Genomic DNA, 115,235 nt, shown 5'->3' on the forward strand with positions numbered 1-115,235 from the left:
CAAATAGTGAATTGGAAATGCTTATGTCCCCATGCAGTCAAATGGTCCTTGCATGTTATTTGAATATCAGTGGCTTTGCTATTGAAAAGGTTCAAGGATGCTCTCTGACTTCTTTGTGATTACTCAGTGCAGCGTCTTATTCTGAAGAAAAAAAACTCAGGAATAATTAAAGGCTGGGCTAAGGCCTGGGAACACATTTGGGACAGGAATCTCATTTAGACAGGCTCTTTCAAAATAAGGCACAGTTAAATTGACCAGAAGGCAATTATTGAAATGAAAATTATTTTCACTCCCTTTGTCTCCTGACCACCAACCTAACAGCCACAGTATTTTTTTAAAGGCAAATTGTTAAATGAGATAATTGTGTTATTAAAAAAAAAAAAAAGAAAGAAAAAGAAGAGGGTGAGGGGAAAAAAAAGTTAATTTACTCTGGCCGGTACAGATTGGATGAATACAAATATTTTAATCCTCCATAAAACAGGGAATGCAAATAGCATCGAGAAACGGATTCTGCTGTCGGCCACCAACTGGAATAAAGACGTTGCGTTAAAGAAAATACATCTGCCGTGAATACTAATAACCGCGTCCCACCTCCTCCGCGCCACTGTCGCACAAAAGCGGTCGGGCAGCGCCGGCACCGCCGGTGCCCCTTCCGCGGGCCGGGGGAACGGAGCCTCCCGGGAGAGGCGCCTCGCCTCCCGGCTGCCCACAGCACCTTCCCCGAGAGCCGCTCCGGAATTTTCCTGGCCAAAAGCAGCCCGGCTAGGTGTCTTTGCCCGGCGGCGGCGGGTTCCCCGGCGGGCAGGGCAGGGCAGGGCAGCGGGGACGCGCTCGGGCGGCGGGAGCACGGAGCGGGCCGGGCGGCGGGAGCCGGCTCTCCTCCCCGCCGGGCGGCCCGGGGGCTGCGCAGGAATGCACCCGCGCGGGGCGCTGGGCAGGAGTCAGCTTTGTTTTCGATTTATAATAAAACACATCAAAGGACACCATGCAGGTCCAGTTTCTGCCAGGCCGGGGTTACAATTCTCAGCTCAGTGATCAAGGACCTTTTTGCATTGCCTTTGCCCCTTCGGGTCAGAAAACGTCCATCACTTACAGACTCCCCAGAAACGAGGAAGGGAGCAGCTCTGGGCCGCAGAGCCGGTTCGTTTAACCAAGAAAATAGAAAGCGTGTCACCTTTTTAAAAAATAAATGACACCATTCATTCGTAAATGTTGGCGATAATTATATGGTCTGGGGAACATCTACACAAAAAAATACCCAAAAAACAAAACATAAAGAACAAACGGTGTGAGAACCCGAAAAATAATTCTGATTTCAGTCTTTGAATTCGTAGTTCGCCTCTTTAGTGAGAGGACGTCAACCCGAGAGCGGGAGAGCACCGGGAACAAGACGGGCGCCCTGTCGGGCCCCGGCGGGAAGGGTGGCACGGGGGAAGCCGGGCTCCCCGCCGCCTTGGCCCCGCTCGCCCCGGGCTTGCCCGTCAGCTGAGCCTAGCTCCCATTGACAATCCTGGTCCAGCTATTGTTGCCCATTTCCACACCTCGCGGACAGCAACTTCAACCCTGCTCCGAGAGCCCGTTAAAACACGACAAACAACCAGCCAGCGACGGCAACCACCACAGACGGGAGACGGTAAAACGTCAGGAAAAATTATCTACTAAATGACATTCGATCGCTAGGTCCCCCGTTCGCAGGAAGCGTGTCCCTTGCCCCCCGCGGCGAGTTACAGACCCAACGGTTCGTTTTACACTTAAAAGGTAACATTAATGTTTTTGTTCTAATGAGATAATATATAAACACCCGATCTCGTGCCTGGACAGCCTCTTAATTGCGTCTTTTAATTCAAATGGAAACTTTATCTGCGGGAGCTGTAATTTATTTGCAGCCATTATCTGTTCGCCAGGATCCTCTCCCACCCTTCCAAAACGCAGATGAAGGGAAGCTAACAGACAGCCCGCCCCTTTGAGTAATTGCTGTGCTAAGTGTTTATTTTAAGTGAGAATAATTTAGCTACAAATTTCCTCAAGGAATAACATCCTTCACGCGCACACTACAAAAAGGAGAGCAGAACAGGACCGAGCGCGCACACCGGGACGCTCGCGGCGCTGCCCCGCGCGGGCCGCACGGCGGCTGCCGGGCGCCACCTAGAGGCGGCCCGGGGGCCGGGGGCGCGGCCGGGGCGCCGCGGGGGCGGCGGCGCTGCGCGGGCCGGGCAGCGGCGAGGAGCCGGCGGCAGGAGCGCGGGGGCAGCGGCGGCTGGGGAGGGCCCCGGGGAGCGGGCGGGCTAGCGTGAACTTCTATGGGAGACGGCGGGGCGGCCCGCAGCGACCGAGCGCACACCCAGCCCGGGGCAGCCGGCCCGGCCTCGCCGCTCCCCGGGCCGCCAACCGGAGGGACGGCCGGGCCCTCGACGGTCACCGCTCCGCGACCTCCGCGCGGCCCCGCACCTGTGGCCGGGCGCGGCTCCCGGCGAGCACCCGCCGGCGGGCCCCGGGCGCGGCTGTGCCGCTGCCGCCGCCTCGGCGCCGCTGTTGTTCCACAAACGAGCGGCAGCGCTGCTCCCGAGATGGGCTAATTGGTACCTGGCTGGCAGGGCGCGGGGTCCCTGTCCGCTCCCCGGCACAAAGTAGGCTGCTAGAAAATTTGAAATTGCCTTTCAGCCTAAAGCTGCCTCACCTGAATGTCATAATTACAGTAATTATGTACATCCAAATTACATGCTAATTAAATTAGAATCAAATCGTTCTAAATCGAAATCAAATGAGGTAGCGAGAATTAATCAATGACAACATAAATAGAGAGCTTCCTTCAGGGATATTTATTGTACCGATCCGAGCAGGAGCCCCATCTGGGAGTAACCCGTCTATTTACTTTCGGAGTAGCAATAATTTATTGCACGGCGTTAATTCTAAGCCATGGGTCCGGCGGGGCGGTGCACCCGAAAAGCGGCCCGGGACCCCCCGCCCGAAGCTCCCCGCCGCCAGGCCCGCGCTGAGAGCCGCCCGACGGCCCCGGCGGGACCGGGACCCCAACCCGATGCAACCCCAAGCTCTCGGGACAAGCCGCAGAACAGAGCCCGGCAGAGCCGCTCGCCCGCTCCAGCAGAGCCGCCGGGCCCCGCTCCGACGCCGGCGAGTCCCTGCCACGGGCCCTGCCCTCCCCGCCAGGCTGAGGGAACCACCTCACGGCCCCCGCCGCCCAGCCCCGCAGAAGGTTAACGCTACTCCATGGCTCTTACAAAAATAAATAAATAAATAAATAAGGGAATAGCGACATCGCTGGAGCTGCTCTTACCTCCATCCGCAGAACGACAGCACCTCCTGCCGGGCCCCACCGGCTCTGCCGAGAACCGCGCTCGGCCCCGGGCGGTGGCGCCCCATGGCCCCGCGGGCCGGGGCGGGGCCGGGCGCGCGCAGCCGCCCCGCGCCGCGGGCGGTGCCCGTGAGGGCAGCGGGCAAACAGCGCCCCGCGCCTGCCCCGGCCCACGCCCGCTGCCCCGGTCCGGCCCGGCCCCGCTGCCCCGGCCGGGCCCCCCGTGGCGAGGGCGGCCCCACCCTCCCGCAGCCGGCCTCTGGGCCCCCAGGGTCGCTTCCTTACAAACTGGCCTAGGGAAGGTACCGGGAGTGAGACACTGCCTGCACAGCCAACACCAACCTTCCCCTGGTAGTCTAAGACAGATACATCCAAAATATCATGACTTTTCTGCCAGTTTCTTCCTATGCGAAAAGGCAGGATACACTGTTTAACTACATGGAAAGGAGTAAAGTGTAGAGCCCACAAAACAGCAAACAGCTGTGGCTATCGAGCTGTCCACTCTTCTTCAGGTGAGAGTCAATTGCATTGTAGCTGGCAGGATTCCTGAGCCAAACACAAAACAACTGGAGAGACCCTTCTTTGAAACGGAGGCACCTTCCAGTTATTCCTCTTTCCTGCTGCACTTAACACAAAAATGTTCATACCAGAATATGCCTTTTCCCCTATCACATTACTCTGTCCTCTCTTACACAGAGCTTTTGTTTAGATTGCTAAAACAGGCATTTTTGCAGTCTCCTCCTGTTCTTTCTAAATCAGAGCTTCCACACATCAATATAGGGGGGCTGACTCTACTGCAGGGGCTCTTTAACTCCCAGCTACTTCAGCAAGAATGCCCAGAGCAACCTAATGCAGACACATTGAAAAGGTGACATCTTTTAATGGTTCACCCTTTCAAACTCTTCACATGCACTTAAACGATAAGCCAGGTCACTTTCACCATGTATTATTATACTTTGTGCAGTGCTGAAAATCTTCTGAGTGAAGTGGAAGTGGACTGGTAATAAAAGATAGTCCCATTTGTCCTGTGAGTGAGGAGGGTAAGAAAGTTGCTGGAATACTGAGCACAGTGACTGTTTCACATGTCCACTAATGAATGCGCTTCCATCTGCCATCCTGAAAGAGCAGAGAAGCCTTTCCTTTGCAATAAAAACCTTGTGAAGTGTTGCCTTGTGCATTTGTATTGACTCTGAAGAAGATGGCAATTATTACTGGTTTTAAAGAATAAGCTATTTTATTATGGAAGTTCATCTTCATAACAACGTATGCAGAAAACGACTGACAGTCACTAAAAACACAAAAAGGTTCATGAAAACAAAAGGATGACTATTTACACTAACTTACTGCCACAAACAATGAAATACCTGAAGCAGTTGAGGCAGTAAATATTCCTTTCATGTCTTGAGAGATTATTGAACAATAACTTGACATTGTACTGACACATACCAACAGGGGTTCAAGATGTTTAGATAGCCCTGACCAAGCTGTACACTGCAGGAGGCCAGAAAATGTTGGCTATACACTTATGTGAACTATGTCTCTCTGTTGTTTTAACTCATAAAATTGATCTCTTACAGGGAACTTTAGGAAAAATGTTTCAGTATGAAAAAACCAAAACTCTCTACAAGACAATGCTTTGATATCTAAAGCAGTGATCTTATCCAGAACTATCTCAATTGCTTTCTCTGCTCCCCTCACAGTTGTATCTAAACAGAAATCATAGATGAAACCAAGAGTATCACCTACTGCTTTTAAATATTTTAAAATCCTAAAATCAAGTTTGTGAATTACTGCATGTATACAAGAGGTATTTGCCAATAAGCATATTTAGACAGTAAAAAAATACCTTAACGTTTATACCTAATTTACAAATATTCCAACACAATAGAATTGAGCCATACATAAAGCTGTTGGCTCTATATAGGAAATGCTAGTTCCAGAGGTTGGAAAATGAACAGCAGTATGCAACTGAGCCCTTGTTGAAAGCTATTCATCAAAACCCAGAGAAGTTCTTGTTTGCACCTGTCCCCTATACTATCTATTTTTTTTTCCTCTCTCTGCTTCTGCTTCTACTGCGTCTGCTCCTTTCTCTGTGTTCCACTTTACTGCACCTGTCCCCATGGCCTTCTCTACATTTTCCCCTCTCTCTGTGTACATCTGTGCTGGGGCTTCTGGTGTCCTTTTTCCTGTGCCGCTCTTCACCAGGGCTTTGACTTGGACTTCTTCTTATGTGCCTTTGCCTGGAACTGCTGTGATTTGAGCACGGGCTTCTCCTGCTCCCCTCATTCATGTTTTGGCTTCTACTATCCTTCTCCTTTCTTTCAGTGTCTCTCGTGTTCGTGCTATGGTGTCTGCTTGTGGACTTTCTTTCCCCCTCACAGGAGTTCCATTTGTTGTTCTCTGCAGAACTATCTCGCTTTAAAAGCTTGTACTTCTCCCTGTCTTTGTCCTTGTTACCGTGACTACTGGAGAGATCTTCATAAAGTTTTTCCTTCCTCGTTTTTGCCTTTCCTTCTGAATCGCTGCTGCTGCTAGCCTCTGAAAACTTGTCTTTTTTTCTTTTCTTAGAATCCATCTTCTTTTGTGCTGCTTTATCTCTGCTGTCAGTCTCGCTGTCACTGCTGCTTACTGAAGTTTCACTGGAGGATGAGGAAGAGGATCTCATCTTATGTTTCTTGTGTTTACTTTTGCTTTTTTTCTTTTGCTGCTTTTTCTTCTTTCTATCTTTCTTTTTCTTTTTCTTCTCTAGACGGTCCAACTTCCTTTTGTTTTCAAAATAAAAGAGTGGCACAATCAGACATGTTAAGATATACTAGATTACAAAGTCATTGTCTTTCAAAGTTCACTACTTCTGATGACCTATACAGTAAATAAATTCATTTTTATAAAAACACATTAAATTCTTTTCCTTTTTCAGCAAGGTTTCATTTTAAAACTTCTAACCTGCATTACCCATAGTATGTAATCCACAGCTGCTCCCTCAAAACAGGAATAATATGATCTTTTAATTCTTTATTTTTCAAGAAGATAAGTAAGAGATGTCAATTTGGGCCTTGTAAATAGGAATAAAAACATTCAGTAGTGCTTTCTTCCTCCTTGTCAGGCTGCTCTGGAGACCTCAGAAAATCATTGCTGCTTTTGTTTGTGCATTTTAAAAAGGTATTTTGAACATTTAAAAAATGCCATTAGTATTCACTTTCTATTAAGGATGAAAACTGAGACTAAAACATGCGTCTTTGAGTTCTTTAGGCAAATAATAGATATTTCCAGTAACCTCTTTTTTCACAACTAGAAACTTACATTTTCTGTCTGTGAATATACAATATTCCATCATCCTTATGCATACTATTTGACTACTTTAATGTAGTTTTTACTTTGTTTTCTGTATTTATGCTCAGAAAATCAGTGAGTGAATAGTGAAACTGCTTCCAGTGTATTAAAAATCCCTTCAGACTAATAAAGCCAAAAGGACCCAAATATTTACTAAACTTCAACTTCTAAAATATAAAGGATTATAAAAATTTCAATGTGTTGGGCCAGCAGAAGTTCAAACAAAAATAACATTTTAAATTACTCTACATACACATTCCTTACTTAAAAGGAACATAAAACACATTGACTGTTTTCAGAGAATTATTACATATGTGAATACCACATGTACCTACCTACTACCTGCTTAGCCATTCACCTTTTCCCCATCCCCTTCCACTCCCCACATATGTGACATCTTTTATCCTAAAAGCTTGTTTCATCTGCATGCCTCTATGGGATCTACCTGCCAGCAGTTAGTATTTTTGATTTTAAAAATTTTGAGATTATTTCAGGATAATGTTGCAAATGAAGACAGAAAAAATCCATTAGTCACCTGGCACACAGCATCACTTGGATAAAAGCAAAGCACAGGAACCTCATTAACTCAGACCCACAAGGAGCAGTAAGCTGCAAGCCCTGACACAAGCACAGGGTGCAGCTGGGCCAACCTTGGCATTGGGGTACAGAGTCAGGTTCAGTTCAGCCACAGGGAGAAGATAAACTTTGTCAAGTTGTAAACCAGTGAACAAAAGCACAGAATTTTTTATCACAAGAGAAGATACTGTAAACAACAGAGTGCAGAATAGTATTTTAAAACAGCTGCACAGTATCCTTAGTGAGCCAATTAGTATTTCAGTATCCCACTTAAACTGGAAATGAGCCCCAACCAAAGGCATCAAAATTAGATTAAAATAAAACAAGTAGGTTAAAAATCATGCTACATAATGCCATTTGTGGTCAAGTGTATGTTAAACTAAACTGATTTTCTTCTGCACTGATGGTGCTAAATGGCACCAAAAAGTTAGAGTGGCAATCATGGATGTAGTCAGAACTACTGGTGATACATATCCCCTCCACTAAGTACCAGACCTACCTTAGAAGTTTCTGTTTTTGTTTGGTTGATAGTGATTTTAAAAATTCAACTTCTGGATCATCATCCCCTTCACTTGTAACAAACTCCTAGAAAAATGTAGTAAGACCTTAGCTTCTTATAGATAAAAATAATATATTCATTCAGATTTCTGTTTTAAAAGTGGTGCCCCTATGTACCTTATTTTTCCACAGATACAAATATATTTGTATTACTAAATCAGCCTCAGACACTGGTTAGAACAGAATACCCACTACCAAGTGAAAAACCCTGACATTCTCTCTCAGAGCTGAGTAGGTGTTATAATGTGGGGGTTATACAACAGCAGTTATTATGAACACATGAAAAAATCACTGCCAGGGAAAGAAACATCTCTCAAATAGTTAATAAAAAGGAGCTGATTTTGAAGCCCACGATTCCCCAGGATAAGTCACTCCATTGTTATCATGCTTGGATGAATAGGTAAGACACTAGTCCTGCTCAAACTCAGAGTAATTTAAGCAAATTACTTTTCTGTCTCGGTTTAGTCATTAGGAAAATGGGTAACACATCTACTTCACTGTTGTGTTATTAGTCTTCAAATGTGCACAAAGTCTTCTAGCAATGCAAAATACTGTAATCATATAATCTACATACAGTAACACAATCAGCAAAGCAAAACTGCTTTGAAGACCCTGAATTCCTCAAATTATGTGCATCTGGTACACCACAGTTCTCCACAGTGATGTTTTTCATTTTAGCCATACTCAGAAGACGAAAGAAGAAATAAAGATTAAAAAGCTCTTACAAAGAAACCCCCAGCAAGCCTAACATAAAGCAAACATACTGATACCAATATTATTCATTTAACAGTGTCCATTGGCTCCATTTTGGGGGGTACATAGCTTTTTTAAAGGCACAGGTACATCTGTCTGTGGAGACACAATGGACTGCTGATTTACTGAAGATTTCAAGACCAACTTGTGGTCATCCCCTCTTTACTAGTGGTTTGACTATCCTGCCATATGAACAAAGGTTACTTCAAGGAGTGTATATTAATCTTTCATTTTACACTTTTATTCAAGCACCTCAATTAGTAATATACTTTGAGCAGTCTAAGTAAAGGCAATTGAACCATTTTCACTCCAAGAAAAATAACTGGAACAACAGTGAATCAAGTAAAAAAAAAAACCCTTCAGATATAGCATTCCTGTAATTATTTGTGAATACTACCTCAAAGTTCATCCAAAGGGTAGCACTGTATTACAAGCACGCAGCAAAAGCCCTAACCACCCCATTATGAAAAATTCAATTTCTAGTCACCCAGAAGAGGGATTTAATTTATTATATGTGGTTTAAAAAGAAGTAATTTATGATTCACCATTCTGTACGAAACAAAGCTGGAAAACTAAGTTTTCTGACATTTTTCTACTGGTATAGCTCTTCAGCTTTCCTATGGATATGCATATTTGAAAACATTAAGTAACAATTCACAAGCAATCACATTTAGATTTACAGACATTTTCAGCTTACTGGTAAAAAGATATTACCTGTGATGGATCATTTGCGGTCAAGTTTCTCCCCAGTACATTTTGTTTCAGTGCAAACCCACTGTTTCTCATCTCCGCTATTAGCTCCGAGGGGTGCATTGATGGCCCTGTTCACAAAAATCACAGTTTGAATGTATCATTTATATCTCTCTACCTTTTTTGGACTCCACAGTAGGAATTCAGTTGAAGCTTTGTTAAGTAAAATCACAGTTAAATCAACTCAATAATCTTCTGCTGAGCAAATAATCAGATATGATTTTCTAAAACAGCAGTCTGAAGATTCAGAATGGAAAATAATTGCATTTTTCTTTAAGTACAAGGGGATTCTCTTATGTAACTTTGTCATGTTGAAAACAATATATTAGAAAAGTCTAGTAATATATTTTTATTATAGTAAAAAAGCAGAGGACATCTAAATAAAGCATATTAAATAAGTCTCAAGTACCTCCTCTCCTTTAAAACAATGAGATAATGCTCCTCTATTATGTCACTACTAACTCATTTTCCACAACGACACAAATCTTTTGAACTTCAATGTAAAAAGTAACATTAGAAGAATACATAAGGAATATAAAAACACATTAAAAGTATCAGTGTTCTTACTTATTCTAGGGATTGACAAATATATGTAGCTCTAGACTATTATCTCCTCAGAGATTTCTGGTTTTATTAGCTTAAAAACATGCTATATTTTTCATTACAGTAGGTGTTGGCATTAGGCACATGATTTTTTCTTTGCAAGAATCTAACAAGGAGAAAAATATGTATTATGGATGTATTATGGATCATTCAGACTTGACTGCATAATTTACAAACCTTGTAACTCACTCTTATGCTTTAATTGAATCCCTGTGATCATCATAATGTTGTGTACTTGTCTGACTAGGTACTTTTCTTCACCCTAAATATTCATTCTCTTGTGAGGTCACTTTCAGTAAATTTCCTTCCCAGTTCCTTCACTAACCTTACTGTCAATGAACTGTGCAAGGTAAATCTAAATTAAAAGGAATGTAAAACAGGGCATGGAGCACACATTCAGTATTACTTCAGTAAACTACTGTACATGATAAGATTAATTAGCCTTATGAAATGCACTGATTCTGTTCTGTGGTTAAAGACTTTCTTAGTTGTAAGACTGATAAAACTCAGATTTTTAACACAGACAAGTAAGGAAAAATAAAGTGAGATTTTTGCTATAGAAAATATATGGAAATTAATATAGCACTTTCTCAAAAGAAGTAACCTTTTTCTTAGTTTTCCTGTACAATATATTACATTACAGAAACAAACAGGTCTACATGTAAAGCAGGAAGAAATAAAACAAAACTCTGGAAATGGTTTAAGGAGCCCCTGCATTAGTGACATTCTTTTCACAGGTTCCTTATTTTTCCAGGCATAAGCATTTTCAAATGAGATACCTTTTGGTCTTCCCTGGAGTTTACATTTTTCTTAAGTAGGGGTTTATTTCCCATCCCCTCTGTACTCTAAACAAAGTGCTTTTTATTTTTATGTGTTATAGTGTAATTGTAAGCTCACAGCTAATGAAGGTGTATAGGCCCCAGTGTCTACATTTTGGCACATTTCAATTTTCACACCTTGGTGTGCTTGTCGAAATCTACTCTGGATGGAACAGAAACTAATATTAGACAGACAGAATTTGACACCAGAAGAGGCCTTGATTTGAAAAGTCCATAGAAAACAGCCATACAATTCAGTCAAAAACCCTGTATGAGGAAGCCAAGTGGAGACAAAGCATAGAGTCATGAAAGATTTCTCCACACCAAAGAAACCAAAACACTTGACAATTCAAACCTAGAATACCTCCATTATTCAAAGGCAGTTCCTCCCTATTACTCAAAGAGTAAGTACAGAAGTAACTTAACTAACTTCTTAGGTATTCCTCTTCAGTGTTTCAGCATTGTACACATTTTGGTGTGTATCCAGTACCTAATTGTTGTCATTAGTGTGATTAGATCAATAGAGAAATGCAACTTGTCCAAATCTACACAGCAGACTTGTCAAAGAACCAAGACATAAGCCCTAACTTTGTGGGTCCCTATGAGGACTATGGTCAAAATTGAGATCAGAGAGACATGAGGGCACATTGGCCTTCAAAACAACAATTCAAAATTATTTTCCAGAAACAAACCTTTTTGGCATTCTTTGTGCATAGCACTGGCAAGAGGCAAGCAAAATAATTTCTTATTTTTTAAGAAAAAGCATCTAATGAATGCCCAACACTACTGATTTTTGTGCATCTGTTTCCTTGTATGTTAATGACATCAATGAGATATTCATAGCTCCACCTACAGTATTTTAACTGCAATCCAATATTACCATGATAAGGACAATAAGGACAGTTACCAAACTACTGTTATTCCTGTTTTGTGGATGTATACAAGCTGCATCAAATGCACCCACAGAAACTTGAGCCTAAAGTTTTTTATGAAATAAATTATTCCTGTTTTGGTCCCCCTACAATTGTGAGGGAAACAGTCATTTAGGTTCAGCCAAGCTTGTGAGGAGAGGCAAGAATCTCCAAGAAGCTTTATTAAGTATGCTATTTTTACTATAACTAAAGGTTTTAGAAAACACTAGGAAATGAGATTCAGAAAATAAACCAACCCATAAATGTAAGTAGAGTCAAAACACAATCCTATTTCACAACTCTTGTGTGTGGAGACCCCAGCCAGGCATGCCATGGGCAGCTGGCCAGAGTGGTTGACTATGGAAGACACTTCCTTGCAGTATGGCATCTTTGCAGTTTAAAAAACATTAACATTTCTGAGAGGATGAAACAGATTAAGCTGCTTCCATTTTTTTTTTAAACAATGATGCCACTGAGCTTCTCAGAAGTTCTGCTGCCCAATGACAGCAAGACATCTGTAGAGACACAGTAGGGGGAAAACAATCTCTGATCTGGGAAGTGCAAAGAGACTGATTTCTACCTGGTTACAAGTCCAGGCTGATAAGTTCCATTAAGACATATTTGACAATGACTGCACAGCTTAACTGCAAACCTCTATTACTGCCTACTTTCTGCAACAGAACAAGAATCAAGAAAATGTTAATTCTCATATAAACTCCTTTGCTTGGAATCAAAGGAATTACATGCTTGGCGACTTTGTTTTCCCATCCATACCTCAACAGACTGCTTTTCATTTATATTTTAATGATGTTGATAAGCAGATCTGATTTTCTTTGAAATATCAGCGACAGGTTGAGGTCTCTCAGGACTCCTGAGCACAGCTATTTTATGTGACAGCACTGAGGTATGTAACATGCTTCCTTTTGAGATGCTTTTTCACAGAGTTCTAAAAGATGCCTAAATCTGTGAGTAAACAATCACATTCTCATTTCCACATTATAAAATGTAATAGGGGATTTCTCCTGGCTAATGTAAATGGGAGAGACAAAGCCTGTAAAAGAAACCCTAAAAACTGAACCTCACTTAACAGAGATTTGAAAAAAGCAACTTCTCCGAAGTGTCCTTGGCTTCCCTATTAAGCAGTTAAAGCTTAAACCTTGATGCCAGCAGGTTGCCTGGTAACCCAAAGTGGTAAATCTTTTCAGCCTGCCTTTGGCTTATGACCACAGTTGTGTCTTCACCCTCCATGACTGTCAGAGAAAGCAGTACTGGGTATACCTGGCAGCCCTATGCTCCTGCTGAGTCATTAACAGTAAAACAGATGGTAGGACTGAGCTGAGAGGCTCTCAGTTGGCTAAAATCTTTGGCTATGATGATAGCTTATTATTCTTCAACAGCACCCATCACTTGCAAAGACTCACTCCTACATCAGGCACAAAAATCCATTATGTGTTATGAAAATCAAACTCCTCATATAGGCAGTCCTTACAGACTTGTGAAGAAGCCACTTCTGTGACCTCATGCAGGTGAAAACATCCTGAGATATACCATGAGCTGGCAGAACTTTAGATACAGGCATCCTATAAAAATAGCTGATTGCTACAACTTCTGACAACTAGTCCCTCAGCATTCTTTCATCAGCAAACTAAAAATAAGTTCAAAGTTACAATGTTTCATCATCTGTTTCTTATTCTTCCTGAAACAAGTCAAATACAGTACCTTGCTATTTTTGAATATGACTGTTAAGGTTATTTTCTGAAATTTGCATTTTGATAGGAAAAAGAAAGAAAAGGAAAAAAAAATCTTTAAAACTTTCCCAGATGCTACTCACCTAAAACTAAACCATTTACCTGCTTTAGAACTAATTCATAGTCTTGGAAAAACTTGTCATATAGCATGATTAACTGCTTGTGAATGTGACATTTATTTTTATGCATTAAGACAACTGACAACTTCTTATATTTTCTGTAGTTACAAGTACTTAACATTATACAAGGGCTTGCACAAAGAAGTCTCCATCCTTAAATAGTCATAGATTTTTAAAGGGTTTTGTTGGCTACTGCAATTCTCAAGAAATAGTGTTGTCACACAAAGAGGTTACAGTTTCTTCCTGCTTCTTACTTTCCACAGAAATTCTTGCTGTACTAATTCTAATTCTGTCTGTTATCTTCTGTTCAAGATACTATTTAAGGATACAATTTAGATAGCTCAGCTGACTCAAAGAGTTGGGGCACAAAATCTAGAAACTCAAAACATGCAATGAAGTGTGAAGATCTGAGTCTTCACAAAGCACCACCCGAGTACAACTTAAGCTTGACAGCTTTTGGTGCATCTTTATAATACCTGTAAAATTACATAAACAAAAGAGATGTAACTAGTTTTTTTTTCCTTAGGCATATATGAGCATCAATTACACTGGATTGCAGAAGAATATCATATTAGGATTTCCATAACATATTGTAAATTTGCTTTTTTAGAACAAGGAGCACTGCAATTTCTCATCACACAACTGACATGAATTAACAGAATCAGTTCTGCTTCTATTAAGCCATCAGGAAGGGAATACAGTTCTGGATTTCAATTACTTAAGTGCCTGCCTTACAGCAAGCTCTTCCTGCCCCACACCTGTCCCAGAAACCAGAGAAACCTATAGCTGCAATAAATGTTCTGTTCTGTCTGTACTTCTCTTGATGCTACAGATGCAGAGGGCATGTAAGACTCTTGTTTCCAGAATGTTTTCTCTAGGAAGCACAGGCACCCTTAGGAGAGCAATGCCAGCTGTAACACACCATCTAGCAGGCCTCCATTACAACCCACAAAGCACATTTATTTCTAATTATTCAATATGAGGGAGCAGTATGCTAAAACACTTTGTCATGACCACTGTGATTAAATACCCCTTCTTTTGCAATAGCTTCAGTGGCAGTGAGGACAGACCATCAAGTTATGTTTGCCAGCATCACAAAAAATAGCAGTTTTACTTCCACCTACCCATGATGCAGAGTCTTGACAGTATTTGCCCAATTTACTGATAAAAGCTTTCACTACTGTCACCAGTGCAGATAAGCAAACTGAATTATTCTTTACAATCAATCAAGTTTTATATGGATTTTTATAGTGGAATATAAATGGAAAGCAAAGACACAAGAAACAATAAGACTGTAATCTTTGGCAGGGGAGATGACAGTAAGCAGTTGTACTTACATTGTGGCTGCAGTTACAGAACTATATGATATTTGAGGTTGTATGTATGTTTTGTTTTGTATCCTATGTATTGTTACAAAATTAAATAGAGTACACTATTAAACAGAGTACACTATATAAAAGTTATTGGAAAAAGTAGGTTCTTCATGGTGTCATTTTAATTGCAACTATTTACCTTTATTTTAACTATTGCTCATTTTGCATATCATCAAAACAGTATTTAGAATACGGCTTTTAGAACAAGCTTTTCTCCCTTTCTGAAAATGTGTTCTGGCATGGGATATATTTTAGGTTACAAATGTGATCATTTTAATCTAAAAACATCAGCATCATCACACCACCATCACACTTCTGACTTGTAAGAGAGGTAATTGACACGAAAATGTAAACATGGCACACTTGTGTATCTGCTGTCAATTTGCCAGTATATGTCGCGGTCAGTAAACTCCATGCTACCATGCTTAAAACTTAATTTATAAATCAAGGACAAGATACTCTCAAAGCTTCTCTTTTATTGCTACACATTTTTTGTTAGCAAAGTAGGCCTAAAGCATGTTGTCATCATCCTTTCTCCTAGGCAGCCTGGACCGTGTGAGGCCACAACTCCTGCAAACTGAAATTTATTTACGGTTTTCTACACATCAGTGGTACTAAAGCCATGTTTTGCTGTGGAAAAGTAGATAAATAAATACCTGCAGAGCACAAAACCACCTCTTTTGAATTAACTAGGTTTTGGAAAATATTTTGATGGTGGGTTTCAGTCTAGCACACAACCACATAAAGGATAAATATACTCTGAATGCAGAATGCTACCTTTTTTGGGTAGTAGCAAAGACATAACATGATGCAATGGTTTTTAGGTTTTGCTTTAAAAGAGAAATTAACTTTAAAATTAGAATAGACAGTTGTGTCAATACATCCATATACTTTCTTGTGCTGTCCACCAAGTTTTCTATGGCTTCTGTTAATATGGAAATTGAGCAAAAATGGAAAAAAATTACAGACTGAGCTTAATCACACTCCATAGTCTGTGAACTTTTACTGAGGTTGTGATAGAGATGAGAGTAGGCACTTATTTTATCTACAGGACAAAGAACTATAATCAAAATTATGTGATCATGACACACAGTAAGTTCATGCTGCCTTCACTAATTCAGAATCAATCATCTTTTACTGATAATTTTTTCATCTATTTCAGAGATGAGTGCATTCAGACCATATTTACACTTCAAAGCAACTGCTGCAGTTGGCATTGAGAGAAATCAATGACTAAAACCCCTGGCTTTTAATTAGCTCTTCTTCAGAGGGCCTGCAGTTTAACTGTATTTAACACTTTAGCACAGAATGTCGGTGTAATTTGCCATGCTTTTGTGATATGGTATCTCAGAGAAACCTGAGTTTCCTTTTTACTTTTTTGGAGTAGTAAAAGCCATTTAACATTATCAAACTGCTACTGGAATCTATATTTATCGCTTAAATGCTAAGCACAAGATTTCTAATAGAATCTGTATTTTATGCATTCACAACAAATACCAAGGCTTTTGAAACATAAATGGAGGATTATTCTAAAATGTGACAGTTCTTAAACTATGTGAAGATTTAGTTAAGGTTCCTACTGTTCACAATCAAAGGTCTCAGCTGCAGAGCATAAAGGAAGGTTTCACACACTGTACACATTTCTACAGATGACCATTTATACAAATATTCACAGTTAATATATTCAAATACCTTTTCTTGGTTTATGACAAATTCAAAAAGACATTTAAAAAATTCCTGCATTCCCAATACAATGCAGACTTTTCTCTGTTGGGAAAAAAGGAACTGTATTTGTCACTAGGAAACTGCAGTGAGATGCAGACATAATGCAACATAAACACAGATTTCATTTTTTGCTGTCTCCACCTGACTGGTAATTTCAATGATTACTCTGGAAAGGTATTTCACCTAAAGGCTTAAGATCAGTGGAGCACACTAAGTCACAGACAGATGGGAACAATGCCCACAGTCAGTTTAGGGGCACTCAGGAGATGAAAAGAGAGGGTGCAAACCCCAGAGCTGGGTAAGAGCCTTTAGAAGGCTGCACCTGCACAGCTATACCTACAGTGGCTTTCTCCTGTTAGACCATAAGACACTAGATACACATACACATTGCTCCATTAGAATTTTACCTGAATTTGCCTGAATTTTCCAGAAGGCAAGCACTTTACAGTAATTTTTCCTTAGTAATTCCACAGCATGGCTTACATATGGAGCCAGTCAGCTGTAAAAAATGCAAAGTAGTCCACAGCAGAGGAGGATGCCCAGCACTCTCCAGGCTTAGCTTTCATAGGCCAAGAGTGCAAGAACATCTTTTAACCTTACCATCCCACTTCTATGATGTTCATAAAACGGGAGACACTAGCCTCACTTCCTAAGATAGTATACCCTTCTTCATAAAAAAGGAACAGATACTGGGTTCTTTGTTCTAAAAACCATATAATAGAAGTTGTAAGCATTCAAGCTTTCACAGCTTTTCAGTAATCCCTCCCCCATCTGCCCAAACCATCATTGAACAGGATAGATTGTTTGCAGGAAAGAAGGGAAAGGGAAAAAAAATGTTTGTCTTAACTTCACCTGATCAAGAAAGTCACAGGCAATTTTGAAGTGAAATAACAGTATTATTTCAAAACACTTTGCACAGGACGCCTAATGATCTCTGTTCCAATCAAGTTAATGGCTTTTCAGGATTCACAAAAAAACCTCACAAGCCCCAACAGATGCTCCTAGTTAATGAGAAAAAAGGACTGTAAAAACAGGCAAACTTTTAGATGCTAGTGAGCTGGGTTTTTTGCTGGTATGCATTCTGTATTTTCTACATGCATATATACACAGTGGCACGTAAAGTCAGAAGCACAACTGGTATTTTCATCTGGAATGAACTCTGAAAGTTAGGATTTTATCAGTAAAACACTCTGTAAATCAGTTTAGCCCAAAGAAGCATTTTGATTGCCTAATTTACCTTTGTAAAGGAGAAGCAAATCTTCTAAGTTGGTCTCTGCAAGCCTCACAGCTGGAACATTGGAACACTACTTTGCAGTTTTCAGTGATCAAAGTTACTTTATATCTAAAACTAAGAATTTCATAATAGAAATAATGCAACACCAGGGGGTGCAGTTATCATGCAATAATTACACTCCTGGGAGATTACAGACAAGGCTGTACCCCAGGGGTGTGATTATCCCATGATAACCACATCCACTGAAATTGCCTTATTGAAAAAATAATCTCCAGTCACTGGTGAGATATTATTCAATAGGTGCTTTTTAATGGTAAGATTATTATTTTTTGTATGAATTACCAGCTAGATTAGTAAAATGGTCCCAGAAGCAAAAAAAAACAAGCCACCATGCCCAAGTTAAGGTATTGATTGTACCTATTTTTGTTTGCTGAAGCACTGCAATGTATGTCAGACCTTGAAAGACAGCAGAAGAGAGTTCTGTGGCACAGATACCCTCTGCCCTGCAGCGCTTTCACTGGAGGAAAATGAAGGCTGTGACTGGTCTTTGCACACAAAATATTCAACACCAAATCCTACACAGCAATTGCCAACCAGTTTTGTGTCAAGAGGAACATTACAATGTAGTCTTCACATCACATTAAAAGACAGCTATTCTTCTGCTGAAACTACAGAATCACAGCTTACAGGATTCATGGGAAAGAAAAAGCCTATATTGGACATGATGTGGAGGGGAAAAAAACCTCAGTTAATAATTCTTCTTTTTCCCTATGGAGGAACAGAGCAGGAACTTTAGCTAAGTCATCTAAATCAGACATGAGTTTCACTTTCATTTATTTGCAGTCAAATGTTTCCTCTGATGCTGAATAGAATACTGAGTCCAAACAAGACATTTTGTTTAACTCTTTCTGAAGCAGGAATAAATTAGGACAAAACAAAAACTGAACTTGTATCAAGGCCTGCTACAAATCTTTGACAGGGAAGCCAGACCATTTGTTAAAACCTACTTCTGCAGAAATCAGTGACGCCAGTGTCCTTAGCACACCAGATTCAGAACCACGAAGCCCAATGCTCCCACAGCCTGACTGGGCAGAGATTCACCACCAGCCAGGAAGCTCAGCAGCACATGGACCAGAGCCTTCCAGCACTGTGCTGATGCATGGTGTGCTCCAGCAAGGCAGAGTATTTGCAAAGTTGGAAGAATTCTAACCTAAATTTAGCTAGGGTAACTACCACGCACTGCCAAAAAAAAAATTATTCCACTCAATTTGCATGAAAAGGATGTAAGACTGACTTCTATTAGGATGAAATGATTATAAATCAGAAGAAATAAAGCACTACCAAGTAAGTTAACTTCAAAGCAATAGAGCTCTTTCCAAAGAGTATTAAAAAAATCCAAAGCTTTGCTCTTAAAAAAAATGTTTAGTTATTTAGAACTTAAATTTGGTCCTTCTAATACAATTAATTTAATAAACTAATTGGAATTCTTGTACATTGACTACTGTACTAAAATTTTCCTCGTTATATCTGTATTTCTTAGCTGTGCCCTTTCATTTATGAGGCGATATTTATATTTCAATTTCCTGAAACACCAGCTAGAAAGAAGTTTACCACTGCTTTCTAAATGTGGCAATACGTCCTAACCTTTGAAAGTACTATATGCTCTAATAATTTAGCCAAATGTTTTTCAACTTTTTGAGACTTTATTGCAAATGTATTCTCACATACCGAATTATTAAAAAGTCCAGTCAAATAAATTTAGCACACATCCCACACCTGCTGTATACTACCAGTAATCCCTGCCTATCCTTGAAATCCCTATTCACTGCTCTGTTCAGAGACGTGTTTTAACCTCTACATTTTAGAAATGAACAAACAGCTTCACAAAAATTGAACAAACTCTACCTTACCTTAGAAGCCAAGTAGTTTTGCACTTTTTTTTTCCTGTTGCTGACAACCACAAAAAATGAAAACTGTGGACTATTTCCATGGTTTTTACCAGCATTCTAAGCATGAGGAGACACTTGTGACATGTGGAGGAGTGGATGCTTGGGAAGCAATTAATGTGCAAGTCGACTTGTTTCAAGCGCAAAGGACTTTTTAAAATCATCAGTTCATAAAACACAGAACAGTGTCATAAAAGGATGATCTCATTAAAAGTCTCTGTCCCTTCCAAAGTAGTTTTTTCTGGAGTTCTAACCAGTCTAAAGAACAGTATGGCAATGGACACTTTTGCAGTACTACAAAGCAATAAAAATTAATCAGGAATTTAGTCTAGAAAGCAGCTTAGGAGTGCATGCAATTACTGATAAAGAGAAGCAGGAAGAAAGAGAGCTTGAGGAGGTGTATTGCACAGAGCAACAGAAGAAGGTTCTTGGAGGTGGAAAGAGAGGCAGCAGAGCCAACTGTGGATCTGCAGCACTGTAACAACTGGGCTGAACTTTCAGCTGCAAAGAAATTGCTCCCATCCCAGCCAACACAGCACTACTGTCAGGGTTTCAACAACAACAAAAAACCTCATACTTTTTAAAAAAATACATGGCATACACTTTAGCATACCATATGGATGAATTATGAGTCTTAAGAGAAGCAGTGAATTCAAGAATTTGTGTTGTCATTTAACTGCAGTGCTTCATTTACACATATTTCCAGAAGTCATCTAAGGAGTGTAACTTAACTTGTTATTAAATCAGATGAAGTTTTAGAAAAGTTGATGAAAGGTTTGTATTCCGGAGGCTAGAAAAAGCAGACAACCTTTTATTTGATATTGTAATTAATATTACCACTTTCTCTATGCCTTGTATTTGCTATTAAATCAAGAACTTTAAGCTTTACCTACAGTGTTCTTACATAGTTTCCCTGAAAGAAAGAGAAAGTAGCAGTATCATTACAGCTGACTATTCAAATTCAAGAACAGCTTCTTACAAATTATATATACAAATCCTGATCTGTCGCCCACCCCTACTCCCTAAAAATCCTTTCTCAGCCTACAAGAGTCTAAGCTCAGCATAGCACACTGTCTTTCCAAGTTCCAGAGTTGAAAATGAGAGGGCACTGGCACAGTCTGAGAACATCTAAGTACTTTTACACCATTTTCCTTCATGCAAAATTCATTATACCTGCTAAATGCTCTCTTTAGGCTCAGAAAGATGGTTTGAAAAACCATCTGGGGGACATCTCTTCAAGTGGGATACACCCACAGCAGTCAAACGTTGCCTACACCTATATAGATAGTTCAGCAAGGTTTGAAACAAGCAGTTATTCTTCTACTGACACTGCAGTGTGTCTGTATTACACTGGAACAAATAATAAGGAATGCATATTCAGGTTTGTGCAAGCACGAACAAATAATTTCTGCTTTTTCAACCAAACACCCCTAAAATTGACCAACATCATTTGAACTGAGGTGTGGATAGTCAGTTCTGTAGTACAAAAGCATCTCTGACATGCAAGAGCTGAACAATATAATTCTACCACCAACAAATGCTCTAAGCACAGTTTTTTTCTAAGATAAGAATCATGCAAGAAAGTGATTTAACTTTATAACCAACTGAACAGAAAGGCTGAGCAAGTCAACTACAGGCTGAGTAATACAATGGTATAATCATCAGACAATGCCTAAAAAGACAGGAGAGTAAGGGGCACCATTTCCTTTAACTCAACTCTTCCAGGCCTCATCCCAAAGAGACTATGTATCTGTGTGACTCAAATCTGAAAAACAAGCTTGTTGGTAGCCTAAACATGTAACAAAACTAAGAGCTGCTACACAAAATGGATAATCTGAATGAAGACAGAAGAAAAGCAGAAACCATGGAGTGTGTGCAAATCAATGTAATGGTGTCCCTAGAAAACCCAAGACACAACAGGTGACTTTAGAGCACAGCACAGCAAGGATGAAAAGTCACCCATGCTACCTGATGTTTCCTTAAAATGCCCCAATTTTAAGAAACTTAAAAGCATTACAAATTGGGTTAACTCACAGAAAAAAATGTACTGTAGGTAAAAAAAAATAATATTCAATTTGAATGCTAATACCCACTTCTTCAAACATAATCTAGCACTAACTGCTGTGTGACTTCAAGTAACAGGAGAGATAATAGAGGAAAGAAAATTGTAGGTCGAGAAGCAAAAAAGTCAGATGAAGGGAAACCAGACATTTGGAAATCTAGGTTTCAATTGCTTATCCACTTCTACAATTGCATATTAAAAAAAAGCCCACAAATGTCTCTTTTACCAAGAGATTAACAAAGATATAATGATATATTCCATCTTATCTAAGCAGTTTGCTTAAATCTGAACTGGGACAGACTGTGACAATCCATTCATTTTTTTGGTGACACAAATTTTGTCATTCTGATCTAAAGTCTCATGGCAGCTTCTCAGTTTTAGGCATGGACAGGATCAAAGCAATACAGAATCTTTTTTAAATGAGTTACTAATTAGAAGATTAGGTCCCTGCAATATGAAATAACTAACTCAAACTTGTGGAGCCTACATTCGGAAATCACTGTTTTCCAGATTTCATCAACTCTCTGAAATATGATAAACTTAAACCTTCTAAAATTAAACATGATAAGCTCCCCCCATATCTGTCCAACCAGAACTTTAAAAGCCATTCACTGCCTACCTGAACCATCACTGGAGACTGAACTTGCATTGATTCCAGAGAGGCCAAACAAGGGACACTCTCGATCAGTGTTTATGTGGCCCCACTTGTGGCATTTAATGCATCTCACATTCCGCACCTAAGGGCAACAAAGCCAATGGGCACCATTTAGTCACCAACAGCTGAACCTTCACAGAAATCTCTGTGTCATTAGGCATAAGAGAAGCCTTCAAACCCACTCAAAAAGAGGTGATAAATTTAAGAGAGCCCATGTGAAAGTTCTGTATAACAACATTTGAAATACACCCCAGACACCCACAGAACAAATGTGTGTAACTTGCCTGGATGCCAAAGGGCTGATCTCTGATATTCATATCATCCTTAGCATATCTGTAAACAAACACAAGAGAAAACAAATACTCCATTCACCACTATTTTTGAAAAGACATCATATATACAAAGTCACCTTTTGTTGATAAGTGTGCACCCATTTCAGAGATATAATTCCTGTAAATGTTGTTTTTAATGTGTTTTCAAATATGGATGTAAAAATCAAATGAAAATAAAGCTAAGCAAGGAAATAGTTCCAGGTTGACAGATTTTCCTAATTAAGTGTCAGGACATGAAAAGATCACACAAGTGACCTGCTCAAAAATGAAACAGGGAGGAAAAGGGACAAAATAAAAGTATATGAAAAAATCCAGATATCTTACTTTTCTCGAGGAGCAACTTTTTGCCATTCAAATTTGTATTCAGTCTCTCCTTCTTGCTATAAAACAGAGAACATGGTAAGTTTGAAGTTTTTCAGAATACATTTTAAGCAAGCAAGAAGAAAACATAAAGAAATAATGTAATTAAATACCTCTTTTGTTTCCTCTTTGAATTTTCAGGAAGCATGCAAAGAAAATAAATGATGCATTAATTATATATGTAAAATCCACATGGTGTTCCCCCCGCTAAGCTAAAAAACCCCCATTTTATGGTTTATACTAATCAATAGTGCAATAACTCAGGAAGTAGCTTTATATAAATACAGTGCACTTACAAATAACCAGCCTCTAGTATATAGCTTTAAATCCTGTAAATCCAGAATCACCTTCTAAAACTATGCTGATTTGTTACACAAATAAAAACTTCACTTTTTGCAAGAGTAGCAACAATATTTACTTTTAAGATATAAAAAAAAAAGTGTTTTTTTTTATAGTAGCAATAATTGCTACTTTGAAATTGCATTTCCTCTAAGCTTAAGGGATTACTATTAGAGCTTCTAAAGTTAAATAATTGCAAAACTCAGTCTACAAAGAATGAGTCCATCCAAGCATTTCCAAGTGATTTCATGCAAATGGGAAAGATGCATTTTAAAGGGAACATGTTTTCTCTTAGAGGAAATGCATTTTCTTAGTTCTTCACTTACATTCAGATCTTGCTAAAATTGATTGATATGAGTGTCCACCAGGTATTCAGAAACTTCCATTTATGACACTACTGAAGAATCATAGACTCACCAAACACAGGTCAGGTAGCACTTTTGACTACTGAATTTCAGCATTTATTATTTTTGTAACTTCTGATAATTAATTCCTTGCTCTGGTATTTCCTATGTTTGACAAGCATCAAGCTGATTTGTGGGCATTACTTTTAAACAAAAGCAACCTGCTATTTCTGTAAAGGAGAGCAGGCCAAAATACAGGTTTGTGTTGTCTGAGTCATTGCCCTCGTAAGGTCCAGTCCTCCTCATCTGATGGCTTTATAATTGGCTAAAGAAGAATCCTTGGTTGAGGACATAATTTATGCTGTTTCCTGGAAAGAGATTTATCTGGTCTTCCCTTCACATTGAACTGTTGCTTAAAAAAACCCCAACCCCAACCATTCCTTTTGAAGAAATTAAAGTTTGTGAGATCAAAAGTATTACATACTGTATATATATATATATATACATATTTATATATCTATATATATATATCTATGCACATTCTCACAGAAATAATTAAAAATTCACACCTCCTATCATTATCTCACCATGAACATGTTATTTTAAAATTGAATACATCACATCTGTTTCTCCAGAAGGTTTTTAGCTTTGCAGTACTATCTGCCCACAATCAGGAAACTGCAATACCTTTCTTTGCTCCAGGTGGGGCCTCATACATGAAATTAAGACCATTCTTCACACGCTCATCACCCATAAGCAACCTAAATAAAAAGGGCAGTTTGGGGTGTTACACACAAAACAGTCACATTGGTAACACTCATAATATCAAAAAAAAACCAAAAAAACCCACCAAACAAAAAAAAACCACAACCAGTATGAAATTGTTGTGATAACTAGCATTTTTTCACTTGTTAATGTGTGTTACAAAATGTGAGCATGAAAAAACCTGAGAAATGAGTCAATGACTTTGCATGATCCACTGTGTACAAAAATCACACATTTCAATCTCAACTGAAGAGTAGTATGTCCAGATTTCTGTGTGATACAAATGTATTATTATACAAGATTATTGACTGTTCTGTGAAATGTAGCATATTTTGAAATTAATCAGAAGGCAGGCACAAACCACTAAAGAAGTTCCTGTGACTTCTGCTAATCAAACATCACTTAATGAATCACTGCCCTCTCCTATTACTACAGTCAATGGAGACTACTTCAAACTGCTCACAGCAGTATCACCTTCACTACTGTGAAAACAAGACAGGAGGAAGAAGGGAGTAATCTTAAACCAATTCTCACCTATTATCGTAGGATTCCTGTTCTTTCAAATATTGTTGCATTAATTCTTCTTGTTTCTTCTTATCATATGAGATTTTCTGTTCTGCCATCCATACCTAGTTAAAATAATTAAGCTTCCACTTAAATACAAAAACTATTACAAAATATATTAGTGTATAAATAACTAGTTTACCCAATTGAAAATGTTTAACAGGGGATGATCACCACCTAATTGCATAAAATACATAATTTTCATCCAGTATTTTAACAAATTAACTTCCCACAGCACTAATTTTGAGAAACTTCAAGTTCCAACGACACTGACACACCGAAAAGACAGGAGAAAATGTGGTAGCTCAAAGGGAAAAGCAGGCTCAGAAGACACCGTGTGGGTGCCACTGTTTTCCCTGCATCGACCCTTGCTCGGCGAAGTCTCTGCAGACCGCAAGCCCCAGGGCCCCTCGGGGGCTCCTGCCCTGGGCCACGGTTCGGAGAGGGCGCCTGCACCCAGCTCAGGCAGGCCTGGAATACTGGGAAAGCACGGGCACATCGGGACAGGTAGGGTTTTCCTGGACGGGCTACAGCGCCTATTTGCTCTGAGAATCAGGCGCTGAATAGCCCGAGCCAGGAAAATGCGAAGTCCTACACACTTGGGAACAAGAAAACCTGAAGCTTCAAATATTTCTTAACTATTTCGCTGTCTCCTCCATCCTCTTTGCCCCAGCGCCGGTGCCACCCCAGGAAGGTGAGGAGCCCCGCTCGGTGCCACCCCAGGAAGGTGAGGAGCCCCGCTCGGTGCCACCCCAGGAAGGTGAGGAGCCCTGCTCGGTGCCACCCGAGGGAGGTGAGGAGCCCCGCTCGGTGCCACCCCAGGAAGGTGAGGAGCCCCGCTCGGTGCCACCCGAGGGAGGTGAGGAGCCCCGCTCGGTGCCACCCGAGGGAGGTGAGGAGCACTGCTCGGTGCCACCCCAGGAAGGTGAGGAGCCCCGCTCGGTGCCACCCGAGGGAGGTGAGGAGCCCCGCTCGGTGCCACCCGAGGGAGGTGAGGAGCACTGCTCGGTGCCACCCGAGGGAGGTGAGGAGCCCCGCTCGGTGCCACCCCAGGAAGGTGAGGAGCACTGCTCGGTGCCACCCCAGCAAAGTGAGGAGCCCCGCTCAGTGCCACCCCAGGGAGGTGAGGAGCACTGCTCGGTGCCACCCCAGGAAGGTGAAGAGCACTGCTCGGGCCGCTGCGGTACCGGCAACCCGTCCCCGCCGGGGCACCCCCGGCCCCCCTCACCTTCTTGATGTTGGATTTGGAGGCGGGGTGAAAATCCTTCTTGCACATGAAGTTGGCGAACGACTTCCCCATGGCGGCGGCGGGGGAACGGGAGCCGCCGGCCCCCGCACGGACAGGGACAGGGACAGAGACAGGTACAGCGGCGCTCCGGGGCGGCCTCGGCCGGGCCTTCCGGGTCGGCGGGCGGGCCTTCCGCGGGCACCGCCCCGCGCCCGAGCCGCCGCCGTCCGCCACGGGCCCGCGCCGCGCAGGGCCCCTCCGCCCTCAGCATGGTCCCCCGGCCGCCGCCCCTCTCGTGCGACACCTTCGTGGCGCTGCCGCCCGCCGCGCCCGGGGGCCGCGTGGTGTTCGGGAAGAACTCGGACCGGCCGGCAGATGAGGTGCAGGAGGTCGTGCACTTCCCGGCCGCCGCGCACCCGCCCGGCGCCGCGCTGGAGGTGAGAGCGGGGGGCGGCGAGAACGCCTCTGCCAGCCCTTGTGTGCGTGCTCAGCCCGCGGTTCGGCCGGCGGAGCGGGGACGGTGACTCCAGTGTGCTCTGCCCTCTTGCAGTGCACCTACATCAGCATCGAGCAGGTGGAGAGGACCCACGCCGTGGTCCTGAGCCGCCCCTCCTGGCTCTGGGGGGCCGAGATGGGCGCCAACGAGCACGGCGTGTGCATCGGCAACGAGGCCGTGTGGGGCAGGGAGGAGGTCTGCGGTGGGGAAGCTCTCCTCGGCATGGACCTCGTAAGGTGTGCACAAGCTGGTTTGGTTTGTTTTGGTTTTTTCTCCTTTTTGGTACATGGTACCGGATTCGGAATTTACATGGAAACATGTTAGACTTCTAAGGGGAACTAGTACTTTCACTTTCAGAAGGCACTCCTTCCACTGTTCTAGCCACGGTTAAAAGTAAGTATTTCTTGGCACAAGCACTAGATTATTGCTAGGAGCCCATAAGAAGTATCAGACACTAGACCAGAATTCGTCAAAAAATTAGCAAACGTTTTTCTTTCTATAAAATTTATACTAAATGGAAACAAGACTTTTGCAAGAACACAGGTGGATGGACTTCAGGCACTACTGTTTGGACCTTTTCATAGGGTCCAAACAGTACTTTTCATAGGGTCCAAACTCCTTTCCCTATTCCCCCATCTTTCACACACATTATTTTTAAGTTTTGGTCTCAGCTGCCTATTTCCATGTAAATAACAAGTTCATGTTCCTACACTACAGGTGCCAGCGTAAATTCCATTGATCTACAGCAGTCAGTCAATTCTTCTGGTAGTTTCCCCCCAGTCCAATAGTTGCACAGGACTTGTAAGCATTTTGTAGGACCCCTCTCCCTGCCTTTCTGTATTTCCATTTGGTGTTTTTCCCCATGTCAAGTTCATAGAGGACCCACATCAAAGAAGCCCTTTACCTGACTTGTGTTTTTTCCTTACCAGATCATACAACTGCCAGCTGCATATAGAAATATCATTCCAGGTCAATTGGAATATTCAGGCTGAATAGTCCTATACAGAGTTCATTGTTCCAAAAATAACATTTTCCTTTTCTTTTAGGCTTGGACTTGAGAGAGCAGACACAGCTGAAAAGGCTCTTAATGTCATAGTTGATTTGCTGGAAAAATATGGCCAGGGAGGAAACTGTATGGAGAGCAACATGGCATTTACATACCACAACAGTTTTCTGATAGCTGACAGAAAGGAAGCATGGGTGCTGGAGACATCAGGAAAATACTGGGCAGCAGAAAAAGTAGAAGGTATGGATGATGCTCTTTGTTCTAAACATTTCAAGTGCTATGACGCCTTGGAGTTGTTCAATTTTGATTTACCATTTCATTAAGGCATCAAACTAACGTTGAAGTGCATACATGTGCCTGTAAAGAACAGGCATTGCTTCCTGGGGCATGAGTGTGGAGTAGCTGGCAGTTTGTCAGAGGAGCTGGGTGACAGGGGCCTTTTCAGAGCCAGAGGTAACTCCTGCACTTGGAAAACAGAGGACAGCAAGAAAGTCAGCAGTATGCATGGTCATAATGATGGTAGCAATCCATGACAATTTCATTTGGGAACAGGATTGGTGTACTGGGCCATGAAGTGGCTGATTCTTCCAGTGAACTTAGGAGGACAAACTTGATCTTTGAATGTCTCAGAAGCAGAATGTAAATGTGGGAATAATCAGGACAGAACCTGAAATACAATGCTGGCAATAGAAGCAAATGAGTCAGAAATGAGTGGCATGAAAACTCAATCAGAAAAATACATCTGGCTGAGGAGAGAGGGCCAGAAATAAACCACCAGACTCACTGATCTTGTAGGAAACTCTTCAGGGCTAATTTGCTTTACTAAGCTAATTGTGAACAAAATACCAAGAAAAATCATTCAATGTACTAAAACAATTCTTTCTGCAACTTACAAACAGGAGGCATACGGAATATTTCCAACCAGCTCTCTATCACAACCAAGATTGACAGAGAACACCCAGAACTGAAGGAATATGCCAAAAGCAATGGCTGGTGGGATGGGGAAAAGGAATTTGATTTTGCTGCCACATATTCTTTTGTCAATACTGCCAGAATGACCACATCTGGAGGCCGATATTGTGAAGGCTATAAACTTCTGAACAAACACAAAGGTAACCTTTTGAATTTTTTTTTCAAGATATGCAAAATATTTAGTAAGCTATATTAATTCAAATAATAAATTATTATATGTCTGATGCAGCCAGTCATTCACATGACTTGGTAAACCACAACTTACTAGAATAACTTTTTGCCTAAGAGAAGCACTGAACTTGGAAGTTTCTATACATTTTTTTTCCTAATTTATTGAGGAGGAAAAATTAAAACAAGGGTCAAATATCAAACATACAGAGCTACAGTAACAACCCTGAGAGGTCACATTATGACCATACCACTAAATGCCCTGTAAGACCTGTTCTGAAACATTTTGATAGGCTACATAATATTACCGTACTGCTAAGGAAAAAAACTAGAGGCCGAAACAGATTCCCAGCAGTTTGCAGCCACAAAGAATGAAGAGCTTATGAACAGCTTCAGTCAGGTACCATTTGTGTAAGGCAACAGCACAGCATTCAGTTACATACCTTGCATTCATTTTTGACATTAATTTTTAATTCTTTGTTGTTTCACTGCAATGGCCACTCTAAACTTGTGTAGTCTACTAAAACACACCAAGAGCAGAACAAAGTAATTTTCTGTACTCTAAGCAGTCACTAATTCAAGCACTTGCTTTTCAGACTCCTAAAGAATGAACCTATTACTTCACTTTTGACTGCATTCATCTAGCAGGTCTTTGCTGTAGATGTATTCACACATGCTCATGTGAAGTATTTAATCTGAATCAGGATTACATTGCACCCCTTTGTTTCTTTTATTTATTTGGCTGAACTCTGCCAGACCAGGTTTAGCATTTAGTTAATGCATCAAAGTGAATTACTTTTGCTGTCTTGCTATAGTGATCATGTAAATCCTGCATTCATTTTGGGAATTGCAGGTTCTGAATACTGAAAGCATTTTCATAATACCTGTATTTACTTGTATTACAACAATGCTGAGATTGTATCTATGTTTTCATTCTAAATCCCCATTTTCAGGCATTTACCTGAGCCATTTTAAAAATCCCACGAGGTTTTCAGGTTATCAGTCTCATATGGTTCACTTTGTTCAGATTTATTTTAAATAGGTGCCTTAACTAAAAGCTATTTGGTTTACAGCATCAGTAAAATCACTGGTTTCTTCATCTACCCATCCCTGCTTTTTCAGTCAGTTGCATTACAGTTCTGGGGGTTTTCCAGGCTGCCTACTATGTGAGGGCCATTTTAGAGAAATATTATTCATATTTCAAAAAAATAGGGAATGTTATTTCAAGCATACAAAATAATAGAGTTTAGTGTAAAACATGCAGTACCTTCTTCCCTGCTGGACAGGTTGCCAAGTTGTAGCTGACAAAATGGCCATTGCTTCTTTTAATTCCTTTGATTCATCTAGCTTGCTGATTTCTTTAATTCTCTGACCTTCTCAAGCAACTATAGGAATACTTAAGTGTGTCTTCTTGCTGAAATGTAGTGCTGCATGTCTGTCTACATGCAACCTGGGTGATGTATGAAAAAATAATATTGGAGACACAAAACTTAGCAGAGTAACTATTTTAAGAGGAAAGGGCAAAGTAGTTAAAAAAAATTCTGCAGTTACAACTCAGTAAGGGAAACACTAAAATAGTAAAGTGGTAGACTATACATATTTCCAATAAAAATAAAGAGTGAGTGAACTAATGTATTTCTGCCATAAGCATACCCTCTACTGGTACACCAAATGTGCAAAGAAAAGCATCCTGCAAGAGCTGCCTGTTAGAAGATTGGATGGTTGGGTGATACCACGTCAGTGACTGAGCTTCAGCATACACTATACAGCAACAGTGATATCACTGAACAGGTTGATGTGGAAAGGGTTTTGTTCCTCCTGAGCAGGAATTATTTTCACAGATACTTGGCAATAAACCTCACACAGCTTGCTGACAAAGACTTTTCGACAAATAGATGTACTATTGTGGCTTCTGAGCATAGAATGTAATGCCACTCCAGTGCCTCCTTGAAAAGGATGAAAATTTAAAAAACCCACTCACCAAAAAGCCCCTCCAAAACAAGTGACAATTTTGGTGTTTCATTTTCAAAGTTTCACACAAAATCCACGCATGGTTGTTATTTTTTTTATAACTTCAAAGCATCATAGTGGTATTAACTCTGTTCAAATATCAACCCGTATTATAAAGATCTATCTTACTTCCATAGCTCAAAGTTCAGCATTTAATCCAAGCTACTACTTTTCAGCATTTAATCCAAGCTACTACTTTTCATCTGAAAAGTTACTTTGTGAATGACCATTTGCTAGCCCTATGAAATTTACCTTTCAGGCAAATACCATTGGTCTTTCTACTCCCCATTTTTTAAGGCATGTTTTATCACCTCTCTTTGAAATAAATACTTTGGGGAAAGCAATACAAGTGTATTCCATATTAAGGTTTCCATTAGGATGATTTTTTCCCCCTGCCAACACAGACAAACTAAAACTGGCATTGCCAAAAGGAGTCAGTTGTAGGGAACATGTCATTCACTTGGTATATTAGCTCTGTGGCTAAATAATTGTATTGTATCTTGAACAGGATCTATCACTTCTGAAATAATGATGGAAATTCTTCGTGACAAAGAGAGTGGCATTAACATGGAAGGTGGATTTATGACAACTGGCAGCATGGTGTCTGTACTGCCTCAGCAGCCTAATCTGCCCTGTATTCACTTCTTTACTGGAACTCCAGATCCTGCCAGGTGATGTAGCAGCAAGTAAATTGGACAAAAAATTGTAAATATCTAAATGAAAAAGTGTTGCAACTTTGGGTTGGTTTTCTTTTACCCCTGAAAAAGCACACTCAAAATGTAGGAGGAACATAAATGCACATTATGTATATTAATGGTATCTACCAACCTACTTAATGGAACACTGCTGTGACAATGACTTTAACACCATTAGATGGTTTTTTAATACTTTTTTCTCAAAAGAAGCAAGTAGAAGAATGGGAAAAAATACAGCAATTTACTGACTCAAAAATGTTAACGAAACAGTGTCAGTAAAGGATCTCTGTTCTATTTTTTCCTTCTAGATCTGTATTCAAGCCTTTCATTTTTGTGCCCGGTATTACTCCGTTATTAAAAACTACGTCCCCTACATTTGGTCCTGATGATCCAGTTAAGAAGCAACCACGTTTTCAGAGTAAGCCAGATCGAAGACATGAGCTCTATAAAAAACATGAAAGCGCTGCTGTAGTTATGGAAACTACCAAGGTACGTTGATTCAATTAGATTTCAATGCAAGCAGGTGGTTTCTATAAGGTCCTTGCTCCCATTTTGTTAATGTGATGGCAGTGAATGCCCTTTGATGGATTGCACAGAACAGTGCAGTGCCCCAGGAGCCCAGAGTGCTGGCATCTGGCAGGCACATGTTCCTGACACTGGAAACTGCAACCAGCACTGTGCTGTGCTGGCAGGCTGAGCCCCCGGAGAGGAGCAGCCCCCACAGACTCCCTCACCAGCCACACAATGGGGAAATGCCCCAGCAGCACAGGCAAATACACAACTCTGCCAAGAGTTCTTACAGCTGTTCAGGTCTCTGGTGTCAGGTGGACAGGAGAGCTTGCCTTTGATCATTGCTTGGTATGGACAGGAAAGGAAACAAGATGACAAAGGTAGCTGAACACAGAACGTCACTGAACTTTAGTGAAGCAGGAAGGTAGCCACTTACTTTTAGCAGTAAAATCTCTCCTATTTACAGATACATCTTCTTAAAAGTAAGATGGCCGCTTAAGTTTTGATAGCTAATAGCTAAAGGAGCTTTAATATTCCTTCAGTCTATCAGACAAGGAAGAAGTGAGTGCTAGATATTAGGGAAGATTTCTAAGAACACCTGTCATGATACTGATTTCTACCAACAAAAATGCCGACCCTAGAAACTCTTAAAAGATTAAAATAAGGACAGTAGAACAGAATTTTGTTAGGGTGATTACAACATGCTCTGGATAGTTTTTAGTGAAATAAATGTTTCTTTTTGCAGGACAAAGGTAAAGAAATGCTCAAAAAGATACAGGAGTTGGAGAAACAGAAGATAAGTCAAATGGAATCAATCCTGCAAAATGGATGCCTTGATACTAAACAAGCGGTTAATCTTTTTTCACAATGTGTAGAAGAAGAACTCAAAATATATGGCTAAGAATATTATTTGAATGTGGTAAAATTAGAATTATAATTGGGTTTTCTAATGAAGAGGCTAAATAGATTAACATCCTGTTTTCAGTATATCACATAGCATGGACAGTTTTAAATATGCAGATTCATATTTAGGACAAATGGCTTTCAATTATAAGAAGAATGCTGGAAAGGCTCCTAAGAGCTGGGCAGTGGCATTGTACATGGCACAAAGCTGTCAGCAGAGAATGATTTTGCCAACAAACAGATGCAATTAGAATGCAATAGCTTGACTAAATTAGTCAACAGCCTCATCTCTGAATGAAGAACACTAACTCAGCTCTGGAGAATGCAGTTTTAGCTTTTATAGTCAGGAGAATTGTGGCAGAATTTCAGACTACCTGAATTAAAATGGCCATGCTGAAGACTCTCTAAAATGTAGAAGCTATGATGAACCCTGAAGAAAAAAGTAAGTGACACACAAACCAAGTAAGATTGATACTCAGTTGTTTGGTAAAACCATTCTAAGATATATTTCATATACAGACCTTCTACTCCTTCAATGTAAAATTAGACTAAGAGTTCAAGGTATATTAAAAACAAATCACACTTACAATAATAATATTTTGCTGTGAGTAATTGTGAAATCTTATTACATGGAATTCAGCAGTGCAAACATCATGTAAGTTCCCCACAGATTTCACTTTCCTGTCTATTTTTCCCACCCTGATAGTGAAAAATAAACTTATTTCTATACAAGATTATTATTGTCAAATTAATTTTACAGTGCACTTTATAACATCATGGAGGAGTTCTAAAATGTTTCTTGAATTGTTACTTTTTAAAATTGGGCAACTATAAAGGAAGATGTTGGGCTACACAAGTATATACATGTACTCAGCAGAACACTTAAAATACTTTAAATTTTTTTCATTTTATATAAAGCCTTTTAAACCATGACCTTTTTTTTGCCAAAGTTAATAGAATGTGGACTTGATTTAATCAAACTTTTTGCCTTACCAAAAACTCTTCCTTCCTGATCCTGTTTAAAAGTAATGATCAATACATGACACCACTTTTATTATCTGTGGCAGGGGGCAAACTAAACAACAAGGAAGACTGATTTTACCTCATGATCAATAAGTCAGGATAACAAGCAGGACTGTAAGAAAAAGCAACCATAAAAAAGCACTCAAAATGCAGCACTTTTGCAAACCTTCAGAGGAAAATATGAAATGGTGCATTAGAGCTGCAGCAACAATGTGGGACATGACACTGCATCCCCAGAGACACAGCAAACCACAGAAAGATCATTCTTTGACAATTTTTCACATGCGGTTTTCTCATTCTGTAAATTGTTAACTACACCACTGGTAAAAAACGTTAAATATAAAGAATAGATAGACAATGAAGTTTGCAGAATTAATATGAAAATTAAGAGCCTGGTAAAATTTATTCTTTCTGATCCTACAATAAGAGTAGAAATTAATTTAGGATTCTGTGTTCAGATTCACAGCAAGAAACCACTGAGTTAGGAAAGGCTTATGAACTTTCTATTTCTAGTGACCTAATGTGTAGCACGTGGCAGTAATTTCTTAGTAGCACAGTGGTTCAATGCAGAAGTTCAATACTCCACTTTGATAACTGGAAGGTAGATTTAATAAAAAATTATTTATCTGTATTTATCTGTTTTCCTTACGGGATGTCCACATCTTACAATTACGTATCTTTTCCTGGTTTTGATCATGAGCTGTTCTACACTGATAGCTTCAAAGCATCAGTAAATTCCAGGTGAAACTGATGTTTCAGGCAGCAAACCAAGTGAAATAGTTTTATGGTACAGTGCAAAGACTGAAGTTATCCAGGAAGAACAGCAGTGAAGCTGGAGCAGCCCTTTAAGCAAACTTCTTGACCACTTAATCATGGGGTGGCAATGAACGAGGTTAAGCACACTGGTCCAGTCCTAACACAGGCAGATACAGTCCAACTGTGCCTCTTATTTATGTGTTGCTTTTTCCTTACTGGTCTACAGGATACAAAGTAAAAACAATGTAATGTGTGGAGACTGTCAAAGTGATGGTCAGCAGAGTATGGGATATTTCAGTACCTTTTTCCTTGGGATTTCATTCTCCTAGAAGACACGCAGTGTAAAAACAGAAAGTAAAGATGGGATCAGGAGAAACAAATAATCCTCCCTCCCACAACCTTATATTAAAAAAAAAAAAAAACAATTAAGAATCAGAATGTCCCCTAGAGGGCAACATCTCATAGGTTTTCACCTACGAATGTATCTTTAAAAGGTCTAGAGCTTTATGAAGGATCATTATTGAAATAAAAATGTACTCAAATTTCCTACTAGAAAACTAAGTGCTACATCCATCCCTGTTCATTTTGACAATTATTTTGAGATTAGTCCTAGAAAAAAGATCCAATTTTTCACTGGCATTCCTCTAGACTTGTTCAATAGATGTCTTCATGAACTTAGCCTTCAAGAGATTCATCCCAAACTAACCCACCTTCAAAATAAAGGAAGTCATTGTATCAGTGACCACTTCTTTAAAACAAAGCTGTTTCTAATTACCAGAAATCCACATAACTGTATATCAACTATTGACAGATCATCAGCTTGTCAACCATTCAAAACTTGCCAGTGCTCCTTGATGGAAGCAAATATTTACCAGATAAAAGGGTTACTTAACTTTCTAAAACAATTCGAAGTCTATTATTGGCTTCCAGAAGTACCCAGTGATTTAGAAATAAAATATTTGTATTTCATTCCTAGCTTCTTTATTTATTAACCATCACAGACTCATCAGACCAATGGGTATGGTATCAGCAGTCACAATATTGTAGCAGTAAATCTAAGAGAATGTGGGGTTGGTTGGTAATCAAAGGTGTCCTCTGTATCAGATTTGTAACAGAGAGTCTTTTCTATGCAGAAATTTTGAGCAATTTCTTATTTAAAACAGATTTGTTGTGTTCAAATCTAGGGGAAAGCATAACCATTATAAAAAAAAAGGGAAGCAGGACTTTATGATGCAAATGAGAAAGAGTGCAAGAACAATGACTATAAACAGAACTGTAGAACTGCACTAAGATCAAATTCTCGAATGTTTGAAGAATTAATTTTAAAAAGTGTGGTTGGTAAGTAGATGAGAATGTGACACACTTCTACTATGGAAACCCATTAAGAAGTGCTCTGCCTTCTTGTAAAGGATCAAGGATGGATTTAAGGAATACCAGGACTGAAACCCAAGAGCCACATTAACAAATCTCTCAGAAAAACACCTTTGCCGTAAACCTTGACACGCACACGTAACCCACACACACCACATCACAGCTCAGAACTCTGAAATCAAATAGATTTATTGACAAGTTGCAGTATTTAGAAGCCAGACATACTTGCAGTTTCTGCTCTTAAGTCACATATATCTAATTATTCCAAAATATTTGATGCAGCTGTCTTCAACATTCATAATGGAAATACACAAACATTTTCCTTTGTGTCCACAGCCTGATACAAACATCAATTATCTTGTGGTGGAAAACATTAAAATATACCAGGTTGTACAGCATACATAAGCAGCAGGATGTTATGTTTTTGTGCACACTGCAACCAGACTGACAGTCAAAGGAATTCTTTTTTCAATTTATGTCTTGCAGGAAATTATAGCAACTATAAATCAACTGCTTGTTGAATAGTAGCTTATGCTACTAAAATGACTTTTAATTCTTAATACAAAATAGATGCAAAAGTAGCTGTAATTAAAATCCATGTACTTTAAAAACTGGGAAAAAAGAAGGGAAAGACTTTTTTTTAAAAAGGGTGAGAAGATTTATTAATATGCTTGAGCAAATAATTTTTAATACCTGGATTTCTTTCCCTCACTACATAAAATTTTTATGTGGACATATAAATGCTATTCTTGCAGTTTTAAAAGGGCAGCATAATGGCTATCAGATACAACACCCTTGTCTTTACCCTTTTCAAAATATTGCAGAAGACACACAGGTCCTCAGATTCTGCCCTTAGTGCACAGGAATCTGAGTGACACTAAATTAACTTGTAGGAGGATACCTGAGGTTTAATAGAAACCTGTGTTAGGCAATCAGCAAAAATCTAGGAAGTTTAGCTACTCTAAACCCTAATCCAGATGTTCACTTAGGACTCTTTATATATTAGATTTAAAAGTCATTAATTTAATGTTAGAAGTTTGAAGATTTGAAAAATAATTTTGTCTTGACTTGCACATGTAACCAAGGCTTCCATGAAATCTTTATTTGAGGGTGGCACTTCTGATTTAAACTGTAAAGGCTAATTTCAGAATGTAAAAATCTTCTCTTGATAAAGCTGTCTCTACCACCATAAGGCAAAATTTCAGAATAAATTGTTTAATCCATTATATAATTTCCTATTTTGGGAGAGCACTGAATATTTCCACGGTTTTAAGATTTGGTAGATTTGTACAAAACCATGACTTATTACTTATTCCACTTGGTATTTGCCCAGCTTTAATCCCCTGATATTGGAAACATTGTCATAGTAATTCTGTCTTTTTAATTGGAGTATTTTAGCTTTAAGGGAGGAAAAAACCCAACCGATCTCAGGTGTAAGCAGCTCGAAAATGTTCCTGGTGTTAGACAAGAGCAGAGTAGTAAAAACTGAGGTATGACAGAAGAAATCCTACTTCTGTGAAGTCAAGGGGAAGCCTGACTATAAACAGGCATCAATACTTCATCACACTAAAACATCCAGCAACATGAAAAATACCTTTCATGGGGTTTTTTTTCCTTGCTGTGGCCTCAGTATTAAAGCTGCAGTAATAATGCTTCTAAAATACAACAGTGACACATACCATTTAGTAAAATTTGTTTTGCTCAAAATGGAAAAAACATTCTAAATCCAGAGCATCTGGTTTTGTTTAGTAGCATTCTGGTTGGAACGTTGACTAAATATAACTTTCTACCATTTTCTTCAGAATAGACACGAGTAGAACCACATCTCTTAATGTTACAAGGGAGAATAACACAGTTCTCCGAGAAATATTTCCAATTTCAGTAGTGAAGGCAGAAGAGGTGGTGACACTCACCCCAGCTAGCAGTGCCTTGCCTGCCCAGCTCAGTGGCTGTCAGGTGGGGGTGATTTCCTGGGGACGAAGCGGTAGTAGAGGTACTCATCGCGGAACTCCAGCTCGTTGGTGATGTGCTGCAGCACGCCGCCCCTCAGCAGCCTGTCCCCGTACACCACGGCCTCCCCGCGGTCAGAGGCAAGGCCGACCTGCAGCAGCCAGCTCACCAGGTCACAGCCAAAGAAGATGCCAGTGGAGATCTTGGCACCACACCTGTATGTCAAAGGAATGATTCACCCACATGTTCTGTAAATCTGGTATCACCACTGCACGATGGGGAAAGGCAAGGAAAAACAGCAGGAAACAAGGAGAGACATCATGATAGTTAAGAGCATGTTAGAAAAGAATTTGCAAGTTTTGTATATTTGGGACATGCCAGTATTCACTACCTTTTCCTACAGACATTTCAATGAGAAGTAATATGGACATTGTTTTAGGCTTCTAAATGAAATCTAAATTGCAAATAAAATTCAGTGGACATCAGTAGCATTCTCTCTGAAAACTAACACAATGTAATTCTATTTCTTGGATACTTACTTCCCATGTACTTCTTACCATAACCCTTTCTGCAACAAAATATCTGACCTGAAAGCAACCTAACCCCAGCAACAGAGATTCTGTTTGAATTTTAATTCTTTTCATAATTTCTGAACACTTTTAAACAGACACTAACTGATTATACATATTGTAAACAAAGCCCATTTATAACTTGCATATCCTGTTAAATATTGACCACACATGCAGTACTAAGAATAAACAAAACCTTTACAACAAGACTATTTTTAAAACTAATTTATGAGGCAATGATGCTATTATCTGCCTAGTTGCAGCAGACATACCATGCAAAAATTAACCTGCAGCAATGAATGTTTCTGGTTATCTAAGATCTATTATGTGGTACCCAAGGACAGGGTTTCTAGAACTGATTAAGAGCTAAAAGACAGCATTTTTTCCCTAATTTTTTTTAAAGTTAAAAGCAGCAGTAACACAGAGCAAGTGTTAACATCTATTAACAGATGCAAAAATGAAAATAAATTAAAATCCATGGTTACAACATGTCAGTCACAGCACATTTAAATCAAAATGGATAGGATCAAGTTAGATGAATATTTAAAATTACAAGACAAATGCATTGTTTTAATTCATAAGGGGAAATAAGACATGAACCAAGTTCTGCACAAACACAGTATTACAACAATAAGGCAACAAATGTCATAATTTCATGTATTCTCATGTGGGTATAAATAATAAAAACCACAAAGTACAACTAAATGAACAGCCCTAAGCCTAGGAAACCACAATAGCAGCAGAGGCATAGGAAAAACAGCTGTAAAACCTGTTCTATTTCACAAGGCATTTTCTGATACATCTTTCTTATGGGACATTACTGACTTCTGAAGAGACTGAACAAAATCACATGATGCTGTCTAGAACAGTTCTGCAATATGGCTTTGGACTACCTCACCATTAAAAGACCACCCTATCCTGCCTAGGTAGTCTTACTTATAAGCTTATATTACAAGAACACTCAAAGTGTCCTTTTAGAACAATTCATGTCTCCATTTCATATATTTAAATAAAGGCAGAATCTTTTCCTTGTTCCTGCTGCTTCTGTCTGCTTTTTTCTTCTCATCTACCTACACATATTTGAAGGCATAATCCTTGATTTAGGTAACATAATTTGCCTCTGAAATCTTCACTGGTTTCATAAATTGAAGTTTAGGCTTCGTTAGAGGTATGAGTAAAAGAAATGATATAAACTCAGAAGCCATCAAAGTCCTAAAGCCACTATAATCTCACATGTTAAGTGGCCTCTCAGTACACACTAAAATCAGTTGCAACAGTTTTGCCTCCTATAAAAGCTACATATTAGTAAACATTTAGTTACAACTATGGACAGTGTCTTACTCTACAAAACAAAACAAACAAAACCAAAACAAACAAAACCAAACCAAACCAAACAAACAAAGGGTCTTAATGCATTTCTACAGCTGTTGTGGTATACATTTTTTAGAAAGATTTTATCCCCTGAACTCTAGTTAAATGCAAAATCTGGAGAAATCCCTTAGTGATATAAAACTTTTAATAATTTATTTAAAACCTAGGTGGGATAATATCATAAGTTGTTCCCCAATGTTTCAGCGTGAGGCTAGAAACATTTCTGTTACAGTTAAATTTCTAATCCTTATCTTGAGGTTTGAATAAATACAACAGAATCACCCACAAAATTATCTGTATTTCATTGTTTTCAGCAGATGAGCTATGTGCTCTGTAACAGGTTATATGTGCAGGGAAGGACCTTACCTTCTGCCTTTGACAATACTTTTGACACAGTGATCTCTATGATAACGAACAAACTGTTGACAGGTCATCCTGATCTCCTCAGGCACTGAGGCATCTGTGTGCCCTGCTGCTTCTCTTCCACCCCAGAAAAACTCAAGCCTACAAAACACATACACAAAAAAAAGAAAAATTCAAGACAGCAAATCAAGCAGAGGCATTTTTTTGGGAAACTGCAAATAACACAATGGACCTCCCAGGAAGCCTATCACCACCCCTTTTTGTGCCCAATACTTTACATATAATCTTCCTAATATATTTGTATGGCTTTTGAACACAGAGGTGTTATTCCAGGCTTGGGCAGAAGGAAAGTCAGAGAGTAGCTGGGAGCCAGCTCCAGCTGCTGGATTCACAGGGCAGCCAGTCAGCTCTAAAGTAAAGGCAGCTTTTACAACTCACTCCTGCACTGTGGAAGGGCCTGGCAACACAAACTACTGGCATGGGGTTATGAACACAGCGCTTTAAAGCAGTGAAGACACATTCTGATTCAGCATCCAGATCTAAGTTTTAGTTTATCAGCTGAAATTATTTCTGAAGAGCCTTCATTTGGCAAAAATTTCACCTCTAGGGAGCCTGCAGGACTTAGGTTTCTGAAAGTGTCATTAGGATGGCAGAACAATCTCTCGACAAGTGGGAGAGAAAAGAAATTTGGAAGATTAATGAAATAAGAAACCAAATACTGCAGCACTGAAAACTCAACTCCCTTCAAAAACGATTATTAGTAATAATCAGGTTTATAGGTGTAAGTGCAAAGAATCTATTTACCTTCGCTTGAATGGCAGAATGATTAAATGCTTATCTAAGCCAAAAATACCAAAGCAAATGAAGCCCTGCAGAAAAAAAAAATAAGAAAAAGTAACATGAAGCAAAAGCTTTGGTTTCTATAGGACAGAAATTATAAACTCAGTACCAAATACATTTCATGTATACGTGCAAAGTATCCCTCTTTTCTAAGTATCATTCAAAACGCATTTTGTTTCTGCTTTGATTTTTCATTTGGACCTTAGAAAGACATATCAATACCATCATATAAAACCTTCAAGAAATAGTTGAGTAAAACTAATGCTGTGACATGCCACTTGACACTTTGGGATAACTGGTAACCTTACACAGCCAGGTATTGAATCTGTCTTTGTTAATGCAAAGGAAAGAACAGACTTACTGTAAGTGCTAGAATGCTCTCTAATTAATTCATTTTTCTGTGCAGCTTTTATATACAACTATCATTACTGCAGTGCATCCTGTAGGCACACGTGCCATGGCTGTGTAAAATGTTCCTCTGTTGTGTGTATTGACACTGCCTGGCTTTCACCTTCACAGGTGCCAAAGCTGCCTGGTGTCAGGAGCACTGAACCAGGCCAGGTGCAGTCAGAACCAACATCCATCTTCAGATCTTTGCTATGGAGCAGTCACTGAAACCAGAGATATCATTTAAACCTTACAGAGACAGCACCCATGGAGCTGCCTTGCAAAACTCCACAGAAGAGACACCAGGGAAGCTTTGGTACAAATAAGGCTAAATTCCTCATCAGTTTCCATGAGCATTTGGCATTCAATTGTCACTTGCACTTTTGAAAGTGTCCATGGTCATAAAAGATGTGTGTTATCTGCAGCAACACCCACCAACATGGCCATTTTCAGAACAAACATTGGTAAGTACCTGACCAAAATTAAACACAGCACAGAAGAATTGCAGTTCCACATACAGCCTTCCAGGCTCTTGGTTGAACAGCCACCACAAGCAACTGGAGAGATTCTGTAAAGAAAATAGAAAAACAACAAACACACAAATGTAACCTAACTGTTAAAAATCAAAAGCTTTCTTCTCCTCACATGCTAATAATTCTTGCACAGTGTTCATGGTCTCCTTATTCAGATAGAGAGAAGTAAGAGGGAATAAACACCTTAAAACATCATCTCGGTTAGGTTTAATAGCTTGGCAGGAGGGGGAACCTTGGCTGTTTTAAACATAACAACACAAAACACGGCAAGGTAAGAGTTCTTTACATGTTTATGTAAGGAACTTGCCTCAAGCATACTTAGGTTTTCAACATAACACAGCCAATATGAGCCCAGACAGATTTGCAGTGTTTGTCTTAAGGCTGCTTAGCTGAGGCCAGTGCTTTCTACATATTTCTTGCAGAGTTAGGATTATGTTAAGGTGAAGCACATACCACTTCAGCTACTTGAGATGCCTGAGAGAAGGAGTAAACCTCCAAAGTTAACCCATTTGAGTGCAAAGGCTAATTCTTTAAAGTAACTCATCTTATTTCATAGTATCTACATAATCATTCAGATACAGCTAAAATATAGGTTGACAGTTGGGGTATCCTTTAAAAGATGCCAAAAAATACTAGCATGAAATACTTGATATAGGAAATTTGAGAGGGAAACATTTCATTTTGTAATTTAACAGAACTTGAAAAGCAAAAGCAGTAGCTACTAACCCACACTGTTGTGCTGCACTGTCCTGCTTTGTAGTATTATATATTTGTGCCACAGTATTTTCCATTTCAAATAAAAATGCTTCTCCCAACTGACATCCACAAGAAACTCAACTGAGCATTACATTCAGAGAAAAGTTTCTTGCCTTTGTCACAGTTAAAAATTAAAAATATATCCCCAACACATTACATTCTGGTATTTCACACTTGTACATAGGAGCAAACACCAACACATCTTGGAGTCAGTAATGATGAGTGGCAACACTAACTTAGCAATGCTGCTCCAAACACCACTAAAACCAACAAAATTGCATTTTCCCATTTAAAATAATCTTAAGATTATTTTTTAACACCTCAGAGAAATTCAGGTCCCAGTATAAGCCTGATCAGATAGAACAATTTTTGTAGTCTCTTCCAGAAGAAGAATTCAGTTTATATTTTTAATTGGTAATTGTCTAGGGAAGAAGACCAATTCTTGAGAATACTGGGAAGAAGGGCAGTAGTGATGAATGATATAATGATATAACTTCACTTTTTTTTCCCCTTTTGGGTTCTCCAGTATCTTGCTCAACATCATCAATCTTAACTTGCATTTAATTTATGATATGGCACAGAAAAATTAACTGTATGGCATCCCTCTTCCAATAAGGAAGCAAAATATAGCCTCTGTTTTATTTAATGAATTGTTACTTAAGCAACTGGAAGATTTTTACTGGATTGTCTACACAGCTTTCCTAAAAATCATTCTACCTCAAATAGTTAACATGGGGAGAAAGAATATTTACAGCAAATAGGCCAACAATAAGAAGTAAGCACAGCAGCCCATGTCTGGCCAGCTGCTTGTCTCCAGTCTGTAGAAGCTGTTCTTCCTGAGCCAACACACACGTCTGAGCACTGCAGTGAGTCACACACTGATCCACTGGAAAACAAACCAGAAATTCTTCATTAGCCTTCTATCTTCAGAACTCCATGAACAAACTTGTTCATGTAACTTGCTGAGTCAAATTACCTTGTTAAGTAACCCTACTGAAGTGACACACACAAAATTTAATATTGGCTTTGACAATAACCTGTTCAGACATCTACTCTCAAATGAAACAGCTGAAGTTGACGTGTGCTCCTAAATTGATAAAAGCTTTTCCAACAGAATTTTTCTCTCAAAGATTTAATTCAAACCGAATGTGTGGTTAACATTGAGAAAACACTATTAGAAGTAATGAAAATAATGAAAAAATATTTCCTTGAACAGTTTTTAAATTTTAAATTTATTTCTGAAAAAAATCAAATATACTGTCAGCTCTAATGTTTTTACTCTGCATCTCAGTGTTGTTTACCTCTACATCAGACAGAAAATCATATTTATTTCAGGTCTGTGACTGTATTTTTAACACAGTATATCAGAACATGATCATAATTCTACCAATGAAAGGAGTCAAACGCAATGAGAATGGATGCTTGTCTTCCAGCTACAGAGTTCTAAGAAATTCTGAGTATCTTCCTCTAGATGGCAGTGAAAAACTTCCTGGCAAGGCCATACACAGGAATTGGTACCAGGTGACTCGAAGCAGTTCAGTGAGATAATAGAAGAATTAGTAATTATTGCAGCCAAGGTTACACAAGTGTATGCATTACAATTTGCTTTTACTGATTTATAGTTTTGAAGTGTTCACTCAGGAGGTTGAAATAATTTCCACTCAACCAAAAGGTATTTTCTACCTTATCTTTTAGGATAAGAAAATTAAATTGGCCTTCCTCTATTCTTGAAGACATTCTTATGGTGCTTGTCTGAATTACTTAATAAATAAAATAGTTGGCAATAGGCAGAAAGGGAGCATTTTGTGAGATGAGACATAACTGAAGTATGCTTCAGTGTGAAATATTTAGATTTAGTGAAATTTATGCTGCATGCAAACAAAGCATAAGGATATGATCTCCTTGTTAAGAATGCATGAAAACAAGAAAAGAAATAGGAAAAAGAGCCAAGTTGTACTGGCAGCCAGCTTTGATTACTGGCACAGATGTGCAGTGAGAATGCACTGGGCATGCAGTTTCCAGACAGGTGTTCAACAGTCAGTTCAATCCTTTTTTTTCTATTTTAGTGACTCCTAAGGCCCTCTTAGTCCATTTTCTCCATCTCTCTTCTCTAGACATGAATAGTACACAGCAGCATGGACATTTAATCTAATTTGCAGTAAGCACTTGCTCCTCTAGATCTTATTTAGTGTTCAAAACCTGTGCCAGATTACAACAAAGGCTTTTTAAAAGATGCAATATGTGAATATGAGGATGTAAAAAAGTAGTTTATGTTAAAAGCTTGATGCAAAGTAGGGTTATGCATTCAACTTGCCAGCATCCAAACAAGACAACAATGGAGAGGTAAAGTCTGAATGCTCAGAATACACCAAAATATCTTTGTGGTAAAAAAGTGACATCCAAAAACAACTGTCCATCTTGAGCACTGAAAGACTACAAACAACTATGAGCAGAAGAGAACAAACAGCTATAACACTACCTAATAATTCAATTTAATACAAAATATCAGCTATCCAGGTGAAGTCAAGGGAACAATAGCTCCAACAGTTTCTTTGTGAGAATAACACATAGATGTTGAGGAAGTGCCTGTAGTATTAAAACAAGGAGATACTACTGCTTTACCTGTCTCAATTGGAGGAATCTTGCTTTCAACAGCATCTGACACTGCTTTGCTGTCTTTAGCACATGATAATTCACCATTAGTTGTTTGACAAGAACAGCAACCTATTAAATATATACAGTAATAGGATAGTTAGCTTCCTTCACTACCATAATTCATTTTCCAAGTGTAACAATATATTCTATGCAGCTTTAACTACTATGCTGAAAAATAACCCAAAAGGAGAAGAAAGACTTAATTTTTCCAGTTTGTTGAGAGGGTAAATGGGTCACTAATACTAATAGTTTAACATAACACTACCACCATTGAAACAACAGAAGCACTTTTAGTAACACGCAAAAAACTAGGAGGTGATCAAAAAGGCTACATACATAAAAGGATTAGAAACACACTGAGTGTTTCTGTTGGCATTTAATCTCTGTGAGACAATTTAGTAGGTAAACAATCTAAGATGCCTAGTGGGCTGCATTTATCACATCCTTATCAAGGTATTACTACTTACACAAAAATCATCCACAGGCTTTTCTTCTTGTTCACTTACCCAACTCTTACAATGGTAACAATCAAACTTTAGGAACACAAACCTAAATACTCGGGCAGTTATATCTAGATTTTCTTCTGTCCTAATCTAACACTTGAAACTGTAAACTGTCCTTCCCAGGTCAGAATTACATTTGAAATATTAGTTTATAGCACCCTAAGCCGGTTATTCTTTATACAAATATATTGTGTCTACCTTTTTCTTCAGATGTCTGTGCAGAAGATCTTGGAGAAGACTGTGCAGAAGATTCTGGAGAAGATTGTGCAGAAGATTCTGGAGAAGACTGAGTCATAGTGGCTGAAGTATGATTCTGCCCACTCCCTTCCACTTCAACCTCCTCCATTGAGCTACGTGGTGAGTATGGGTTCAACACCCCATAGCTGGACCCTCGCCTACTTCTGTTCATGCACATCAGTGAGACACCTGACATCAATATACTGATGAACAGAACCACTGCCGTGGTAATTATCTGTTAAGAAAGCAAAGAAAGTGCACTTAAATATAGGAAAATAGTTGCATATGTCTTTCTAACTTCTGTACTTTTCTAAATACACTTACAAATGAATCTGAACAAGAGTATATTTCCTATATTTACTGCTCTTGCATCTCATAGCACTGAAAGAGACTAATTTTCCTTGCCTGAGTAATTGAGCTTTTTTGTTTGTTTTTTAAAGTGTGGACCCCTGTGTGGACCTCTGTTTCCCAATCCAAAAACATCCCCTCATTGTCTTCCCCCTTCCTCTCAGGATCACCAGTGTTCTGGGTTAAGTTCTGCTCAGGTACCTTTTCACTCCAAAGAGGAATGTGCTCTAATTTACATTCTTTAGCCAATGGGGAGCACCCTATTAATTAGCCTTTCCTTCTAATCACCTGCACTGATACCCAGAATCCACTCGGAGGCTATTTAGTACTTGTGAAAGTGTCACATGAACAATCCTGGACTCATGGACTCTCTGTCCACAAGACAGAGAGGGAGAAAAGATGACAAATGCTAATACACTCTATATCCGCTGATAAGAGGAACTATTTGCTGGTAAAAATGGTAGTTCAGGGTATTTCAACCTATGATTGTGCTGAGAAGCCTACCATAGTGCAAGCAGTTACTGCTACACAGGTGATGCATATCCTATCTATTACAGACCAAAAGCCATTAATTAGATACTGGATAACAACAATTTTAGATAACTATCAGGCTAGAATACAAATTAGTCATCAGGAAAAGGGCTCTGTAATTTATTACCACTCCTAAGTTTTTTCTTTAAGAAGCCTACTCCCTTTTTTCCTTAGTCATAGCAGCCTAAACATGAAGGTCCTTCTCCAAGCAAATGTTCCTGGTGGCTCATGACAGAAATACATTTTGTATCAATCTATAAGCATTCTACAAGGATACTTTCATTACAGTAGTCTGCACTTTGGCTGAAAGCTACTTGCACAGGTAGCATGGCAGAAGTGTGAAGTGCTGAGGACAGAACACGTTCCTACCTGATGCTTTCCATAGAAAAAGGCCGAGTCAATACTGGTGTTGTTACGTTCACCAACAATTAGTAAGATTCCTACCAGAACTGTTGGGACTCTGAAAGAACAAAATAGGAAGTACATTACATATTTATCATGCTCTACTAATTCAGCAGGGAAGCATTTGAATTCACTTACCCCCATCCAGCTACGATGATAAACCCAATGGGAATCTTCACTGTTTCTCTCTTCTTCAACAGAAATAAAGAAAAAGATAGAAAACCTAAAAAAAGCAAACCCAAAAGAAAACCAAAATAAATGCCTTGTTTATTATTGAAAAGGGAATTGGTAAGTACAGAGCCTAGAAACTCTATGATGTGACCAGCTCAACAGCTTAAGATATTCTTCTTTGACCTTTAAGCATTACAAAATAATTTGTCTGATCGTACTCTGAGAAAGTCAATTAGAAATACCCATTGCTTAAAAAATCATGTTAATAGTGAAACATTGAAAAAATTCCAGGACATTTTATATTAAATATTCACTTCTAAATGATAAGAAAGGTTCACTAGAGTAAAAAAGATGTCATAAGAACATTTAAGATACAAGTAACTAATTTCTTTAGGTATTAACAGCAGTTTTCTATCCCAACACTCTTTAGCAACCAACAAATAGTGTTGTATTCAGTTATAACATTTCTGCAAAAACTGACTAGTCCTTTGTAAAGTCAATGATAAATTTAACTAGAAAGTTTTGCATGTTTTTACCTAACTCTTTCAGGAGTATCTTCTGGAACTGCCTAGCCTACTCACACCTCAGCACAGCCCAGCAACATTCTCATGTGGAAGCAAAGCTGGTATTTATATTAGACCCCACCAATCATGAGCTATGTACTCCAGCTAAACAAATACAACTCACTCCAGAAAAACACCACAGGAATTAAATCCATAGATTCTGGACAAAAATATCTTGAATACTCAAAGTCTCTTTTCTTTTAATCACATATGTAAGGTTCCCCAAGCTTATTGAAGCATCTTTCAATTCTTTCTGTTTCAATTCCTGCATTAATCTTATGCACACATATTTTTTTTACAAACAATTTCCAGGGGAAAGAGATGTTAAAGCTACTTGGGTTTTTTCCTTCATTCTGTATTTTCTATTTTTTTTTTGTTGCACCAGTTTTTAAATGTACTTAATGCTGAATAATTAAACCTTAAACGCTGCATTAAAAAGCATCATTAACACTTTGACTAGCTGAAGGGCAACCCCCCAAATTCACTCTAATTGTAGTTGAGAGTAGGCTCTATTTCTGCCTTGAGTGTAGGTTCTTGTCTCTTGTCACACACCAGCCAGACTCAGCAGAAGCTTCCAGCAGCAGCAGCAGTGCCTAACACTAAACCTCAGCACAACTTCCAGGTATGCCCATTTGTAGAAATACAAACTAGTGAAAAGGAACAAGTACTCTGTAGAATATAATTAACATTATTTCAGGACATTAATCTTTCATTTCACTACCTTGGCCCTGCCTAGGAAAATCATACCTGTCCATAGGTAGGTGCTGTAAAGTGAGCTGTAGAGGAATATAAATACAAGGATCTGGATGGTGATGTCCTTCTCTTTAACAGTGAAATTCCATGCCACCATTCCAATGCAAGCAATAAACTGGAAAGAAAAGTAAGATACCATCATTCAAACTGGGAAAGCAGAATGACAAAAAAACCCCCCAAACTAAACAGAGAGCTATATAACTGCAGTAAGCTTTAAACTCCACCCCCAGATGCACTGGAGAGTGATTTTATGAACTGGATACTTCATTTAGTAGTAAAGTACTGCCACAATAAATTCAGTATTACAGCTGTGTCACTTAACTATGCTACCTTATTTTCAGGAGGGGTGTTTGACAGCATGTATACAGCTCATATAAACTACGAGTAAGGCAAATCAGGTAAAACCCCAACTTTATATCCCTTATAGTAAGTAAATGGTGATGGTTTTGGCAAGTACAAACCATTTACCTAAAATTATTTGCACATGAAACTGAGATTAATTGGTATTGGTTCAGCCAAGAATTACACCAGTTGTCACACAGTGATATTGCATATATGATAATTTTAACACTGAAGGAATCTGAAAAGATAGGGTGAAGTATTGTGGAAACTGTAACAAAATAGTTCTATTTTTTTAAGTTCATCTTAGCTAGCTTTGTTGGTACAGAACAGAAGCACCTGCAGTTATCACACATGACATTTTTAGATGTGACTCCGTGATCAGATTAAAAAAAACCAAACAACTACAGAACACTTCAGAAAGCACTACCACACAGATGTTATAGAAGCACAGGCTGTTCCAGTTGTGCAGCTGACTTCAAGAGAATAAGGAGCATGTACTCTTTAGTGCTCTCTCAGATTAAATAACAATTAAAATTAATCCAGAGCCACTTGGCTTTAGCCTTCCCTAGCCAGCAGCCATACATTCCCACACATCCTTGCACAGCACTTTCACCTGCTGATCTCTCTGCAAGAGCTTCAGGGACATAAACCAGCACAGGGATTATTTTTCTATTTAGCTCCTTGAATAGGGTTACTATAGAGTCAAACACAGGCTGCTGCTCCTGGTATTGCTTCAGATGGGCATCATTGAAACACAAGTGCTCTCAACAGTACTGAGCAATAACTAAGAAAACATCTCAGAAGCCACGCTCTGTTCTGATTGTTTATAGTTCTGTTCAGGAATCACAGTGCCCACATTAACTATCATTTTCTTCAAGGGTGTATTTCACAGCACTGAAATTATTTAGACAAGTCACACATTAAATTCACCTGCCGTCCACAGTTTGCTATAAAAATCTCACTGTAAAAATCAAACTTCCAAAATTGTTAAAAACTTAAACCCTAACCTCACACAACAGCATTCTCCTTACTACTGACCTGAGCAACAAGTAGATTTGTTGTAATCATATGAGGAATCTGTTTGTATTTCTTACTCAGAACAACAACAGTAAGAGACCAGGTCTGTAACATACAAGAAGAAAAATTAATTTAAAAATAAAACAAAACCCAAAAGAAGAAGATGAGTATTCTGGCAGATGATGGTGAAATTAAATATACAACAGATCTTAGCAACATGACTGCTACAATATGCTGCCAGCCCCTTTGCCTCAGCAGCTGTGGTCAGAAAAAGCATCTTGGTGCTCTCATGTTGGTGAAGTATTTCCAGTAAAGACCAAGCACTTGCCTGGAGCATGCAGAAACCTGTTAGTTCCTCAGGACACAAATGACCACAGTGTAGCCTGGCAATTTAGAATTTAAAATCCCCACCCACATCTCCTGAATCTCCCAAAATTATCTGACCAGCAAGAGGTAGCATTCACTTCTGGCTTCCCTTTAGGCAGTTTCAAGATAAGAGGACTTCAGTGAGACAACAACTTCAGAAAATTCCAACTCCTTCCAATCTGCATGTTTTTATTTTTAAAAAGCAAATAAAGTAATCATACCATCTGTACTTTCTATAAAACAAAACCAAAATGCACATTGGACTTCTGGATTATCAATTCAGTTTTAAGAAAATAATTTCTAGTAAAGGAATTTGATAAACATAAATTTTTCAGGTTAAACTATTTCATTAATGCTCATTAAGACTTCATTAAACAAATATGCACTGACATTTCTGGAGCTGAAGTTTGTACACAGCCTTCATTACTGTGATATCCAAGCACCCCACTTGGCTTGATGTAACTACTCTCTGTGGTGTAAGCTAGAACTTGAATTCCCCCACACCCTGTTATTAAAACAAACCTAACAAAAACCCTCTCAAGCTCTGCACTAAACGCTCTAATTCAGTCACTCATCTTTCTGTACAGTGCAGCTTTGCAGCAGCCCCACTGCCTACTCAGGTTGTTGAACTCCTTCCTGCCCTGTGCTGAGGATGCCGAGGGTGAGATGAGGAAGCACAGCTCCTGCAGTGACACAGCCGGGCTGCCCTGAGCCGGAGCGCAGCGCGTACCAGGGAGATGAGGCTGATGATGCTGATGTCAAAGCTGACGTTCTGCAGGGCAGCTGCCAGGGGGTTGGGGTCCATGGAAGGGATGGTCAGCAGCCAGGCAGAAACATACATGATGGGGGCAGACACAAACGTGCTGATCACCATGCCTGAGGTAATCTGCCAAGAGTCAAACAGAAACAACAACCAAGTCAATTGCATCTCAAGGTAAATAATCTGCTTTCAGGAATACAACAACTGGCAAAATTGGATCTTTGAAATAAACATATCTAGAACTTTCAAAAATAATGAGTTGTTTCAATAACAAATTATTTAGAATTTGAGCCAGAAAGTATCTGGTTTATACACAGAGCTAAACTGAAAATTTTAACAAGCTTCTGAAATAGCAGGAGTTGAGTCTCCTACTGCAGATGTCTAGCTTTTTCATGGGCATCAAATAAACTAATAACTGCTGTCCAGGGGTAAATTTACACTGCCACAATTTGCTTGTGGATGTAAAAATTCACACAATAAGTAACTAAAAAAAAAAACATGTAGCTATGCAAATATTAATATGCACTAATTCATGAGAAGAAACCATATATATTTACAAGTGATTTCTAGTTTGGCTTCTCATTGTCTTTCTACTTTCTACAATTTGCACAGTGATGGAAATTTGAGTTGTTACTCATACTAGAGACTCTGCTTTAAAGAAATTTCCAGAGTTTAAAATTCTATCTTGCAAGATTTACTTTTATTATACTTTTTTCTTAAAAAAAAATACATCTAAACAACTCCAAAATAGAAACCATTAAAAACAATGAAAATCAACAAAAGTGTGTTAATGTCACTTCAAGTGGAAGAAACAATTCTAAAATTTTTTTTAAGTCAAAAAGGTATCCTCTACTACGTACATATAAAGTAAAATGCTTTCTATCACAAGATTTAACTGAAGGGCAGCACAATGAATCAGTTAAAGCTTAAGATCTTTCATAAATTTTCAGCTGTGACACTATTCTTACTGAAGTCAGTAACATAATTTATTTTTTCCCCTACAAAAACATCTCAAAGATAAAATCGTTGGAAAAAACCAGACTAAAACACAACCCCAAAAAACAAGAGAGATACAAATTCCTTATATCTGAAGTTATCCTATCTCTTTCTACTAGAGTCACAAATGAAAAAAAAAAAGGATGAGGACTATCAAGACACTTAAGACATCAGGAAAGATCCTGGGAGTACAAGTAATTCTAAGGTATCTATAGTTCAGAAAAGCAAATTCTTCAAGCCTACTTATTTTTTTATTTAATCAAAGAAGTTAGGCTCAAAGTTAGGACATATTTGGAAAAGTTTAACTACATACAATTCCTACTTCCATGTTAAATTGACTTGCAAATATTGCGACACCAGGTGCTGCTGGAAAAACTCCATAAAGAAATGCATAGTTTGATAAACTGGTGTGATTGACCACGTTGTCAGTCTTGTCCAAGAGCTCCACCATCTCTCTGCAGAGAAATGGCAACATGAGCCTGAAAGAAAAGGGGAAAAAGCAATTGAAAAAATATTACTCAACCTACAATAGACTTTTCTTTACCCAGAAAATGAATAAAAAGGAAATTTAAGGCTTTGAATACTACTTATGAAAAGCAAAATACTGACATCACTTTGAATGATTGCTTCTATTGTTATCAAAATATTTCCCAGCTGCTTAAAAATCTTCCATCACAAATTACATTAAAATAAGAAGGACAAACATATCAACAAACTCGGGCGTAGAAGCAGCTTCCCTGACTGTGTAGACACATTCTTTGTACAAACTTCAAATTTAGAATGCCAAACATTAAAAACTCTCTCAATTTACAGCTGTTACAGTAATAGTAGCTATAAGCAGTCAGCAGCTCCGAAATTCAGTCCACCTTTGTGCAAGCTGTCTGAAATATAATAAGGACTCAAGCTTAAGTATCCCATGCCAAAAGTTCTGGCCAGCAAACCAGTGACATCAAGGCTATTTCAGCAATAGCCCAGATCTCACATAGACTCAGTGTAAATCTTACATAGCCCTACAGTAAACAAAGTGGTAACATTAAAACCCAGTGTTTTTCACACTTTTTTTCATTACAAAATTTGTCATTAAGCTGGTTTACAGACTAGGTCTTTAGCTTTGAGGGTTAGTTGTACTTGATACTGAAATGCACCTTCAAATTTTACAATAGAAACTTAAAACCCAAACATTCTATTAAGTTAATTGTAGTTCTGTAGGAAATAAAATATTTTATATCAAATAAATAAATATTCCCTGAAATATATTCAAGGGAAGATTATGATAGTACAAGTTCTAAACAGAACTTGGCATTTATTCATGCTTAAAAGTCAAGCAGTTTTAGAGCATAAAGTGACCATTTTTATGCTCTTCCAGTATAGTTTCAAAGACTTATAGATAAAGTAAGGAGAAACAACTAATTTGGAGATGCATTGTTTAAGCCAAATAAAATAAAAATACTAATCTAATATATTTAAACTCACTACTATCTATTTATTCAGTAAATTTTGATTTAAGCTACTAATTCCCCAAATACCCAATTCACGACAGATGGCCTGTAGGCAGTCCATGAAGGCACAGCAACTCTGAATTTCTTTCTCTGCAGAGCTTGACAACAGGTTTCTATTAAATTTCCTTTAAAAATTAACAGCTGTATTTTATCAAAGAGTTTGGGAAGGACTCACTCAAATTCTGGGAGTGAAATGTACTATTAACATAATGTTTTTGAGAGAAAAGCCATCTGACCAGGGTATTCAGAGCTTAAAACATCTAGAGAACAGAAGTATAAAAATACATAAACTGAACTTACAGTTTGGCTGTGATGAGAAGGATCAGTGCAACAAACATACCCTTTGTCAGTTTCTTCGTTTGTCCCACCATGGTCAGTCCAAGGTAAAAAAGTGCAGAGCCAGAAAATGAACTGCCCAGTCCATCAAGGAAGTTTTCAAGGTATTCAGGAATTTTCTGGCCAAGAATAAAATTTGAGGCAATTCCTATGAAGACCATGAATACAATTGGGTTCTGCAAAACTCGGAGGAGTGCTAGGCCCACTATTTTGATTTTGCTCTGTGACACAGTGCGATTATTCCTCCACTTCTGGATTTCACAGAAGATAAACCCCAGGGGGTTTAGCATCATAAGAGATATTGGCGCCACTAGGTAAATGTACTGGAGATACTCTGGGTAAGTGTTTTGATATAAAGCTTCAACTAGAAGACAGAAAATGAAGAGTTATGAGTGATAACACTTCAGCAGAAAAATACATTGAAATACTGAAATTAAATTTTGCTCTCTGAAAACTAAAGAAAATTATTTAAGTTTCCTCCGGAAGGAACTGAAGTAATCAATAACAATCAATATAAGATAATGCAGGAGGAGAAGTATGTCCTATCATATTAGGCAACAGTTATACAGTTATCTAAAGAACACATTAAAGACCAAAGATTGATTATCCAATGCTATTAATCCTCCTACAATTAGCCACCATAAACAGAAAAAAAGAAAGAAAACAAAGTAACAATTCTATGTTTCCTTTGAGTCATCCCAAATGCTGGAAAAATTTTGGCTTTATTTCTGACTCGCTTTTCCTCCCCAGAAACATGACAGTTGGGGAGAATTAAAGGCACCTTTGCAGGATACAAGTTGCTTCCCATCTTAAGGGAGTCTCAGTTCTTTGGAGTTTAATCAGTTCTCAATGGGTAAGCCAGGTGTGATCTTTCTACATTGATTCATTACAACACAACAAAGCAACAACTGGGAAAAAATTTTCTGACATAATTATTGGTTCATTCTCTGGGACTACTTAGGACAAGAGTTACTTGCTGTAGTTATGGTCCCTCAAGGAACTCCAAATCATAAGCTTTTGCCTTCATTACTACTACATATTTCTGAGTCAAAGAAGAATTGCTTGTTTCAAGTTTGTACTAAAGGCACTTCAAAAATAATGAAAATGTTTTGGAAACATATAAAAGATTCAATTCTAATGTGAATTAAAAAACCCCCCAATGCTTTAAAAGTAGAATGTTCTCTTTTACCTGACTTATAATTGTTATATTTAATAACTTTTTGTTATTAGTAATTATCAATAATATGCTATAGTTCTTAATAGTATGTCAATTATAGTACATATATATAGTTAATTTTATAATAATTCTTACAAATAATATGTATTAGATCTATACTATGCAATTCATAATTATTAATAACAACATTATTAACCTTTTCTGAAAAAGTTTTTCCTCGTGACTACATTTCTCAAAATCCACAGAGTTTTACCTTTGTATTATTAAAGCCTCTGGAATGACAGGAACTTCCAAATGCTAAATCAGCACTCACTTTTGAACAGTCTCCTCTTTACAGCAAATAAGCTGACATTCTCAACTAGCTGATTTCTTATATATATAAAAAAGGCACCAAAGGCATTTTTACTTTTACAGGCCATTATTAAAGTACATGTAGAAGAACTACCTGTATAAAATCCTAAATAGACTGCTGAACAGAAGTACCAAGTTTGGGGTTAGTTACTGCATTGAACAAGTCAGTTTTAAGCACTAAACACAACCTGCTAATCAAAACCACTTTAAACATGCTGGACACTTTTTATGCAAACAGTTTTTTTCCTGAAACCTCAAACGTGAGACTGATATTTTATATTGCTTTATACAGAATGCCCATGTCACTCAAACACAACTCCACCCAAGTCACGTGTAATTAATGTCTGAGTGAAAGATTTTAAAAACCTTTACATTCTGGTAAAGTGAATCTGCATACTTAAGACAATAACTTAAGGTCTATATGTACTTTAATTCATGTATGAGGCTAGAATGCATTTTACTGGGTACAAAAAATTGAGTTAGATTACTGAGTCAATGGGTGGAAAAAAAATAAGACATCAGTCTTAAAGAATCCTTAGCACAGTAAAAATAATCCACAACTTCTATACTGATTAAAAGTTTTCCTTTTATTTAAATCACGGTGCCTGCTTGCTGATTGTAACAAAAAACTGTAATCAAATATACTTTGGTTTTTAAAAAAAATAAATTCTTCCATGTCCCAACTGCTCAGAAGTACATCTAAATCATACACTAGTTGTCCATGCCTAATACAATGAGTATGATTAAAGTCACAGTGACTGCCACCCACACAGCACCTCTGTACACCTGTGCTTTAACACACAGCTCTAGAGAACACCTGAATCTGTTTGTCAGACTTGTATCATATTACCCTGCAATTAAAAACCCAAAGCTTTTTATCATAGTAATTCTGACTACATCAGGGGTGTGCTAACAAACCTCTCTGCCAGCTGGTTCTTTTTCACCCCAACATCACTTTTTAATCTAGAACTATCAAAACCATGATAACAGAAAAACAGTAATAAGCTTCAAAAATTTGACCCACATTTTGATTTTGCTATGTGCAAATCTTTTCAAACAGGAAAAAAGAGCATAATAAAGAAATAATACATAATAATAGTAATGTATTAAAGAAATTACATGGGATGAAGACTCAGGAATGATTAAGAGAGTTCAAAATGCCTTTTTAAATAGTGTTGGTTTAGTGTGTAATTTGCCAATATTGATTTTTTTCCTTTACAAATTTCCACTGCTACAGCATTTAAAAATATTTTTTCATTAAAAGATCAGGCTTTGTTCAAAACACTACCTCTACCACATAAAAACAGCAAGGCATTCTTTGTTGTCCATTTCTGCAAACACTTCAGAGAAGCTTGGGTAATATTTTACTAATAGCAAAAAGTTTGCACAGGTGACAGCATGAACCCAAAGCCAGTGAAAATTTGGGGATGGGAGAAGGGAAAGGACAAGAGGAAATAAACCTCAAGAGCCTACAATGTTTCTGTTGCAGTAACTATTACAGTAAAGCTCTAAATGGCGTAGATTTTGTCAATATCATACATAAAAAATATAAATCATATCTTATAAATCATGGAGTACCTGAAGAAATATGCAGTCTTACAAGAAAGTAAAAGCTGAAAGAATGTTTTAACCAGGATACAATGGCAATACATTCAGAGACCCACCAAAACACATAAATTTAAAAAAAGAGAAACTCTAATTGGCATCTAAAATGCATACCAACAAACAAAGATATAATTCTCACAGCCCCATTTGTGGCATACTTCTGATTTCATTCAAGAGGAATAAATCTCAGGAAATACAACCGAGGGAAACACAGTATTTTCATTTTAAGAAAGTATGCAATTGCATTTGTCTAAATTTTATACACATCAAGCAAATTTGAAGAGAATAAGAAATATTGTGAATTCTCCTAAACATGCTGCCTTGGAATAATGAGAAAGATACTGTTAACTCCTAAAGTAATCTAAAATATGGATCTACTTGTTACATATAATCTGGAATTGCATGCTTGACATTGCCTTTGTAATTGTATTTTCAATTCTGTAATCAAACATCTTGTTTTTTGTTTTGCTAGAACCAACTTGCTCTCTTTTTTTGGTTTAATCTTTCCTAGATGATGAGCAGTCTCAAAGAGAATTTGAGAGGCACTTCAGAAATTATTTCAATTGCGTGGAACTTCAATTCAGAAGTCAATTTCAAATTATGGAAACATAAAAGCAAACATGCCTAGAACAGTGACAATAATTTTAAAGAAGAAAACACACTCACCTATTGGATATCCCAGTGCAAAGTCATTGCTTTGTGTAGCAAAAATAGGGAACAAACCTGCTTTGCTAAATCGGTTCTCAGGACTGGCTACTAACAACGTTAAAACACAGACTAAAAAAAACACAGCAGCTTTGGCAATTAAAACACTGTACAGGAAGGACCAATTCACATTTGAAAAATTAAGTACCACCATGTTTTTGAACAGTAAAGCCGGGAGTGCAAAACGGGACACAAAATTTCCCAGTCCTTTGGCCTGAGTTGATGTGATAATGTTGGCTCTTCCAGCTATGTAGCCACAAAGAATGATTCCAAAGCATTCCAACAGGGCTGGGAAAAGCCTGCTTATTGACATAGAAGGGGGATCGCCGGTGGTATTGAGTCCAGCTTGTCCAGGCAAAGAAAGAGACATGTTAGCTGAAGGTGAGAGGTTCTTTGCAGTGAAGTCTGAATAGCTATCCATTTCCTCTGATCACCTCTTCCAAAAGAAGAGTGTGAAATGATCTCATCTGTAAAAGGAACAAAAGTACACTTATTAACTTTATTCCTTTAAGTACAAGCTTATGCCCTCTTAAATTATTACAGAATGGACAACAGGAATAGCCCCTACAAGAACTGATCATCATGAAAGAAAGATAAATGTGATGAAGAATCAAAGCTTCTCCACTCTGGTACAAAAACATTTGGCAAGGTCCTCTTTACCTTCCAGAAAAATTTAGAGTTTAAATTATCATATCACCCTTGAAGTTTGTACCTTGCTTCGTGCAACTTGGACCTCTCCCAACATTTCAATATTGTGTGCTAATGACAGACTTTTCAGTTAGCAAAGAATCCACAGATGACACAGCAGCCAGTGATTTAATTCATTGCACTATACCTGACCCATATTTCTACATACAATTCTTTAGGTCTGGACCAGGGAAATTTAAGCATGCATGAAGCATTTATGTACAACAGAAATATCTGCTGACCCCTTTCCTCACTTGGTAGCAGCAATTGCCTTTGGAAGGGCTGATTACAACACCACAGGTTCTATATGCAAGCAGACACGTAAAGTCTGCAAATCAGATGAGGAGAGTGGATATCAAACACAAATATTCATTGGTCAATAGCAAGGTCCTGCCAGAAACAGATATGGCTTTGGCAATATAGCTCTGAAACCTGTGCAGTCCATCAGGTAACTGATGCACATAAAGTTCTGACATGACTAAATCCTGAAGTACTTTATTTAGGAAGTCAAGATGACTTACCTCACTTGTAGGGATAGAAACTAAGGCAAAGGTGAGCAGATTCCCCCTAAGCTATTTAAGGTATCCCCTAAGGTATTTAAAGTAAAGTCAAAATTGCCAAGTCCCAAGCAATGCTTTGTATGGCACAATCTGTGCAAATTAGCAACTGGTTTAAGAGTCTTCCCAGCCTCTTTCTATCCTATCCACAAGGAACACAAAACACAGCAGCCACGTAAATAAGCAAGTAAATCAAGTCAGTGCAAAGGTGAGGTCTTGTAAGGTCTGTTTCACACCCTGGCATCCAGCATATAAATATTCACAAGCTTCAACTCTTTGACTCATGACTTATTTATGCCTGAGGCTTTTGGTAAGCACTTCTATGATGCTCTGGTAATTCATCTGGACTGAGCTGCTGCATCATCCAGATCTGTCTAGTAGCCTTGGCTATCCCTTCTCCCAAGGAAAATGAGTCTCACTCCAAGTAGGGCTTATTTTAAAGGCTTTACTTTCTTATATAATAGATGATGAATTAGCTTAGATTTATTTGGACCAGGAACTCAATGTATTATTTGCTACAGAACAATGGGAAGACTTGCAAGAAATGAAGCAAACAACAAACCATTTCTTCTACTAAAAAACTTAAGGATGTTGTTGGAATTTGTAAAATGTTCAAAAGAGGACCAGAGACAGATTTCCAACACTGAATTCTTGAAAGAAATCAGCAACATTCTACACTAGCTGTAAGGTAAAAAGCAGGTTTTCAGCACAGCCCCATGTCAAATTCTCCAAGCTTACAGCACTGCACAGAGGTAAGGCTCCCAGCAGCACAATGTGTTCAACCTACTCACTGCTCTCTCAAGGTATTTTTCTTCAGCAATAAGATACAGCTGAAACTTTTTTAACCAAATGCAACATTTGATCTGTAGTGGGAGTGTACTCCAACTGCATCTATCCCTAAATTCTAGCATTCCTTCTCCTGTGCTTTCCTATTCAAGGCTAATGACAAGCCTCTCTTCTTTCTATATAAAAATCATTATTTCTCTTCACAAAATTGGTACAAAATGTAAATCCCTTATCTTCCTCACTTGATCAAAACTGACATGGATACACACCCACACAACTCTAACCATCATCTGTAAGCGAGATAGATAGAGAGATAGATAGATAGACAGACAGACAGACAGACATAGATTCCTGCAGCCTTCCTTCAGCCTACCTTCAACTTCATTACAAGGGAGCCTGTCAAGTCATATAGGACAAATTTTTGGTAAACCACAAGAGTTTCAAAGAGAAGAACTCTATTACAGTAAAAGCTGCTCCTGGCACTCCCCAGAGGGCTTTGAGAGTGAATCATCTCTTCAGCTCAAGAGCCATGCACATCCCAAACCCTTCATATTTAACACAGAGCATCTATGGCCAAGCAGTGTTTTCCAGAAATGCAAGCTTTTGCATTCTGCTTAACACAGTGAGTGCATCTCAGCCCTCTTTGCTCTATAGGATACAGACATTTATATAACTGTTGTGAGATTATGTAATGACTAATCACAGATTTAATATACAGCCTTGTTACACCTCAGGCTTATCCCAAACTAGCATCTCAAAAGAGTGAAATTATTTTCAATTCACAGTTCTTACTGAAATCAGAGGTAATGACATCATGCAAACCCAAAACCTGATATATTCGACACAGAAATTAGTTTGTTCTCATAGTATATGTAGCAAACTAACCAGACAAATGACACTAAAATAAGGAAATATAATACAGTTGCGAGGGAAAGCACTTCGCTTTGACTCCATAGAACATATGATTTGCAGTTATCCCTTCAGGGATTGAGGATTGAGATTTGAATCCTTGAGAACTCAGCCACAGCTGCATTTTTGGGAGCTGGAGGCCAATACAGACACAGCTTTTAGCAATAATGCTGCCCTATCTGCTGTCAACTGTGCCAGGCAAGCATAGCTGCTTGCAGCCAGACTGTCAGCTTGCACGAGAGGAAGCCTTGTATGAAGACCAACAATAGACACAGAGCAAATAACAAGTGCAGTTTAAACTTCCCACAAAATATTTCGCTTGTAGGTTGTCAATATTTGTAAATTCTTAAAATTCACCAGACCAGAAACTCAATTCTCCAGCAGCTGTGAGTTAAGCAACATCAGGTTCCTCTCCGAGTACAGAAATAGAGAAACTGTCTCCTTCACCAAAGGAGGGGAAAACCCCTTTCATCTTCTTTTTCTAATGAAAGTCAAAGACAGCATGAGTCAATAAAAGAGATAACTTCAATGTGTATCTCCCCTCTGGTCTCTCACTTTTAAGCTTCCAACTGATAAGCACTCTCAGGATAATATGGTGACACTGGCAAGACCGTGCACATTGCTCATAAATTATATCCCACAACATGACCTAGTTAAATGCAATGCAGAAACTCTCCTACTTGAACAAAAGGATGACACATTATTTTACTCAGGAAAATTATAATGGAATCAGGGTAGGAAGAGTTACCACTCGTAGCAGCTCTACGACCCCATTCTCAGCTAAGATAAGTGTGTACTACATGCACTTTCATGCAAAAATTTGTTAAGTCAAAGAGGAAGCAACTTCAGGGAGATAAAATGATAAAAGTTAAGTGGGAAGAAGTGATTACTGCAGTTCCTAATTTTTGCAAGTTAACCACAATTTTTACTTTTCTCTTTATTGGGCTAAGAAAACAGAGAGAGAGAACAATACAGCAACAGCAATTAGCACAAGAATTGTGCCACCTATATCTGGAAACCCGGACAATGCCAGTTGTTTTTCACTATCACATTTCCTTTGCCATCCTTCTCCCAGGATGCCATTGCGGAAAGCCCCTGGCTGTGCAGCAGCCGCACGCCCTGGGCACCTGGGGATGCTGAGGCCTGTCCGGAGCACACGGCTGGCACAGCTCACAGCAGCGCTTCAAGCTCCGCAAAACTTTGGCAGTGCAGCTCAGACAAGACCAAATGAAGCAAGAGCTGCCAGCGGCACCGAATGTCAACTCAGAAAATGAATGAAAAATATACCTCCACGTAATTTTCGCTTAAGCTGACATTGGGGCTTGTCAACAAATAGATATATACTTCTGAAGTACATAGCAAAACATTTTTCAAAAGGTAGATAACATTTTCTTGCCAGCACCCTTTAAAAGCACCTCACTTGCACCACTTGCCAAAGTGGGATGTAAAATCCATTGACTTGCAGCCAGAGAGCTAACACAAAACCAACGCCTCTCACCTGCCCCTTCCCGGCCCATCACTGCTCTCTTCCCATGGTCACCCCAGCTAGGAGCACACGGCATTTCAGTCAAAGATAAAAAACCGGCAGCACTGCCCTGCGTGACAGCTGCCTCAGCAGAAAACAGCGCCAGAAGCCGGGGAAAGGAGCGGGCAGCTTACCTACTCAGCTTTCGGTAGGCGCCTCCGCACCGGGGTGCGTGGGGAGGGTTTGTGCTCTGCCAAACTCAGAACCCTCTAAGGCCGAGGCCGCCGGTACCGAGGCCAGGGAGAGGAGGTCTGGCCCGCCCCGGCCCGCCCCGCCAGCGACAGCCCCGCAGCCGGCGGAGCGCCGCGGGCGGGCGGGCTCCGGGCGGACCCCGGGCAGGCCGGGGCTGCGCGGCGGCGCGGCCGGGGGAGGGAGGGAGCGGCCGCAAGATGGCGGCTCGGCGGCCGCCGCGCGGGGGGCGCCCGGGTCTCCGCCGCCGCCTCGGCCCGGGGGCTTTCCCCGCGCTCGGGAGCCGCCTCCCCGGGAGTACGAGAGCGGAACGAGCCCCGGCCGCTGCCGGGGCGGCCTTCGTGGCTGCCGCCAGCTGTCCGCAGCCCCGCGGGCGGGAGGCCGGGCAGGGTCACCCCCCGTTATCGGCCCGAGGCAGCGTCACCTGCAGCTCGGCGGGCCCGATAGCGGCGCCGGCTCCCCTGGCCCTCAGCCTCCTACTCCCGTTCCAACTTTCCCCGGCAGTCAGAGCGCTTAGAAACACAACCCCGTGTTTTCCACGTGCCGTCGGTTCCACAGATCTGACCAGTCACTCGTTTCCCCAGTAAAAACTAAAGACTGGTAATGACAGAAGATTCTCTTGCAAAAAACGAGGACGCAGCTTTCTCAAGGCTTTCCCTTTGCACTGCAATTGAGGGCACAGCAGTTCCGGCTGCCCTTTTCCTGAGAGCTAAGCCAGATTCTGCTGCTGCAGAGACAGGAGGAGTGAATTCAGTGTACCTCATTCTCCCCTCCTGATCAGACTAACCAGCTTGCCTTACTCGTTAAGTGGCGGCAGTAGGTGACCCTCTGGGAGCAAGGCAGTATTCCCGACTAGTGGAATGTCAACCAGTCTGTGTGCTCAGTAGCTTCCCATTCCAAACTTCCAGCAAAAAAAAACTCAAAAAAACCCTCAAAAAACTTGCAAGGAACTTCCAGGAAAAAAAACCAACCAAACAAATCCCCAAACCTCTTTCCATTTCAGGTAACACCCAAAAAAGACCAAAACAGAATGGAGAATTATCTCAACCAAAAAAGATGTGATTGACAATTTATGAAGCATTGTGTCAGATACAAATTCTTTCCATAGTCAGTTGTGTTCACAAGGTCTACTGTTGAAATGCTTACCAGAAATTTATATTATATAGCAAGAGCAACAATATAACAGAAATAACAGTTAAGGGGATTAATTGGAAATAGAGTTAAGAAAATCCTGTTAAAAATGCAGACAGGGACAGAAACTTATGGGGATAAACATGGCAGCTAGAAACTCTTAGAAGATAGTACATTGTCTGCTTTAAATTTAATACTATCATATATCTGCTTTAAATTCAATTTAAAGATACTGGTGCTTAAATTTTATCTTTCTGTACTAGTAGTGTCTACACTTACTAGAACCTCAGCTGACATGAAGCAGCCATGTCAGTGCTTGACTCCTCACTGCCTCTCATTCCTGTCTACATCCTGTCCCAAATCTGGGCCCACACAGCCCAAGCAAAAGATCAGCAAGGGATTATTCCAAAGCTGTGCCAAGGTTTATGATGTATGTTTACAGCTGGAAGGTGGTGCAGCTTGTTGGGTAACACTCACCCACTGGTAACGTTAGGGTGAGACTTTGTTTTGATGCAAACACTAATAAAGAAGATTCTTTTGTTAATTTTTCCACTGTTGAAGTTTCTCTGCTTGGCACCTGACAAAGAGCACTTTCAGACTGATTGGGATTTGGTTTTGGAAGTACAGTATAATAAGGCCTTTCTGATTTTTTGGCTGTCATTCATTCTTTCCTATAGACATGACACCTTAGAGGGATGTGCTTTGGGGAGTACCAAGGGAGGAATACCAGACCATGATAAGAACTCTTGGTAAAAATGCATGCCTTCCCTTCTCTTGAATGCATTTTTTCCCCTTTGAAAAGATCATTAGTGCTTTAGCATTTAATAAATTATTTAAAATACAAGAATCTTTCAGCTGTTTGAAAAGAGCATACATTTGGCTGGACAGGCTGCTCATTGACTGCTATTGATATCCACCAACCACCAGCCTGATTTCCCAAGGGATCAGCAGTAACAGGACAGAGCTCTGTTTCCACCTCAGCTCTGGCATACACAGCGTGCTAAATCAGGTAAGCACACTTGACCCGAGTCTTGTGTCATCTTTGGGGGAACACAAACAAATTAAAAGTGTAATAGTTAAAAAAAGTAAATAGTAAACAACCTCAAAACCCAGAAAAAGTAAAATACTTGAAAGTATGAAAATGTAGTATCAAAGGCATGTGAAAAAATACAATAAAATTATTATATCTGCTGTCTAAATACATGAAGCAAAAGTATATAAATAGGGCTTAATATGGCATATTTCCTCTTGCAGATTTTAATCTTTTAAACCATACTATAAGCAGCCTAGCAACTATCTCTCATTGACATGCAGCATCTTCTGAGATGAACAAAGAAGAACATTAGGGTCTTACCCCTTGCCCTGTTAAGAAACATGAAATTATTATTAACCAGACTGTACCATCAGAACAGCACTGTGAATAACTCAAGCACCAGATTACAGGACCAGTTCTCCACTTGTCTGGGAAATGTTAGGAGCATGGTTTTCTGGCTTTTTTCAGTCTGGATAATTAGCAACGATAACTTAATGTTGAAGTCAAGATATCTTTCTAATGCAGTATTCAATATACAGGATACTCCTGACCATATGCCAAGACCAAAGGGCAGTATTTTCTTACTGCTTGACACCTCCTCTCTGCTCCCTCAACACTTAACCAAACCTCCATAAGTGCTTTCTTTGAGCCACATTTTCTCTGGCCTTGAACATCCCCTTGTGTTCCATTGAGCATCTTTCTGTTCCAACATCCTGCCTTTATAGTAGAGTTTAGTTTCTTTTTCCTTGGAAGATCTCTGTAAACTAAGGGTAACAGCCATGGACATCAATTCTCATGGAGTTTCACCCAACCCACAGAAGTATCAAAAAGCCCCCATGTATTAATTTAACACCCAAACATAACTACACCCACAGCTATAACAGTGCAAATAATGCATGGGAAAGGCAAGTTTTTTGTGTACAACCTCCTGGGAGGACAGGTTTATGGAGGTCATTAGCTCTTTATCACAGCTACCCTCTACCACTGGCAACTCAGCTCTGGCTGTTGAACTGTGGATCACAGAAAACACAGTTACTGCCATTGCAAAGCCAAGCCTTCCAAAAGCCACTAAACAAACACAAAACTGCAAGCTGTCCCCAGAATTTTAATTCAAACCTCTTGAGCATTCCCTTAACATGACATAACATTGTATAATCATTAACTACTCTCCCCCTTGATTTTTGTTGTTTTTCATTCAAATTGGATGTTTCCATCCACTTTTGTGCCACCACTTATGTTTCCATCCACTTATGTGCCACCAAAGTTGTCAATAGATGATATGGGAGACAATTTCTGCTTTTTGATCTGGGCAGCAGTTTAACCATTGAAAAGCAGATGGAGCAAGCACTACATGAGTCATCCTGTGGCTTTCATCACACTCATTTCCCTGCAACAATTACACACACACAGGTGGGCCCACACAGGAACTGCGAGAGGTTCACTCTCAGTGACAGCAGGTTTCAGACAATGTCCCTTTCAAGGACTGGCAGCGACCACATAAAAACATTTTACAAAGGCCTACAACTGAGCCACCTTGGAAAGGTTTCCTGGGAAGCCACAAATGCATCTTTGTACTCGGTGTGAAGGCTACTTCACTGGTAAACGTAGCAAGGTGTGAAGTCTACTTCACCAGTAAACTCAAGCACTTGTTGCAAAACCCGAAATTATGGGGTATCACAAAGAAAAGCACTCAAGAATTTACTGTAAGCAAGTACATTTCTCCAGTTTGTTTCAGAAAACACTAAAATTGGATTTTTAATTTTTTTCTTCTAGAGAACTAGCATGGAAGTTGTAGTCAAATTGTTAGGGTGTGGTGATAACTGAGACAACCTTGCCTTACAGTAGCAAGTGTCAGGTGAGCTTCAAAACAGCACTATTGATTAAAAATGTGGAAAATTCTCTAAATTACCTCTCAGTGGGGTATTAGAAAAATATACCTTTTCCAAGAATAGAAAAAAAGAAAGAATACAGAATACGAGAAGACAAGAAGAATGTCAGCAAATGCATCAGGATGAAATCTGTCTGGAAATTTACAGACAGCTGTGCACCTTGTTTTCAACAGCATGGAAAAATCCAGGTACCAACACAGTAATTGCAGCAATGGATAGAGACATTAGCCCTTCTTAGGTAATCTCCTTATCAATCACAGGAAAAATACTTCCTCAATGCTCCTTGGCTATTGACAGTGAGCCACGCATTATATGAATATTGGATTTACACCTACAGACAATGTGGCTTTGTAACTCCAGTACTGGAAAAAACACCCTTCTCTTACAGCTCATTGCTTAACAAGTAAATGGATTATATAATGCACAAGGCAGGACCCGTGCTCAACCTCTGTTTTCTTAGCTGACCCCATCCAAAAATGCATGTCTAACTTTGGTTATCTAAAACTGTAGTCCAGGGTTCAGAAAGTTGGTTGGTTTGTGATGTCTGCTGTCCTACAGTTGTGCATAGGACGTGCAGGAAGGACATGAAATGCTTATCAATACCTAGATGTGTCTGGTCACTTACACTGACTCACACGGTTACTGGCAAATAAACTATAGTGCACAATACACATATGGTTGATTAAGCAACAAGGGAAACCTGAGGAAAATTAATCTGTGAACAGGAAATAGGCCCCTGGATTGTGTCTCTGGAGGGTGGTGTCACACAAAAAGCATTTGTCCCATGAAAGAATTTCTAAAACTTCTGAGGCTTATATAGAAAAACCCAACACCTGAGAGAAATTCTGAGTGTCCTTAAAGCAATATAACACAGAGATCAGGAGAATGCCATATGTTACTCATAAGCTTAAGCTTGTTAATACAGAAATTATGAGGGATGCATTGGGTGTTTACATTCACCTCAGTTACCTTGGAATACTTTTGTAAAAGATCTTCCTTCTTAAGAAAGCAATTTATCAGCTCATCTATAATTTCACAGTTGTCCACCTCATTATCTGCGTTGGTTACGGGAACTTAATTGGTATTTTTCACATAGCATCTTTTGTAAGACAGTGGTATGCCCAAGCTGGTTTTGAAACAGTGTTTACTGTACTCCACTCATTCACTTCCACTTTGTTCTCTGGCTGAGACAATTCCACAGAACTGAAGGTGCAATTATAGCCTTCAAAATACTGTATCTGCCAAAAGAAAATACATGAAGCTAGTACAGACAAATTGCAGAAAGTCAAACTAAGACTTCAGCAATAATTATGTATGTTCAGGTGTGTTGAAATAGACTGCTCTAGAAATTAAGCCCAGTAAATATTGTGCATGGTGAAATTCACCTCTCTAAAGCAAAAAATAAAGAAAAGTTCAAGTTAAATTATATGGAATTAAATAAAGTTCAGAACAACCCCATGTGATTTTAACACTACAAGTTTTTTTTTTCTGAAACTGCTTTCAGGGAAGACAAAACAAAGTAGAAGAGACCTCCCAAACATACAAATTCCATCCTTAATGCTAGGGCATCAACATTTTACTTGGCTCAGCAAGAAGGTAAGTTGCTAAACTCAAATGCAAGTACTCAAAAATTAGTTATGTAGTTAACCATACTAACTGGGGAAAAATATGCAAAAGTCAAAGAAAAAAATCATTATTTCAACTTAGAGATTACAAATGCTTTAGCTGAAAAATCATTATCAAGTTTTTTCCATTTGCCTCATATTATGGTTAGAGTTGTACCTAATGTATATAGACACTTAAACTATTAAGTACTTTTATAATATTTATATTATAGTATTTTCAAATACTAACAGAAAAACAGTATGGGGTGAAATTATTAAGAACAGAGCATAAGAGTCACAGCTCTTCCTCAACCTAAGAAAACCTTTTCACTCATTTTGGCATAGGCAGCTTATTACTTACATGTTCTCGGTACTCTGAGTGCTCAGTCCCTGGAAGACCACTCAAATTTGGCCTGAATCCTCAAAACCACCACCAAAAAACCAAACAAAATCAGGAGAGCTATTAGTGCTACACACAAGTTTCCTTAGCAGATGCTGCTAAGGAAAACCATTAAACCATTTTGCTTAGGAAAACCATTTAAAAGCAAGCTGCAGTGCATAAATAAGCTGCTTCTGGTGTGTGACCCGCTGCAGCTGTTGCTTATTCAGCAAGAAACTGATTAGTAAAGAAATCCCACCAAATATCCCACTCCCCTAAAAGACCCCAGCAAACCAACCCAAACAACCCACAAAACCTATTTTGGTATCACAAATTAAAAGCTTTGGAAATATTTTCAGAATATGACCCACATCTCCATAAAGTCTCTCCATATACTAAGTTTGCATTTGTGGTCACATCACTATTTTGCAAGCCCCTATTTATTACTTACACAAATACAGCTTAAATGTTGTCCATCAAATGTATAGATTGAAGTGCATTGCCTCTTGTGATAGAAATCCAATAGTTTTTTTGTTTATTTATTTCATATTCATTTCATCGCTACTAAATCTTTCCTGCTACTTGTTTCACAGAACTGTATTAACAAGCCCTCTTCTTCCTGAATTGTCCAGTAGAAAGCTAGTATACCTTCTCCTCATTATATTCAGCAGTTTGTCACTACATTTAAATTAATGGCCAGCAACAATACAAAGAACTTCCTTTCTTAACTCTTTGAGTAAGAACTGATTTTAAGACTGCAATATTGACAGAGTAGCTTCCTTAGAGCTCTCTGTTACTTCCACTCAGCAGTTCAATTTAAAAAGATATTTTGTTTTAATTCTTAGCTCCTTCTCCAGCTGCAGTTAAATAAACAAACAAACAAAAGAAGTTTAAAAATATTTTTTAAAAAAGCTAAAGACTTGGATTTTTTTAGGTCTAATAGCATGCTGCTTTCTGTTGAAGTGCAGTGGAGTAGTGAGGTGTATTACTCTGTTGCATCATTTTAATGCCAGTACAGGAATGTGACTTGCCTAAGAACTGTGTGACTGCGTGAAGAGTCAGCCGGATGCACCTGCAGTGAAACCGCGGTGGTGAAAGAGCGCGTAGCGTTCCCGAAGCGCTGCAGTGCGCGCCGGGCCGGAGGGACCCGAGGAACGGCGCAGTTCCAGCTCCCGCCACGGGCAGCAGGGGCAGCGCCGGGTGCCCGCGCTCGGGCAGCAGCGCAGGGCAGGCGAGTGGCGGCTGTCGCACGCCGTGGAGCGGCGCTGAACGCTCAGCTGGCCGGGCCCGGGCACGGCGACACCGCGCGGCCACCGCGGCACAGAGAGAACGGCCGGGCTGCGGCTGCGTCCCCCTGTGCCCGCCTGCCTGGCTGAACACACACACACACACACACACACACACACACACACACACACACACACGCACACAAGGCGTCTCATTTTCTGATGCACGCTTGGATGTGGACTAGACACGCTTCCAGTTAAAAAAATACATTTTCAATTCCTGCCCTTGCTCACAAGTGGCCATATGTAAGAAAGAGGGAGGAATGAAGGTTCTGGCACATACGGTGATTCTCTTAAAGCACACAGCAGGGTATTGTTTCTAAATAAGCAATAAACTGGAGCAAACACACCAGCCCCGCAGTTGACTGGCACTTGGATGAAAGCACAGCAGCAGTCCTGCAGGCACAGCTCAGGAGATGAAAGTATCTATTTAGAGGAAAGGATCATGTATCTGTCTGATTTCAAACAAAGGCTCTCAGGTTTCATAAGGCACCCAAGCTCCTGGCAAAATAGCAGAAGTGAAAGTTTCTGTTTTCAGTAAGGAGGGGAAAAAACTTCAACAGAAGGATTTCAGCAGTTTGCAGTGAGGGCTGGTTTTGAGACAGCACAGAAAGTACTGATGGGCTCTGCAGTCCCTGACAACAGCACAATGATGTTATCTACAGGTACACTAGTTCCAGTATCAAAATACCAACGACAGACTGGGGTTTCAGCCTGGACTTTCACCCACAGCCTTTACCTTGCTCTCTTCAAATTGCTCTGATTGCTTCAGCTGCCTTTGGCTCTCATGGCTTGGTAGTGCTCAGCCTTCAGATGCAGGGGCTCTGCTGCTCCACAGGGCACACGAGGGCTCACCAGTAACTCTGAATTTACTAAAATTTCTGCTAGAAAGGAGAAGGACAGGAATGACTCATTTTCACATCCCTGTATACACGAATGCTTCCTTCAAGTTGGGTTACACCCAACACCCACTGCTTAAACAGCCATCTTTGCATCAATACAAAAACATTTTCAGAGGGGAACTGGTTACCGGCCTTATTGTGTACAGTGTTCACACCAGGTTGGAGCCAAAATTTTTTTGCATATAAAGCACATGCAAAAGGTAGCCAAAGCGGTCCCCTTTGAGAAGGGCATAGCACAGTAACAGAGCCCTGCCCCAACTACAGGGAGAGATCACCTGTTCCTGTTTTGCAGAGAGAAAGGATGGACAGCAACCAACAGCCCTCTCTGTCCACCTTTAATTTAGAGGTGTTTAGGCAGAGGCATCTCCTGTATTCCAGCAAAAAAAAAAGAAAAAGAAAATAAATAATAAGAAGAATCCCATTTTGAAAATGAGAAATTATCTATGTAGCCTAAATCTCAGCATTCTTTAAAAAAAAAGCTTTTTTATCTGCAGGAAAAAGAAGAGTGGTAATAACAAAGAAGAAACATGATGGGAATGATACGAGCCTTATTGCAGCATCATATAGACAGCTTTCATGATAGATTGCTATTTTACATTTTGAATGTACCTTTTGCTGAAGTCATACATCATAAGCCACAAATATGTTTTAGGATTAAAGAAGAGATTATCTGATGTTGTTCTTCAGTAGACAGATAGATATTGGACACAGGTAATGTTAGCAGCAACCACCCTATTTATTCTCTATGTTTAATCAAAATATTTTTGTGCAAGTCATCCTTTCCTCAGGATTGTTTCTGTACCTGGACTGCTGTTGAAATCTTGAGATAAGGTTAAGAGCTCAATTGCCAATCGATCTATTTCATTAGTTAACCTAAATACTATATTAAGTGTTTTACAGAGATGTTTGGGCCAATATTTAGTTCTGACATCAGTAATTTGCTGGGACTAAGTTACTATGTTCAGTGTGAAATGGAGTCAGACTGGGTGAGAGGGCAGAGTGGAGCAGCCTGTGCACAGGAGGCAGGAAGGTCACTGGAAACTGCTGAACCACGATCAAAGGAGTTGCATATTTATGTATGTGCTGTGTGCAACACAGGAGCCTTCCTGCAGCTGCAGGGAGCAGTCAGAACTGTTTTACAGGGTAGCCCATGGGTTTCTTTTAAATCAACAGCATTTTTTGAGTTAAATGAAGGAAGGACTATGTTGTGGTTATGACAAGGTCACAGAGTGCTCAGCTCAGTTCCCTCTTTCTGAAGCCAAGCAAGTGGTTTGATTTCTTGAAAACTAGAAAAAAAACCACGATTTCTTTGGTAAAACGTGCCACAGACAGTCCTACTAGCTGATGGCCAGATTCATACCTCTGTGTTCTCAATCAAGGCTACTGCCACTGACATCTGCAAAGGTCTCACAGCCTGCTGAGCCAGCTCCTTTACAGCTCACCAGCTTCCCCCACTCTCCACCATGGTTTCTCTGTTTCTATGGGCCAGGCATCAGGATTGCTGGGTCTGCAGGCTACACAAGGGTTGGTGGTCTAAGAAAGTGCTCTTTGTCTCAGTCAGTCTGTAAAATGAAGGTATCAACAAGCAGTCCCCAGAGACGTCAAAGGATCCGCAACTTGCATGAGAGTAAACCTGACGTTTAACTCTTTGCAAGACAGATGAATTATAGCACACAGCTTTTTAGCTTTCTAAATGACCTTTCTAGCTTCTGAGAAGAAGCTGGAAGTGCAGCTTGAATTTGAACCTCCTTTGGACTTTGATAAAAGGGTCTTTCTTTGATGAACCTAGTCCAAATTATCTGAATAGCTTAATGTATATGATAAAGAACAGGGCTCCAAAGTCAAAAGGAGGGTTTGTTTCCTATTCTCTGGCAGCTTTCTGCCTTGTGAGTGGAGACACAATAAATAAAAATCTACACTTACCTACAGTGATTTTCCATGTCATCTTCCCCTGCCAAGTGCCTAGCTTGCCCTGCCAAGAGCCAATGGCCACAGCTCACCCAACAGCCACGTACAAGTACAGCATCACAAACCACTGGTTTTCAATCATTCTTTATCCTAAAGTAAACTCATTATTTCTCCTTATCTGCAATTGTCCTTCACTGTATGTAGGACCAAAGTCCTCTGAGAGTTACGCTGTGCTGCTGTCCCATGGCAGACAGGAGGAGGGGAACAGCTCACCCCAGCTCCTGCCAGGCTCACTGCTATGCTCCTGCTAAAGCCAGCAAGTGCTTTTGTCAAAGAAGTAACTGTGTTTGTCCTCAATGTAACAGTCTGCACCAACAATTAAATAAAAGTAAAATTTATTTGGTATAGGACAGAAAAATAACAAAATCACTTACAAAATAAAGGTTAAGCAAAAAAATTCACAGAACCAGATTAATATTTTATAAAAAGCTCAAACTTTAAGCATCTGATAGAAATGTTACTTTTTGCTCAGCCTGTTTTATGTTTTATATTGCCCTCTTGTGTGGCTTTGGAAGTCCAAATTTAGATGTCTTCCTCTGCATGCATTAGTTTACACTAAGGAATATTTACCACAGACAAACTGTATTTCAAAATGGCAACATACATAAAAGGTTACTCCCTTAAGACATGCTGTTTCCATTTTTGCTTTTTACATCTGCATACCTACCTGCTGCATACTCACTGAGACCATACACACATGCCCTGCTTCTGCCTGAGTTATTCCAATACTCCCCTCATTGCCAATGCTCCAGTTTAGATTTTAACTGAATGGTCCAAACACATCCATCTTACAGGCTACAAGATCCCTGTTTTCTTCCAGTGTACATGAAGAACCATTCCATGAATTTGCCCTTAAAGTGCTCCTGGATATCTCAGGTGAGAGATTCTCCTTATTTTCTGCTGAATACCGCTTGAAAGATGAAGGCTCACACAATCTGTGTCCCGTGGAGTCGATGTACCGCTGTGTCAGGTCCTTGCACCCAGCAGTGAGACAAAGGTGTTCACACCACTGCCACGTGGAACTCCCAAGTGCACATCTGATACCCTATTTTTTACTCTAGTACTGGTAACAACATTCAGTTGGCTTTTATTTCCTTGGGCAATCTTCTCTTTTCCAGTGTCCTGTGGCCAAAGGACCCTCTCTAGGTCTCTCAACATTTGACATTCTGCTTAAAATAATCTGTTTGATCACTCAGCTCCATTCTTTATCTCCAAGGCAAAAGAGCACCGTTCCTATTCCCATACTTCTGTACAGAAGATTGCTGTGTTACAAGACATGTGATGCATGATAGCAGTTTAGCTCCTTTATCCCCTGCTCCAAGACAGATCTGCAAGTGTCATGCAAACAGTTGATGCTGCAAGGAGAAACTACTGCCCAGTTTTTCAACTGACAATATAAGGAACTTCTTTCACAGTGCTGTCTTGCAGAAAAGAAAAAACAAACCTTATGATTCTTTTAGTGTTGGGAAATGCTGGATTTTAAACAAGAACTTTGCCATGTTATTTATTTCATTTTTAGAAATAGACACTTCCTGAATCACAAGCTGAGTTTCCTTTAACAACTCTGAACATTCATCACTGTGACCTCTTCTCCCAGTGGCTGGTGCAGAAAGTCATAACAAACATAACACATGCTTTTCTTCCAAAAATATAGAGCAGAAATTATTTTTACATGGTACAAAAGTTATTCTAATTTTATTTATGGAGTTGAATGAAACAAAAACAAACATCCATGGCTGTTGTCACACAGTGCAAGCCTCAGTGGTAACGTAAGACAGGTTGAGGTGTGAGGGTTTATAATACAATGCCATTGAAACAAACCCAGCAAATCTTAGATGCAAGCAGTGAATCCAATTTACTTCTGTAACCTCTGCAACCACACTGACTGAAGTCAGCTGGGCTGCATGGACAGCAGCATCAGACACTGGTTTTGGGACAGGTCTGAATTTTGAGAGCAATACCAACAACTGATTGTGAAGCCACCCAGTGCCCACATACACCTCACCTGCACACTGATCCAGTGGCCTCTCCACGCACTGAGCTCCACCTGGAGTTGGCAGATTGAGCACACAACCACAGCAGGGCTTGGCTCAAACACTGTAAAATGCTACTGTCGGCACTGTGTACTTAGGACCTGGAAGAGCAATGTCTATTAATTCTTCTACTGAGACACAGAAAAATTGACTAAAAAATTCATAAGGCACCATTGATTCAACCTGTTTTGTATTATTCTTTTTTAACACTTCATAGTGAAATAAATACTTTAATACTGATCATATTGTAAATAGCTACTGCTACATGAAGCAATATATTGAATGATAAAATGCTGCATTGTTCTGGAATATATCTAGGGACTTTTACAGCAAAACATATAAGTGGAAATGCTGTTGTTATGTGAAAAAAAATGCTCTTTTCTGCAGTATTAAGCTATTTTACATGTACGCCAAACATCTATTCTGAAGAGTTTTCTAGAGTAAAAAATAATTTCTAAAACCTAAGCAGCTCAGGATTCTTGGCTTGTTAACCTGGGGCCTTTTACATAGCACATTTTAAAGTGAAACTGAAGCTGGTTTTCCAAGTCTTTGGTAGTGGTTCAGATTTCTGGTCAAAAAACCTTGCTGAAACGATCAAATACAGGATATTTTGAATTATAGAGAGTATTGGAAGAACATTGGGCAGCATTTTCATTGACTTACCAAAGTAAAACAGTTATGTTAGAAGCAGGTAAGTTATAAAAAAATATAATTTCTGGAGGGCTGGGGTTTTTTTTTGGCTACATAGCTATTTGGATATTAACAAAGATTTGGCAAGTCAAGGTACTGAAAATATTGTATTCTTAAATTCAAACTGTTGTTCCTTATAAAAGTATTAAGTGCTTCTGTTTTAAAATATGAATACAATAATTTATCCTTTAAGTTATTAGCCTAAAAATCTTATTTGGACTTCTATTCACAAAATAGTATCCCAAAGAGACAGGCATTTGAAGTGACATCCATAAAATACATACACAAATTCAGCATTGTGCCAGGTTTGATCCCAAGGTGCACCTGTCACACGGAGGTCCCACCAGTATCTGTTTAAGGAACTCTTACAGCCACGATCCTGCAATTGGATGCAGCTACATCCCTGCGCCTGCGCATTTCATTGCAGGTTCACGACCACAAACAGTAACTACAAATAGGTCACTAGATACAAAAATGTAAAAAACATGCCGTAAAAATGCTGTCACAGCTAACAAGATTCTGTAAACAAACACTGAAAAGACCAAATTAAATTTGATCTGGCCAAATCCCACTCTAGTCTCATCTCCTTCAATGTGATTGCCAGGCAGAAAGCGGATCTGCCCCTCCCTGCTCACAGACAGAGCAAAAAGCCCTATTCACAGACCTTTCAGCAGGGTCCAGACTCTCTTTGGCTACATTCCCCAGATTTTCAAGGACTGACCTCATTCTAACCACAGAGTGTACTTAGGATATCTCCCATGCTAGAGAAACATTTTCTTAACCTACATGACTAGTTTCTATGTTTTATTTTGGGTTTTTTTGAGCAACACCCTGTGAAGCACAGCTGCTGACACAGGCTTGGTAGGGATCCCAAGGAAAACACTGAAGAAACATACTGCTGATGAGACTGAGAGGATATTTTTCAGAGGTCCAATTAATAAAGAGCTATCATTGACCACCAATATGTCAAACCCAGAATTATAATCTTCCTCTAATTTCCAAAGGCATTTTATACACACTTAGACCCACTTGTAAAATTCACTCATACAATGAGCTCTTTTCTCATACACAAAATTCAAAAGCCATTAAACATATTAACCACTTGCCACAATGTTAGAATACTTTACTCTTTCTTCTATCATAAGCCTTGCAGCTCTCTGTAGAGATTCCTTTCAGCAAAGTTTGAAAGGACAAGCTTCATAGCCAAATCTTTCCATTTCTCTTGAACCAATGCAGACAGCAAATTTTGGATGCTCCCACTTGAATGTACAACCCCCAAACTCCTCTCACAACATCAAAGGGCTTTCACCGAGGAACATTTTTGACCTTGGCCGCTCTACCATAATGGAAATCAAACACAAACTCTCTGAGACTCGTCACCTAAGTGCCAAGAAGCTTTTTAAGTCAAACCCCATCATTTAGTTGTACCAAAGAAACAACTGGGAAGCAGTCTGTGGAGCACTGGCACTAGTGATGCTTTACAGGAGGCGCCTGTAGCTACAATAATTGCTGTGTTTGCACTCAGACTGCCTTCTGAGGACTCCTCGCATGCGCTATCAGGCAGAGGGCGTTACAGCAATCCAAGGCACAGATGACAGGATGTGGGTTGGTCCACATAAGAGTAGGACAGAATTAGGTCACAGAACACGTAACAATATTAAAAAATAGGAAAGAGGGTTAAAAAAATATATTTTTATGCTGATGAATTCTTCACTTGTGCTTTTCTTTGGAAGATTCTCTGAAGATAAAAACAAGGCCAGGGACACTCCATCCTTGAGGCAGGATGTGTTGTGCATTGTTTAAGATTTGCTTGACTAAGCTGAAGTAAAAAAGTTAAAGACGAACTCTTTGTCACCATGTAGTAGGTCTAAGGCTTGCAGAAGCAGATAGGCTGAGTTAGGCATGCAAAGAAGGATCCAGGGGACTCTTGGCTACACTTTTTACCCAGCAACTGTTTTTTTAAGCATCAAATACTTTATCATTAAAATAATACAACTACTGTACCCAAAGTGAATGAAACAGCTTTGTTCAAGCTCTATCAAATTCAAAGCCAGACTTCCCACGGAGCTCTCCAGGGGGCAGGGTTGGACATGGTAAGCATGATGCACCTACATTCTGTAGGGTCCACAAAATGCCTGCAGTTTAAGCAAATAAAAGTCAGAGCTTTGAGCAACTATAGTCCATAAGCCACATCTATTACTTCTGTAATAGACTGAAGTTTGTTCCAGCTGACAAGCCAAAAGTGGAAATCAATCAGGACAGACAACTTTCCAGTCATGTGGACAGGAGAGCTGACTTGAAGGAAACTTGAGAGCAGATGTCACCCAAAGATGGGCCAGAACCCATTTCACCTTGGGATAGGCGGGAGCGGGGGGGCACCTCTTTCTTTTCGGACAGAACCACCTGAAAGAGAAAGAAGGGTTTTTGGTGTTACTCCTCCTGGAATACTCCTTCTTTTGAAGGGGGAGTTTACATCCAAGCAAATAATTCAGTAACTGTTGAAGATCTACTAATTTTCATGCCTGGCCATTAAAAAAAAAAAACAAAACCAGCAAATCTTTGTAGAGTTCCTGGTTTGTTTATTAAACAACATCAGAACTTCGAACACTGTAAAATAACGTTTTTAACTAACGCTATCCCAAATGCCTGGAAAGTGTATGTATTTTGATCTGTTTTCCCCTTCCTAAAACAGACTGCTGGTTCCTGTTAGCCTTACTAATTTATGTGAACACACAACTTCTCAGTGCTACTTGCCATACGTGCAAATCTCAACAAACTGGCAAGCTCTAAACACAATAAAATTTCAAAGCTCTTAATGTTTTTCCCTGTATGAAAATCTTCACATCAAACTCACAAATGAAAACACAAAAAAATGGACATGTTACTTTGCCTTCCTTTGTGGACTAATACAAATGGGATGAAAGCTAACAGGGCAAAATGAACAGTCAGAGACTAACAGGAATCTCTGCCTCAAACTAAAACTTCATCATCTGGAAACAGGAGAGAAGCATCTGCATATACAGATGATTACATGATAACTGTGAGCCACCAATGTCACTGGTTGTAAAAGAAGCAATTGATCCTTGGGTGTATCAGGCAAAATACCACAAAAAAAAGATAGGAAACGTTCATGCTGCTGTAGAAGGAATGTTTGAAACCTGAGCTGGAACAGCATGTAACACATTGGAAAAGACAAAAACAAACATAAGTGTATACCTAAGCAGCTCTGCTAATCAGAGAACATGGCTTGGAAGCAGAGTGTAGTACATCCAGATTTATTCAGTCCAGCAAAACAAAAACTGAGAGGAGGATGTGACTGTTGTCTTAAAAAACATGAAGAGTTTAACACACAAGAAGAGAGGAACACTAAACTCAAGGATGATGCTGGCACAAAAATAAATGGCACAAAAATGCATTAATTTAGATGAGAAATGAAAAGAAAGTTCTGAGATATTTTGTGGTTCTGGCTGCCTAGAGCAGAAGGGCTGACTATAATGGTAGAGTTGGCCACTTACAGTACATGTTTCAACTTAAAAAAACAAAATTCCCCACTCAAAAAGTTTTAGAGGGCTTGTACCTATGAACTTGCATTTAGCTTTTCCAGTGTGGTGAGGAAGGATGACCAGACTGGTAGCCTGAGAACTCTGGAAACCTCATCATCCAGATTCTTCCCCATGCCCTTGATTTTAGGACAACACACTGAAATTCCAACTTACCTCTACTGTCATTTCTTGCCAGTTTACTGGGATAACTTCTGTTCATGGGTACATATGGCTCTGGAGGTGGCAAATCGGATATCGGATGAAAAGAAAATCTGCTTTCCCATTCATCTGAAAAAAATCCCATGCAATTTACTCATTAGTTTTCTGATATAGCTTAGGAAAGTCAATTGACACTGACATCATGTTTAATGCATGTTTTAAATTGCAAAATGCTTACACAGCTGCATACTGAACCAGCATTCTCTTAGGAAGTCAGGGAAGATGATGCTTTAGGTTAATTTGGGAATGAAAATTTCTATCAAACCGATATTTGCCAGTTTAATGCAAAATTACAGATCAGGAAAACAGCCACAATTCCACTAAAATAAGTCTTACTCTCCCTTCCATGTATAACAGATCTGCTTTTTTAACACACACACCTATGTGCTATCAGAACTGCCTTGTTTCACCTACTTCAAGACAGTATTTTGCTCCTGGTATGGAATTTACCAATATTCAAGTGTCATTGATATACCAAGCTCAAAAGCATACTCCCATAAGCACTGTTTCTTCTCTCTTAGTATTTATACTGGAAGAAGAAAAATACCCATTATGCTAAAATTTATGACAGAGAATCCTGCATATAACTAGTGTCAAAAATTGAAAAATGTATAAATGTATCACTTGAAGCTATATCTCTTTAGACTACAGGGGCCCTTTTGCTGTACTTACTGAGTCTATAGAAGTCTAAATAAAGCAAGCACACCAGTTTCTTCATTGAAATAATAGGAAATGTCCCAAGAGCCCTGTTCTGCACCAGATTTTGAAAGCCTAAAGAAGAAAGTGCAGGCTAACTTAAACTTTGTTATTTCTTCACTTGCTTCCTTCAGGACTTTGCAACCATAACTTTATTCAGATATTGCTGTATTTTACTGCATAATGTAATGAACAGCTCAGTTAGTTCTACCTGGCATTTGTACATGTGGTTATTGGCTGGATCCAGTTTCTCTATGTTTACTTCCAATGGCTGCGATCAGAAACCAGTGTGTAAAGCAGCTGCATGTTCTGAACCCTGCAAATGGCTTGTGTAGGAAGAAATGTGCCTGTGATCCTTCTGCCTTACCTGATGTGTGAAGATGTTTTAAAAGCCTGAGTTATAGTTTCATTTTCTGTTTGCTTTTTTCTAACCTTATAAATGTCAGGAATACTAATTTTGGCCTTACATAATTAACTGAAGGATTTATCTGCTCTACGCAAGTAGAAAACAATTAAAAAGAAAAGCATGATGAATCTTTAAAACAGCAATCTTGGACCTCATCTTTTTAATAAACACTAGCAGAAATAGATACTTGACATTTTCAGCAATGTTCTGACAATCTCTTCCCTCATCTGTTTTTCAGCCTTTGAGTCATCGAACTTGTTCCGACTTCCGAAGTGTCAGTGTAGCTGTGGTTTGAATGCATATTAGAGCTGAAACAATTCCCTTGCTTTTTTCAGGGAAAAGGGTTTGAAAAAACTTTTCAAAGGGTTATTTTGGAGACTGTATTGATGACTTTGCAATTCTGCTCTATGTACAGCATATTTATTCTGTTCTTACTTGCCAGGGTTAACTGAGACCCAAGTGACACCTCTGTTGGTCAGAAATCAAAGGCTGCCATTAGAAACAAAGTCTCTATCCCAAACCTCCTTTGAGGTATTAGGGCCAAAAGCCCCTACACCTTCTCTGCGGAGGGCAAGGAGCAGGGAGGTGGCTCACCATCACTGGGATCCTGGAAGCCGTTTCTGACAGCTGCCGAGGGCGGCGGTGGCGGCGGCGGCGCTGCGGAGCCGGGCCGGTCGGGGGGCAGCGGAGGCCGCGGCCCGGCCCTCGGGCTGTCCAGGCCTGCCCGGGACGGCAGCTGCGGGGCGCTGGGCAGAGCCCGCGAGGTGCTTCCGTTCCTGCTGATGGGGGGAGGCGGTGGGAGCGGGCCTGGAGCAAGGCAAGCAGCAAACACACAGATGCTGTTAACACCAGGGGTTACTCTGCCAGTGGAAAGCCCCTGCTGGCATCCCAAGGCCTCCTGCTAATAAAAAGGGTTGCTTCAGGACCCAAGGGGTAATGGCCCTCAGCACCCACTTCCCTGCTCTCCAGGGATTTAGTGCTGATTTGCAGAGTACAGCTCAGAGAGCAGGTATATCTAAACATAAACACACTGCAGTGTCCACACTCGTATTCCCCTCAGTTACAAAAGCCTCCGTAAAGGTCCTGGCTACTTTTAAACCACTCTAAATTAACAGTGGCCACACCAAGCAGAAGTCACAGCTGGAATTCAGGGTGCTGTGGAGATCCAAACCATAACACATTTCCTTTTTATGGACCACTGCAAGGCAAGAGGACATGCAGCAGAAGGCACCTGCTACCTTCAGAGGCTCTCTGTCCATAGGGGTGGTTCCCTCTGGGTGCGTGGTGCCCACAGGGGAGCTCTGCCCGGGAGTGGCCGCGTGAAGCAGCAGCTCATCAGCTCACTCATTTACAAACAAATGAGCTGTATGACAGGTTTTTCAGTAGCTGGAGCATATCCATCTCCCTGAAAGCTGGAAACAGACCTCACACATAGACTGACATTTCCAGTGTTTGTGTATCTGTAACTGACACGGACGTGACAGGTCAAATATGAAGGCACAGCCTACGTAACACAGACCCAGGGCTGCCCTGAGGGCAGGGGAAGGGCGCTTCTACAAGACAAGTAAATAAAGACAGCAAAGCTGCTTCTGCCAGGGAGAGAAGTGCCCATGGTTAGGACACAAGAAGGTGAAGCAGAGGGTGTGGAGAGTTATGCGTGTTCAAAAGTCTCACTACCTCTGTTTGGGGCAGTTGAGCAATTGACAATTATGTTAATTTTCAATAAATGCTTCCCTGTCTCGATGAAATCTATCTACAGACATGCACTTTGAAAAAGAGAGCAGTAGATACTGTGTCTCCAGCAAAAAGCATTGAAACATTTCAAGAAACAAGCTGTACTTTGTGCATTTTTGCTCCCCTTCTTATTTTACAAATTACTGAAGTTTGCCTTCAGGAAATGGTTTCAAAAAATGAGAAGCATTCAGCAACTTTCAGAATAGTTTTGCTTGCTCTCTCTAAACCTAGCTAAACTCCACTGTCTATACTGAAATACTGCAGAATAGGTGCATTCATGTTTAGAATGTACTGCTACAACTTCCTTCTACTTACTGAGCTGGAATTGAGCCAAAAGAAAGTGCAGGTTTGCTAAAACCATCTGCCAAAGAAAAGGGTCAAGTAGGAAAGCAATGGTGGCAGCCAAGGCCACCACAGAACAAACTCTTAGAGTGACTGAATAATTGCAGACACTCTCTGCAACTTTGACCCATCAATTTGGTCAATTGTAATGGGATTTCTTTGATTTATCTACTGCAGGCTGCACTAGCATTGTACTGTCCTCTAGGCTGGCAACCAGCTCCACAAAGCACAGTTACAGAGCCACTGTTTTCTGTACAGCTGGTGTTGGAGCTCCAGACTGGTTCAAGGATCTGGAAAGCAACACAGCTGTCTGTGGGAGCTCCCATCACATTAATTTCTCTTGTCTAGGAGTAGGCAGGCTAGAGATGATTTCTGAGTTTATTCCAAAGGATGAAATGAAAAGGCAACTCTATGGAGTTTCCCAGCAGTATCTTCTGTGCGATGCTTTTCTCCACCTGTTACAGGGTTTGATTGTGCCTAAATTCTCTCATCTCAAGGGACACCTATCAGGTATCAGAGAGCTGAGTTATGAGGTGGAATTCTTAAAAGTTATGAACAACAGTTGTCACAGAGGACAATGTACATTATGAAATTGATCAAAGGAGATGATTCTACTCTTAGTCTAATTTGATATGTACATACGGTAAGTAATAAGTGCTATTACATTTAACAACTGTTGGCCAGGTCCTTGATTAAAGCTGTTGTATTTGACTGTGCTCGTGTCTCTGAACACGTAGAAGGTCAGGTTCCACAAACCTGCGCTCGTAAGAATGCAACCATTAACTCACACTGGTTGACTCAGGAAGTCAGATGCTGTCACTTTACCAGAAGCTGCTTTGCATCAAAGAAGGTAATGGGGAAATCCCTTTGCAACCCTCTCAATTACAGTGACTATAATGAAAGTCACCAAAATCTATAAAAGCACACGTGAGCACACTGGTGATGCACTTTGACTTTCCTTAAGCCACCCTGACACCCACACACCCTCACTTCCAACTGCAGAATTCCTAGTGCCTAACAGGGATGTCATCCTGGGAGGTGTTTTTTCTGCACGTGAAACTGGCACGGGCATGGCCAAAGCACCCTCTCCCCGGGCCACCTATCCCGTTCAAGCCCCCTCTCCCCTGTCCCCGTCCCCTACCTGAGCGGCCGGGCGGGTCTCTGACGGGCGGCGGCGGTCTCTCTCCGGGCGGCGGAGGCAGCGGTCCGGAGCGGCCCCCGCCGGGCGCCGGGCACGACCCCAGCGAGAGGTTCCTCTGCGGCAGCCGCGGCATCTCGTCGCCGCCGGCGGGGGCGGGCGGCACCGGGGGCGGCCCCGGCCTGCTGGGGGGCAGCGGGGGCGCCGGGGCGCCGAGGGCGGGCCGGGGGGCGGCGGGCACGGGCGGCTTGCTGTTCTGCGGCGGCGGCGGGGGCAGAGACGCCTCCCGGGCGGCGGGCGGCCGGTGCCCGGCGGGGGGCGGCGGCGGGGGCGGCGGTTTGTCCTCGGCCGGCCGGCCCGGGGTGGGCGGCAGCGGCGGCCGGCCCGAGAAGGGGGACGGCGCACCGGGGCCCGGCTGCCGGAGGGGCGCGGCCGACCCCGCGGCCCGGCTGCCCGGGAAGGGCGGGGGCGAGGGCCCCAGGCTGGGCTGCCGGCTCAGCCCGGGCACCGGCGGCGAGCCCCGGTTGTGCAGGCTGGAGGCGATGGGCCGGGGCGTGCTGGGCACCGGCGGCGGCGCCGCCTCGGGCTTCGAGCCGGCGTCGGGCCTCGGCGGCGGCACGCGGCTCCTCTGCGGGTCCGGGGCGGCGGTGCGCGGCCCCGAGGGCGGCCCCGGGAAGCGCGGCGGGCCGCTCGGCGGGGAGAAGGGCTTGGCGGCGGCGGAGCGGCCTCCGGGCGGCAGGACGGGCGGCCGGCCTCCCCCGGCGTCTGCGGACACACGACAGGGAGTATCAGCGCCGTGGCACCGGGGCCGCGGCTCCCCAGGGTCTGCGAGCGGCCAGGGCGCAGCCGGGCACAGGACACCCCTGCATTGAGGCTCAGCCCCAACGCCGGTACCATTGGGAAACCGCTCCAGGGTACCGGGTGACATCCTGATATTGCTGAGGAGTCACGAGTTAAGTGGCCACAAAGTAATACAAGTGATGCAGCCATCATACACCAACCAGTAAAACGGGAAGGGAAGAAATTGTGAGGAACAATACCGAACAGCATCAACCTGAGAGCAAAGAAATCTCAGCCTTTAAATTACATTTAACAACAAAAGGTCATCAAAAAGCTCTTTTCAGCCCTTTCTAGTAGCTGTGATCTAAGGATGTAGTTGTGCACATCAGGAAGAAGGCAGCTGGCCTTGCAGTTCACAAGTACTGCTCTGCGATGCCAGGAACTTTTGTATTAATACAAGTTCCCAAAAATAAACTGTGATACAATCGAAAATATCAGCTCTGAGAGACTGTTTTGTACACATGTGCTGGAAAATTATGTTAGGCTATAAAATATGTAATATTTGTAACACTCTACAATCTCCATAGCATAGTCCTTCTTCAACAAGTATCAAATCCTATGTCCTTGAACTTAAACTCAGTGACCCCAGATGTCCTCGTTTAAAGGGGCATGAGGCTTGGGGCAGCTGTTTTGTCAGCCAGAAGCACACTCCAGACAAGCCTCCATCTGCAGTATGTCTACCAGCCAGCTGCGATGCCTCATGCACTCCCTAAGCAGCAAATCATGCTGTTGTGGAGCTGACACAAGTACTTTCCATTTGGAAAGTAGATTTTTTTCCTGGTGCACAAGAAAGAATTAGCCTGGATCCTTCTCTGTTCCCCTCTTGTCCTGCACAGCCAATAGCTAAGGCAGGATGTAATTTGCCTGACTGTACTTTGCAGGTAGCCATTCAACACTACCAAGATCTTTAGCTTTCATCAATACAAGAGGATGGGTGGAAAGGGAGTCTAGCTTCTCCCTCATAAAACCTAATAGTAAGAATAAAACAAGATTCAAGCTGAAAATTACATTTCCTAAGAGCCTAGGATATTTGATGGCTTCCTCAATCCCAGCATGTAATTTCTTGCAGTGCTATGAAGGCTTTAAGCAATGCAATTTTTTCACACTGGAAATTCAAGGTCTTTCTTACCGGCATCTCGATTTGCAGATCTGAGCTTTGGCATTCCTGCTTGAAAAAGGCCTCCAAGGCCAGGTGGTCCACCGCCACCAAAGCCACCACCACCAAAACCCCCGCTGCTGCCGCCTCCTCCAAAGCCACCGCCGCCACCTCCACCAGATCCTTTGGGTTCTGTTGGGAAAAGAGATCCCCCATATTAGTGAAGCAAGACTGATCCTGCCAAGTCACCTCTTTCATTAGAGTAATGCTTGTAGCTGGGGGAAAAATGGATCAAAACACACAAGGTTTGGTTCATCACAGCTGCCATCATCACCACCACCACTGCACCGTGGAGGAGCTGGTGCAATAACCATAATAACCATAGCCTCTGTGTTATATCATGCCATCACTACTTTAGTCTGCTCTAGACTAGAGAGCACAGGAAATTGCTGCAGAGAACTTGGAGCTGAGCATGGATGGGACCTCTGAGAACATATATAGTCTTTGTTAGCACCTTAGTTGCTTCTTCCTGTTTCTTTGTACTTTTGCTCTCTTATCCTTCCCCTCCACTTCTCCATAAGCAGAGACAGAGCAATCTCATGGGAAAAAGGGAAGGAAGGAAGAAGGCAGAAGGTCCCTCCTCCTGAAGGTGTCTCTGGGAATCACTGCTGGGAATGCACAGAATTCTCTCATTATTCATGATATTGCAACACATCTACTTATTTAAACAAAGCCTAGTAGCAAAGGTGATGCCATTTCTGTAGGTTCAGAAGTGCAGTGACAGAATCATTAGCTGTTAATGTTTCCAACAGGCAGGAATTATTTTATCAGCCCTCTCCCTTTCTCTCCCATTGCTCTCTAATGTCCTTATTTCTGCTGTGACAACTGAGTTGCCGAAAGTAAAATGAAGTGTTTCCACAACCACAATACATGGAACAACCTTATTCAGAGCACCACTGCAAAATCAGCAGGTGCACAGGTTGGAATATCTGTGGAAATCAGCTCTCAGATGCTGGGCCACAAAGGCACAAAAATCACTTGCTTAATTTCTTTGAGTCCTGATTTCCACAAGTTGGCATGGGTAAAATTTTCACTGACTTTGAAGTAATTAAAACCTATGGATGAAAAGCACTTCTAAAAATTTCCCCAATAAAAAAAGGAAGAGTGTATCCACAGGGGAATGTTTCACATTATCCTTCTCTTTCTTAAGCATGTCAGTTCAGTTCGGCTCTGACTCAGATAGGGTGTGAACCTCTGGAGAAATGCTGCTACCATGGTTTAGTCTTTCATCATGATTTGTTAATTCATGTAAATAAGATAATAGGCTGCATCATTTTTCTCTGTTTACCCCCTCCTTTAATCCCCTCCAGCTCATAATAGCTAGAACATGTAACTTCACATTCAGAGATAATTTTTAAAAACTGTAGCTAGCTGATTGCAGAACTGTATCTAATTTTTTAAAAATTATTTTTATTTGGTCACACTCCTCTGGGCATTTCCTTCTTTTGCCATCATGTTCCTATCACAGTCCAGCCTTTAATTGCAAGGCCAAACCTAGACTGAGGTGTATCACATCTGCTAATCAGTCTGTAGAAGTGTCTTTTCTCCTTTGGAAATTAACGCTGTTCCTCTCTCAGCACAGGCCTGTGTTCCTCACTCTTCTCTTGTTTCTGTTCTGCCTTCCCAATACTTTTGCTATACAGGCTTCTCTAGCCTCCTCTTGGCAGCTGCCAAGATGTGCTGTGACACACAGCAGCAGCACAGCTGGATAGAGACCTTATTTCCATTCAGGTAAGCACTGCCTTGTGCAGTACTGCTGGGCTATCTAAAAAGATAACAGCCCTGAGTCACTCCAGGAGGGGCAAAACTGCGTGCAGCAGTGACACACAGGTAGAGCTGTGGCTTCTGGCTTGGGTTTTGCTCTAAGTGGTACTGGAGCCAATGGTGTCATGCCAGGCATGCATTTATTCTTATATTGTTTATGCAAAAGTAGAGTCTGAAATTCCACTTCATTCCTGTCCTCTCCTCAGTCCTTACAGGGTTTTGTTTGCCTGATCTGCTGCATGTCCTCAGCAGAACTCCTAGTAGGACTTGCATATTTTTCTGATATAAGCAAACAGGAAAATAAATCACTTTTTGAGAACTAGCAAACAAATTAGCATTCACATTTCATAAGCAGTACTTGATTTCTCAGCTGACTGTTCATTCATGATGAATAGAATTTATTTTTATGCATGCCAATTTCTGGCACTTTCTTTTATCTACTCTCATGGCAATTCATCTGATGATATATGAAATAATTTTCTGCTTTCAGATCTGTAGAACCATTCATGCCCACAGAAATTCCAACACGTAGAGTCATACTTACTGTCTAGGATTGGAGCACTTCTGTCATTAGTAACAGTCTTCTTGAGCTTTTTTCCTTTGGTAATATCAGATAATAGAGCATTTCGCCCTGCCTGTTCTGACTTGCTTAGGGATGGCTTTTCAGTATTTGCCTGCAAAATAAAAATTAAAAATGAGGAGGCAAAATAAACCACAACTTCTAGATACAAATTTCTGTTTAAATATGGTAGTTACTTGAGACTTCAGTGGCTGTCTTAACAGCATTGGAGTGGGATGCCACATCTACTTTTGTGAATGATATCAAAGGTAGCTGGCCTTGTTACTGACTTGAAGTCTCCAACACTACTGCTATTCTAATGCACATTATTCATTAGAAACAGAACACTTCAATGTGAATTCACCTTTTTTGAACTCATGATTTAGAATCTCTCATTTTTACAAGCCAAGGCTTATCTGTGCCATTTTGGAGATGGAACAAGAGTAGACTACACACAACTTGATTGTGTGGACAATCAAGTTGTGGACATTCTTGAAAGTTGTGGTGAAATACAATTGCTAGATAAATCAGAGCAAAGATGGACCTTCATCTATATTTTAGCTGAGATAGAAATACTTAAAAATTAAAATTATCACTTCAATAATATTGCCCTCTTCAAATGGACCAAATAAAACCTTGGGACATATGAGATTTGTCTCAACGGTCCTCTCTTTTCACTTTGTGTTCTGGTAACACAGTTTTTCAAGAAAGAACAAAAAAATTTCAAACAATACACTTATAGGCACATATATATGGCTCTTTCTTCTAGGAAATGGTTCCTGAAACATTTTCTAATTTATCAGATCAGTGTTATGGAGATTTCCTGAAAGGTGGGGAGAGTTGTCATGGAAGGACCAAGTAGAGTCTGTATCTTGCTTGAGGTGGCAAATGAAGGAAAGACTCTTGACTGACAGCCCATTCCGTGTAATCAGCTAGGTTTTGCTCTGAAAATATCTAGGTACTTGAGAATGACATCTCAAGAAGCCTTCCTTCTTGTCAGTGAGGTGACTGACTGTTGGGAGGGCAAGCACAGCACAAGCTCTATCCCACTTTAAGCCAGGCCCGATGTAGCTTCACTCACCACATTGTGCCAGATCCTGTGCTCTGATAGCACAGGCTGGCTGAGGGAGCTGTGCTAGCTAAGAGCTATCCTTACCAAATTTAAACAATAGGATTTATTTTTTTTGGGCTCAAGTCACAGAAGTACTGGAGTAGAACAAGGGAGAAGCTGGGAGTACAGGTTTGGAGAAAGGCAAGACTTCAAGTCCCATTAGACAAGCTGTTGTCTCTCCACCAGATCAGGCACTAGTGTGGGAAGAACAAAAGGATGGAGAGTTGGAGTGGATTGTGACATCCACATGAGAACTGGAAGGCAGCAGAAGTGATGGTTGTTCTTGCAGGACCAATGATCAACCATAAACAATATGTTGGACAGCTTTCCCCAAATATCATGGATACCCTCATCCACATCCCAGTATCTCTGGACATCCTATTCCAAGTGACAAGCAGCAGCAGAGAACAGTGCATAGGTTTACCTCCTGTAAAACTTACCAAGGCCAGTGTTGGGGGTGGAGGGGGAGCTGGAGGGGGAGGCACAGGCATGGTGGAAGGATGAGCTCTGTCTGCTCTTGCTAAGAAACCTGCACAGCAAAACACAAACACACAAAGTCCAGAGATTAATACATCTTAATAAATGAATTTCTACTCAGCTAGAAAACATCCTTGCAGCTAACAGGTTTATATTCTACATTTTTGAAATCTAAATAATCAGCAAAAAGTATTTTATATGTAATTGTATGGAAACCAGCCACATCTTTTAACAGGGGCTCCCTACGTGATCCCCACCGCCATACAAACCCAGAGATATACATCCAGTTTTGAACACTTACACAATCCATGCATTGCTATGGCAGTGCACAAAATGCAGTAACCAAACTGAACTCTGTTAAATCCATCAATCTTGTTCCCATGGGAGTGCTTCAGGATAGCCCCAAAGCTATACCATCAGCCCTTACTTCAAGAAGGCATCATACTTTAGGATCATACTCAGAAAGAGATGCCAACTTATTAAATCCCTTTAGTTGCTAAAAGATTCCTGCACCTCCACTGTTACGGGTAGAGTGGAACAGCAGAGCTCTGGGATGGACTCATGCTTCTTCCTCTCTCCCTGCTTGCTCTGAAGATCCCAAGCTCCATCAGGATGTCTGAATGCACCTTCCTCCTCCTCAGAAGCAGCACACACAGACATGTTCTAGAACTCTCCCTGAGGAGGAAGGGAAGCAGTCAGCCTGGCCTCTCAGCTGCAGGCTGCTGCAGACAGAAAAGCCTGGCTGCTAAAGCTCAGCCTTTCACAGCCTTCCCTGTCAGGGACCACACTCCCACTTTTCCCCACCCCAAGCTGAACTTTCAGCCTCAGGCAATCCTAGGAGGGTCACACCTGAGATACAGAGATTTACTGCAACCAAATTATGGAACAACAACCAAAAAAAAGCCTGAAGTCCTGTCAAGGACTATATTTTCAAGTCACGAGGGCTTTTTGTGGCATTTTGGCACACAGCTTGCTGGAACTGTGCCTATCAGGGGCTTTGGAGCATTTCTAATAGTGCTATGGCATTTGAGCATGTGCTTTTTTATCTGAGCTTTCACCCATGCTGGCCATTCACCTGAGCCACCTTTAGTAACAGTGATTTATATAATGTTTGCATAAGACAGGTAAACACAGTGGGAACAGGAACAGGGTAATTCTCCAGACAACCCCAGGCTGATGGCTGAGGTCCCCAGGGCAGTTATTTACATGCATACACAGCTCTTACTTTTTAAAGCAACTTAAATGTTTTAGATAAGACCAAGGGGAAGTGTGATAGCACAGTATCTGTCAAATCACCATCATACCAGGTACAGTACCCTTTACAGTTAAAATGAACATTATGAAAATGTGCTGAATGAAACAAAATGGCAATTGCAGTGAGTCACCACCTACGAAGTCTGTAATGGCATCTGACATGATCCATGATATGTGTGTCAGAAAAAACTGTTTAGAAGTACAGATTTATCTCATCAGATGCTCCTCCCAAAAAAAATTAGAATACAGCTGTAACCCCCCTTCCCTCCCCCCCCCCCCCCCAAATTGATGAGTTACCTTCCTCAGAAGAAACATTTTCTGAAATAAGACTTTAATGGATTTTGTGTAAAATCTTTGTGAAGGAAAGAGTTCAGACATATCACCCATAGCTCTGGCTGACCATCTAGAAAAGTAGTCATGGAGTTCAAAGTGGTGTGGGGCACTAGTGCCAGCAGGTTTTCTTCTCCTATACTGCAGAAACTGTTTCCAGTTACTGCAAAAGAGCCAGCAAAGCAGAGGGGAAGCTGGCAGATAGAGTGAGTGGCAAAGAGGAAACTGTGGAGCCGAGCCTACACGGTGCTGTGCAAATGCACGCGTTCACAGTCCTGCAAACAGAGCAGCCTGCTCTCAGCAGTCCCCTGCTGCATTACTGAGCACCTTAACCTACCTCAGAGAAACAACAGCTTCATAGTAAGAGGATCCACTTGCATTTAGTTATATTCCCATCTCCCATATTTGTAGCTTTCAGCTGTTACATAAAAGCTGCACAAAGTCCTATCCTTTCCCAATCAGCATATTCTAAATGCAATATTGGAAATCTGAAACCTATTAAAAGCACCAAGACTAATGCTGCTTTGTTCTTCAGCTTCCTGTTTAAAAAAAATAGTCAACAGGAAAATTATTTCTTACAGTAGACCACAATCATCCTGTTTCTTAACACAGTCTTTTCACAGCTGCAGTTGTCTCTAGCTTAACTGTGCCATGAGGGTATTTCACCAAGCCTTTAACTGCTTCATCGGATTCAAAAGAGAAATTCTTCTCTCTGCACTGCTCTGCTAGGAAGTCAAAGCAGTCTAGATAACGTACCATCAGTCTCTTTGGCACTCCATGTGTCACAGGAAAGTTTCTGGAGCAGGCAGAATACAGTTTGGTTTGATATCAGACTTTTAAATGAATCCTTTAAGGCAGCTCAGACCTGAATGCAGCAAGTGAGCCAGGTGGTCTGTGAAGCACTTCCTCTAAAATACCCTAACTTGTCTACCTTCCTGTCAGTTACAGATTGTTTCCCTCTTGGGCTGCTCTGTTCTACTTTTTTTCCCCTTTTAACTGGATTGTTTTAGATCAGCTTCTTAAGGAATCGGTGGCATAAAGAGGAAGTAAGGTGATGCTTGAAGCCTGAGTTCTCTAAGGGGAAGCCACTACCCACAGACCCATGCAGCTTCTCCAAAACCCTCTCTGCACACATGATTTGCAAGGAGGCAGTGGGGAGAAATGCACTAGGTGTTCCCTCCTTCTCTATCCCACCTTACGTGTTCCTGGACTCAACCACTGCACACTAACTGGTATTTCTGGCACTGAAGGGCTCTCTCAACTGAACTGCCATCGAAATTAGGTACACACTGGTGAGCTTGCATTTTGCTGCTGTTGAACAAGCCCTATAGCCCTCAGAGACAGGCTGGGAAATGGCATTTTGGAAGCTCAGGACAAGCTTCTGTAAGAAACCAAACTCTGGCAAAACTGGCCTGAAGTTTAACACGAGCATCCTGCAGGGTTGTTTACTCATGGGCCTCTAGAGCACACACTTCCTTTAGGAGCCATCAGAAAAGAGATCACATGGCGTGACTGAGAAACCTGTGTGCCCACACAAAAACATGTCATGCATACACTTACAGAGCCCATAAACACCCTAGATTGTCAAATTTAAGTTTAAAACCAAAGTTGCAATACTGCTTCACCCTTACTTTTGTCAGTCTGACTCTGCTTTTGCTGATGAAAAGGAGATTTTTAGAAATTCAAGCTGAAGCATTTCAGGAAGAAACAGCAGCTCTTTTTTTGAATCTCCAACTCATCCTTGCTGTTTGGTTGTTCGATTTTGTACAATCTGTTTCTCTGTCTGACTCACTATAAGCCTATATGAAGAATAACAATGGTCTGAAGAGATGCAGTGGCCTGGTGACTTGCCCTCACAGCCCAGGGCAGTGCTGGGAGCAGCCCTTGGGAGGAGAGCACCTCCTGGGCTGCAGACCCAAAACAGCCAAGTCAGCACAATGCTGAACTCGAACTCTGCAGCTGCTCTGTTCATCACCAGTTCACAGGATGACTGTTTCTCACAGACCATAGAGATGTCCTGAGAAGTTAAGTGTAACTCTGCCATCAGAGGAAAGCTTTGGTTACTGTCCTACACTTCTGCAATGGACTCCCATCATTTTTTGCTTTTAGTCAGTGGGAAAGAACTGAATTTAAGAAAAGGCTATTATGTTAAATTGCTAACAACTGACCCTATAAAATACCTGAAATAGTAACCAATCCACCTAGTAAGAAAATTTTACCCACCAAATCTGTTAACAACAAAGCTTCTTATAATGCTTGGTGCTGCAGGGTTGTTGAAAAGGAGGTGGTTCCAAAAGACCAAGGCTGAAGGTGTATTGGTACTTGAAAACCAGGACACATGTCCTAACATTTTCTACGCACCTAAAAATATGTTAGGCATTTCTAGTGTAAATGATCACATCTTTTAAGAAGCTATGAAACAAATGAAACAAAAAGAAGCATCACCTTTATTGTGGGATAGACAGTGTGAACAACCACACTGCAAGTGCTTGGTTTGTATCAGGTCAGACATTTTGAGCGGCTTGAAGGCCCTCCCTCTTAAACATTGAGTCAGAGGCAGACAGACAAGCTCACTGTGGTTAATCATTTCCTGCATGATTAATTTCCAAGTAAAAAAAGAGGAAGGAACAAACAACTGTAGAAATAAAACAATGTATAAATTTAAGGGGAAAAATCTCTGAAGTTGCCAATTAAAATGCTGATTGCTCCCCTATGCAAAAGGGCCCAACTTCCAAATCAGTGTTGACTTGATTCTTTCAAAATCCATTACTTTCTCCTAATGAAAGAAAGGAATTATTTTTGCTTTAAAATCTGAATTTGAGGAAATTGGGCCACACTACCAAATACTTTAGTAAGGTAGCTCTCAAAACCAAAAGGACAGCTAACTCTAAACGCATTACAAAGTAGTTGGAAAATCACATACAATCAGTTTTATATAGACCACAGTATTTTTCATTAATCATTTTTTAACAGAGTACCGAGCTATTAAGCTTTTTTGCTAAAAATAGTTACAATGATGTAATGAAATTTGAACCCCCTGCTCCCACTTTCCTTGGCAGACCTGAGTGATTAGTAAGCCTACATGTGCCACATTCCACCACCACCATCTCCCAAGGCCAGAGGGGCTGCCTCCACCAAGTGTCAGCCCAGGAGTGGCACAGTGTGAATGAGAACTTCAGAGGATGCTGAAGGTGGCCCTCCCATGCAACACCACACCAGTAAATCCCCCCCTGAAAAATATCAGGTGTTTTTCCTCTTCTCTTTTTATTAAAGTTTCTAAATATATAGACATCTATAAATAAATATACAGACAGATGAGTTTTAGTCCCTAAAGAGTTCAACAGGGGTACCAAACCAAATTCAGGTGGGCCTGAAGCTACTGGAAGATACTGAAGAATTCCCCTACAGAGTAAAGAAAGAATATTTAGGAGACTCTCTGGCCTCAATCACTTGCACATGGAGGAGTGAAAAGCTTACCTGGCACTCAAGTAACCTGATACAAGGTTTAATTGAGACACTGGGATTTGCTGTATAACAGCCTTCTACTCAGCAGGAAAGTCTGGATTTTCATTCTCCTAACTGGGATAAAACTTCCGAAGCTCACCACCTTCAGGGGACAAAGTGACATCTAAAGTGTTACTGTCAGTATTTTTGAGTCCTTTAACACCAGTGATGGTCTTTTAAAATAGTTTTTGGCTGAGAAGACAATCCTTTTGGTGCAGGGATTACAAGATTTTGTGGCCTGAGACAGGGCATTACAAGGGTGTGAGAATGTAGATTGTCCTATCCTGTCTGGAGGAAGCTGTGGTACCAAAAGTAGGCACTAACTTTTCACCCCTAAAACCACTTGCAGAGATCTGGACAGCCAAAAGAGAGACCAACAGAAGAGAAGTTACTCTGGCTGTCTGAGACCCAGGGAAGTTCTGGGGAGCTGCTGCTGCCAGAGAGAGGAAGCCTACTTTACTGGGGACTTTTGGCATTTCAAGGAAACGCTCTGCAGTGCCCAAAATGAGTATGACTTTGAGTATGACTTTCCACCACACTGAAAAATGCCACCCCTTACACAAAATGCCAGGGCAGAGGAGGTACAGCAGTCAGTGATGGAGAGCTCCTGCCTAGACCCACTGGAGGGGTGAAGGATGAGAAGCTTTATTCACAGGCACAGGTGGAAGTGGATGAGATCTATGTGGCCCTGAAATAGGATTTGGCCCAAGCTGAACAACACACAGGAGGATGTCCCAATGGGAAGTGCATCTTTTCCAATTCAGCAGTGATTGATGTGGGGGATGCAACACCCTCCTGCTGCAGGCAGGGACCAAAAGGGGAGAAGTGGAAGGCAAAAGCCTGAAGGGTCTCTAGCAGAAGTGGATGGGGTAGTTCTTGGGAAAGAAACATGTCAAGCCAGTATCACAGTGAGCATTTTTCCTGCCATACTTAGGCTGCAGAGAGAGGAGATGTTTTTTGTTTTGGACATACCTTTTGAAGAAATTGCAGAGTTAGTTTAGCTCAGTGATGCCACTGTAAGAGGTATATGAAAGGTGCAGATGTTGGGGAGCTAGTGAGAGCCAATAAAGATAAACAATAACAAGAACAAACAAAAGACATGACTAGTGGGGGGAAAAAAGTGAGGATGCTGTCAGGTGCTTTCATGTCTCTATGCATGTTATCCCAGGCCCCTGTGCTCTGTCAACCCTACAGCATCTCCATCTTGCTCCACACTCCTCATGCTCACTCCCTCCTCCCAGAGCATCCAGCCAAGTGCACTGATCCTCCAGTCACCATGATCTGCAGCTCACACTGGGTAATTTCCCAGAGACCTAAAACCCCCTGAACATTTTGCACCTACTTCCTACCACCCCAGGAATACTGTAACAGAGCAGGTTACTGTGTGTGTCAGTGACAAGTGAGTCAAGAGAGCCCTGAGCCAGCACATGATCCAGGTGTGAGAGCAGTAACAACCAGATACACCTATGGTCCACAGCAAGTTGCATCCAGCAAACCTCATCTGTCAAACACAATTGAGACTTTAATGGAGAAAATCCAGTGGTGCTGCGTCCATAAAAAATTACAGCTAAGAAATAGGCTGCTATGGTGACAGAAAGTTGTTTTAATCCAAGTATTTTAAAAATATTATTTTTTCAGTGAAATACTTTTCAAGATATGCAGAGGATCACAGGCAATGGCTAACTTTGGAGGACTGCCTCTGGTAACCAATATAGTCCTGTTTGGAAAAAACAGCTAAGCTTTTGGTCAGTCTACGTGTCTGGATGTAGACTTGAGGAAAAGCTGATTATGTCAGAGCAAACACCCTATAGCAGAAAGTATCTGACTCACTGAAAACAGAAATTGCTTACATCCAATCCATACTCTATCATTTCTTTCAGCCAGTGTGCCCAGAGGAGTTGTACAAAAACAGTCCTGTCTGTCCAGGCAACAAGGGTCAGGTCACATTCCCCACCACAGCAACCTGGTCCTGGGAACAGGACCTCAGCGCTGCAAAGGACACCTGGAGCAAAGCCCCTGCTGCACCAGGCATCTCAGGAGGGAGTTCACTCTTCTTGAAACAAGCACATGTGTGTCCTTCCTCAGCAGGAGGCCAGGGCCAAATCCAGCAGAAAAATCGAGTTACTGGGCTGTACTCCAGTCCTCAGGACAGGAGGACACATTCTCAGACACTGTCACCTCTGCCAGCTCCATCCCATCAGTGCCCCCACACCAAAAACTGAAGGGCCCTTTCCCCAACCACGCTGCAGAAGCCCAAAAGGCTTCACCCTCTCTCCCAGAAAGAAGTGATGGCTAAGGATGAGCTTCTTTGAGAGCTCTCCTTCAGCTGTCCAGAGCAGAGCTGCCTGCAACACTCACCTCTCGTCAAGGTGAGTGCTGGAACCAACACACGAGGCTGTTATCCAGGCACTGCCCCAGCACAGCCAAGGAGGATTCTCACAGGCTGGAGGTGACCTTGAAAGGGACACTTGACTCCCAGTGCTCTGGAGAGCCACAGGGGCAACCTCTCCACACAGGGACAACACACTTGGGGCAAGAAAGGACCTGATGTCTCTCTCCAGCTTACTCCCTCATCTGTTCCTCGTTGTGAACACTTAGTGTTCACAAAATAGTGCTCCTAACATATAGCCCAAGAGCTTCTCTGCAATGGGGCTACTTTTTCCAGTGTCTCATCACTGTAGTAGTGCTCACTCAATGTCATGTGGCTGCTCAGCACTGCACAGCTTTCTCCCCAAAACTGTCTTAAACTCAAGGAGCTGTCAGTAGGGTGAACAGACTAGTTCAGAAATTAGGGATTCCTGAGTATTGCCTCCAGATTATTTAGTCCTAAATCAGAACAAAAATAATTTCACTTAAGACCAAGACTTTTTTCATCATCTTATCCTCACAACATGGCACCACTCTGAGCAGGCAGGGTCACTCATGGCCTGGCAGTGGCAGGCAGCAAACAGTGAGGGGCAGGGAGGGATGTTCCCCACAAGCCACATCTGGCGACCCAGAAGCAAAAAGGGGTGGCCTGACCTTTGGAATCCCCAGCTTGTTACCATGGGAAAACAGCTTTTGTTGACATGACCATATCCACCTTTTGCCTTTTCACCTATTGCTCCACTTTTATTTCTAGGTTGTTACAGCTCTGACCCCTTGTTTGCTTTGTGTAACACGACAGCAACCCTGCTCTTTGAATCAAATTGACAGAAACCTGGAGCATTTTTTCCCTTCTATACACTTTTTTGTAGCATAACAGGCCAAAAGTACCATAAATTAGTCCACCATAAATGGAGGGTTTTTTGGATACTTGAGCTGCTGCAACTTTCAGTACACACAGAAAAAAGTCAAGAAGGTAATCAAATATGGAGAGCAAACTCTGGGATTTTGCTGGTGGAGTTGTGCTGCCCTCCCACAGGTGTGCTGCAGTCCCCTTCAGAGCAGCAGTTATTATGAGAGGGGCAAACCTCTGCAAGTCCTGAGGCTGGGATGACAAGAGCCCACCTGGAGCTGCAGATTACACTGTGGGAGCTATGGGATGCCCCACACCACATCCTCTCCATGCCCAGGGCACTAAATGAATAATGATGTGACCTGCACAACACCATTGCTGATGGTGCCTTCATTCATCTTTCTCTAATCAACGGGATGACATGAAGCAGCAGTCAAAAACATTTAACAACAATGTTGCAGAAAAGGATCAAGAACCTCCCAAACCTCCCACACTATCAGATTGCTTCATTTCTCAGTAGATATAAGTTTAGAATTCAATTCAGCATTCAAATAGGCTTTTTTAATATAAAGCATTTTCTTCATCACAATCAACTAAGTCTTACTAAACATGCAGTGAATTGTGGCTGTTCTACTACAGGCAGCATCTATAAAATGATATTAAAATAGTAAGTGCCACTAAAGGGGAAATCTGAGGCACATAAGGGCAAGACATGTGGAATGAATTGAAAGCATCGTTTTCCAATCCCTCTTATAAATATTACAATATTCCTATGAGAATGCTGAAAAACTACAGTGCACAGAGATCAGCTCAGATTTCACATCAAAAGCCCAAACAAAAAGCTAAGTGGCCTGGGCAGTCATCAGGGAAAGACCAACTGCACAGGCAAGAGTGCATTGGAGTTTTTACAGCCCAGGTGTTGACATTAATTAGAGTAACTCGAATACCTGCCATTAGAGGAGCAATCAAAGACTGATCTGCCTGGAGTGTGGGAAAAACAAAACAAAACAAAAGCCAGCCCCAGATCTGCATAATGTAAGGGAACCTGCTCCACCATGGACAGTGCAGAGAACCACCACCTCGGAGCCAGGCTACTGTCAATAAAAGCCTCGGTTCAACGCAGCAAGACCATAAATCAGTTTTGTGAGAAACAGGCAACCAGGCCTGGCAGAGATTTTAATTTAAAAGAAAAAATCTAATTTTCCGTTCTTGAAGTTAATTTTGAACGATTTGAAGCTGCAAAGTGGTGAGAAACCTCCATCGGACAGGGTAGAGATGGAGAGCTTGAATTTATTCTCATTAGAGTTCATGGAAAGGCTCAGGCCAGTTTTCAGAGGCAACTGGATGAGACTTGTACCTTCTGACTTTGCTGAAGCATTTGAACTTTTTGAGGTCAGAATTAGAGATTAGGAAGAGCATATCCCATGAAGCCCCTTGATGTTCTCTCCCAGGAGGGATTTGCACTGTAGCTCGGGGTTAGTCATTAAACCAGATCACTTGTGAGGCACCAAATCATATTTGCACATAAGTAATGAATTTGAAAAGTGTCACAGTCAGCAGGCAAGGCTGGCACTGACTCCCACAGCCCCATCCTTTGGATCAGGAAGGCTGGTGGAGCAAGGCCCACAGCCATGGTTGGCACAGAGATGCCATGCCTTGTGCTCAGCACTGCTGGTACCTTGCTCCATGAACCTGGGGAGAGCAACCACCAAGATATGCTGACATCTGTCTGCAAGGACCACAGCCATCAACAAACTCCCCACAATGTACCCTCTGTGCCCTGCTCACAAACCACCCACTGATATTGAACAGAAACTCACCCCACTTCTTACTAACTGAGTAGGTACTACAGGAGAACTCATTCTGCATATCCCCTGTATTCCCTGTGTTCACAAACCTCCTCTGACCTCCACTTCAAAAAGCTGTAAAACACCATTTGAAGGCTTATTTCAATAACGTGGCCAGGAAAAATTAAGTTTTTTGCAGACACCGCTGGGCTGCTACAAAACAGTTACTTTTTTACAATTCACATTGCCTAAGGAACTAGTGCAAGTTTGCAATAAAGCAATTGAAAATTTTCAGTTTACTGACTTAAAAATGAATATATATCATATACAAAATATAGCATTACTTTGCATACTTTCAGTATTTACCAAGGTAGGTATTTTATCTTAGATCCTCCTCTGAGAATAGCTACAAAATGAAACTCTCACAAATTTTACAGATAGCTTACAGTAATAAATGACTATCACTTTCAACCCCCCAAAATGCAGATACAGGGTATAGCTGGGAAGTGTATACTGGGCATCTGCACACACAGAAGCTGGACAACAAAGCACCCATTTGCACAAACACCCAAAGAAACTCCCAGTATCCACTCTTCCTTGCTTGGAAAGAGCTCTGCCTCTGAAGGTTGGCCTGCTCTCTAGCTCACGCTGTGTCTCGGGAAGCTTTCCTGTGGGCTGCTATGGTTTCAGTAATTATTTTTAAAGGATCTGGGAAATATAAAAACAAACCAGTGGAAGAGACTTTAAAATCAGGATGGAAATAATAAAGGGGAGGGAAAAGAGGGGACAAAGAATAACCTGAAGCAATGAGAGGGTTTTCTCTTTTCTCTTTCTTTTTTGAGCAAACAACCCCTCTCCAGACTCTGGGACTTCAACTGCCCCTTCTTCACATTGGAGCCAATCTTAGCTCATCCCAAACTACTCAAGATACTGTGGCTAAAAGTTCATTATCTGCTCTCAGTGGTCTACAAAACTTTAGAAATTGCATCCAAAGCAATAAAAAACCCAACCAGAAGGTAAATCAAGGATAAGAGATTAATTTTAATCTCAAATGTCTTATCATACACATTTTGGTTTGAAAAAGATCAATTTAAAAACAAAAAAGGAAAGCAATAATATTACTAAAAAAAACACCTAATTGCACATGTGAAATTACATGATCACCTAATATCCCGGCAGTACTGGCAAATGATGCCTTATTCTAATCCATATTAAAAACAAAGCCAAAACGTTATGCTCCTGCACCACCCAATTATCTACCTGGGTAGAATCCAGCAGTAAACTTCTGCAACTTCAGAGATACAGACAGAGGAAGCAACACACTACTGTTATTAAAAGTGTTCAATAAGACAACCTTAAAACTACCTTCAGATGGATTGTACAAAAGTAACAGATCAGATAACCATTAAGGAATCATTAAATAAAGCAGGTTGTCACTATCTCTGCATTGTCTGGTTCTTTGCATCATGTATAAAAATCTACTAAATCTGACCCTCATTTTCTCTCTTTTAAAAAACGTCGATTTTAATCTGATATTGAGTTGGAACTACAAGAAAAATCTCAGTTTAAAGAGTCTATTTTTTTTCATTAAAAAAAAAAAAAAGTACTGCCTGTCCTTAGCAGGAACTGCTGTGGTTTCATTCCAGACCTAAGAAGTTGTCTTTGACTTAGAGGAAGATATAATCCCAAAGCAGTAATGAGAATCTGTATGATAAATGATGAGGGCTGCCAGTTGAAGTTCTAGGGCTAACACAGAACAGCGTCAGGGACAATAAAGACTCATGTTTTCCTCTTGAGTACTGAATGTGCTGAATCCATCGTATGCCTTATTCTGAGCTGACCAGCACTTCCTGCCTCCAGCACCAGTTACTGGACAAAAAACCTGCTACCTAATGGAAATATGTACAGAAACCCCACAGAGGATCTCCTGCTCTAGACTCACTCCTAGGGAAGGGCAGCTCCCAAGTGAATTGGTGGCCTGCAGAGTGCCCTGCAGAAGGTCATCTCCAGCCCAGGGGCTTTTGGAACATGTGGACTGGTGTTTAGAGATAGACTCCTTGCCTGGGGCTGAGTCCTGGTGGCTGCTCACCCAGATTCCCATTTACAGCAGAAGCAGTGAAAGGACAAACCTGAAATTCTTCCTCCTCCATTTGGATTTAGTTTGTCTCTTTGCAGAGCAGTCAAAATCTAACCCACAGCACACTGAACATCTTTCCACAGGCTATAGGAGAGACCTCAGCCTTCAGCATCAGAATTTGCATGTGTGCAATCACCAGCAATACTCATGTGCTGTTCCTATCACCAGCAATTTCCACTTGGTCCAATCTGGAAAACATCCTGAGTAATACGAGGATGAATTTTTCTGTTAAGTATTTCCAACGCTGCCTTTTGGCAAGAAAAAAATGTCAAAAGTCACTTGGAAAAGAGAGGTACAGCTAAGAGACGTTTCAATTATTTCATAAATAAGCTGCCAAAATGCAGAGAACAAAATCCAGGCAATACTAATATTCTTCATATTTATATCATTATAAGCCAAGCTGAGATCAAAGTATTGACCAACCACAATTACACTTTGTTTCATTTACTAGAACAGAGCTACAATAAAAATTTTACCCACAATAGCTTTGTAAAGCCATTTTTACATAAATCCTTCCATCTGCTTTTGCAGCAAGACTTGGTATTTATGCAATATATATGTTTATGAAATATAGGTGAGATAACATTGAATTGGAAGTTTCAGATTAGACACCTGGCCTTTAGCTGAATACTTAATGATACTGGGACCATGAAATTTGCAGGTATGCATCCGAGTACACAGCACAAATCTGCAGCAGGTGATGCCAATTTAAATACCTACAGTAAGGGCACACAGTTAAGTTGTCTGTGACTAATCTAAGGTTTCATTGTTCAGTTGGAAGCCCTGTAAGTAAAGATAGCTTCTGAAGATTTCATTTATGAAATAGGCTTCTCTACTTGTTTTGGCAATTATCTAATAGATGGCAAGGTACCAGTTCTGTTTTTCATCAGCCCGTGGTTCCTTCAAACTCAAAGTAATTCTAATGTTACATAAAAGACAACACAGGAATTTAAATTCCCAGATCTACCTGGAGAGGCACTAAAATTTGTGTGTGCTTAATAATGTGGGGTTTGGGTTAAAAACAAAACAAAACAAAACAAAAAAAACAGAGAAAGAGGGAAACTATTTTTATGCCTTGTCAAAGTTTGAGACCTGAAGAGATTTCTGTCTTGCTGTACTGACATCATGGCACTGCTGATGAAGCACAGGGCTCTCTGACTGATGCTGACTGCCCCCATTATCCCTGGTCCTGCAAGGGACACAGGCAAATTGGTGCTGCTCCAGCTAGGACTGGGAGGACACAGATTGCAGAAGCAGGAGGGCACACAGTCCTGTAAAGGGCTCTGGTTTAAAGCATGGCACAAACAAAACAAAAAGCATCCAAGGACAACAAACTGAAAACGCCCATCTGCTTTCCTCCCCATCTCCAATTACAGAAGTTTTTGCTCCAGTTTATTTCTCTTTGGAAACAGCTTTTTACAGCTGCACATGGCAAGTACTTAACTAGTAAGCAAAGAGGAGAAGCTGGAAAGAATGATTATTAATGGATTCTGCCAAAAAAATAGTCAGGGCAAAGTCACAGCTCAGGACACAAACTAGTCAATCTCCCCCTACATAAAGACAAAGGCATGTCCTGAACTGCCTTCCTGAGAGGGAAAACAGCACAGCTGCCTTGCCTGCTGCAGCTACCCGGGCTGGAAACACACAGCATCCCTTCACTTGATACTTAGGAAGCTGGTTCAGTCAACACATGTCAAAAGAGAGCGTTTCCCAAGTCGTGGTGAGTAAAAGCCAAGAGGTTCCATTCAGATATCTGCATTTTATTTTAAATATTTATATCACTAACTGTTTTATATGACCTTCCACAACAAAACATTTCCATGAAGCAAGAGTAGCCAAAGGCAGTGTGCCTCGTGGGTGCCTGTCCTGGAGGGCATGGGTTTACCAGGGGGCTCAGGCCACTGTGGTGACAGCCCATGTGGGGCCACAGCTGGTGACTGCACAGCTCAGGCCCAGGCAGAGGTGCCAGGAAAGTCAATATGCCAAGAGGGACAAATGCACATCTCGCCTGAACCCAGCAGGAGCCACAAGCCATTGCCTGAGCAGAGACAAGGGGCCTCACCCAGCTGCTCCAGGGTCAGCAGTGCCTCCTGGCTCTTGCCAGTGTTTTGGAAGTGGTGCCCAGCCAGCATGGCACCTCTGAGGCAGCCTGCCACACAGGTGGCACAGGAACTCCCTGGGACCCAGGGAACAGCCAGATTTAGAGATTATTGGCCTCTGCCCAAGATAGCAGGTCTAGCTGAGCTCCTGCTGGTATTCCAAATGTGGGTCTATTGTATGAAAGTGGTAATTTAGTGTAGCTCAAGCTGAAAAAAAGTATGTAGGACATACCAGTGCCATGAAAACATACCCACAAAACCAAAAGCAGCCACACACCATCATTCAGCACTTGCATTTCCTCTTCAGAACATTCAACAAATGCTCTTACTCCAAAGAACAGTTGGAATTTGTCCTTGCTAGTGCCAGTCTACCAGCAGTTCAGAAGAGAAAAGAAACTGGTACCTGCAGGCTTTAGTGCTCAGTGCAGGTGCCCTGAAACAGCAAGTACTGGAGGGTGGCAACCCATTTCCCCTTATCTGTAACAAGAGTGGCTGTCACAGTTGCTGAACCCCAGCTAAAGTTATCATCACATCTGCTGAATCCTGTAAATATGGCCAAAACCCTGATCAAACTGGCTGAATGATTTGGTTAGCTTGCAGGGGTAAAACCAAACTTTAAGTAAATTTGAAAGCTAAATTTAGCAGAGGGCAGACTGACCTGTAACTACTAACATCTTTGCTTTCAAAACCAGAATTTGTAATTAGATGGAGAGTTAAGACCTACTTCAAATCTGAGGCCACAACCTTCCAAATAAAAAGCAATTTGTTTCCTAAACTCAGAGAGCTGTCGTACCTGGATCAAACTCACAGCTCAAGGGAAGCTTTGGATTGGTTTTATGAGGTCCTAAGACATCATTATTCTCATGAAGTCTACTTTCTCTTTTAAACTGCAGTCCTGTTGACTGGCAGTCCTGAAAAATTGATGGTACAGGGATCATTGCTCTCTTCCACATGTGCCAAGGCCCTTGTGAGCAGGCAGGCTCACAGGAGGCTGGGTCACAGGGAGAGCCAGTCCAGGCAGCACCACTCAGAGAAAAAGCCCTGCTCCTGCACAGAGAGGGTACAGCAGCACCAGGGCTGCTGTGTGAACACAGCCTCAGCTCTGCAGCCAAACACTTCTTCAGGTGAGCATTGATCCACCAGAACTTGCTATTAGGGAATGCTGCTCAACACAGCCCAATGCAGCCAGCATGAATTTGAAGTTTGCCATTAGTACCAGACTTCTGCAATCTGTGATGTAAATGAGCAGTTTTCTGTTCACCTGAGAAGGCAGCAGGGCCTGCCTTTCCATGTCCCCCTCTTAGGCAGGAGCACACCTGGTCATTACCCTGCCAGCTGCTAACAATAACTCAATACCTTCCCACAATGTGCAGACTATAATGCACTCATTTATCTGCTTACTTCCAAGAGAAAGATCTCCTCAGGAAACTCAGAAACAGCATTTTTCATTCCCTCCCTGAAAAGTGGAGTATGAAATACACTGTACCATCCATATGGAAATGTTTATTCCTTTAAAATAACTATTTAGCTTTCATCAATAACCAGAAAATTTCAAAGTCACTGTCAACAAGGAGACTGAAACACAGAACAACAGACAGCAGGGCTGGAAGAGGGCATCTACCCTTCCTTCCCCTGAGTCACCATAGATTATATCATTCCTGGCAGTAGTCAACTCTTTTTTCTCTAAAAATCTCCACTGATGGAAAGTCTGCAATATCCCTGTCATCTATCTTGTTATCCTATCAGCCAATTAAGCTTTTCCCAGTACTTTATTTAGACCTCTGTTTGCTGTGATTTCATTTACTATTTTTCACACTATTTACAAGTGATGCATAAAAGAATTCATTCCTTTCTTCTTCATGGTTATTTGAAAACTGGCTACGTGTCTCTTGAACTTCTCCTCTTTAGGCTAAGCAATCATATTTCCTCCAGTCTTTCCTCACAGGTGGTATTTGTGCTGTCATTATTTCTGCTGTTTCTGGGACCTTCCATAATCCCATATCATGTGTGAAATGGCTGAGAGTGACAATGTATCATCTTTATCTCAGTATTGCATTGTAAGTTTATAAATGCCAGTTTATAAATACTCATATCTTCCTTACCCTGCTTGTCTCCCTTCTTTGAACAGCCCATCCCCTCCTACCCAAACAGGGAGGTTTGACTACTGACAACACAGTGGTACCATCTTTTTCAGTCCTGTGGAATAATTCTCCAAATAACAGCCTTTGCACCAACCCTCATCCAGCGGCAGTCCATGCCTGGTAAGAGCTGTGGATCCCCAAATGAAGTGAGATATTTGTCTGTTCCTGGGGCTAGCTCTTCCCTCTCCCATTTTCCAAGCCTAGCACACAGATTTCTCCAGACTGTGATTTCCAAAGCAGGTGCACAGCTGAAACTACACCAAAGCATCAACCCACTTGGACCAGCTATAGACTTATCTAGAAGAAACTCTGAATGGTTTTGTGCTCATGTCTACAGGGAACCAACATCCCAAACCACTCTGGGACCCTCCCAGCATCAGTTTCTACATGGCCCAGTAATCCTAAGGAAGCCACCAGCTGGGGTTTACAAGACAGAGCATCTGTGATAGGAAATACTTGATCTGCTGGACTGCACCAGCTCCAGATCAGCACACTGCAGCCTATCTACAGCCCATGCCTTCTGATGGACCCTCTGCTGCAATGAGAAGAAAATTAAACCAAAAATGAAATTAAAAATTAATTAAATTTTTTACAAGTAAACAATGTTCTTTCTCTCTTACTAACCATGTGTTTCAGTGAACCTTTTCATACTGTACCTGTTCATTAGCACCAAACTGTAAACGTTGCAGGCTTCATTCACTGTGCAGTTTTCAAGTGTAATGTCACCTGCTGTAATTCATGACAACTACAATTCATTGTGCCTGGTAATATCATACCTAAGGTCTCGTGACCTAGCTGCTAAGCCTTAAACCCCTTCACTGTAAGCCTTGTACTACTAGAATGGAAAAAAAACCCACAAAAACAAACAGAAAATAACTCACTTCACATGTTAAAAGCTTATGGATTTGGCAGAAAATCTGATGTGACCTAAGGCACCTAAATCTGATATTAGGAAAGGTGTGGCACATCAGAGCACGCCTGTAAACTGGCACTGTCATTAATCCTGCCCTGGAGAAGAATGACTCCTGTACTGTCACACTGCAACCTAAGACATGAGATAGCTCTGTAGCTCCCAACGCTTACAGGCCAGGAATGACACACAGCAGAGGAGCTTCCTGTGCTGCTGCTCACACCACAACTCCCACCCACTCCCAGCCCTCAGTGCAAACCCCACAGGCTCTGTACCTGGTCACCAGCAGGAGATGCTTGCATAGAATGGGAGGTCTGGTCAATTCAGTCCAGAATACACTTTCTGAAGTTAGTTAAAGGGCAATAACATTTCCCAGGTTGCACAATCCTGCAAGGAAGAAAGGAAAAGAACTATTAATTGTGAACCATTGGGGATCACAGAGCCTGAGCATGTGTCCATTATGTATTTTCTTGAATAAGTAGGAATTCTGCATGAGAAAGTGGAAGCGTACTGTGAAGAACAGCCCCCCTCCTTCTAAAGAGGAATCAGAACAGGAAAACACATTGGCTAGGTTCTCCTTATTGCTCACTGAGGCCAGAGGACCCAGTTTATTCTCAAACAAATTTAAGATCATTCTTCCAACTTCAGCATCGCATACATAGTAAAAGCCATTTTAAACAGTGGAAGGAAAACAAAAAGGCATAAAAAGCCATGGATGGGATGGTAAGACTAATAGAGTTATCCACTACAACAGCTGCTCCTACTAAGGGACATGGTTCAACAACTAGCTTTGTAATTAGGAGGTTTCTGTAGTTTAGGCTAGAGAAAAACACGTGCAAAAGCTGAAACAAATGTGGGGGGGGGGGGGGGAAGAAAAGGAGAGGCAACAGCCTGGAAGATGTGACAGATGTGCTACAAATAACACCCCCACAAAAAATACACTTGACCATTTTACATATTCAGTAATAGAAACAACAAAATACAACCTTTAAAAATCAGTAGTTTTAAAATAAAATTTAAGCATAGTAACCTTTCAGCATTTTACAGATTTACTTCTATTTAGAAATCAGTCTCAAGAGCCCAGTCCCCCACAACCACACAACCTTGGCATACACTACGTGGCAAAATGAAACCCATGAGGGGATTCTGCAGTAAACTCTCTGAAGCTGGCCTATGCAGGTCTGGTTTGCAGTAGCTGGTGTTGCACATCTTAACTCCTACTTTCTCCCTTACAAGAGTAGAATAACCCTGTGCTATGGATCCAAGTGCACAGTGGACACAAGTTCAACAGTGCAACACAGCCATGTAGATTTTGGGGAGTAAAACCAGCCAGTGATTAAGGTGACATTGAGTGGTATATTCTATTTATTTGCAGAATTAAAGATTCTTTAATGAGGCTTTAATCTAAATTTGAAGCTCCCTCAAATCAAACTTCTATATTAGCATTACTGAAGGGAAAGGAAAAACAAAAAAACTAAAAAAATACACAGAAAAATTAATTTTTCTTCCATAGATAATAAATGCATAGACACATGTATACAGTCTCTCCTCCTCCTGAAGTGCAGCTGAAGAGTAGCCTCTGCTTCCTAAGCACAGAATTTGTCCCCATCTGGTTCCATTTTTTATTATGTTCTCTTTTTGGTTTCCTTCTCTCTCATTCCAATGCAATTTTAATTCATTTTGTTTAGTCTGTACTTTTTATTCCCTTTCCTCTTTTTGCAGATTTCCTTTTTAATTTGTAGAGGAATAAACATTCTTTCCCTGGATTTCATAATACAAGCTGCTGGAAAAGGCCCATTCAGAAATCCCCCCTCGAACAACTCTTCTGCTCTTTCAATCCTGTTACCCAAATAAGTTCACTCGTGGTAGCAGAGTAGAAGTGTTAGGGCTTATTTATTTAGGAATGTGTATCAGTTTATTTTTTAATTCCATTTCAAATACCTGGCACAAGCCACTGCATGGAGGCTCAAATATATTATTTACGAGCCATTACATTTAGCTTAAAACAATTCCTAATCTATCTGAGATGAGTCGCTAAAAGAGAGGATTAGGCAGAAATGAAAATGTCTGCAGTGGGATTTTATTAAATTGCTTTTAAATTGCATTCCCAGTTAAACAGTGCTCCAGTGAAGACTATAAACCCCAATACATCAGAAAGGCTGATTTGGGGCAGAACTCTGGCTCTCTGAAAACTTGCTGGTTTTACAGAAGCAGAGGAGCCCAGCTAAGGCCAAAGCCTTCTCTACATATAAAACCCCAAAGGCTGAAATACGAGAGCAAAGCTGTGCAAGGCTGAGGCACAGAGCTGTTTAATTGCCCAGGAACAGAGCCCTGCTATTCCCAGCTTGCCAAGACCCTCCATGCCCTGCAGCAGGGCCAGGTGCAGCATCCAGCTCCACGTGCCGGAGCAGCCTGGCCTGGCCTGGGCCACTGTGTTCATCTTAGGGGCTTCTGCACTGACATCAGGATGAGTGCTCCAGGTGGTATAAGGGTGAGAGAGCTGTGAAACCCAGTCTCATTTTCTACATGGCCAGAAAAACATTTTAAAAAATATTTGGGAAGAAGCATGGGCAGCTTTAGACTTCCTGTCCAATGCTCAGATCTCTGATTTTCATGCCCGGCATGGCCTTGTTACAGCACTGTCAGCCCCAGCAGGGGCATTTCGTGTGAGATTGCTGCCCCCACCCCGGTCCAAGCCCCTCTGCCTCTCAAGCTGTGACCCAAGGTGCAGAGTGAGCAGCTTGGCCTCCAGCCACCATTGCTGGAGCTGGCTGTGCAGCTGTCACCTCCTCCTCCCCATGCTCTCCCAGAACCACGTGGGATTTCATTTCCACACTGGGATTTCCTTTTAGTTCAGATTCTGTGCACTTACTACTGTATTACACATTTTATCATCCTGAAGGTTGTTTTCTTTGTGACTTTGTCTGACTTTAAGATTGGTAATTAATCACAATTGCCCAGTAATTTAAAAGTAACAACTCTATATTTGTGCTAGAGTACAAAACATACATCCCATTAAAGAGTCTCCCTCTGAGAGCTCCCAAATTCTCCAGCACCAACTCAGATTAATTTAACTCCTGATGCAATGTGTTCCCAAGTTGAAACTCTCCAGCACAGAAAAGTCATGATGCAATTTCTCAACAGAAATCACCAGGAATGAAAGAACACCTTACCAAGAAACTGTGCCAGTAAAATCAAAGAGAAGAGCTACATACTTGGTACAGCCAAAACAAACTAAAAGAAGTTTTCACTATAGTCAATGATTTTAACCTCTACTTGGAAAAGTGCTTTCTGCTATTTATTAACACTGAACACGTCTATTAAAAATCCAGACATTTAACTTATTTTATGAAAGTCTTAACAAGATGGAGAAGATTTCATCCACACTTCTAACGTGACTCAGGCCCCACTGCTGTTGTACTGCAAGGCAGGCTCCAAGCTTTGCACAAACCAAGCTAACCCACAGATGAGCTTCCTATTTCTGTGCTGTAGAGTTCTGCTCTGAAATCCCACACTGCTTACTGCCCGCTAGCACAACTGCCACACAGAGCACTCCTCATCCACTACTGCCAAAAATCAGAGAAAATACATCTGCAGAACCCCGGCAGGACAGCTAAAGAGACGTTTTAAGAGCACTAACCTGTGCTATTTGAATCTGTTGGAGGTCACCCAGTTCTGAACTTCCCCAGCAGCTCCAGGCTCATTTCCTGTGAGGAGCATGTGACACACACTTCCTCACCGCACCTTGCTAGACTCACTGCGCTCACATTTTAACATCAGATTAAACAACTAGCTGTCCCTCACAACATGTAAAGAAATTCCCGATCTAATGCTGAACCACTGACATTTCTGTAGAGCCAAAAAGCCCTCCTCTACTGCCTTCTGAGTCACTCCATGATTCAATGGACCTTTTTGTCCTGTATATTAATACCAAATGCTGAATGCGATTCTGCCACAGTGTGCCTCCCCCCAGCTTTTAAAGGGGAAACAAATGCAGTAGTGGAGAATGTAATTACACTGCAGGCATGGGAAATTTCAGTTCAAGGCTATTTCTTTATCAAATGTTCAGAGTGGTTGTGAATTGATGGATTCAAACAGATGCAGTCATCAGCAATTTTCAGAAATACTTTCATTTGAATATAGTAAACAGAAGTTTGTGTCCTATGAAGAGTAGTTTATGCCTTTAGAAGAGTAGAGATTTTCTTAGTGTGCATCCACATATTGTTATCTTAGCACTGGGGAAATAGGTCTGAACATATGTCACAAAAGGAAGGACAGTAAAGTACTGTATTAGAGTACTATGTTTACAGGACTAGTCAATAGGTGGCGCTTATCAGAATTTTATTTTTAAAGACACAAATTTTGGAAAGGCAATCTAACCCTGAGTGCACCACCAGGTGCACTGTCACAGTCTGGAGGTCAAGTCTGAAGATTACCAGATCACAGTAGAGGCAGAATGGTCACACCTTTATTTAGTGCAAGCTGAAATAACAACAGACAATGCCAGGGGGATTGATCAGCCTGGCAAGGCCTGTGTAAAAGCAGTGGGTTACAAACCCACAGGGGTTCCCTTACAGACTGACTGCAAGGATCTTTGCTGGGGCACAGATTTGCTTTAGCTGTACCTAGTGTGTGAATGTGAAAACCTTGAAGGTAGGAAGAAAGTGCAGAGACAGTGATGCTGCAAATTTGGGATGCAAATCTTTTGGCAGCAACACTCAGTCATGGCTGTCCCGCATCCACCATTCAGTTCTCCCACTGCACCCCGCAGCTGCCTCAAGTGTGCTGGCACAGTGGTTCCACAGCCTGTGCCCTGGACCACACTGAGGAGCTGATCTGGTGGTCAAAAGCTCACAAGATTTCTTTCCCCCCTTTTCTCACTTCCAGGCAAAACCAGACAAGTGCTAGTAGGAAGCTGGCTGTGCCACTACCCAGGCTGTCACACAAAACCATGGCTACAGTGAGAGACACAGAGCAAGCCAATCAGAGCTGCTTCTTTGCCCATGGGTAGATGAATTCTCTGCAATTTCTACATAAATTAAGAGGTTTCCACTAAAATGTCATCTTTATAATTAAACTGTGCCAGATGAAGACATCAATGTTGTGAGCAGCCTCCTGGTGACCACCAGCCAGGGATTACATTCCCATCTGCTGCCTCAGGGCTTCTTACCACCTCTTACAAGTTCATTACTATCGAATGAGCCAAACTAGCTCCAGTAATTTATATCAGTGGGTTAAAATAATTGGCAATGGAGTAACAATGGTTTTGAGAATCCTTCCTATCCACAAAGATGTGAGAGCAGTGACCTCTGGCAAAGGGGCAGCAACAACAGGATTTACAGAGCAGCAGCTAAATCTTAAACAAATTACCCTCAGCTAATAAAAGATACAAGTATTTTATGTGTAAACACACATAGGACACCCATGCAAAAGCAAATACATGCATGACTAAAAACCCCCAACAAACCAGCCCCTAAAATGGATGCTTTTGCATGAGACTCACATACACACCCTTCTGCACCTCTGAGCTTCTGCAGCTGTAGTAGGAAAGCATGTGCAAACACATGTCTGCAGATGCACCTGCTCTGCCCCCACTGAAGGTTTTGGGCCAAATGGCCAAGGTATTATTTACACTGGAAGACACTTGAGAGCACTGTGAGCCTCATGCAGCTTAAGCATCTTCCCCCGGTAAGCGTGCAGAGACATGACACGCCAGACCCCGAGCTCCAGAGGCACTGAGGGGAAGTTGAAGAGTTCAGGAAGTGGCCATGCTTGCTCTCAGCACACTGCCTCTTTGTCCTCACCCAGCTGCTCCTCCAGGAGCTTTCAGACAGCCCGGATCCCTGACAAGAGATGGGCTATTTCTCTCCATTTTAAGAAGGGGCTACGTTTACAAAGTCACTTTTAATGTGTCAACTTCTCTGTGAGGATCTAGTCACGCACAATGGGCTGTGCCAGAGCTGTGCTTGGAGCTGTGGTAGGGCAAATACACTTTTATATCCCCCCAGACACTTGGGATTGTTCGAGAGGGGAGGAATTTGCTCACCCAGCAGGTAACTCACAGCAGCCTCGCAGGACTTTTAATCCCTGCCCAAAGCAAACAGCCTCCCAGGGAGCTGCTCCAGCCAAGCTCAGTGCTGCATGCCCTTCAGTGGGGCCATGGAGAGGCACTGCAGGGACAGCAAAGGCAGCTGTGTGACACCGGGGACCCACCGTGTCCGCAGAGCTCCGGCACAGCGGGGTTTGCTGAGTCACCACTGACACCAGAGCATCTGTCAGCTCTGACTGTGGACCACTAGAACAAGAAGGGAAACAGCTGAAGCCTGATAAATTTCACCCCTTGTAAACAAAACATTTATTCCTCCAGCCTTGTCACAGATGAGGAATGTTGGCTGCCACCTTTCAGAGGAGCAAAGCTCCAACAGGGAATTTTGGCGGTCATTATGTGTGGGCCAACCACTTGCAACTAATGCTATGTCTCACCTTACAAATACATACATATATATATATATACACACACATACAAAAGACTAAACTATCTCTTTAGCTTCTGAATGAAAAGCACACATGAAGCTCTCCTTTATGTACACCTGGGTACTTTCTGGAGACACATATTAGTAACCCTGCAGATGGCACAAGTTGTTTTTAAAGCCATAAACTGACTTCCCCTCACTTGCCACGAGGTCAAACAGTGTTTGATTTACGAATAAAGGACCACCCCAGCAGCAATAACAAGTTGCATAGTGGCCTGACAGATAAGCCACAGAAAGATGTTAAGAGAAACTGAAGTAAAGCTATTTACAAAAATGACTTGCTTGTCCTGTGCTATGGAAGTAAGAAGGCAATTGTGGGCTCTGAAGTTTTTGGTTTAGATTAGAAACTTGCACTACCCACACATCTGAGTATACTGGATGTGAGGATACAGACTAACAGAGCATGCTGAAACCCAGCATTCAACACCAACACATACTTTCTGCCTTATAAAAACAGGCCCTATTTATTCACCATACAGAAAATCACCCCATTCACCAACATGGCTATGACTATACACACAGACAGAACAGTGAATATGGTGAGGACTGTTTTCTATCTGGAACCTGTCACCAGCAAATTTGAGCAATTAACATCTCAGTGCTCAGGCAAAACAATCTGCACTGCCCCCGAGTGCAAGAGCAAACCATCGTGTGGAACCGTGAACATGCAACCACAAATAAACCAACCAAGCCCAGATCTGTCAGCCAAATCACCAGAGCCAAGCACTAATGCAGAGGTGTTCAAACTTCAAAGCAGGAGCACAGTCTGCAAGAGTTTGTTGAAAGAATTACAACCAGAAACTGGGACTTCTCAGTAGCATATAATCCCTGCTGTTTCCATTTCCTCTTTCTCATTATCGGCACAGACGGGGGCTGAAGATTAGTAAACAGTGGGTGTTTGGGGTGAATTAGAGCATGTGTGATGTAGAGCTAGGGATCCTGGTGGCATCTGTGTGACTTCAGAGAGACGTAAATATTTAATGCTGCCCACTACATTTCTTCAAAATGATGAAATATTAACACATTCCTTGGGGGTGGGGAAAATCATACCAGATAAAACAGGGAATCTATTTTGTCCCTCATCCAAAATGGGAACAAAGATCTGATGATCAAAAATGTTCTGGCAGATTGCCACTCTCTAGACATGTCTGTATGGAAAATGAAGAGTTTTTACACTGTTCCAGTGCTGTCTGAAAACAGTGAACACCCCCTCCCAAACCCAACTCAAAGCCCTTTACACAGCCATGTGCATGAGATTACATTATCAGCTATCACCCCTGGGTTTAGCCACAGGCTATCCTTTCAGAGGACAGCCACATAAAAGCCATTCCTAAGAAAACTTACTCTTGCCTAGAAATGCCAATGTATT

At 41.0% G+C, this 115,235-nt stretch overlaps 4 protein-coding genes across 5 annotated transcripts; 1 reads left to right on the forward strand and 3 right to left on the reverse strand.

The window, feature by feature from the left end:
• Nucleotides 1-4,525: 4,525 nt before the first annotated feature.
• On the reverse strand, nt 4,526-26,568 carry CIR1 (corepressor interacting with RBPJ, CIR1). Its single transcript, XM_063162164.1, has 10 exons — nt 26,407-26,568; nt 25,149-25,243; nt 24,537-24,610; nt 23,280-23,293; nt 23,131-23,186; nt 22,759-22,807; nt 22,439-22,556; nt 9,245-9,351; nt 7,719-7,804; nt 4,526-6,075 (listed from the first exon to the last, which is right to left on the reverse strand). The coding sequence occupies exons 1-10, from the start codon at nt 26,476-26,478 to the stop codon at nt 5,352-5,354; spliced, it is 1,395 nt and encodes a 464-aa protein (XP_063018234.1). The 5' UTR covers nt 26,479-26,568; the 3' UTR covers nt 4,526-5,351.
• Nucleotides 26,569-26,715: 147 nt separating this feature from the next.
• SCRN3 (secernin 3) lies at nt 26,716-33,900 on the forward strand. The gene is made up of 7 exons (XM_063162167.1): nt 26,716-26,843; nt 26,957-27,138; nt 27,949-28,148; nt 28,808-29,020; nt 31,567-31,729; nt 32,062-32,242; nt 33,009-33,900. The coding sequence occupies exons 2-7, from the start codon at nt 27,038-27,040 to the stop codon at nt 33,162-33,164; spliced, it is 1,014 nt and encodes a 337-aa protein (XP_063018237.1). The 5' UTR covers nt 26,716-26,843; nt 26,957-27,037; the 3' UTR covers nt 33,165-33,900.
• Nucleotides 33,901-36,487: 2,587 nt separating this feature from the next.
• GPR155 (G protein-coupled receptor 155) lies at nt 36,488-63,146 on the reverse strand. 2 transcript variants are annotated; one of them, XM_063162165.1, is made up of 16 exons: nt 63,001-63,146; nt 58,364-58,869; nt 54,529-54,928; nt 53,043-53,208; nt 51,704-51,859; nt 50,629-50,712; nt 49,243-49,363; nt 47,900-47,984; nt 47,729-47,819; nt 46,442-46,715; nt 45,708-45,809; nt 43,838-43,971; nt 42,269-42,364; nt 41,374-41,438; nt 40,573-40,710; nt 36,488-38,481 (listed from the first exon to the last, which is right to left on the reverse strand). In XM_063162165.1, exons 2-16 carry the CDS (start codon nt 58,821-58,823, stop codon nt 38,259-38,261), a joined length of 2,595 nt encoding a protein of 864 aa, XP_063018235.1. In that variant the 5' UTR covers nt 58,824-58,869; nt 63,001-63,146; the 3' UTR covers nt 36,488-38,258. The 2 variants fall into 2 exon arrangements, with proteins under 2 accessions (XP_063018235.1, XP_063018236.1); XM_063162166.1 differs by having other exon boundaries at nt 38,399-38,534.
• Nucleotides 63,147-73,565: 10,419 nt separating this feature from the next.
• WIPF1 (WAS/WASL interacting protein family member 1) lies at nt 73,566-111,200 on the reverse strand. The gene is made up of 8 exons (XM_063162168.1): nt 110,974-111,200; nt 107,609-107,720; nt 89,918-90,006; nt 88,353-88,481; nt 84,051-84,612; nt 81,428-81,640; nt 79,687-79,800; nt 73,566-78,373 (listed from the first exon to the last, which is right to left on the reverse strand). The coding sequence occupies exons 3-8, from the start codon at nt 89,966-89,968 to the stop codon at nt 78,318-78,320; spliced, it is 1,125 nt and encodes a 374-aa protein (XP_063018238.1). The 5' UTR covers nt 89,969-90,006; nt 107,609-107,720; nt 110,974-111,200; the 3' UTR covers nt 73,566-78,317.
• Between the last annotated feature and the right edge of the window lie 4,035 nt (nt 111,201-115,235).

This window comes from Melospiza melodia, chromosome 8 (assembly GCF_035770615.1).
Source record: "Melospiza melodia melodia isolate bMelMel2 chromosome 8, bMelMel2.pri, whole genome shotgun sequence".
NCBI classification, from domain to species: Eukaryota; Metazoa; Chordata; class Aves; order Passeriformes; family Passerellidae; genus Melospiza; species Melospiza melodia.

What these genes read in the sequence shown, in the direction of transcription:
- GPR155 (XM_063162165.1), bottom strand. Translation starts at nt 58,823, where the DNA reads ATGGATAGCTATTCAGACTTCACTGCAAAGAACCTCTCACCTTCAGCT. An exon ending in TTTTCTATGGAAAGCATCAG is followed by an intron (nt 46,716 to 47,728) that starts GTAGGAACGTGT and finishes CTTTCTTAACAG; the next exon opens with ATAATTACCACGGCAGTGGT. An exon ending in ATTCTGCCATTCAAGCGAAG is followed by an intron (nt 40,711 to 41,373) that starts GTAAATAGATTC and finishes TGTGTTTTGTAG; the next exon opens with GCTTGAGTTTTTCTGGGGTG.
- SCRN3 (XM_063162167.1), top strand. Translation starts at nt 27,038, where the DNA reads ATGGGCGCCAACGAGCACGGCGTGTGCATCGGCAACGAGGCCGTGTGG. An exon ending in GGCAGCAGAAAAAGTAGAAG is followed by an intron (nt 28,149 to 28,807) that starts GTATGGATGATG and finishes ACTTACAAACAG; the next exon opens with GAGGCATACGGAATATTTCC. An exon ending in GGAACTCCAGATCCTGCCAG is followed by an intron (nt 31,730 to 32,061) that starts GTGATGTAGCAG and finishes TTTTCCTTCTAG; the next exon opens with ATCTGTATTCAAGCCTTTCA.
- CIR1 (XM_063162164.1), bottom strand. Translation starts at nt 26,478, where the DNA reads ATGGGGAAGTCGTTCGCCAACTTCATGTGCAAGAAGGATTTTCACCCC. An exon ending in AAAGTTGCTCCTCGAGAAAA is followed by an intron (nt 22,808 to 23,130) that starts GTAAGATATCTG and finishes GTTTGTTTACAG; the next exon opens with ATATGCTAAGGATGATATGA. An exon ending in CAAAAACAGAAACTTCTAAG is followed by an intron (nt 6,076 to 7,718) that starts GTAGGTCTGGTA and finishes TGAAAACAAAAG; the next exon opens with GAAGTTGGACCGTCTAGAGA.
- WIPF1 (XM_063162168.1), bottom strand. Translation starts at nt 89,968, where the DNA reads ATGCCTGTGCCTCCCCCTCCAGCTCCCCCTCCACCCCCAACACTGGCC. An exon ending in CACCCCCAACACTGGCCTTG is followed by an intron (nt 88,482 to 89,917) that starts GTAAGTTTTACA and finishes TTTATTTTGCAG; the next exon opens with GCAAATACTGAAAAGCCATC. An exon ending in AGACCCGCCCGGCCGCTCAG is followed by an intron (nt 81,641 to 84,050) that starts GTAGGGGACGGG and finishes GCCTTGCTCCAG; the next exon opens with GCCCGCTCCCACCGCCTCCC.